Source organism: Oreochromis aureus, linkage group 8 (genome assembly GCF_013358895.1).
Source record: "Oreochromis aureus strain Israel breed Guangdong linkage group 8, ZZ_aureus, whole genome shotgun sequence".
Classification (NCBI taxonomy): Eukaryota; Metazoa; Chordata; class Actinopteri; order Cichliformes; family Cichlidae; genus Oreochromis; species Oreochromis aureus.
The window spans coordinates 12,530,133-12,652,028 of NC_052949.1; the positions used below are offsets into that span (position 1 = coordinate 12,530,133).

A 121,896-nucleotide genomic window follows, 5' to 3' on the forward strand; every position below is an offset into this window, starting at 1 on the left:
CATTAGACTTTAAAGGGGTTTGAGGCAGCTTATGTGAAAAAGGAATACAGAGATGGGCGGAGGCTTTGGCCCTTAGGAAGACAGCGGGAGACACAGTGAGCAAGAGAGAAACTTGGAAGAAAGAGAAGAAGAAGAGGAGGAGGAGGAAGAAGAAAGAACAGACTTTTCCCTCAATGTGAAGATTTTTTTTTCCCCCGTTTCTCCCCTCAAACAGATGCTAAGGCAGATGGCGGTGAATTAGCAGAAAATGGGCAAAAAAAGAAATGAGACAGTATATTAGAAGTCCAGGGAGGACGGACATGATGAAATAAAGATTAAAACGCCTCTGCAGAGGGAAGGAAATCTCACCCAGGGGTTGTGGGAGGTCTGAGGTGTCATCTCGGAAACATAATGTCCAACGGCTTTGGTGATGAGCGATATGCTCTGGGCCTTGTGTTGCAAAAGACCCATCATACAGCAGCAGCGGTAGCAGCAGGACATTGTGTATCTCACTGTGGGGCTATATAGGTGAGAAGCATCACATTAATAAAATAATGAGGATAACCTAACGATGGATCTCCAAATTCAATAAATGTAGTAGAATAGATGGATTTTAAAAAAGCACCTATTTAACACTTTAATTGGAAAGAAACATATGCCCATCTTCATCATGTGCCTTGCAGGAACATTATTAGTTTTATTTCTATAACCTCTTTTTGGCCTTGTACTACATTCTATAAATCTATAAATAGAAAGCAGTCCACGGGTATTTCTCCAGAGTATCTATTACTTTGAGAGATTGACAGAAATAAAAATAGTGAAAGTGCAGACTAGGTTAAGACTACACAACATTACAGCCAGTAATTCTGGCTGCCTATTAGATTTATCTGTTGCAGGCTGAGGAAAAGCATGCACTTTGTCTTCAGACATGAAAACAGCATCTCAAGTGTTACAATTCCAGAGGGGGTAAAGTGGAATTGCTGTTTTTACATTTCTGTACCATTTTTTGCCCATAAGGAATATGGATAACAAATGAAATATTCAGCCACATTGTCTGATTTATCTCTTTTATTATCTGCAAATATCACCCCGGCAATTTAAAGGATAGCTCGCTTCATTCGGGCCTTTTCGCTTGGGGCCTGACAACCTATCAACTTTATACCGCATAAACAGGTCAGGATTGTATGAGCATTTCTATATGTTATAGTTTAAGGTTTTGAGCTCACAGAATTTCTAAATAGAAATTGAAAAAAGAAAAAAAAAAAAAAAAAGGCACGATCCTTAAGGGGATGCTACAGACCTTCTTGCCTGAGAAAGATAAATTTGCACTGTGTCCGTTTCTGAAACCAGGGAACAAAATGTTATTAATTTCAAACCAAGTGGAGACCTCCGTATCACAATTTCTCAGACTGTAAGTAATATGACTCTCCTGGGGCGGATGATTGACTGACAGGCGCTCCAGTCCGGCTTTTTGTACGGGCTGAGTGTTTTGGAGCATCCCTACGATCCAGTTTGTCTTGGAGCTGTCAAGTGATATAATAAGCCTTAGTTCTTGCCCTCTAAATGGGCTCTGACTTCACAAAACTAATAGTGTTTGAAAACTGACCTGCATTCACACTTTAAGAAATAGGGATTAGGATAATTAGACAAAGTGGAAACATATTTTATTCTGACACTTTCAGAAGAGGCTCTAGATTTCAGTAGTTTCTATGTTCATTATAGTTATTTTATTCAGTTGGTGTTAAATGAATTGACCAGATAATTGGAAACAATCTTAGAGATGAGACCTTTAATTTCTACTGGGTCATTAATCATTTTTTCCTGCATTGTATCAATGATTGTAGACATTTGGTATATTATTTAACCAAAATGCTTGTTTTAAGATCTGGAGACTATGGGCCCTGTTTAACAGCTCATAAAATGTGCAAATTATGAGAAATGTTTATAGTATCCTCAAAATTCCAAACAGAGTTTGCTTTGTGTGGATATCTCCATGTGTAACATTCATCTTTTCATTAAAACACACACACACATCTTATCACTTAAATTAAAAACACTATTCTGTAGGAAAAGTAAGGTTTACCACGGGCTACTGTTTTTCTCCCTGTGTGGCAATACTGATATATATATGACAAGGGGGGGATTTACTTTGAAATTATACTGAAAGCTGAATAATATTCAAAAGCAGAAGAAGTGAAGCCAGTATCACATTGGATACTAATCTTCCAGTTTTTGGTATAGACACAAGGTACACTATTATCAGGCAAAGATACAGTGCCGTTGAAAACAAAGTAAGCACAGTGCAGTCAGTAACTTATCATGAACTTGGCTGAGATCAAACGATCTGCCCCATGACCTTGACTGAAACACACTTTCTGTTCCTTCTAGGTACTCTGTCCCTCCTCTCCACATTTCCAAACACACTGCATGGCTAAAGATAGTTATTCCACCTTGAACCGCTCTACATCACCTCCCCTGAGAACACAAGTCCCTCTTGTGAAACCTTATACGCTACAGCATTTCTCACTTCCTGAAAGGGGAATCGAATGGCAGGGGGGAGAATATTCAGCATGGCTCACTTTAAATCAAGATAAAAGACTGAAATAGAAAATAATGTGGGGAACAAACCCCCGGATAGCCCAAGGCTCTTAATAGAAACACATGGCTGAAGGCTGAGGTGTTGTCAGCAGCCAACACAGTGATATTCCTTTTTGATAATCTGGCCTGCCATAAAATTAGAATAGCAAATACCTCCTGACAAAGATGCATGTTCCTCCTCTATTGTGCCATCATAAAATAAAGGGAAAAAACTCCACTGGTGACTCTGAATGCCACAAACTTCAATTTAAATTTACAGCGCTGCAAAAAGAGAAGTGATATGCACTCAAAAATTTTAATAACCTATTAAGTTACGACTTCAATTTCATTTTATGAATATTTTCCTTGGGGAGCACAGCCATCACCAGAGAAAGATCGAAATTTAAAAAAGATAAATAGTGCCATTAATCTACAACATTTCTCTTCCATTATCCCTGAAAATGAGGAGTTATTTTTGCTCAGATCCTCACGTAATTAGCTTCTTACACTTGATTCACTAGCCAGAAAATGACCATGTTCAGAAAATTAAAAATTTGTCATTAAGTGGAATTTAACATAATACCATTTATCTTTATATATTCCTCCGCTGACAGGCAGCAGCCTTGGATGTTGATCAGGCTTTTGTGTCAGAGGACTTAGCACTGTAAGAGACGCAGAGCTGTTAATGTGTGCTCAGTTAGCAGGTGAATATTGGTGATTTTAGCTGCTTTCACTCAGAATATTTATCCTACTAATGGTGCTGTCATTTGAAATTGGGAGTTGCCATTTGTGCTAAAATGAGAATAGGACTGAAACACGGTGTTATACTGTTTCACTCTATTATGAAGACAGATGTTAACATCCAGTAATGTGTCCACTTCAGTCTCAAAAGGCAAGTTGTTTCTTTTTGCTCATTTGTTCTCAGATGTTCATATTTATATTTATATAAGGAAGTAAGTACATTTTTATTTATGCAGCACATTTAAAATCAAAGTACTCTACAATAAAATAAAAGAAAGAAGTTAGCTAACATTAAGCCTCTGTGACTATGTCGCTATTATTTCAATTAGCTTACAACTAACATGACAGTAAAATAAATTTTGAAAGAAAAATATGAGGAATTGTTGAACACAATTGGAAAATTTTCAAATGTGTATCCGAGGTCTTGATACTTTTTCATTTGCAAGTCCACTTTTTGGTGGCCACATAAACTTGTCTGTGGAAACTTTGCCTTTCCAACTGTGCATGCACCACAAACACCGGACTTCAAAGAACCAGAATGACTATTCGGCCATCGTGTCTCCAACTGTGTCCAACAAAGTATAATCAAGGCTTAAGTCTCTTAAGGACAGGCTTGGTCTAGTTAATATCATAAATATCAGTCATAGTGACTTAAGATGAGCCTGTTAGCATTTGTTATACATAAACCTAACCACAGATGAGAGTCAGAACACTGCCAAAAAAAATCTTTTTCTTTTGCAGATGTTTCCATAAATGGTAAAATTAAATAAGAAAAAAAAATACAGAAAAGAATCAATAAAATAAAAAATGTATACAAAAAACGATGCCTTCCTTCTTTTTAAAAGTAAAATGTACTGTATATGTGACAGCAGTTCCAATGTCAATTAAATCATTTATTCTAACCACTGCAGCCCCTGGATATTGTTCTAGCCCACTAGCCTTAGCTAGCAAAGCAGTGTTTACTTAGCTAATATTATCTGTTTCACCAAAGCACATAGCTCTATTCTGGTCACTCTGAGATTGACTGCTGTTAACTGGTGTCTTTTCTGTTAACATTTTGAATCCACAGAAATCAAATATAACAACCCTTTGCGTAGTAAAGATTTGTGTATCACGTAACTGTTTTTGACATTTGATATTTACCAAAGACAAAGTTTGCGACTACTGTTAGCTCCAAAAGCTATGCCCCAAAAAGCGAGATCCTCAGAGGTCTGCAACAGACATTCAGAAATTCCTTAATAAATAGTGACGTAGTTGCTTTACGATGGTGATTCAACTGCAAAATGAAACACGCTCAGCAATCTTACTTTTAAATTGGAATATAACTACAATACAACCAAACAGCAACCAGATTGCGGCGAGTCTACATCACAAAGAGTCTGCTCTTATAAATTAGACAGCAATTATTTGCAATCCTTCACCAGTCAAAGTGATTATAGTCAGTCATGATTTTTTGGAGGCAGGTTGCCTCCCACCAAGCAATCTGTCCAGTTACCTTGCAAGCAATTGGTCAACACAACTACTTGCATTCATCCTCCACCAGCAAGAAAAACTCAATGCAATCATCGGGCAACCATCAATTTTTCCTAGTTGCAATGAGGTTGCTATCGGATTTTTACTCTAGTGTGACTAAGACATTAGTCAGTGTACAGTATACTGAGACTCAGAAAAAAATTATTTTGGAAAACTAAAAACATCATGTGGTTTGGACAAAGAGGATAATTCACTTTTCCTCCTTTGAACAAATAGAAAAACCCTTAAAGTCATAGAGGATTAACTAGTATAGAAATGTTCATTAAGGCTCTAAAAGTTAATGTTCATTTTAAACACCAGCAACAGATATAAATTATTTGAAAATACCAAAGCAAATCCAGTGACAATGCATTTGAAATGATGTAATCAATGACTGAAACGTGCACAGACTGATTTGAATTGGAGGTTCTGTTCTGTGCTTCTGTGTGCAGTTCTGTCATTTACTTAGTTCAACACAAAAACATGTTGGTCATCATCTCACAGCACAGCAGGCTATCCATTAAGATCTAATTGATCATCAGAAGGAATGGAAGGAAGAAATGGAGTTGATAATGGTGAGAGAAACCATTTTGTCTCACTCCCATTACAGAGCAACAGCATTCTTGTTTAGTTATTATTCTCCTGTGACTATGAAAACAAGAAGTGAGGGGCCACATGCTGCACTTCTCTATTGAAAAACTTTCCCTTCTTATAATAGACCTGCACAAATCTTGTAAACCTTTAAAAGACATAAAAAAAATATATTGTTTCAAAAACACATGAAAACAGTTGAAATCATCGCAGGAAACGACGTGAGATTCATAATAATTAAATACATGAAACTTATACCACAGCTGAATTGTGTTGCGATGTGCATGATGTCACGGTACTGAAGCAAATTAGGGATACATGTTGTACAATGAAGCCCTCACATCAAGTGGTTAATGCAGGCTCTCGTCACCCATGCCTGCTCCCCTAAAGCAAAAGCACATTACCGGTAGCTTTAAAACTAATAAACTCATTTCATAATAAAATGTGCAGCTGGGCTGGTAATAAATCATTATGGGACTTCTTGTTCCCTTGATACAGTATTGAGGCATTGACCCCAATCAAGTGCTTGCAACAAATATTTGGAATTACAGGCTGGAGTTGATTAATTTCACAAGATTCAGAGATTCTTTAAGAAGATTAACTATAAATGCCTCTGAGAACAGAAAGTGGAAAAAAGATAGTAGATAAGTGGTAAAGCTGTGCAATTTGATTCGCTGATGCTTTGATATACATTTTCTTTGAATTTCCTGGAATTTCTCTGAAGAAATGAGCTAAAGAATATAATTAAATATTTGAGTAAAAAAAAAAATCATTTAAAATTGTGCTTCATTAGTTTTGGATTCTGGGGATTGTCGTCCCGGGCAGGTTTCCACAATTTCTGTAAAGTCAAACAAGGCATGAAGTCACTGGTTTGTGATCTTATAATATTTGGACTCTTACCTTTTTAAAATGATACATTTTCTAGCAACAGAGATATGCAGAGATATTTTAAATATCTAATGTTTAAATTATGAAGTAAATTCTTACATGTTTTCAGTGCAGATCAAGACAAATACTTTGAATAAAAACAGTGATTACAAGCAAACAAAGACCTTTTGAAATAAAAATTATACAAAATTATATGCAAGTTCCTTAATTTTGACCTGGGTTTTCTGAGCTGTCAAAATTTAATGCCTTAATTTGTAAGATTGGGGAGCTCGAGCCTTAAATCAGTCTTTAATTGGTTTATTAAAACCCTTAATGTTTAAAAAAATAGATCGAGAGACTTATTTTATTCTTGTGAGGTCCAAGCTCATATATGTATCTATCCTCGGCAATTCGGCCATATTCATGTGAAAACTTTAGAGCGTTTATAGAGTTCTAAACATCATAAAGACTTTGATGTACTTAAATGACCCCAGACTTCATAAAGGCACAGCAAAAATATTATTAAAGCTGACATCTTTAGTATAAGAGCAGGGAAGCTGCTTATCACACAATAGGGAAGTGTGGTATTCAATCACTTGTAATAGCAAAGGAACAAAAGCGCATCCTGAGGTTGCATCAAACTCCACTCCATGCATTTTTCACCAGCCCCTCCCTCTAAAACAAAACCAAGTATCCTCACATGCGAGTCACACATCTTTTCAGCTCCCTGGGGTTCTGAACAGTCTCTCTTGTCTTCAGCCAGTTTCTCTGCTCTAACCTGCAGCAGCCATCAAACCCATTAATCCATCCACCGAACACGACTATGACTGATCTGGTCGCCAAACAATTAATTTGTATCTCACTGTCGTTTGGTGTGGCTGTACACACTATCATGAAACTATCAATGGCAGTTCCACCACCAGAGTGAAATAATAGAGTAATAAGGCAACCAGCATTTGACCTTGGAAGACAGCTAATTCATCTGCCCATCCATCTTAATTATTTCCTCTGAAATGGATACAAAAGGCAACCTGAACATTTCATCAGTTCTCATATGACAATTTCATTTTTTATGTGTTCGTAATGCCTCCATTTTTCTTATATGATGCAGCATTTCTTTGTCATGAATTCAAAGGAGTGGCCAATAAAGGCTACACCAGTGGAGATTGAGTGGTTTATTGAAAGTTCATGCTAGAACCAAGAAGCACAATGAACGTTGGTAGATTTACCCATAAGTAAATTTCTTTGCTTAGAAAAATCGACAGACTTCTTTCTGTCATCCATATTGTCATGTTTTCAAAGGCAGTATTAGACTTTAGGCAACTAGTCTAACTGGTTATAATGCTGGCAACTCAATAGAGATTTACTTTTTCATTCCAGAAGAAACATAACACTGAGCCACATTATTAAAACTTCTGATAACAGAAACTGATGACAGTGGCCTCACAGCAGCCTAGTCTCCCAACTGCCCTGATTCTAATTGTTGAGCATCCATGAGAAAACTTTCCATTCACTGAGGCCACATCTCACATGACCCAAAACACAAGCTACCCTAAGAGGTCCCATGTCCATGTTTTGATTGGTCTGAGCATGAGCATGCTGCCTTTTCAACATCCCCTTAATTTAACAATCAGGCTGAATATTTTCCAAGTAATTTTAAAGTTCTGTTGTTACTAACTCAGTACAAGAAATCTGGATATATTTTCTCAGTCTACTGATTTCTCAGTGTTGCTACTTTATTGTTCCATCATCTCTATCAACACCTTGCTAGACTGATCATTTTTACTTTATTTTTAGACTTTTACGATGGATGAATGTGATGTCCTGCGTTTAACTTTACTGGGACAATACCAACTGTCCTTCAACGCTAAATCACTCAGGAGTGAAACTGTCTGCTGTCAGCTACACAGTGCTGGTGAGCAGCATTTGGAAGCACTTGTAGCTTGTCAGTCTCATTTGATTTTCATCAGTGGAAGTTTTTAAGCATCTGACAGATGATTCAACATGTAGGTTCGGCAATAGCTGTCAATCAATCGAGGGCAGAGGCGATTTGGAAAGCATGAAATGTTGCTGTGAAAATAAAGCTTTTCTTTGGCAAGTATACAGGATTTGTGCAATATGTTCCCTCATTTGTCCATCTTATTGGACATACAGTAGGTGATTATCTGTTAGTTTTTGGGATACCAGTAACAACATATTGTACGTCTTGGTTTGACATTTGATCCGTCAGCTTGTTTGTTTTCCTCACACTTGTAATCCTGTTATTTAGGTCCATGTGATCAAGCTGCCCTTGATACTCTGATTTTCTCCCCAAGAACTGTGTTTGTAACAATGTTTTTGACACTTTCAATTAGATTTTCTGGAAGCTGCCAATTTGCGCTCAGCGGATAGAAAAAGATTTGTCTGTTATCATTATTTCAGTGGGACCCACCTATTTTGCTGAACATTTTGATTATTTATATTCATCACGCATTAATTTAAGTGCACTTTAGCAGAGTAAAACTATTAGCAAACAGGAGTATTTCATGAGTTGGATTAGATGCATTTTTTTCAGGGGAATCTTGTATGAGTTAGACTTCATTAGTACTCAGCTAATTTTCTTGTTTGGGCTTCTTGTCCTTTGCATTTTTTTCTTCCTATGCCTTGGTAGTACTAGGTTGGAGCAAATCTCCAGATCCACCACATTCAGAGTTGTTTAATTCACCTTTTTTTCTCTTGATTTTTGGTTTGAACTTGAACTACAGGACATCATGAACATATCTATATGCCTAAATCTAATGTACAAACTTGCTACCTGTGCATCTCAAAGGCGCTCTTTCAATTAAGATCTGGTGACTGTGGAGGCCATATGAGTACAGTGAACTTATTGTGATAGTCAAGAAAGATGATTCTTGAAATGATTTGAGCTTTGTGAAATTGGTCAGCAACAATACTCAGGTAAGCACTGACATTTAAATGACCCTCAACTGGTGCTAAAGATCTAAAAATGTACTACCAAATTTCCCTCACATCATGACACCACCTCTTGGACTGTTGATACATGCCTGGATGGATCCATGCTTTCATGATCCTCGCATCTGAATGTTGCAGCAGAAATTTACACTCATCAGACCAGGTGATTTTTAATTTTTTTAAACTTCTTTTGAAATACCAAAACCAGCCACCCTATATACCATGCCACTAAATCACCTTTCTTCCCCATTCTTGGTTTGAATGTCACTAGGTCATACCTAAATGTGCTGAGGAGTTGCTACCATGTAACTGGCTGTTTTGCACCTAAGAAAGTAGAGTGTATTTTCCAAAGAAGCGTTAATTTTTTTTTCATGTGGAATCTATGAAATGTAGCACACACTTCGTGGAGGTCTAGAAGGGACAAGAAGTACAGGTTTGGATGTTAAATAAGATATTTAAAAGAGAGAATATTCATAAAATGGTATTAACTGTGTGCCATAATATCAAAAGGAATCCAGGATTAGTAATTTATGTAATTTAAAGTTAATCCCATTTTTAGACTTTACAATAACAGTAACAATAAATAATAAATAAAATAAATCAACTAAAACAATTATAAATAATAAAACTTGTGTTGTGACAGTCCTAATAGGGACACTAAAGTACAAACAAGCCTTCTGAACTGATGACATGCTTCCTGGATAGGCCTTCAAATTATGAAAATTAAATTAAATGACTAAGTTATTGTTATTAGATCAGATTTCCCATATTTTTCAGCTTTCTTTTGTAAGTAGATCAAACAAGTAGATCAAACACTAAACCAATCCGAAGCTTTCAGCTCTGTTACATTGATATTTTTAGAATATAAATGCATCTAAATTCAGAAAATCGTAAATTGTAATTCTAAGTATAAAACAAATAGAAGATACCGTGAAGATCATGAAAGGGTGGATGAATCTGGTGTGCTTCGCCTGTGCACAGAAAGCTCAGATAAAAGTATATATGCTCAACAGCATGTTGATGTAAAAACCATACTGTAATAGATATTCAACTGAGAAAAAAAAGTAGGAAGTGTTGGAATGATATTGCAAAAGATAGAAAAAGCATTCCGCATTTTAGGCGCACATTATAACAGTGTTTGATATAACCCTGTCTGATGCCGGGCTTTTGGCTGCCGTGCAGATAAAGCTGCTAATAGTGAGGCAAACGAGAATGCAAAGCAGGCCATCTGATAGCACAGAGCAGAAGGTACGAAGGAGGCATGTGTCTGGGAGAGGCAGCCGAGGAGCATTTGTCAGGAGACAGTGACAAAAGGGGGTTGAAGGGGCCTTGCTCAACGCTATTCAGAGACAATTTGTAAGCCCGGCTGTTGAAGCCAGGCCAAAGACTTGTGAACAGCTGGAGCCCTGCCGTGATTGATAAATGCAGGCCTCCAAGAACTTCATTTTGATATGAATGAAGACAAAAGCGTGACAACATTCTGTGAGTGTTTAATATTACCATCATTAAGTGGCGACAGTGGACAAACGCTCCGTTCTCAGCTGGGGATACACAATGCCAAAAGGGAGGTCAGTACCCTCTGCTAATTAACATTTTTATGACAAAATTCCTTTCTCTTTTTTTTTTGGTAGCAGATTTGTAATTAATTCGGGTTTCAAGCTGAGTGATTAAAAGGACATTTAATCTGGATTTAAAGGGGCTGATTACACCAAGGAATACTTACCAAGAAAACCCCCCATGTTAGCCTTTTGATGGTCACTTTTGTGGCCATTTTTAAGGGTTAAACATGTATGATATAGTGTTTTCCAAAAAAAAAAGAAAGTTTTCTTTGATATTTTCTTAAAATAAAATATTTTTGAATAGTTACAACCCTACAGATACGGAAACAATCATGTGAACATTAATCTAATTACAGTCTTTGCTGTGCTAATCATGCATTTAGCTAATTTCAACATGTATTGACAACTGTAAAAGAGTTTTGCTGGTTCTCTGTCACAGGCTTTTGCAGATGTTATGACCCATGTTCACATGGGTCACTGAGAGTGAGGGTGGCCAGCTATGATCTTTTCACTTACTGGGTTCACTGATTTTTAAACCTCTTTATCAACAGCTGATTTATATTTTACTAGATCAATGAAAGGGTCTTTGATTTGGAGAGGAGTTTCCAAATAAAATAAACTACTAAACAGGAAATTCAATGAGGTAATCTTTTTTTTTCTTATTGATTATGTTTTTCTTCAAATAAGCTTTTTTTTTTTTATCAACATAACGCAGGATTTCTCTCAGTCTCTTCTATAGAATTGAAAATAAACTATGCACATTCATCCCTGACCTATTTAATGGCTGAATAGTGCCAAAGACCTACACAGGAAAATTGAAAAGTTTTCCATCATTAGGTGATATATATAGCTGTGACCGAAGTCCATAAAAATTGGGAATTGTTCTATTCTAATTTAAAATTCCATTTCAGACACTCCTCACAGTGACAAAGGAGAACATCCATCCAGTAATACAGTCGAGAATTTGCTGCCAGGATTCACGATGAATGAGTGAATATTGATGAAGTTGAAAAACTCCACCGGGTCCCTGTTCCTACATCACTCCAGTGGAGGATGGGATGGGGGGAAGGGCAGGTTTCACTGGGTTTCCATGGAGTGAGACACCTTTCTCAATATTCAGAATCTCAGTGCTCAGTGCCGAGTCTCAAAAGGAGATCAATCTCACTTTGAAGCACTGGGGGCTTCATTTGTTTGTGAAGGATGTGAGGTGCTGCCTAAATGACTATGCCAATTCTTCAAAACCCACTTGCAGTTGACACCAGGTGCCTATGCATTCATTGTTTTGGGGGGGCTCAAGTTCAGAGACACATGACTGAATCCGCCCCACTTTGGAAAGGCTTGCTCACAGTAAAGACTTAGACACTTGGCAGTCACATTTGTTACTTAACTGAACCCTGACATTGCAAAGATCAGAAAAGGGAACCAGAAAAAAACAATGAATGGGGACTAAAAAGAAATTTGGAAAAGTGCAAGAAAGATACGAGCAATAAACGAGTTCAGACACCATTACTGACTGCTGTGAGATTAGGGAGGATTTTTTTTAATTCAATAAGACAATATGACAGAATCTAATTTATAGCTTGTAGGATAGATGTTGAAATGAAATGAAATGAAAATATCAGAATTACTGGTAATAATGCAAAAGCAGATACTAAAATAATCTTGCTAAACTATATAAACTTTTAAAAATAGTGGACTATGAAAAAGACATTGTTACAACACTGAAAACCATTATATTTGTTCATGAGGTTATGTTTTTATTTATAGCTAATTTAAATGTTTCTATGCTCTGACATGGAAAAATGCAGTGCAATACATGATTGCTGGCTCTGGATGGTGTGAAGCTGAAACAAAAGTAGATAATTTGTTTTCTTAATTGCATTTTTTCCACTTGCTTTTTTCTTCTTCTTCTTCTTTATTCTGCAAAGAATTTTTTATTTAATAATTATGTCTTTAAGATCCAAACCTGCATGCAGAGAAGTCCGATTTTTACAGATAATTGTTAAGTCTTTGGCTTTAAAACAGTCCTACCTTTTTCATTTGTATTTACATTGGGGCACCTGCCTATAATAACAACTCTGAGAGTAACTGAGTAGAAAGGACAAAAGGACTGTCTGTTTTCTTTTACTGGGAAAAAAAAGGAGCCCACCTTTAGGGAGGCGTTACAAAAGTGTAAGTCTGGCAGTGGGTCCAAACATAAATAAATACTCCCTCAGTCGCCTGAGCTTAAGTAGCAGCGCGTCAAGCCATTCTTCTCCCAGTTTTAGCAGTTCAATGGCCCATGCGGTTTCCTCACAGTGTGTTTAGAAGAGGACCCTCCATGTCTGCTCAGTTGTGCCTGGTTTACCAACACTATTGATTGCAGGTGATGTTCTGGACAGAGTCCATCTGACCTCTGTAGGGGCTTAAATACATCATTGTCCAGAGAAGGGCCTCCTGAGACTCTGGTTATACTGTGTGTGCAGCCCTGAGCCTTACTCCCAGACACACTGATGAAGTGGCAGCAAAAAAAAGTCAACAGGACACATGGATAAGCACTTTTTTTTTTGCTACTTTTCCCTGCTGTGCAAAAACTAAAAATATAGCTGGAGGTCAGAGAATAGCAAAGCAGTTAAGACGTCTTAAGTTTGTCTGCTTTCAAAGTGATACCCGCTACTGCCACACTGGTTTACACAAGACTGAGACGGTCTTCATTCTCTTCATCGTGATCGTGCTGATCCGCTCTCTCGTTGCCTTGCTGTGAATTCTAATTGGCTTTATTAATCAGCAATCATGTTAACACTCTGCCTAATCTGTGTGGCAAGCTTTTGTTCCATACACACCTCAGAGCCATTGATGGAAATGCAATGAGACATAGGTTTACCTGCCATGAAAGTACCTCAGCAGCAGTCATCAACACATTATGTTGAGTGAGGGGGGAAGTACACTTAGAATTAATTAGCATCAGACCTCTTGTAGCACTTCATTTCTGTAAACAAACGTTCTAATGTGGGGTAATTAATTAAATATGCCAAGCTTCCTCTCTGTTCGTGATTATCTTTCTTTCTGTTGTTCAGTTTTTAGGCATTCACTCTGGTTAGGAGTTGAGGTAGGTGGACATGTCAGTCCTCACAAAAGACTGTTTAGTCTTCTTATTGTGATTGGGAGCTTTGCTAATACAGTCAAAACATGCTGCGATAACACAAGGGGCTCTAAAACATCTCCAGTATATTGATATCACACAAATTTTACTTGAAAATGTAAATAAATGATTAAACAATGGATTTACAAATTCAAAATTTGGAAAGTGCCAAACATTTAAGTTCAAAGCAAAATCATAGTTGAATTAAAATTATTATTTCAACATAACTGACCTGATCCTAACCTTTAATAACATCAGAAAGCGTAAACACATATGTTTTTATATTAAGTAATTCATCCATTAAGACTCTGTTTAATCATCTTAATGGTAATGGCAAATATTTTAACAATATTTAGAGTTTGCTGAAACTTTGGTTGCATCACTGATTACCTCTTTAACACTGAAGAATCATCTAATTTTTAAGCAATATACCTTATTTGCGAGCTTATTTCTCAGTGACACCCATTTCAAAACCAAGGGCCCAACTTTCTGTTTTCCTTATTTCCATTTCATATCTGTGACACACTCCCAGCTCTGCATGAGAGCTGCTCATGGGTGATGATTTTTGAATCGATTTGCCATTCTCACAAACGAAGGGCACAAAAGGCTGAGCAATCAGTCCAAGGCTGGCTGCTTTTGGCCCAGAGAGAGGAGAGATACTCTGTGAGTGGAGGGCAAGCATGGCTGATCTGAATCATGAAGAATAATGTTTAGCCTGGCAGATGATTAGGGATGTTAATTTTTTTGGAGGGGGTGGGGGCAAACGGGGCTGGCACTTGGTGATGTCACTTTGGCTATCTGAACAATCTGGCAGGGCCAATCCTGGCGAAACGCTGCTCAATTTGCTGGGGCTCCTGCTCCATTTGCCTGTTAATGAGCACTGTTGTTGGAGGTACCCATGTGTACCATGTCATGAGGCTAGCAGGCAGCACCTTCACCTGACGCTCTGACCACAGAGGAAAATGGCAGGCGCTGTGACAGATGTTTTCACAGTCCTGGGGAGAGAGCCATGGGAGACCTGTACAGTCAGAGGGCCAGGATATATCGCTGGCAACAACTGCTACAACATGTGTCTGCATCAGTGTACATTCAGCATGCACTGAAAACAAGGAGTCAGCTTGATTAAAGCCATTTTTTATTTGAAACACTTGCTAATTTAGTATAGCTGTTTTTTTCTGTTTTTCCATCATGTTAGCCATGTTGTGACCACTCAGACTAATGTTGAGAACACAGACTGTGCATAAAGTGGGATATAGCCACCGTGATGTCACACACTGGTCTGTGGGAAAAGTTAGGTACCAACTTGGTCCTTTGGAATTGGACATGACCATATTTGAGAAGATTATCAAGCCAATCAACTAAAACTAGCTACTTATTGCTGCAGTCACACTAGTGCAATGACCTTGCAGAATAGATCCTTTGAATTGGTTGCTTCCATCACAGAAGCCAGGTTTGTGACCACTTGTAGTCAGTTGCTATCTTCAGAGTGGCTTTGATGCATCAAGATGGAATGGTTACTGTTTGGGAACAGGTTGCTTCCCATTAGGCAACATGAGCAATTGTCTTGTGATTGAAAGTGGTTTCTTAGAAATTGCTGGAGTTGCATCCTGAGTCTCGCAATTAGTTTGTCACTGCAAAAACTAGCAGTCACTGAATGCAAAAAAAAAAAAAAATTCAACCAATCAAGACCAATCTTTCCTAGTCCCAAGTGGGCTAACTTATTATTATCACTTTAGTATGACTAAGCCGCAATTTGGTTGACAATGCACTTCTACGCTAGAGACTTGAAAAGTTTACTGAAAACTAAACAGCTGACACTTTAGTGTGTCTTTGTGTACAACTGAATCCTAAAAAAGAGGAAGGTGGATCTGACTGAGAAACTAATGACCCTGCATGCCCATTGTGACATGACAAGCAAACCCTTCTTTATCACCCGGTTTAAAGACTTAAAACAAGCAAGTTCATTAGGAAATTGTTCGAATTTGGTAAAATTAGGAACCAGGTCATTTTCTTATAGAATACATTTTTTATACAGTCTGTCACCCCCTACTGACCATAAGAAAGGATGCATATTTGTGACTGATCAGATTAGAGACTACAGCCTCCTTTTATATACAGGCCGTGATTATGGCCACTTTGAAGAGCTTGGCTCTATACTGGGACCCATTGCTGAAGGCAGCGATTGGTTTCCATTAATTTTCGTATGGCATAAAAATCAATTGGCAGACTACTGACGCTTGCATGAATATTGTAATTCATCACTCTGAACTCTGTCAAATCAAATATAATACAGTGAGGGATTAAAAAGCAGGCTGATTGATCACAAGAGATTTGGAAATGATTTGAAATCAATCGCAAACTATATTGGACTTAAAAGGCATCCATTCTGCATGGTTTGGAAATCTCCATCTGGATCAGCACTACTGTGAAGTACAGTGGCAGAAGGTTGATTAAGCACTGCTCATAGGTTTAATTTTGAGGTATTCTATCGTATTGTATCATTTTTACTATTAACCCCTACATTTAATATGTAAGTAGTCTGCTTTTTACTTTAATAAATGTACAAAACACAGAAGTGGGTTGTAAAGCTTGCATATAAAGTTTTGCACTTTCAAACCAGAAAGTAAATGTTCACATATTTCAACAATTTTAAAATACAGCACTGTACACAAGTTTTGAGTCACTCCTCATGTTTTTTATATTTTGCCTGGAATCAGGAACCTAAATGCATGCTGTGATTTTTATTCAAAAATCTGCAAAGATAAAAGGAAATATAGTACATCAGGAGTTTGTACAATTCTAACAAGTTTGAAAGTCAATATTTGTTCCGACCACCTTTATTCTTCACTACAGCCTGCCTTCTCTTTATCAGTTCTCTGTCAAGATGATCATTGAGCCAGGCTTTGAGGAGGCCAATCCATAACCAATAGTTTTCCATTGTGTTTTTTTTTTATCCAGGTATACTTTTCCTGCATTGGCAGTGTATTTGGGATCATTGTCGTGCTGAAAAACTAAGCCCTTGTCAGTCATGTGCTTTTATTACGTGGTGGATCCAAATCTGACAATATCCTATCAATTTTGACAAGACCACCAGCACCACTGACTGAAATGCAGCCCCAAACCATGACAATGTCTCCACCATGTTTTACAGATGGATCAATCTTGTATCTCTTCCATGTATATTGACATGGATTTGAACCAAAGACTTCTAGCTCGGATTCATCACTCCATCAGATCTGTTGTCACTGATTTGTTATCTGCTTCTTGTGTAATATGACATCCCGCAGCTTTTTCTCCCTCCCTCCTTAATAATGGCTTCCTAACAGCTATCCTTCCACTGAGACAATTTCTGAAGAGGCTTCAGTGGATTAGCTGAAAGACCAGATCTCTTAGATCCTGTAGAATGGCGTGTTATCTTTGGCATGACAAATGAATGTGTTTACTGACGGGCCTTGAAATTTTTCATTTAAAATTGTTCCTTTTGTAAAAACTGGACAGAAAATTAATGGAAAAGCAGCCAATGTGCAAAGAAAAACTTTGAAAGACTTTCAGAAAGCCAGGAGAACTGCTCAAAACCACTTTAAAAAGTTGCAAAAGAGTCAGGTTGCTTGGAAGGAAAATATAAAGAAATGCAGGGTGATTCAAGACTTTTGCACAGTAATGTATACATAAAAGTATGGAATAATTCTGCATGAGTGCAGAGATCTGGTATAATTTACTGCATTTTAACCAATTTTCTGTAATGAATTAAATATAATGGCCTTAACTTGCAAAATTGATAACTTTAAGTAAAGAATCTTAGTACTTCCTCTATACCCCAGATGACGTATAAGAGCACAGTGATGTAAACAGACTCCACAGCAACAACAAGGATGGTGGAAGAAGAGGAAGCCTCTGAAGCGAGATGAAACTTGAAGGTTGCTGTGGTTATTTATTGAAGCCTCTGAGTGAAATGTGCCAGTACATCATGCGGCTATACATTGTAACACTATTACACAGTGCATCATTAAACAGATCCATAAACCACACGGGCAACCAGACCAAATTTTAATGACAAAAGCGTTGATCTGAGATAAGTATAAATACGATGTAATTCAGCAAGGTTTCATGCCTGGTTAAGCATGTACATCTTTTGGCGGCCCACTAACTGATATTACTTCAGTGCAATATTTCAGAGCACATCAACATCCCGGTGAAATTAACTCTGATGTGTGAGCAGACCCGAGTCCAGCACTCCAAACTGTCTCGTGATTATATCGAGATAGATAGAGCAAGTTGTGCACAAAACTCCCCACAGTCTGCAAGCTGTCCTGGCAAATTTAAATACACCTCTGAAAAAATGGTAGAATCATTCTCTAATGTTTACGCTGCTGGAAAATAGGTAATAGATGTGATGCCCCGAGAGTGTTTTTGGAGGCAGTTGGTTTTTCCTCTGTCTGATTACTAAATCTAGGGTTGATATACAGATGTAAATATGCTGCTTAGAAGCACCCTCCTCCTCTATCCCTCCCTCCCTCTTCTCTTCCATCTGGCAGACAATAGTTTAAAATTCTTAATCCATGAGCAACCATTGAACATTAGTGAATTGCAAATTACAGATGTTTTACTGTCTCTCCCCCTTCTTTTTTTCCTGTTTTGATCTGTGCATCCCACTGTCACTCAGTGTCGCATACGCATCCCTGGCTCCTCTGCATTCATTAGACACCCTGTGCCATCATGGCACCATATGACACTGTCATCATTTGGTAATTAAACCTTTGCTCGTTTAAATATGAAAAGCTGGCAAGGGTGTGATCATAAACAATGTTGCGCAAACCAGATTTTCCAGACTAAATGAGAATTCGAGCAGCATCATGCCAGAGGTTTTTTTTTTTTCTTTTTCTGTCTTCACTTGGAGCAAAACAATAATGAAAAACAAATGCAGGAAAAGTTGTCCTCGTGCCTAACACATCCGACTGTCACCCATTAAAATTCATGTAAACTCCTACTTTATTTAAACCACAGAAAATACATTTTAGAAATGTTTTTACAGTCATAGTCACAGATTGCAGCTCTCATCTTTCAGCCTACAAGTAAACAATAATAATAAGCCAAAAGACGACAGCAGCCAACAACATTTTGTGCATGATTACATTACAAAAAGATTTTAAAATCAGACCCCTAAATGATAACTACAGGACACAACATCATTGCTGCACTCTTTTGTCCCCTAAACACAGTTATGTGCTTGATCATGTTGGACCAGCAGACAATAAAATCTCTTCAGTGCCTGAGGACAAGCGTCAACATCTCCCAGATTCTCATCTAAATTCACACAGGCCTCCATCACTGAAGATTTAGCCAAATGGCTGTGAAGAGGAGGAATGCCCGAACCATTACAAGCCAAACTACTGGCTTTTTATTACCGCTAAACAATCTTCCTCAGAGCCGTCCTTTAGCGTACCTCTGAGCTCAGAGCCGGTGAGAAAGTATGTGGGAGGAGGCCATTCAGTCACATTATGGCTTTCCATAGATCAAGGTCACAATTTTCATGATCATTACACCACTGAAGGTGACAGGAAGCATTTACAGAAGTGATCAGGAGCTTATGTGGGAGCTGCTCATCCGTAGATTTCTGGGGAGAGGAATATATGTGTATACACAGCTTCTCCCGCACCCACAGACACACAAACTAATCAGCAAGTCACACGGGCGCAGCTATCATTGCTCATATAATCACGATTATTACGCTGAAGATAACTAGCGAGGACAAAGACAGAGAAGGAACAAAAACAACAAGACAATGTGTGAAAAATTAAGAAAATCAAATTGTCTGAGCTGGACAAAAAATACAACATTTTGAGTTTAAAGTCTGCCACCAGGAGGTGACTGCTACATTATGCATTCACATGCCATAGGCTAACACATGTCAGCGGCCCACTGGACAGAAGCTCTGTTTCCCATATTGCTGACATGTGATTGGAAGCTGTTGGCTGTCTGGATGGGACAGAGGCAGCTGGCGGGACACCTCCGAGCCGCCTCGGGCTGATCTCTGTTGTACACACACACACACACACACACACACACACACATAGAGGAAAAGAGAGAGGAAAAGATGGAGAGAGACGAGATCCTGCTTCTCCCATAGTGATGAACCCTGGGCCTTATGGGAGGCTGGCTAATGTGTGCTGCCTTTATCCACTGAAAGACATGCTTGTGTGCAGCTCTGCTAGTCACTGTTAGTGGTGGCTGATGATGATGAGGATACTTTTATTTTCATTCATGGAAAATGATAAAAGAGAAGGCTTGGGAAATGATCACAGCTGGACATCAGTGGCAATTAACTTTTATTGAACAAACAGTAAAGATACATATGATTTCCTTTACAGTTATCCAGAACACTCCTGACTTTCATTCCTGATGCCCTTACCATTTTTGCTGCAAAGCCTCGCCAGTCTTTGTGAAGTTAAAACCAGAGGGGCACACATTTAACTATTCATGTGGAAAGTTTGATGGGGAAGAGGAAGGATTTAGCCCTTGTTCCCAGTGCAATAAATGCAACATGGAGAATACTTTTGAAAATGACAAGATACAGTCCTATTTTTAATCCGACACTGCAGGGCATATTTAACAGTAACTTCCAAATCTGCATAATGAATGAAGAGCCAGTTCTGTATCTTCATTCCCCAATTTAGGGTCTCAAAGAATGATAGCTGTAACATATAACCCTGCTAAATAATAATAATAATGACATAATAATAATAATAATAATAATAATAATAACAATAATAATGCAATTTTTTTCTTTCATGTTTAAATGCAAATGAGATGTTAATTTTTCTTAATGATTTGCTCTACCTGAGGCATGGAAAAGCTCAGAAACTCGACTGTCTGACTGCCTTTGTGCTCAGGCTATGAAAAGTAATTTAACAAAGTGTTTTCTAATCAAAGTAATGTAACCTGATCTCACTTGCATTTGGATCTTTAATACAATACAAAATGACTGGAACCACTCATTATGTGTGTGTGTGTGCGTTGAGGGGGGTGGAGGGCTGCTGTTGAGGACTAATGACGGGACAGATCATCAGATGAACAGCCAACCTGAAAACACAGCAGACATGGAAAGGCTTTAATTGCAGTTAACAGCAAAATGGATGAAGGTAACCGTTTTTTGTTTTTGTTGTTGTTGTTGTTTTGTTTTGTTTTGTTTTTTAAGGTCGCTGTAAGGACCTTTACAGTTACAGTACGGATCCTCAGAGCAGATAAAGTTCTTCCTGTGTGGGTTTTATCTTCTGAAATACGACCCTGGCAGCTGTAAACTATGGCATTGACTTTTACGCCTATTCTTAATTTTTCATGATTTGCCATCAAAGACAGTAAGCGGTTAAATTGGCTGAAGTGAACTGACACACTCTACGTGCGCACACAAAGCAACAACTAAAATCTGACGTGTGGGGCCTACAGAGTGGCGTCAAAATGTCGATCAAAGGCTGACAGATTATTCTTTAACAAATGTTAATGACAAAAATGTGCAATGGCTTAATTTACTTACCTGTAAATCTATTCAGAAGACGCTCAGATATCAAGTTCAACCTTATTCCTAAGTAGATAAACGATATTATTAAAGAGTAATTGATTCCAGTTAAGTGTGAATGGACTAAATTGCTGACATCCGTAAAAATCGAGGTAAAAGCCTCTTTAGATTGCTTAATTATTACTGTTTATTCTTATTGTGATGTGCAGTGTGGATTTAATATGTGCAAAATTACATATTGCAAAAGGTTCGTTTTTTTAACTTGCACGTACTATATTAACATATTCAATATATTTTTAAAGCTGATCGGATGCATTAACAAGAGCTTGAGAACTGATTGTTTAGACATGTTAATTATTTAGCTATTAATATACTATAACATCACGTGAGCAAAATGGGAGATATTATAATGCCACTGTCATAAAATAAAACATTAAAAAAATAAAACGATTTTTTTTTTTTTCGTTAAGAGACAGAGAGGACCGGACGTGTGTTTCCCTGTCTGTGCTGTTATTCAATGAGGCCACACTCTGAGGTTATAATGACTTTATAACTCTGAAATATTAATCTGCTGCCTCTTTGAGGGAACAGACTCTCAGCTGACAGCGCCAGAAACAATGTAGGATGCTCTTCAGCAGAACAAACGCATAAATATATTGAAATAAAATCAGAGAAACGAAACAGAGATCGCGTTTTAATTTTACGTTTCAACTAGGGGATCAATGGAAAACAGTTGTAATGATCCAATTAATTATGGGCAAAATTAAAAGCAAGTGCAAAATCAATCTTTCACGGTGTAGAAGATGGAATCAAATTGATGCGCCATCTGTTCACAGGATTTGTAGCCCGGAGTATGGTAGCCTGGTTGCAGGAGCACAGGGCAGAGTGACGAAATCTAATATGCAGTACGGTGTGGAGAGCTATTTTGTAAGTTTTACTGTATTATGTGTAAGTGGGAGACCGTGGAGAGGCTGACCTGAACTTCTCAGATCCCCCTGCTTATAAAACAACGACATTAGGTCTTTGTACATATTTCAAGAGTGGGTTTTTTTGTGAAACCTATATCAAAATAACAAGGCTGTTATTACTATTATTATTTTTATTCAATCGTACAGAGCATCTTTTCCAAATAAAAATGTGGATATTAATATTAGGTTTACACGATGTGCAAAAAGAACCTAAATGAGCCTCCATTCTGCAGCAAATTCATCTAAATCAACTTAAATCTGATGACGAACCCCTCCCTTAAATCCAAAAGGATTAATATTCAACTTACAACGAGTGGTGTCAGCTCCCCTCTGCAGGGAAACTCAGATCGATTGGTGACGTTGGAATAACGCGAGAGAGCCAGCCAGCAGCCTGCACAGGAGGAAAAAAGGGGGGGAAACTGATATGACACCTCTACAGAAATAAAACTTCTTAACCACCACTCAGACGCCTCGATCATCCTCCCCACAGTTGCCTGAAAGTGTGAGTTGATGTTCGGCGGGTGGAGCTGCTGGACCGTCGGTGCTCCTTCTTCCCTCTCCACCTCCTCCTCCTCCTCCTCCTCCTCCATGCCACCTCTCCTCTCTCCTCTGCACAGGCCATTAGGAAGCGGGGCAAAAGATAAATTGCTCTCTGTCAATACATTACACCTCTCCTAATGGGTGCACACAGGCTCCAAAAACATTTTCCAAACTCTTGACATGCAGTCGCATCGTCTTAAATGCCGCTGCTGCGTGTCAGAGCGGAGACGAGACAGTGATTTAATTTCTTGAAACTTTAATTTATTTTATTTTTTTAAACAACTCGTTTCAGGTTTCTGGTTTTGGTGTTCACGTGATGAAAAGTACCAGGGATTAATTATAACAAGTAAAACTTTGGGGGGGAGATATGTGTAAATATGTGCATTTATATATGTCAGTTCTCCTTTTGATATATATATATATATATATATATATATATTTTTTTTTTTTTTTTTTTTTTTTTTTTTTGACCCTGAATTACTTTTTATGAGCTCTCTGATCCCAGGCTGGAACTGCTGAATGGAGCGGTCCCCTCCTCCAAAAAGGTTTTTAACAGAGGGCCCGCAAGTGCAGTCCAAATAGGAGCCAAACAAAGTAAACAGACAAACACACTGATATCATTTGCTCTAAATTATTAATAATAATTTCACCTCCTGCCTAATTCTTGTATGGGGAGGATCAACTGTGGGGTGCAAAAGGGCACGCGAGAGAGTGAGAGAAGGTGAGTAGAAAACTGAGGGAGGGGGGTGACGATGGTGATGGTGGCGGTGGTGTTAGTGATGGTGGGGGTCTTACAGGAGGGGGGAGAGAGAGAAAAAAAAGAATGTAGCTTTAAGGGAAATGTGCAGCCGGGTGTGAAATTACAGCCTATAGTGCTACATATTGTACCAGAAGCTCTCTCCAAAAACAGTAACAAAAAGAGAAATCATCCTCTAACCTGACCAGGAGGCAGAGTGCGAGATGCGGCCGTCTGCCCCCCAGTACGACCCCGCCCATCAGCGACCAGCGACCCCGGAGATATATATATGAATTATGCTCAAAAATGCATTATTATTATTATTATTATCATTATTATTATTATTATTGATATTATTATTATTATTATTAGGTGGATAGAAATACTAGACTTTTATTTTGGTAATTCTATTCTCTTTTATATGTGAAAAAATCTAAGTGCTTTTTTTTGGTCTTAATAATTAATGTTCATATTGTATTTAGAGCCTTATAAAAGAATATGTTGAGTTTATATATATATATATATATATATATATATATGTATGTATGTATGTATGTATGTATGTATGTATGTATATATAAACTGACATATTCTAACTGTGTAAAACAGGATGCTAGTAAGATTAAATAAAACGCACCTTCTTCACTTGTCTTCATCATCATTGTTGAAGTCCAAGATTCTCCAGTTTCGGATGGCAAAGTTATCAGTTAAAAAGTAATAACTTTGCAACCCTTTGCACGAGTCTACAAGTCTACAACTGATAGATATTTTTACTCGAATACTGTTTTTCACTCCTCAGGTTGCAGGCACTCAAGTGCACCCCAAGTTTAACTTTTTTTTTTTTTTTTGACCACTTTGACAGCCACCTTTAAATTTGAGAAACTATACAGCGCCATCTACAGAAGCTAGGCGGCACTGCTGCGTGCGTAGCAACTTTCACCTCCAACCATCACCCCGGTTCAGTTTGAACCACCGCAATCATCATCACAATCAGCAGAATGTAGTAAAGTGAATACATCTGCATTTACATAGCCAGTTTCAATATTTCCTATATCGGATTAAAGGGAGAAATAGAATAAAGACAAAAACAAAATGGGCCTAAAGTGGGCCCAGAGCTGGCGGCAAGATCAATAATATTATAATATTAATAATTTTTTTAAAAGAAAAGAAAAAAAAGCTTAATGAATAGGAGAGCTATTTCATAGCTTTGAAGAATGGATGGATGTCCGGTACATTCCCAAAAATACGCTTGTTAGTCCGTTTATTTTAGGGAGGAAAAAAATCAGACGAAAACACACACATTTAAAATATATATATATATATATATATATATATATATATATATATAGCTCTAATTCATTGATTTAAATCTTCCAGTATGCGATCATATAATTCACTGCCGTTATAATGTCTAATAAAGTCTGATATTTGTAACTCGGAACTCCTTATTTATCTCCCTCCCCTTCCTGCCGGTGTGACAGACCCAGAGACCTCCTCATTTGGACCCCCGGTTTTTTGCGTTGGCGAATCACAAAGTGTTGGCATCTATTGCCTTTGTCTGACAAGTCATCCATATAAGCAAAAGGGGGGTCTGCAGAGGGGAGGGGGAGGGAGGGAGGGGAGGGTTGCAGCTTTTAGAACCACAGACACAGAGAGAGGCTTCATTTCCAACCCAAAGATCCAGCCTAACGCATCCAGCGCGAAAGAGAAACCCCGACGTGTGTGTGCTTGTGTGTGTGTGCGTGCGCGCAGGTTCCCTTCGCCGTTTTGACGCGTGAATCAAAGCCACCAGGACTAAGGGAGATACCGGGCCCTGCACACTGGAACCTGAACGTTTCGTTTCTGTAAAAGAGACCCAGTTTGCCCGCTGGCATGCTGTGAGAATTACCTCTGGTCACTCCAGGCTTTGAAAAAATACCGATAAACTGAGCACAGGTCGTGTTTCTGAAACAATCCTTCGGTCATGCTTTGCACCTGCCAGACCTCCGCTGCAGGACGGGACTGTTAAAGAAAAGAAGGGCAACTTTGAGGGGGAAGAAGTTGCCATTAGATCGGTTGCTGAAGCGGGGGTGGAGGGGCAAACTTAGTCCCTCCATCGAGTAGAATCACCTTTTTTTCTTCTTCACATTTTCATTCTTGATAGGAAGGCGAAACGGCGACTTCAGTTGATTATCTCTCTTTCCTTTGCTATCCAATGGATATTCACTGCAAAGCAGACCCCTTTACAGCGATGCACCGTAAGTAGCACAACCCGAGTTTCTTTGCCACTGCAGCTTTTGCATGCATGCGGATAAAATAATAACGGGAATATATAATATTTCTGCACAGCACAAAGGCGGCTCGCAGCAGCCTATATAGCAATTTGGGACGTAACCGGCATCTTCGTGCATTTAAAAAGATAAAATTACCATCTGATAAACGGACGAACAGAGCCTCAAAAGGAATCATAAGACTGGCAGTGGAATAAATATTATATTTAATACGAATTTCAGACCTTATATCTTTTGTGTGCGCGAATTTGAACCTCGCGAAATGTTCTGAAATTGTCACAGCCAAGCTGCTCCGCTCACAGCGGCAATGTGCACAAATTCAACTTTTCATAGTAAACAAAGAACATGCGTTGGCAGGTACTTTGTAATTTACACGTGCATTCCCACGTAGCTTCCCGCGCAGCGCGCGCGCGTGTGTAGGCCTAATAAGTCAGGACACATTACACATCTATTACTCAAATTATCCAGCTAACAACAAGCTCTGTGTGCAGCACTTTGTAGTCAACGCACAGTGTGCTTTACTCGTAATTTGGCGAATGTGTGTGAATTATTGATAATCTCTCCGTTTACTAAAATAATATGTAATATGAGTAATCAAGGCTTGTTCAATTATTTAAACTTTGCATGAAGGGAATGAAGAAGCTCGTAACTTAATAGCCAACAGGAGCCGTGAGGTGCTAAGAAAATATCAAGTCTTTGTTTCGACTGTGTGAAACTTTCATGGAGTGTCAAAAATATATTTATATTATTTTTTTAAATTAATTTCAGGACATGCATTTCCGTTGTAGAGGAGGCTTACAGGTCCAATTTAAGGAGGAATATGTCACAATAAGAAAGATTATTTACAATAATAATTAAAATATTAGAAATAAACACATGCATATTGTGTCACATTGATATTTATTTATTTATTGAAAGTATTTTAATTCACGATGTTTGTTTTAAAAGGTTAATGTTTGAGACTGATTTTTGTAACTTAATTTGAGTAAAATATATATACATATACAAAAATACACCAAGCAACATTCATCAAAATAATAATTACAAAAAATGTATTTTAGTCAATTTTTATTTTGTGAAAATATGTGACCAAATTAAATAAATATTTAATATCTTACATATTGCTTTGCTCTGCTGTCATTATGTCCACTTTTAAATCTCCAGCAATTGAAACAATCATTTAATTTTGCGATTATTCTGAAAACATATTATTATTGAGTCGCTTTGGTGAAGCTGTTTGAGAAACAAAGAAAAATATGGCATTGTAATTTCATAAAATAAAAATAGAGGCTACATACTTTTTTAATGAAAAAATATATATATTTTAAATTACACCGTTAGAGGGTCTCGATAATAATAAATGCATGTAGGTCAGCCTACTCACTTATATTACACACGCCTTTGCTCTGTGATTTTTTTTCTGCCTGATATAATTTTATTTTTTTTTAAATACTCACCTGCCTGGACCTTCCTCTCTATTACGACCTTATGTAATGTTACGTCTGTTTGTGGTGTTGCTGTTGTATCCCACGTAGGGCACGGAGGTGTGAACCAGCTCGGCGGGGTGTTTGTGAACGGCAGACCCCTCCCGGACGTGGTGAGACAGCGGATAGTGGAGCTGGCCCATCAGGGCGTCCGGCCCTGCGACATCTCCAGGCAGCTGCGGGTCAGCCACGGCTGCGTCAGCAAGATCCTGGGCAGGTAGGTGAAAACTCTCAGCCCTGCATTCAGCCAGGCAGGTTTTCCTAGCAGGAGAGTAAGTAACGCAGATGTAAAATAACGTGGGGAGAGAGAATTGAACATAGCCTACTAAACTCAGCTCTGCTTTTAATAATCTTGAAATATAAATGAAAACTGCCTTTGAGTAACTGTTATAATTAGCAGTTAGTTTGGGGGGGTCAGATGACTTGTTAGTTTAGTCTCCACTAAAAGGATTTGACAACAGAACTATATCTTTGCACAGCGTGCGGTTTCCTGCTATTAATTATTATTTTTATGTTTATTTAAAGGTAACGATTAAAACTGATTGTTGTTTTTTTTTTAAGAAGTTAAACCTTTCACACTTTCTTGTTAAAACAGGATATAACTGGATTTATCCACTCTTAAGGTTAACAGTCCGTTTATTGTTCACATTGATTTAATTATTGCAGGTTTTTATTAAAAATACGATGTTTTGCAGATACTACGAGACTGGCAGTATCAAACCAGGGGTAATTGGTGGGTCTAAACCCAAAGTAGCCACGCCAAAGGTTGTGGAAAAAATAGCAGACTACAAGAGACAAAACCCAACCATGTTTGCCTGGGAGATCAGAGACAGACTTCTGGCAGAGGGCATCTGCGACAATGACACTGTTCCCAGCGTCTCATCCATTAACAGGTAGGGGAAAATGGAAATTATAGAGTGACTTCAAAATAAATACACAATTTGGATTTTTTTTTCCTTTGTGAATGTAGTTTAGGTAAACGACGGGCTGCCGGATGTAAACACTTTAATGAAGAGGGCCGGCAGGGCGCAAATTGAAAATCATTTATCACTGTATGTCTGTGCTAAACGCACCACCCACTGCAGAATATTGTTTGACCAACTTCTTGCTGCCCGGCACGCCGAGGCTGCCTGCGGTCTCAGAGGTGCAATTCAATCTTTCAGACCAAACTCCCTCAACAATCAGCAGTACATCCAGGACTGAGTGAATCTGTCGAGATGAAAACCGATCAATATTCGGTGACCAGATCCCGTGGCGCTATAAAGAAGGCCAATTTTCTTTAGCACATCTAATGTGCTGGAGCTACTACACAGAGAAAGCAACGCGGGTTTTTTCAGCAAGATATTATTTCGGAAATCGTTGTATATATATATATATATATATATATATATATATATATATATATATATATATATATATATATATATATATATATATATATATATATATATATATATATATATATATATATATATATATATATACGTATATATATGTATATATTCACAATTGTCCCTATTATTTGTTTTTATCTCTCTTCAAAGTAATTATTTTTAAACAGGGTATATTTATAGCCTGTATTTTGAAAACGGCAGTCACAGCAAGACCCAGGACATCCCCACTACCACCTCACCCTTCCTTACCCTGCCCCCCTCCCACCACCACCACCACCAGAGATCCCTGGTGATGAACTTTGGTTAAGAGGCACTGTTCCATAGAGCCAGCATCAGCATTACATTTTAATGAGCTGATGGGAGAGCATGGACAGCTCCACACAAGACATCTTTTAAATAGAGAAAAGGCTGAAGAAAATTCATTTCATGCTTCGTGGCTGCTTAAAAAGCCCCATTTAAGGAGGCTCAGACACATGTATGTGATAAATTCAAAATGTACATTAATATCATTAAAAGAGCCCTATAAAGTTTTTCAATTCCAATTAAAGCTTTCTATTTTGGAAGGAAGCTGTGTGTGTGTGAGGGGGGAGACTTATGTGTCTTTGTTTATGTGGGAAATTAAAATGTGAACACAAAGAGGTGTAATTCTATCAGCCAAATATGAGAGCTACTTTGAATTTCTATTATGGCTTAATGCTGAATATATTTTTCAATAGAACTCATGTAAGAGTTCAGTGTCTTGCTCCAAAAATAAATGAAACTCTATGGGCATTTTCTTTGATTTAGCTACGGCTAAATATTTTAACATAACAATGAAATTTTAACAATGAAAACATTCTCAGTGGTTCGGTCAGTTGCAGACTTAGATGCAGCAGTTCTTCAAAGTCACTATAATAATATCTTAATACATTTCAAGAAATGTTTGTACTTGAAAAAGGGGTTTTCCCAGTTAAGATGTAGAAAAAAGAAAAAACAAGGCAGAGTCTTTTCCAGCTGGATGGTTGTGAGTGAGTGGGGCCAGTTGTGGGTTTCTGTGGCAGACAGTTTGACCTCAGGACTTGTGACAAAGGGGATGCTTGATTTAAACACCTCTCCCCTGTGCATGCATTATTAAATGCTACAGAGATAGTGTTGTACTGTGCGTCAGGGCCACCACAACCAACAAGTAACACTACCTTGGGTGCTAGACATAAAAAAAAAAAGGTCTTCAATGGCGTTCAATATTATTGATTCAGGAGTAAAGCAATTTTAATATCTCTTCAGGGGATTTTCAGCAACAGCCAGGTCATTAATTCATTCTCCCAAATTGCTTATTCAATATCAAGAACATGGATACCAAATAAAGTCTTTGAATTTATGTAGCACACACAAGTCAAGGGGTCGAATAACTGTTATGGGGAGAAGTGAAAAAAATTAAAACATCAATATGCGCTCTCTGCAAAGGCTTGTTGTTAGGTAGCTTTGCCTTCGAGGGGAGTTTTCTTGGTTTTGTTTTTAATTCATGACAGTGTGGGATTAATTTTTCTGAAGGCTTCTGGCACCTACAGTAACATCGATATCGGATGACCAAAATAAAAAGAGCATGCTATTTTTGATTCAGAGTTGTAATCTACATAGTCACAAATGAGCAATAAGAACAACATTTAAAAGGCTCTATGGTCCTCGCACCGCCTTCTTTTTTTTTAGTACTTTTAAATGGCTCTCGTGGCATACGTGATGAATAGTTTTAAAGTTTACAAATTATTGTGACAGCTCCCTCTCTCCCCAGTTGCCATTCAGATTAAAGGAATCTAATGCTGGCGTAAGCTTGTGCAAGGCAATAAGGAACTATTGCTTTCCTGTCACATATAATTTATAGCTTTCTATTTGCATCTGTTTGCCCGTGTGACTAATCCCCAACTTTTTCTCCCCAAGCCCCGATCAATACAACCTCATCCGCACTGGCACATGGGGGCTGGTGGTTCTGCGGAGATGTTTGATCTGGAAGGCAAAGCGGGCTGCTATAGGGCTGTGATCGGCCCAGTGAAACCCCCTTCGCAGTGGGGGAGAGAGAGAGACAGAGAGAGAGAGAGCGTGCTGATTAGTGTGGGCCAGGTAGAGTCAGTGAAGCTGATCATTGAGGTGAATTGATGTGATTTCATGCTTTGTTTGCAAGATCACTCAGACCAAAAGTGCAATGAAGACTTTTCTTCAGTCTCACCTTTAAGGTAGAACCACTGACCAGATCCCCTCTTGTGTATGAGTTACATTTGATAGCTTATTCACAGTAACTGCTATGACTGATTTCTATGTATAGATAAGTGTCATATATGTGAGGTGACATGTGCTTTTCTGGTGTTGCTCAGGATCATCCGAACAAAAGTCCAGCAGCCTTTCCATCCATCTCCTGATGGGACATCTCTGTCGACACCAGGCCACACAATTGGTAATATTACAGCTCCCATGTGTGCTATATATATATATATATATACATGTATATCAAATAGGAGTTGCTGATTTTCTTTCTGTCTTTTTCTCAGTACCAAGCACAGCCTCTCCACCTGTAACTAGCGCCTCCAACGACCCTGCGGGATCCTATTCCATCAATGGAATTCTGGGTATTCCACGATCCAATGGTGAAAAGAGGAAAAGAGATGAAGGTAAGTGAGATTTTCACTTTTAAGAAAAAACAAACACATAAGATCAGGAGAAAAAAAAGTCTTTTTAAAAACGAGGTTACAGCTTTATACTATAAAACCCTCTGTGCTGAACATGCAATTACAGCATTCAAACCTGCTTCAGTTCCAGTAGATGACCCTTATAAAACACCTAAGTCTGAACTCTGTTACACTGCTGTGTCAACCTGCCAAGGAGTCTTTTGATTTGAAGACACGACCTCCGCTGTTGTCTCCTGCAATTAATCTTTATGGAAGTGATTAAAGGGCTTTAGATAATTACATGTCAAGATGATGTAGCCAACCACCCAGGTCAGTCAAGAAAGTGGCTATAGCTCTGTGGAGGGCTTGTGTTTTTTTTTTTTTTTTTTTAGAGCAAAAGTGGCTCTAGTTTTGCAGCTGAAGTCGTAGGTTAGTGGATGTAAGGGGGCCTGAGGCGATATAGATTATTGGTTCTGTAAGCAATAGGCTTCCTTAATGTCACTACATAAGAAGCTGATGAGAATAGCTAAACAGATGCACTCGTGTTACAAGGCGTGTATGGGTATGGAGGGATGATGTCGCTGCTGAAAAGGGGCAGTTATCTCAAACAGGGTGGGGAATGAGTGCCTTATTTCTGCAGTGCTCTGGAATGAGAGCTAATCAGAGCGCGGCAGCAGTTTACATAGCGTCTTCTTTGTTCTGGCGTTTGTTGAGAAGCACAGGGGTTTGCGGGATATTGAGTGGAATTGATGTTTTATGTGCGTGCAGGGAGGGAGGGATGACTAATGACCTGTCAGAGGTAGATTTCCTGGCAAAGATATAAAAACCAGCATGACGTGGACATGGCAAATGACATAATCAAGTCTTTCCCTGTAAGAGATGCAATCGCAGAGGCATAATGCAAACGTCTGGTATTTTCAAGGGTTCATTTTCAGTCGTTCGAGGACCTCTCATATTAGCCAGGGTGTAATGTCTAGTCACTGAATGATAGAATGCACACATTTCTATGCAGATTGCTACTGAAGGGCAAAGAGGTATTAAAGGGCATGGAGAGGAATAAGGTATGTGTGTGTGTGTGTGTGTGTGTGTGTGTGTGTGTGTGTGTGTGTGTGTGTGTGTGTGTGTGTGTGTGTGTGTGTGTGTGTGTGTGAGAGAGAGAGAGAGAGAGAGAGAGAGAAGGAGAACTGGCCTGTTTTGTGGAGGTCTTCCAGGTGACAGCGCCATGTTTCTATGGCTATTCAGTCTCAAATGATTCCCCTGATGTGCTGCCATTTCTGTGATTTAGGTGCTCGTCCAGCATTACATAGAAAGAGAAGAAAGCTGCATGTGTGTGCGTGGATGCGTGTGCCTGTGTGCGTGCGTGTTTAAGTCAGAGTAGGGCTCATACTGACAGCGATGGTGGAGCTTTGGTTCTTATATACTCTCGCAAAAGCCAGCTGGTGCCTACCTGAAACTACAGGGTCATGGATACTTTATCTCTCCAAAACATAAAACCTTGGGCCTTTGGCCACACACAGCTGCAAAAGCAATGTCTTGCCTCAAGCCACAGTTTGTAAGAATAGTATATTACATAGGATGCTACCCTGTAGACACAATTGTCCTGTTGCTGTCTTCCCTTAAAGTGCACTTTACCAAACAAAAAGATTTTGCTGCTGGTGGGTTGAACTGTCCATTGTACGAGGGCTCTCGCTACAGTTATGCCATGTTCTCTGCATGATGAGGAATGCAAAGATTTTTGCTTTAGTAATAAATTTGAGCCGCTGAGTAAATGTGATTCACTGTGTGAATAATGTTCTGACATTTGAGCTGCAACTCCAATCCGTCCTCTCTTGTGGTTTAGGAGGCCGATATTGCCATGTAACAATATTTTAGGGGTGTATTTTTGAAAGTAAAGCATTTATGCATGATGTGGACTCCGCTGACATCACATTTAAGCGGTGGTTGTAGCATTTGCATATTCATATTATATACCAACGAAAGCAAAGATGTTCTGAGATGTTAGAAAGATATTGCTGTTATCAGAGCGCTTCATTGTTGTTTTGGCTTCAAAGCAGATTTTCTCTCTGTGTTTCAGCAATGCCTTGTTTGCTATTCAGACATATCTTCCTTCACTCAGTAGGCAGTAGTGTATACTGGGTTAATGCTTGGATTAAATTTCCTCACAGCACAGTAGCTTGCCTGAGCCCTATTTAACTTGGTAAGCCTCATGATTATTATGGCACAAGCAGTCATTATCAAGGGTTGAAAACATGAACAAAAATGAGAGAGAAGGAAAGGAGGGGAAGGGTTAGGGAGGGGAGGCGGTGTGCAACACAAGCCCCGGTGAAATGGATTGGCCGTGTAGCCCAGAGTATTTGTTTTAGGCAGTAGCCGTGGCTCTCTGCCAAGCCGGCAGACAGCTCCTAAGTTTCCAAGTCAGCAGTGCCCTTAAAAAAGGTTCCCCCATTACAGGCGGGATGTAGAGATAATGTAGTGTGACACACGTTATGTACACTGGGTCTCGGCAAGAGGAGCTTCAGGGACACAGGTGTCATAAGAGCCATTAATCTGCTATTGTCATGTGTTATTACAAATTAAAAGTAGCATGTTACACTTGGCAGCCATTGTTGCAGACGGACAGGGTGTGGGAGAGAGAGGGAGGGAGCACGAGCGAGACCCCAGGAGATGGTGTCTTTGGTGACCACGGCTGTCTGCACGTTTTACAAATTGACATATATTAGAATTCGCAATTCTGCAGAGAAAAGCTATTACCTCACAGATTAACATCCAAGTACCCCACCACCCGCCTCACCCCTGCATCCCTGCTCGAAAACCCCCCACTGCTGCTGACACTGTGGGCTTCAGAAAAGACAAAGGAGAAGCTGCTTCTCCCCGAGTGAAGTAAAAACAGTCAAAATATTTGAGCACAAATTTGCTTTCAGTGTTGTTTTTGAGTTTGTTCGTTTTTTTCATGTTATTAGTGAATGTGTGTAAGAGCTGAATTGACTTAAGCAGACAACTCGGAGGTGTGTTGATAACAGGCCGTGTCCATGAAGTGTGTCCGGTCCTTTAAAGTGATATCGTATGTCCTTTCAAAGCGACTCGCCAATTGCACAATCAGACCAGTAGATGATTCTTAATTTCAGTCATTGTGTGTGCTTTTCTTGCTTTTTGTCTGGCTTTCTTTTTTGATTTATGAAAGAAATACCAAGAGAGAAATTTCATGATAAGATGATCATCATATATTTCAAAACCCAACAACAATAGCCAGTGGCAGTCAGAATGGATGTGATTCTGTGCTTCAGTAGCTGTTGAATTAATTATTTCTCATCTCTGAGCGTCATGAGGACTGAACTGATGCGTGTGGATGGAGATGAGTGATGGAGCGGGCCGCCGTCACACCCTGCTCTGTGTATCAGCATCTGTTTTGGGAGAGAGGAAGAATCAACACAGGAACTGGGAGTGCAGCAAAATGTCAGCACCGAAGTGTAACCTCCGAATTAGATTAATAAAGCCTTTAAAAGCTTGGCAACATCACAACAAATTAATGGCCACCAGTAGGTGATATTCGACGTATCCAAACTCTCAGGAGTAATCACATTTTTTTGCAAGTAATCAATTAGGCAATGTTTGGCTAATAAAATGTGAGATAATGCTAAAAAAAGGGGTTTAAAGTTCTCAAATTCTCCAATTAGAGTGATATGAAACATAGAAAAGCAGCAAAATTTCACATAAGAGGAGCTGCAAAAGGTTAAATAATTACCAAAATTTAATTTCTGCTGACCTACACAATTTGTTGTGCCTACAGTAACACATAAAAAAACATATTACATCCAGAAGACAGTATTTCATCCATGTTTACATAATCAGAATAATCAATTAGCAAGCCAAAATGAAGCTGAGTTCATCCAATTTGATGCAAACGAGTTTTAATTTGATTTCATTTAGCCAAGAATTGAATCAGGCGGGAAATTATACAGGTATATTATTGTGAAATACGTGAATGTGTTGAGGGAACAAACTCGTATGCATGTTGACATGTTATTTAAACACGAAGCAGACCGGGTGGGAGTACACTTGGGAGGGGGCAAAGCTCAATCATCTGAGGGAGTCTTTCCTGACCTCAAGGTGCCTACTCATGCCTCAAACACAAACTTCAAAACTCAATTTTCATTAAACGAAATAGCTTAAACTTTTATTCTGAAACCACTCTCTTCTTCTAAGAAAAGCTGCTATTCATACTCAGTCTACACTTCATTTGCGATAATTGTTATCACAAATAACAACTGTGACGGAGAAGCCAGTCACGCAGACCGACTTCAGACTCGGAGTTGCATTGGCTAAAGTCTCCTGCTAGGGGTCATGACCTCTGGGTGCCAATCCTGCAGAGAGGAGGCTGCTTCATAAAGCTGGTTATCTGATCTGATGGAGGCTACTCCCTTGTTACCAGAGTGTTAATACAGACCGATGTCAAGATGAATATCTTCAGTGCCAGCGGTGATCAATAAGTGACCACAGAGCGGGACAAGCAACAACAAAGCCACTGTGGTCAGAGATTATTATCACTGCAGTGTAATGGGCAGATTTAGAAATGACCAGATGATGGGTCAGACTTTCTGAACAGATTTTGAAGCACCTATACAAGCTGATGCATTTTTATTTAACAATATGTGTGGCTACAATGGTAAAGTTAACATTTCTAAATTAAAATATCTCACTTTTCCAGTATTGTGTAGATCAGGCTTGGTCAAATTTAATTGACTGCGGCTTCAGCTCGCTAACACATTTACTCTTTAAAGCCTGAACCATGAAATAAGTAGCAGAAAATTCTATTTTTTTTTTTAAATATGCATTTGTGAGTTTAGTTTGTGACAGTTTATTGTTTATTTATTGCTTAAAAATGTATTGTACAATTTATTTAATTTTTTATGTTGGGGGTGGGATCACACTGATCATGTGGAAGTCTCAAAAACACAAAAAATTGCATATCGTATGTGATAAACTGGGTGTTAAGAGGTTAAACTAATGAGGCAGAAATCAGTCAAATGTAAATTATTATGAAATTATTAATTAAGATACTCATTTTAATACTTTTTTTCAATCTTGAGTATGGAAAAAAGTAAATATAAACAAAAAAACCTCACACTCCAGAGCTTTTCCAGTTAGGCCTTTCTAGGTTTGACTTAAAATAACTACCTTGCTGTGGTTAAGCAACTTTTGTCATGGGTTTTAATGATAGCAACAGGGGTAATAAGGTGAGAGAACAATCATAGTCATGGTTTAAAAAAACAGCTTTCACTAGCAACAGGAATGTCTGGTGTTAAAGAAGTTTTGTTGGCACTTATAATGACATAATTGTACTCTTTTTTTATCCTAATGCACAGGAGTCATAATTCACTTAAGAACAATATGTTCTTTTGGGGCTTTGGTGTTTTTTGGGGGGAAAACATTCTCCAAACTATTTAAACGCATGCTTGAAGAATCATAATTACAAAGCTTCCTGAATGGTCTTAAGAGAGTCATCTTCTTCACCAAAACACCACCTCTGCTGATTTGTCAGAAGAGAATCAGTAGCAGGGAGGGCAGATTGGACTGAGTGGGAGGAAAAGTGTGTAGCTTGACCCAGGATGGTTTGTCTTGTGTGTGGGAAGTGTATTCCACACTGGTGAATGACAAATATGGTTGGGGTTATTGATCAGGGTGTTGTGGATCAGGCTCGCTGATGGAAAGTAATTAATGACTCTATTTGCTTTGGTAGCAAAGAGGACAACTGGGTTTGATAAAGTGACTTGGTGCAGCTGTAGCAGGTGAGATTATCCACCTGAATGTGCCAAAGTGCCACTCCAGGGGGAAGAAAGTAGCTTTTTGGGGGAGGTTTTTCCTTGTTTTTCTTGTGTATGAATTGTGTTATGCTCTTAAAGTAATAATTTAAACTTTTTACAAAGTAGCAGAGCTGTATCTTTGTGTTTGCTGGGTATTGCACAGATCAAACCAGTGGGGATAGGCCCCTCTAGGGGGGTATAGAGTCACACTATGAGGGGCAATAAAGGGGGATTTTCATATGCTATTGTGCTAAGCATGACATCACCAATTTGTTTGTTGACTCCTGGTTTGGCCATCACATCTTTTATTTTTAAAATGAAACATGGGTACCAAGGAGTGGATCTGACTAAGAAACAAAGGACACTGTACGCTCATACATCCTGTTTTATGGTCTATTTAACTTTTCATGGGACTATACGTTACAAAATGAATGTCACGTTGTATTAAATAGGACTTTGCACTAATAATTGAAAGTACAAACTCATTAGGAAAGTATTTAATGGGGTCATAGATCAAGGGAGCCAAAGGGTCGTTCTTTCAAATGCACTTAAATTTTCTTCAGCTGTATCAGACTTTACTTTTCAGAGCTGCATCCATCTTTTATATACAGACTTTCTACTGCTAACCTATGTCCTGTAAGCTAAAACCTCAAATTTATATTCAGACTAGGGCTGGAATGGATTATCTCATCTAACTTGATGTAAATCGAGCAGTCATGCCAACGTTCACAGTTTCAAAACTGGAAGCAAAGAGCAAATTCAACCACCTCAAACTTCTTCCTTTGCACACTATGTAATACATTACCCAGTTTCCCCCTTTGTCACAGCACCATTATAATTACTGTGGCTGCTTTGTCACTTAATTAATTACACAAATAAATTCATTTTAGGGCAGTTGCTGAAATGAATGATGCTGCCGTCCTTCCTTTGCAGACACCCTCTACACATTACCTCATATTACCTCTTTGAAAGGTAAATGATGCACCAGTGAAACCTTTAATCTCCCAAATCAGATCTTCCGCATACCAAAAATATAAGCGTTCCACACAATGCAGCTCTGTAAAAGTCTTTTATGCAAACGTGACACTGACTAAGAAACTCATGGCAATATTTGCGTCACAAAACAATACAGCCTGTCAGATCTCTGCAGCACTTTTCAATAAAACCTTAATGCATTTATTTTGGGGACTGAAAGTAACAGTTAACAAGATATTGTTAGCAAAACGCTTTATTACTTGACATTTTTGCAGCCATCAGCACAATTTTGGCTTACGCACACCTACCTACGCTCTTGTTTATAGCTCCTTCAGCTCCTCTTTGGAGAGCCGGGTTCATCCTCTGGCCTCAGCCGGTGAAAAAAGGTCAAGCAGCAGAATAGAACGGCAATAACCCTCCCAAATGGTACTATCACACAGACATGATTGATCAATTGAATTCCATGGCAGAGAAAAATGTGGGATTAAGTAGAGTATTATACGCACAATGAGTTGAGGCATGATGTTCATTTCAAGTTCATTTCAGCTCCCTCTTGCCACCAGATCAGGCAATCAATAGCGGCCTTGCATATCATATATCACCACTCTCCCACTGAGGGGAGAACATAATCTGCCGCAAATTTAGAATGACAGATTTGTAAGGGAGCTGAAGCTTTCTGGGATCCGGGGAAGGAGACCTACAGACACTGTCACTGCAGCCAGGAGAGGTGGCTGAGGGGGTGTGTGGGGGGTGGTTAAGAAGGGCTGGAGAAGAGAAAAAGAGAGGGAGCTATGGAAGGATGGTCTGTGAAGGTTTGAAAGCGTTGCACACAAGTAACAACGGGAGAGGCATCCTTCTCCCAGCAGACGAGTAATCAGGTCAGGAGTCGGGAGAAAATTCCCGTGTTTGGAGAGCAGGATGATTGAACGAGAATGTACAATTTTATTCAGCCCCTTGTCCTCCGCTGCTGCTTTCAAATGGAACCACCCGCTCACCGAGAATGGAAGCAGTATTGAATTGTGAAAGGGAAATTGTGCTTAAAAAAAGAAGGCTGCTCTTGATTTCAGTAACATCGGTAGGGTTTTGGGTGGGGGGGTAGGAAAGAAGGAAGAAAAATGCACTGGCTGAAATGAAAAGGCACTATAATGGGCTTGCTGCTGCTTTCATTAGTACACATGCTTGCCACAACATGTATATATTTGCAAGTGACGGTAATCCATCAATTACCAGAGGGCTTTCAGATCATGATGGTGTTAATACTGTGGAGGGGTGCAGGGAAAAGCCTGTGTAATGTAGCCAGTGGCTCACCACAGCCATTAAGGTACAGAAAAACCTGCACTCCATTTCTCAGATCCCCCACAGAGAAGGTACAGGAAAAAACATGAGAAGAATATAAAGTGCATAGCTTGAAGTAAAGGCCAGCTTCCCGGGGTCAGTGTCTCGAATGTTGCTCTTTCTTCTTGTAGATGGTTCAGATGGTTCTGGCCCAAACAGTGATTCTCAGGGTAGTGTGGAGAGTTTACGGAAACACCTGAGGGCAGATGCCTTCACACAGCAGCAGCTGGAAGCGTTGGACCGGGTCTTTGAACGCCCCTCGTACCCTGACGTCTTCTCTACGACGGAACATGTCAAACTAGAACAGGTTAGTGGCACCGAAACTCTCCATCTTTGCTTTTTCTTTCTTGCAGCACCGAAAACCGAGCATGCTAGTACTGAATCAAACACAGAAAAAGCACCTCTGTCACATATATTCCCAAACCCTTTCCTGGAAATAAAAGCTAATTAAATAAATGTCTGAGATGGCAAAGCCTGGGATTACAGTCCCAGCATGTATAATGCTGGAGGTATCAGTAGGAAAACTCCCACATACTATTGATTTGGTGATGAAAAACACATTCTGTGTACTCCCTGTAATTGAGAATAACAGTAAAGCAACAGAAATTAATCAATACCCAGATTTTTTTCTTCATTTTTGCCACACTATTCAACTGTTGTTTCTTGCCTTTGTTGTTTATTTTCCAATTCTATGACATATCTTAATGTGCAACGACTGACGCGGCCTCAAAAAGCTGCCTTTATTGTAACACATGCCCATGAAATAGATGTATGAAACACTAGCCTCCACCTTTTTCCTGGTCCTGATATTAAAGCCACTCTGGCCATCCATCCTCATTTCGAAAAATTAAGAGGCATTTGGGAAACAGCCACCCCCCACACCAAAACGACAGCCAGAACCCACCGCTTATTAAAAGCTCTGGGCTTATTACAATGGATAACCTTTATTTACTTTCATTATACTATTAAACAACAAGAGACTATTAATTTCTCCCACCGAACTACAAGTCGGACCCATAAAGCAAAAGCAGTCACCTAATTGAGTTCATTTTAATTTCTCTCCAATCGGGGCGAATTACGCAGGTGATAAATCAGTGGGACAGGCCTCACCTCCAGAAGAGGGCCTAATTTGCAGCTAATTACAAAACTGATTTCTACTGGAAGATCAATACCAAAACGAATTGGAAATGACTTGCAATCACAAAGAGCGTCAGGGAGAGTATTAAAAGGCAGAGGGAAAAGGGTTAGACTAGAAAAAGGGGGTGAGTAAGTAAGAAAAAAGAAAGGAGGCCAGGAACAGTCCAGAAAAATCAGCTTTAATTTAATGCAATATTAATCAGAGTATTTTCCCTTTCATGGGTGCCTCAGGTTTTTTTTTCTTTTTTTCCCCTGGAAAATGTGTCCCTATTAGCCAGTGTCTGGGTTCTGTAGCGAGGCATTAAAAAGCCATTCTGGAGATGCAAAACTCAATGGATTCACCCCTCCCACACTTCTGCTAGCCATTTGGTCATCCTTTTCAGACCTATCTTTTCAGTTTTCCCCCTCCTGCCCTTTATCTGCATGATAAAACGTCTGTTTGGCGTCTGAAGCCTGCGAGAATAGAGGAAAACATCCGACATTGTGCCAGTGAACAGTTGTAGCAGACAATTAGAGTTTATCTGTGATAGTGGCAGACAAGAGCGGGGTCACAGGCGTCCTCCTGTGGGAGCGCGGCCCACTGAGCCACGCACACTGTGCTTTGGACAAACATTGTCAACACTCAGACTCCGGAAGTCTCATCTCATTAAAAAAAATCTGCTAACATCTGCCATCAGTGTCTTTAAGCATATTTACAAAGGGAACATGATAAAGAAAGGGGAAGCTGGAAGAGTATTTTTTTACATTGAGAAAGTTTTTTATTTAATTAAAAAGTCAGTTCACCCAAATTAGAAGTTAGATTTTTTTTGTTCGTTTGTTTTCTGATAGACGTCCCTGGGATTCCATCCCAGTGCAGTGAAGGTGAATGGGAGGCTTTTGTGTACCACAGTGCCTTTACAGGCTTTGGTTTCAGTAGTTCTGATAATAAAAACGTTTCTATAATAAGTGCAGATAATACAGTGCTAAAATAATATACAGTAAAGAAAAGACGTGTTGCCATGAGTTTTTGATCAAAAGTCATGATTAATAAATATTGTCTACATCAAAAATCCTCACTTATTTATAATGATATTTTACTTAAACTTTTTATTTAAATAATCTATTTTTTATCGATTTTAGAGTTTATTTCATGTGGGGGTGTTTTTTGTTTGTCTTTTTAATTTTTATTTTTTCAAAATTAAAAGGAAAGTTTATTTTGAAAAAATATTATTTTTTAAAAGAAAAAAGAAATGAGGAAATCTGTTTTTTAAATATTTGATAGATTAGCAATAATAATGAAAATCTTTAACAGCAAACCTCAGTGTTTTGACAATTTTTCCTTAAAAAAAAGTCACACCTCCGTCAGTCTCTACTAAATGGGTGGCTCCAGATGTGTTTACATTTCAAAATATCAGAAGGATTAAGGGTTTGTATTTTTGCATGATTTGGGTGAACTGGCCCTTTAAGCCAACATCTGAGCCCAAACAAAAAGAAAAGCCTCAACAGTTTTTATGATAACAAAACACACAAGCTGTACAAGTGATTGTATTCAGAGATAAGAGGTAATGAAATTTAAAGGTGGTTTAGACTCCAAATTAAAACAAAAAAAACTCCCCCCCCCCCAAAAAAAAACGTGAATAGTGTTCCTTAAACGAGGCCACATGGTGTGTCTGTAACAAAGCAGAACTGCTTTCTCCCTTGGCTGATCAGGAGTAGCACTGCAGTCAAGCACAAAGGGCCAGCTGACACCTTGGCTTTTCACTCATCTCAAAATCCCACTTCCTCTCAGACAATACCAAAATACATTCATGATATGCTTGAACTGCCACCCTGCAGCATGAACACACACACACACACACAAAACACACACACAATGCTCTCATACAAATTTATACTCACACAGGCCTGTGTGGAACGCTTAATGGAGGAGGAGAAAGGAGGATTTCCATCTAGGTATTGTTTGGTTGTGTAATGATTCAACTGTCCTTTTCCCAGGCTAATGAGTACTCGCTTCCTGCCCTGAATTCCAGCCTGGACGAAGGCAAACCCAGTTTATCCTCTAGCGCCAACCCAGACCTGGGCCCCAGCGTGTCGCAAAGCTACCCTGTAGGTAAGATCAAGTGCCATACAGTACGCCTTTATGCTGCTGAGCCACAGCTTCAGCTGAGGGGTTTTGAACAATGTAAAAGGACAAGAAAGTCAGAGCTAAACATGCCTGTGCAACTGACAAAGAGCAAAATGAAATATGTGACAATAAAGGCAAAGCAAAAAGTTAAGTGTGAAGACTTTTTTACCGTTTCACTCTGAGCTGAAAATGCGATAAAAAGCTTAGCAGCAGTCTTCCGTCTTGTTTTTTTTTTTTTTTTTTTTTTTTTTGAGCAAGCAGGGTGATAAGAGAGACTGGGAGGGGAGGGGAGCTGTTCAGTCACTACTGGACAAGGACCTTTGGGTGCCAGCACATCAGAACTATGACTGTGTATCAGAGCAAGGTCTCTGGGAGAAAAAAAAAACAGGCCACCATGCAGGACTGACTGCTTGTTGGCTGCTGCTGTGTTGCTCCTGCAATTTGTTCTCCAGGAGACAGTTTGTGTGTCTCAAAGCACGAGTAATGTGCCTCGGTAAATACGCTCTGGCATTTCTGCCGCCTAACTCTAACACTATGATCATTTATTTCACCCTCCTCTCTCTCTTTCTCTCTCTCTCTGCTTCTCCCTCCTAGTTGTCTCCTCTCCTTGTCACAGTTAATGACTGTCTGGTTAATTGAAATATTGTTTTGTTGTTGCAGTGTTATTACCAAGAAGAAGGTTAAGTTTACTGAAAGTTTACGATGACTGTCGGGGGCCTGAGATTAATATACAGAGCTTTTATTAAAATTCATATAATTATGCAGCAGCCATCAAAGGCAACGAGTTCTGCGTGGGGGGGGAGGACAGGGTGATTGAAAATTGCTGCAGCCCTCCTTCTCAAATGATAGCCAAGCAGTCTTATGAGAAAAGAAAGGGCCCTTCTCTCATTAATATGTGGGAGGTAGATTTCCCCCTGTAAGGCAGGCCTCCTGAGAAGAAAGGTGTGTGTTTGTCCTTTGTGCACTGATGGCCCCATAGAAACAGGCCTGTCTCTACAGGCGGCACCTGGGATATTTTAGATGGTCTCTGCAGAGAGGGTCTCCTTACTGCTTTACAGGTGCAAACAGACATTAAGAGGAAGAAAGATGGGATTGTATGGATAGCTGTGTGTTCCAGTTTGTGTGCATGTGTGTGTGTGTGAGTGTTTTGAAAGCACCTGACTCGACTTGATTTTGTATTAGTAAATAAGTTTTTTCTGCGACCTTCCATGTTGGAAGATCTCAGGAATAAAGCGTACAAAGGTCAAACTAATGGAACAAACATGGCTCTGACTTCCACTTGGTAATTACTATTTGGTTAGTGGCTCTTCTGCTTGGTTTTCCCCCAGTGCCTGCCTGCGTGGATAATAGGTGATATTCAGGTGTGTGGTCTCTCTAATGGCTGAGTATTACAGTTTACTTGCCAGCGATAAGCTCACCAGAGGAATTTTAAGCCTTGCAAAAAGTGGCAAATTATCTGCAGTATTTAGGCTGAGATCCAATTTCAAATTAATTGTGTCTTTACGCGGGAAAGAACTGCAGATTATGTTCGTGCTTAAAAATGTGTTTTTGAACACCAATTAAAATGCCTGCAGTTATTGATCTTGTTGATTTTATGTCCTGGAATTTGCATAATCTATTAAAAATGAATGATTCATGAAGTGTTCATTGCCAGAGATCGGGATTCTCAGTGAACTGAAAGACTTCAGAGATAGAAATCTTTTGTGTCCTCTGCTTATCCTATTAAGGCTCAAAAGTACCTGCAAAGCAGGCTCAAATAAGAAAGGGATTTAAGGGCATTGTGCACATCATCGAAATTCAGAGGCAAGAAGCCACTTCCATTAAAACGCTTTTTTTCTCTCCCTTTCCTCCACATTAATGCTGTATTACCTGCTAAATAGTCCCTCTTACCCCATAAAAACACCAAAGGGTTCCATGAATATGTGGATAGGACAATTGCATATTGTGAGGTAATTTCTATTGTTGATATGGGAAGTAATTTCTTTGATGAATTCCCTTCGAGAGATGGATTTCATCTCAAGTGCTTCTTATTCTTGTTCAGTCGAACTGCTTAAAATTCAAATAGTGTGAGCCGTGGGTGAATTTGTGAATAGCGGAGGGAGGAGCTCGGAACTTTTTTTGTGTGTATTTTGAGAAATAAATGGAGAGATGGTCTCGATACGGCCGATTGTCCACTATTTCTATAGAGCGTTTCTGTATTTCCTGAAATTAGCCAGAGCCCACCTGTTTTCTTGATGCTGCTTCAGACTTAAGAGCCCTCTTAAAATTCCCATGAGCGTTCAGTGGGAGTTTTACACATCTCCGCTCATTGGCCGCATACTGAAGACTCTTTAAACATATTCCCTGCTGGGCCTGTTAATGGAGGCCACCAATGGCTTAAAGCCCCTGTGTCAATGACACCTCTCCTCCTCAAGCAGCTGCTTCTGTACACCCCTTTTATACCGTCCTGCTATTAAACAAAATCTCATCCAGCAAACACAACTAGCCACACTTTACATTCAGTTAAGCTGAGCGAGTGCTCTCAGGGTGAACTACACAGAAAGCGTCAAGACCTGCCGTTGTCCAGTGAGCAGCGAGCAATGATCAGACAGTGAACCTGCCATCAGTGATGTGTGGCCTCGTGACAAATCGCTCCCGTGTCTTCCCACAGGGGAAAACGCAGGCTCCGAAATTAATGCTTATTTCATCTTCAGAAAAGCAAACTAACCTTTGAGCACACATTTGATAATGAATGACTTTCAGCCGGTGTTCGGGGAATTAAAGCAATTTGGCTCTCCAAACATTCTTTACTTAGTTGTAATTAATTAGGGTGCTGAGATTTTTTGGCTCGTGATAAATTGCCCCATTCTGCATATAGCCTAGAAAATGGAGGTCAAAGATTTTTGGTTGTTGTTGTAGCAAACATGAAGGTGTCCCTGTCATGGTAAATTTAATACTCTTGCAAGCAAAAGAGTCATTCACAAATGACTTTGTTCGTGTGCCAAATAACAAGAAGGTCACCCCGGTTTTCCCTTTGTGTTTTAAGAAATTGAGTAGTTGTTAGTGCATAATGTTTCTGGTTGTGGGTTCAGATAAAACCCACGAGTCAGTTTTTCCATGCTAAAATAATATGTGTTTTTAGTCACTCTGTGTACTTCAAAGTTTGCTTTTTTCGGGGGGTCAAATATGTTCACAAGAAATCCTCTATGTTTATGAAATATAACACAGTATTCCCAGCTCGAGCTGCTTCTCAAATGAAGACAGAAATCAACAGGCTTTTGTAACAGCGAACCAAAAAATCTTTGAATTGATTTTTGCAGCGAAAGAAAGAAAAAAAAAGAGGACAGGGGAAAATAAATAGCTCGATTTGCTGGCGTTCAATCTAAGGGGACTGTCAGAGGAAACAGACAATATAAAGAAAGCCATCTTTTAATGAGAATCTGGACACACATCTCTGTTGCAAAAACAACAAAGGCTAGGAAGCAGCTAATGAGGCTATCATTGCTGTACAGAGAGTTCTCCAAATCGGTGCCTCTCTGAAAGAGGGTTTTAAAGGGGACATAAAGCAACAGTAACAGAGCTGCTGGCAGTCACTGCCAACTGCATCCTGGAATATACAAAAGCAGGATTCGGCACAGGTGGTTATCAGCACAGAAGCTTGGCAAACATACCTTTAAAACACCTTTATTAACTGTTTTTAATGGGTAAACCTTCCATGTTTTGCATGTTAAAGTCCTTTCTTTTATTAATTTATTCTAATCGCTAAGCAAAATTATGGCAAAATTGGCACTTTTTGGAGAGGAAATGAAGGCTGAAGTATTGCTTCACTGATCTGATTGACTGGATCAGTTTTAGGTCCAATATTGATGAATTGACTAAACAAAATCAAATACTTTTTTTTATTTGTTTAGTGATTTTGTTTTGTTTATTTTTGACGTAGTTACACTTACTTCGTGCACATTGACAACCCCAATAATGTTCATTTCCGGTTTCAGTTGGACACATTTTTTTAAAATTCAGAAATAAAACAATAACATCCCAGATTGGAAGCAGTGTCACAAGAGGAAAAATATAATGACTCCTTCATCCAAAGTTATAGTAAAATCAGCTTTCATAAAACTGTTATCAAGTCTTGCTTGGTTATTTAAAATATAAAGTGCCCGTCGATGACTACAGTACAGCTGTGACTTCATGCAGCATAAAAGAAGCCGAATTGAACTGCAGTATGCTATTATTTCTGAAGAAAATAAATTAAAACTGCAAGCAAAAGCAGATCCTGTGGTGATTATATTTTTCAGAAGTTAATGAAGAGATTAGAGTATTTACTTTTATTAAACATATGAGCCAGCTGTAGCTGCTGCAATAATAATGAAGAAAAGATAGTGTCAGTGTTTAGGGAGACAGCTAGACAATAGTTACCAGTGTCTACACACACACACACACATACACAATGGCCTCAACCCTGCTGGACCCCCCACCTACAGTACTCCCACGGCTCCCTTTGACTTATGTGCACTGGCTTGTGGCTAACTAATTCTTATTATAAATGAAAGGTCCAGCATGACCTCACTCTTTTCTGTAAAGCTCTTTAACTCTGCAGCCCTTGAGTTTCAGCGCTTTAAGCAAAAGATAAATCTCAGCAGACCCTCGTACAATACAACGATCAGTGTGGAGATTTGCAAACAATAGGGAACAGTTGTTGGACATAAGATTTAATCGTTTCTTTTTCAGACAATTTGTGATCACAAATGAAAAAGTTCTTTTTGGGGGGAAGTGTTTTTAGAGCAAATTCACAAGTTCCTATTTCCTTTCATGTACTATTTTACAGCTTTGTGGTTTACATTGTAACTTTGAACAAACCTGTGAATAAATATTTTTTCTGCTGAACAACAGAGTGGCAAATTTGTGTCATCGAGTGACAAATTCAGACAAAAAGAAATTTATAAGAACTATTTTTTTATTAATATTCATATTTTAAGGGTTCATTTTATGGTGAAGCTGAAAACCTTGATTAAGATTGGTATTTTTGTTTTGTTTTGTTTTTGTTTTTGTTTGTTTTTTTGCTGTTAGAATTTCCACTGGTGTAAGTTTTAGGATCAGTAATTTTACAAGAATGAGCAGGAGCCCAATAATCACAATAACAACACAAAAATGCATCATAACATTAATATTATACATAAGAGTCTTTTTCAAGAGTTAACATGGATTATATGAGTTATATTTTAAGTAAATGAGGCCAGCAGGTCAGCCTGGAGATGATTTTAATCACTGAATAAATACTGTTGTATACATCATATTCTAGATACTTTAATTATAGCTGTAAAATAGAAGGGCAGCACTGTAGTTGAGCAGGAAAACAATGAAAACAGTGTCAGCTGCTGTTAATCCTTTGTATTGGTTCCTATTTGACCAAAAAACAAACAAACAAACAAAGAGAGCCTCAACTCTCCATGCCCTCTTTGCATTAAGTAGCCATTCAAAGCTTCCACGGCTTCTTTTACTACTAACCCTCGTCCTCCTGGTCCTCTCTGGCAGATCTTGGCCTTGTGGGCCTGCCACCGTGTTTCTTTGCCAGTTTTACCACTAACCTTTCCAGTCCCTGGCCCCCACATCCCTCAGCATAGCCAGTATTCCTGCCAGCTTGTAGTAGTGGTACATCATTAGCCAAAAGTATCATTCCCACATCCTTGAAATAAACAAATAATGTGTTTGTTCCATAATTTTTTGTATATTTTTTCTGTGTTTTATGCTTACTGGCAGTACATTTGAGTTACCTTTTTTGTTTTGTTGATTGTTTTATTCTATTATATAGTTATTGCTTTGCATATCTCTCATTTTGTTAGAGGTACAGAGTCACAGACATTAAAAGTGAGACAAATCATGCATAGCGCAACTGCAGAGTCAAAAACATTGTTTGAGGGAAAACTGCATTTACCAGTAAACACTTTTTGCCTCGTAAGATGAAAAAGTAAACTTGGATTTGGATCTGGTGCCAGACTATAATTTTCTTTTTTTTTCTGTAGCATCAACAACATGAACAACTGTTGTCCTCTGGTGTTATGGTGCATTTTATCCTGTACTTCCTCATTAAAGCTCCAGTGGGAGATGATTTTTCCCTGTGAGTCCAAGTCACCCTCACAGTTGACAATATAGCAGGGGCCTCTCTTACCCCAGCCGCTGTGGTAAATGGGGTTACGTGCCGTAGTCCGAATGTCCCTATGGCCAACGAGGACCGTCCAACCGTCACTCTCAATTACAGAGCTGAATATCTGCAGCCAGACGGGTGACGCTCTGCGGAGGGGCCTGCGTGCTCTGCCTTTACAGCCACTACAAAAAAGAGAGACTTCTGGGGTTTACTAAAGGCTGCCATATTTAGACAAGTTTGAATTGTTTAATGAGGAGACATATATACGTGACTAGGATTCGGTTGATTGGAAGCAGCAGCTGTTAGTTTGTTTTTAGTTCACCTATTAGAGGCAGGCTGATGCTTTCTGGTAACTGAAATCTGGAGTTTTGTACTGACTGACTTGTGGTGGTGGTGGTGAGTCATGGCATCCACAGAAACAGGGGGTAATGGTTGTGTTGTGTAATTGCACATTTGCATTTTGAGAATGGGAGGCTGAAAGCAGAGGTGAAAGTGGCTAACCGCACTTAAGTTTGCTTCTAACAACCTTTATTTTGCAGGAACAGCTACTTATTTGCTCAGCAGATTCAGACTCTACATATTTTTTTAATAATATCAGACTCTGAAAGCAGCCACTCAAGCAGAATATAAAAAAGTTCAGATTTTCAATTCTCAAAGCTTAAAAAAAGAACACTTTGCTTCTTGCTTTAAAGATGGAAATGTTTCTTTTCACTCAAGTGTTAAGGATTCATTTGTACGTTACAGCGTCACCAATCTTAAACAGAAGATTTTCTAGATCACAGCTGAGTTTTTTTTCTGTTTGTTTTGTTTTGTCTCTGCAGGTCGGGATATGGCCAACACAACCTTACCTGGCTATCCCCCTCACGTTCCCCCTACAGGCCAGGGCAGCTACCCAACCTCCACGCTCGCTGGAATGGTTCCTGGTAAGAGATGAACTGTTTTATATTGTCATTAGGGATTATTTAACAGTTGGCGTTGCCCTCAAAACATTTGTAGAAGATGTATAATATTTAAATGAATATTGACCTGTAGAATAAGGGATTCACATATTCTTATATTATGTGTGCATATGATTGGATCAGACAAGCTGAGTAGGTGATCAAAGAAAGGGAAGAGCATGGTCAAACTCTCTTCCTTCTCATCTTCCTGGTCCTGTTGGCTCATCATCTCCTCTGGTGGCCGTTCTCAGCGGCCTCGATAAACAGCACCAGCAGCCTTCCCCAGCCTCTGCGCTCCAGAGCATATCCCTTTACTCTCCTCTACTTAACCTGCAGTTCAGGTTCACAGCAAACAGTTAAGGGTCAAAAGGCAGAGGCATGAGAGCCCGGTAAATATTCAAATCATTGTCTCTCTGAGGAGGTCAGGTTTGTGTTTCACTGCCAGGAACAGGGCAAAGATGCAGTTTTGGTGCCGGGCTTTATACGCTTCTTCAGCTCCAGCATCGAAGCACACGTTTTCAGCAAAGCACAGCCAGCATTTTGCTTTGACGTGATTAAACCACATGGACAAGGAAATCAGTCAAGTGTGCATTGTGTTAGCATATCATTTACCAATCAGGCACCCCATCACAGACTCTGGCTGTTCCTTTTTCTTCCATTATAAAGGGCTGCCATGACATTTTTTATTATATTCTCAGCCAAGGAGGTTGCATTTATTTTCCATTTGTTGTTGTTTTGTGATTTGAAGGTAGACTAAAAAGGAGCATTTCATAAAACCTAGTGGTAACTTAGTCCTCAAAGCACTAAACAAATGCTTTTGTAAAGGGTAAGGGTATTTCTTAAAGGGTAGGTACACCCAAATTACATAGCATCATCCATATTTCATCTAGCCCTGCTTTAATGTAACAGTGGGTAAAATAAAATTCGTGGTATTCTTAGAACTGGATGACTTACATGTAATGCTATGTTGCTAGATTATTTATTATTTATTTATAAATTATTTATTATATTATTTAATCACGTTATTTTTTAAATTAGTAGTTTATTTTTGAAAATATTGAGAATATAGAGACAATATAAATTAATTTCTGTTCTTTTTTTTCATATTCTTCTTCAAAAGCTTGATCCCATAATAGCCAAGGCAGCAGTAAAAACAAAGGGTGATGTGGGAGCCCTGGGCGGTAGCGCAGCCCAGATTTACTTTTTGATTTCAGCTAATAAAACTGTTAAATCATGTGGGTGGAAAAGAGACAAGTCAAACATACTTTTACTTTCCATTTGTTCCTATGTGGCACCAAGCAAAAGATGAGGACCTTAATCCCATGGCTTGTGGTTTTGTGTTACAACTGATTCATCCTATACACAACCACTAAGATTTAGTGACAGGCACAAAACACTGTTAAAGCAAAGCCATTTCTCACCAGCTCCATATAAAATCTGGCCTTTATTATCTCGTAAAAGAAAGAAACGTGTTGAACCAGCAGCGGTGCTCACTGACATGCTCCAAGGTACTTCTGTTGCAAGAAACATCAGAGTTCAGACCAGAGGGCTTTCAGACTGGAGATGTTAAAACTCCTCCAAGAAAGGCTGCAGGATTTATTGCAGCATATCAAAAACGTATGCATGAAACTGTTTATTACCACTCTGTGTTTATTAGACTGTTTTGGAATATACTGGAGGAAGAAGAATGGCTTGATATCCATAAATGGGACAGGGAAAAGCCGCCTTCAGTGTCACATCCTGTATTGTTCAGTGTTGCATAACTTAAGTGAAATGAAAAAGAAATAAATTACTTGCTTGACTGGTCTCACATCGATGACTATCATTTCCACCCACAAATTGCATCCTGTTTTGAATGACGAGAAATGACTGCATGTGAAGGGGGTAATGGTTTGATGCATTGAAATGCTAATTGATTTGTTGTTTTTGTTTTGCAGGGAGTGAGTTTTCGGGGAACCCCTACAGTCATCCACAGTACACAACCTACAATGAAGCCTGGCGATTCAGCAACCCAGCATTACTAAGTGAGTAGAGAGCGAGAAACTTGATGAGAATGATTAATTGACCATTTACTAGATCAGCGATAGTCCAGTTGTAGCCTTGCAGACATGGAAGTCTTAGGATATTTATACATCCCAAAGCATTACAGCTGGAGCGCTAACAAGAGCAATACTTGCTTTTTAGTGCTTCAGTGCTTTTGAGGGTTATGTTTAAATAAAACACAAAACACCACCTGTATTAAAATAGATATTTGTTGCAAGTGTTATTTTGTATTATCTTGACCAAGTAAAGCTTGAGCTAATCCTTAAAACTGACCTACTATTTTCTGTCATTTCTATATTATTACAACGACGGATTCTTATATGTTTCCAATAATGAGGTTAGAGTATGTTTAATAGCTCAGATTACATTGCTCTAAATCCTGAGTTTAAGGCAGTTTTGGATATGTATGATCCAGGATATCACTAATATGATGATCCTGTCCCTGGTTGTGAACACACGAGCCCCACCCACCTGCTCTTCAAGCCTTCTGTTTGCAAGTTGCAGCCAATCAGGAGACAGCTGTCTTATCTGGATGGTGGTCTTAAAGGGACAGGAGTTAAAAATCTTGTTTCAGACTGTAGATGAATTAAGGCCCAGTAGCAGAGAAATAAAGACTAATTTGAACAGAGAATCATGCAAAACTACTCTGGTAGAGTGGAATGATAGAAATTAAAGCGCTAGAAATGAGCACAATAGGTCCCCTTGAACATCCTCCTACGATCCTAAATGTTAAAGTGTTATATTTGAAAAATTATGTTAGGACAACAGTTGAGTAATTTACTGACGTAAAATCATTTTGCTGATATTGCTATACTAAAACCAAAAAAATCTTCATGTCATGTCTTCTACGTACAATAGGTGACCTTTTGTCTGTGACACGTAGCTTTAGCGTGTCTCTTTTTTGATTACAGCATTTGCAGATTCAAATGTAAATCAAATGATTTAGAAAGCATAAAAAATGTGAAATGCTTAAGATGCAACCTTTCTTAGTTGTTTATAGCTAGTTAAGTAAACAACATTTAAGTAAACTTTAAAGGAAAATCCTAATTTTGCTGGTCTAAAATCAAGGATTGTTTCAAAAGTTCCAGTATGGAAACCTTGGCAGGTGGTAAAAACAATAAATGTGGGGAACAGGTCTTAGTAAATGGTCAGTATGATGTGACTTGAATGATGAAACCCAGTATTACACATTATAATATTAATATTGATATATTTGGTAAATGGCAGTGAAAACTGTATTTGTTGTTTCAAATGGTTCGTTCTTCTGTTAACTTTCAGGTTCCCCTTATTATTATAGTGCCGCATCGAGAGGCTCCGCCCCTCCCACTGCTGCCACTGCCTATGACCGTCACTAGTTACCATGGAAACCAAATCAACCTGCAGGACCATGGCCTCAGCCTCCATATTGCCCCGGTGTGAGCAGCATGGTCCACTGGACACTGAGCAACTGCGCATAAAATATTCCTGGCTCACACAAAAAGAAACTAAACGGTTTTTGGGATTTGTGACAACTTCAGTCCTCTCTCATCGCAGCTTTGTTGGACCATCAAAGCCAAACTTAATCTCCAAGACATCATCACGGACAGTGAAAGTTGCTACACACATGATGAAACTTGTGGCTAAATGCAGTGATTTAAAAAATAAAATAAAAGGAAAAAGACTCTAAAAAAAGAAAAGAAAAGTCAAGAATTCTTTCCCCCTTTAGCAGTACCACAGTTTCATCCCATCACGGATCAATACTGTACATTCCTTTTTCTTGAAGGCTCTCAGCAGGGACACTGTCCAGAGCTTAAAATGTAGCAGCAGCCTTTTTTCCCCACTTTTCCAATTTGTCTCCCTCTCGATTCAAACGGCAGTGCAGAGAGATCAGAGGAGATTAGCAGCAACACGTGCAGGCTGTGGCAGCCTAATGTTGATTTTATCCATTTGAACAGTCACCGACTGAACATCCAGCATGAGTAAATCGATCGCTTTTGATGCCATGAGAAGATTAGGACATGTTCTCTGTGATACACAATCAAGATGTAAAAATGAAAATGAAATAAATAAAGAAACATCCGTTTGAAAATAGATGGAGCCATGACTATATAGCACCATGGCCCGCTATTTGCAAGACTTCGAGAAACTAGTAAATATATTCTTAAAATGATTTTTTTATTTCATTTTTATAATTCGTAATGACTCAACTGCAGACTGCTTGGCTAGTGTTTCACTATGTCTTATTTGTCAGGATTCAAGAGGTCATCAGGCAAAACTTTTTTTGTGTTTTTTTTTTTTTGTTAATTTTGCACTATTTTGGAGGTTTGCAACACTGGAGCGTTATTATGCAGAAAACTGACATGCATCTTTGCTTTATTTCACAAAACTGGCTGTAAGTCCAAAAGGCACTTACAGTTAATCTTGTATTTCAAGGCCCATCATGTCACTGCCTTGACGTGCACTATACTATGTTCTCACAGCTTACATTTCTATTTAAGTTGATTAAGTCTTTGGCATTCAACCACAAAAAAAGGATATAACAGCCATCCCAAGTAAAAACACTATCATCATTTGTCTAGTCTGATAACTGAAGCGTTCAGATTCACTCTGATAAGATGATTCTGATGACTCCAATAAAATCAAAAAGCAGGGCGACGTTTTCAGCTAAATGCCTTAAACATGCTCCTTCCTAACTTTAGCCCCCTCGTCCCCCTCCAACATGTTTCAGGCCAAGTCATTTGTTTGAATCAAGCTGGAATGATGGTTTCTTCATCTGTCAAGTGAATGTATTTGCATTTGCCAAAGACTTAGTTCTCATTAATGTTTATTTACAGGCCGCCTATATGCATCACGAGAGCAGTATTATTGTTATTATTATTATTAGGAAAAAAACCCGCATTGTTCATGAGGAAAAGTATATGTATAAATTCTATGCAGTGCAGAGATGGTCATCATATGCATATTCAGCTGTAAACCTAAAGGTAGGTGGAGTTTATTTAATGTTATGTTATTTACAAATTGTTCATTTTGTAGAAGCATTCTTTGTGTGTGATGTGAAGACACTTCTCTGTAAATACAGTAAGAAAAAATGTCTTTCATGTTCATGGGTATTATCACTTTCATTATGCTGATATCACTTGTACAATAATAAAAGTGTCTGAAATCTTTTACGCAAAAGGACCTGCGGGTTGTCTCGTATAATCATTACATTTACACATAAAGACAAAAAATTGACTGGTTAGATTTTCTTAAATGGGAGGATTTCATATTTTTCTATTTTTTATCACTTCACACATAAAAGAAAATCATGTTTGAAAGTTTTTCACTGTTTTTTTTATATTTGTGCATTTACTGGAACAAACTAAGTGACAAAAATCCTCATCTGTACAAGCTAAATTTTATCAAAATTCCTAATTTTAAAAACAAAACTTCTTTTGTTTGTCACATTTATGATATTTTTCATATTTTTGAGCCCTAACTTGAAAAGAAAAAAACATGATCATTTTAAATTTATTGGATACATTTAAAAAGTAAACAATTAAGTATAGCTTCTCTTTACTTAATTATTTTAGGGCTGCATTTCAATCCATTTATATAAAAGAATGAACCTTCATTTTGTGAAATTATGGTCAACGTCTAAGTCAAAGTCAGCTTTACTGTCAATTCTGCATGTACATAAACACGATCAAAATGACAATCACAATTACCCCTGACCCCTGGTGTGCAACTACAATACAGTATAACAAATAAAATAAAGTAGAGAGCTATAAGAATAAGGCATACAGATATGAAAATAAATATGAAGTGTCAAATAGACTATACATAATTACACTCTACAAAATATAAGGTGTACAAGAATCCTTAAAGCTCTATATAATATTGCAGTTCTTTGTTAAAATTATAACATATAAATAAATATATATGTATATCATGAATTATTAAAAAGGTCTATGAGACTGAATGTACAGATAAATTCAATCTACCATTATATACAGGTGTCCCAAAACATATAAAGTAAGTAAAGTTGAATTCAAAGTTGGTAAACTCCAAAGTTTTTTTATAGAAATACTGAAAAGCCATGACATAAGAAAAAGAAAACTGAATATATTTATGAGTGTTTTAACATTATGTATTGTCAGACTCACTGTCAAATATTTAAATAAAAATAGAGTGTGTTTATTTGCTGATAATTTTACCCTTTTGTTAAATTCAAAATCACAATATATCAAAAGTTGAAACTGAGAAATTCTATTACTTATGAAAAAATAATTCATTTTAAGTCTGTAGTTGACCACACAAAGAAGTAAACATATATGAGCATGAGATCATTTAAGATGCAGGCAGAATGATATGGCAAATAAATATTTAAAAATCTAAATCATGAATGTTTGATTGAAAGGAAAGGAACACAAACAATGTGCAAACACTGTGTATTAGAGAATATATGAGAAATCCACAATAATATTGAATGATATATGCAGGTTTAGGACCAACACGTGCTGCTATATATGGGAGGACTTTTGTCAGAGAAAGCCTTTCTCAATTCAGGATAACAATGCCAAGCACTTTTGCATGTGCAACAGCATGACTGCTCGGCAGAAAGGTGGATGACTGGTCTTCCTGCTATCTGAACGAGTCATCCATTAAAAACATTTGTCACATTATGAGACAAAATATAAAGCAAAAGATGTCTAAAACCTTGACATGCAAAATGAGGAAACATTTGGCTTTCAAAACTGCAGCAACTGGTCGCCTCAGTGGCTAAACAAGCTAAAAGTTCTTAAAACAGAAGAGGGGTTATGACAATACAGTAGGCACATTACCAAATATGTTTTTCCCACATTTAGAGGATGCAAAAACTTTTGCGCAGCTTGTTTTTATTCATTTTTTCCCAAAAGTTTAATTGTATTCAACTTCACATTTTAGCGGGAAGACTTGAGAGGATTCATAACACTGATCCGCTTGATGTCTGCTGATGTAGTCTGATGGATTGTTTTTATCTGGAACGTCACAAAAATGGGAAGGTAAATAATTGTTTCTCCACTGGATTGTCACAGGGGTGCATTATTTTGCTGTATAATGCCAAAGCCATTACACAACGCACCATGTTCTTAAGTCAGGGAGGGGCGGCCATCTGTGTGACCCTGAATGACCGTACTCACCTGTATAAAGTGAAAACTTTGAAGAAGGCCTGCAGATACTCTATGCCACATATATGCTTTAAACAGTGTTGTTTAGTTTTTGCCCCCTTCCTGATGTGTTTTGCATATTTGTCCCACATACATGTTTCAGATCATTTAAAAAAAAATGCAATATTAGACGAAGATAACCCAAGTAAACACAAAATGACATTTTTAAATGATGATTTAATTGATTCGGGGAGTTATCTAAGCTTACCTGGTCCTGTGTGAAAAGTAAATTGTCCCTCTTGTTAAATCATGAATTGACTGCGATTAACCACATTTTTTGGAAAGCTGTGTTCAGTTTCATTAAACACACTCAAGCCTGATTACTGGCAGACCTGTTGAATCAAGAAGCTGCCTGACAAAGTGAAGCAGGCTAAAAGATCTCAAAAAGCAACGCATCATGCCATGATTTAAAGAAACACCTGAGAAATAAAGTCACTGACATCTATCTGACTGGAAAGGGTTAAAAAGCCATTTTAAGGCTTGGGACTCCAGTTAACCACAAAGCCATTATACACAAAGGGAGAAAATATGGAACAGTGGAGAACCTTCCCAGGAGTGACCAGCCTACAAAAAGTGCTTCAAGAGCACATTAATGACACATCCAGGAGGTCACAGAATAACCCAGAAAACAGTAAAGAACTGCAGGCATCACATGTCTCATTTAAGATCAGAGTTCACGATTCAACAATAAGAATGAGGCTGGGCAAAAATGGCATCCATGGGAGAGTTCAAGGAGAAAACCACCAAAAGGAACATAAAGGTTCATCTGGACATCTGGAAAAATACTCTGCAGACTCACAAGACAAAAGTTGAGCTTTTTGGAAGGTTTGAATCCCGTTACATCAGGCACAAAACTAACATAGCATTTCGAAAAGGAACATCATACAAACAATAAAATATGGTGGCAGCAGTGTAATGGTCTGGGGCTGTTTTGCTGACTCGGGACTTGTAAGACTTGCTGTGGTAAATGGAACCATGAATTCTAGTGTCTAGCAAAACATGCTATAGTAGAATGTCCGGGCATCTATTTGTGACCTAAAACTGAATTGCACTTGGGTTCTGCAACAGGATCCAAAACACACCAGCAAGTCAACTTCTGAATGGCTTAAGAAAAACAAAATGAAGACTTCGGAGTGGCCTAATCAAAGTCCTAACCTGAATCCGATTGAGATGCTGTGACATGACCTTAAAAAGGCAGTTCATGCTCGAAACCCTCCAATGTGACTGAATTACAACAATTCTGCAAAGGTGAGTAGGTTGAAATTCTTCCACAACACTGCAAAAGACTCATTGCCAGTAATTGTAAATGCCACCCTTAGCAGTTTTTGTTGCTAAGGGTGGCCCAACCAGTTTTTCAATTTAGGGGGCAATCACTTTTTCGTATAGGACCCTTTTCCCCCTTTTCCCCTTAATAACAAATACATTAATTTAGAAACTACATTTTGTTTACTTGTGTTACCTTGGACTAATATTTAAATTTGTTCAATGATCTGAAACATACAAAAAAATGGAAATTAGGAAGGGAACAAACAATGTATATGCAGGACAAACAAATTTGTCCCACCTTTGGAACAACTCACTATGTTCTTAATCATAATGTATCATTCTTGCATATTTATTGTCTATTTATTTCATTTTTCTTAATGGTTGTCCCTTGGGGATAATAAAGATATTCTTGATCTTTAATTATTGAGGATGTAACACTTTGGTAACACTTTCCCAACTTTTCTAAAACAGGCTGACGGAATGAAATTCAGAATAACATTGTTATATATTGAATAATGTGCTTTTCAAGCATATTTTCTTGTGAATGATTATTTTTTATTAGGTGTCCTGTCTGTCTGTCAACAGTCTGTAAAAGGGTTATCTTCTGTATTTCTTGTTGCAGTTTTGAACATGGCATTTACTTAAATGTTTTAGATCTGAAGCTTAAATTATTTGTTGTTTTTTGCCTCCAAAATAATTATGTAATTCCTACAAAACTCAAAATACCAATTTATATTTATTTTGTGGTTTGGATCTCTCATTTACATTAATAAAAGGAGTCAGAGAGATTGTTGGACAAACAATACCTCAAACAGCCCAGCACAAGAATGGTTTCTCTAATGCTAATGCAAAATATAAAATGTAAAGTGTAAAATTCCAGTTCATTTGACAGTTGACAATACATTTAATTCAGAATGTCCTCTTTCTTATGCCTATAACTACTTTGTGTGAGTAAAATGTTTAGTACATTTGTACAGTGAATTTAAATCCTAGATAGAAGGTTAGAATACAGCATTACCATGTTAAGTATATATTTGATTTCTATTTTTTTGTGGAGATGACAAATAACATAGGTCTGCGTGCTGATGGGTAAAAAGAAAGCTGAACGCATCAGTGAATTCAAGCTCTTAATGAGGCTGTTTTCAGATAAATGTATTTACTTTTCAGGTATAAAGATCACATAGTACAAAGAGACTACAGTGAGAATGCCTCTGAATGTTTTCTCCATGATTTGGATCACTGAGCAGCACATAAAGTGTTTAACCTCTCCTCGCTTTGTAAAGCTGAATTAATTTTTCTAGCAGTGTGCCTGAATTCAATTTGTGCTAAGTTGCAGCGAGAGATTTATGCATGAAATCCCTCTTAGAGCTTATTTTCACTCTTTCTTCGCTCCGTAATCCCTCCACCGCTGCCGCTTCGTATGACTTAGTTATATCATTATTGATTTACAACAAGTGGACACTGTCCTGATTAACGTTGTGTGATTTGCAAAGGATTTGGGCTCCAGAAGCACAGGAGCCAGAATGTGCAAGTGTAATACAATAACTCAAACATCCGTTTCTTAGTCAAAATGCTTTTTTCAAACTCCTTTTAATTGCACAAAGTGAGTTTAACCTTCTGGATAGGAGTGATATAATGACAATTTTATTATAGCTATCGACAGCATATTTTACTTAAAAATTGACTCCGAAAAACACACTTCTCTAAAACATACTGAGCTGAGCTGTTCTCTGGTGCGCCCTGATACCTCTGGGTCCTGGAGCAGAGACTCTTTTTTTACTTTGTAATTCAATTTCTCTGGCTGTTGTTTATTTCATAGCTCCCCTGTGAAGCATCAGAAGCTGATGTTCTGTCAGCCCCTAACTGTCGTACATGTTTGTCATTCACAGCCCTTGTTAGAGGAAGAAGGGAAAAAGGAGAGCTTGACTCTTTTTCTCTTCCCAGCTGAGAATTCCCAGAAGCAGAATTGTTCTATTTAGATGGAAACTTTTTTGTCACTCTCCTGTCTAAATTGGCATATCTGGCTCTCTCTTCTGAAACCAATAAACTGTGAACCTGGACGAATCTGTCAATCAAGCTCAAATTGACTGCAGCATGCCAGATGACAACACCATCCTCTTGAATATAAATATATATATTATTTACTGTATATATAAAAATGTTGGGGTGATCTGATTGGCTGTAATCAGCACCTGTCACGCTTTTTGCGCATCAAACGTTCAGTTAATAGGTTTGAAAACACAAGTGCAGACATTTCCTCAGATATTCTCAGCCAATGTAAGTTTGCGGGTATAAATAAAATTGAGTATTTGATCTTGGGGGGAAAAAAGTCCAGTAAGGCAAAGTTTGAACAAAAATGTTCTTACTTGTATTGAAAAAAGAAGAAAAAAACGAGGTCAGTAATCAATTTAGTGCACAAGTGCTGAAATTTTGATTAATTATATACATGAAACTTCAATTTACTTGAGTGAGAGAGAGAAAAGCTTTTTATAATCTACTTTTTATTCCTTATCTAACTGTGACATTAATGCAATTACTCCTCACTTCAATAATCTGTAATAACTTAAATGCATAGAACTCATTCTACAGATTGCTCCTTAATCAGCATGTCTGAATTGTACAAGTCAAGAGAAAAATATTTCTATTTGGAATGATCTCAGAAATGTACGATCTGTTTCAAGGAAACAAGCTGGACTTGTACACGTGGTAGACTATGTGTTAAAATGTAGTTTTGACAGTAACAAGATACCCTCCCAGGGTATCGTAACAGTATTGCTCATATACCTCCAAACCACAGTGTCAAATCTAACTGTTGACCTTTTGAGCTGCTCCACGCTAATACTTGCTGACTGAACACCCTTTCTGTGTGATTTGTACAGCCGTACCATGAATATGCTGCAGCAACTGAATTATAATTTGGTTACTGGTGTGTCAAATGTACAATAAATCCTCAGGATGTTATCATTTGCAGTGACACATGAAGAAGAAGATGAGGGGAGGGGGAGCTGTAGAGAAAATATGAAAATGCTTTTCACGTCTTCATATCCGAGTAGTGGTTTGGACGTTATGAAAAGAGGGAATGGATCTGCTGCTTTATGTGCTGTATCTAATTGGATATGGCAATATATAATATGATTCTCCAGTATCCATCAATTCCTGTGTTAGACCTGTTTGTATGGCCGTGTCAGTGGGGCAGCCTAGCTTGTTATGATGCCTGAGCAGCAATTATGAGGTAATTTTTGACTCTTGCTGTGTGAGGCCATCCAGAGGATACTTGAGGGGAGGTTCCTAATGAGTGAGCATTGATTGATTGGACATAATAAGTGCCCTGCTTGACTGAAAGCGAGTGAGAAAAAGGGGGGAGGAAAGGAGACTGGGGGGGTGGGTAGTGGGGTTTGGATGAAAGCATATTTCTAAATGACCAGTTATTAGATCGGTTAGCGTATAGGTGAGCCCCACGCCACTGCCAAAACCAGGCTGGCTCAGCCCAGCGCCAAACCTCATTTACCCTTCACCAGTAAATAATTACCCTAATGGCTATTGTGTGATACATGATGCAATTAAAGCCTAATGCAATGCACCTCACTTAGCGAACGTGTCAGGTCCCACACAACAGGCAGCAGTGGTCCTGAGCTAACAGGGCTAGCTACCTGACTGGCCAGTAAAGGGGATGTCCTCCAAAGCAGACAGAAGAGCTCCCCTAATCAGCTGGATCTGTCACCCAGGTGTGTTTGTTTGCCTGTAACCGGGGAACTGGGAAATATTCAGAGAGAAGCGAGGAGGGAAAGCAGAATTTGATGCAAGCTATTCCAGTTAGCAGAAGAGAATATAATGGAAGAGAGGGCAGAATCATCAACCCCCATCCTTTCTCCCCTATAACCCCAGCTTCTCTTGCAGCTCCCCTCCTCCTCCTCCTCCTTCACCACCACCACCACACTCCCAACACCCCAGTCACTGTCAGGCCAAACACATGATGAATTGCCCTGTCAACAGAATTCATTCAGGGACCAATTAATTCAGCAGAAATGAACTAGAGCCATCAGTCGCTGAAAAACTCAGAGCAAAGAGAGCAAAGTAGCTCTCTTTGGAAGAAAGAGAGACAGTGTGTGTGAGAGGGGAAGAGAGAGAGGGAGAATGAGGGAGAGGGTGCCAGGGGAGTGCAGTGGAAGTTAGCCTGACAGGAATTGGTCATTTAATGCTTTAGCGCACTGGAGACAGCCCCTGTCATAGAGGAAGCCATGACAGGACTCCCCTGGTACTTTATTTATTAATTATCCAGAGCAGCAAGGGGCATTTAACTGTCTCACTCCAGGCCTGTCAACTCGACTTCTTGTCATTTCCCTACCACAAACAGGTCCTTTAGAAACAAACCCGAATCAAAGGAGGAGAAAATGTAATTACTCACAGAGCAGATAAATATTTTCATTGCAGCAGCTGTTACATTACAAAAAAAAAATCAATTTTTGTGCTTAGACTTTTTCAGAAGTGTGATTTTTCTCTGAAATTTTAATCACGATGGAAACTATATCTTGCCCTGAGTTTTGACAGCTGATCGTCTGTCAGTAGCGAAAGGACACCAAAGAGTCAGGTCACTCTCACAGCCACTTGATACAAAAGCAACACAAGCAGCCATTTAAGAATTCATGCTTATATTGCAGAAAAATAGATCATAATCATTATTATGTAATGTAATTTTTTTTTTTTTTTTTGCTTATTTCAGCTACATCTCCTTGCAACTTATTCTATATTTGCATCAAATGTGTCACTTAGTATAAAAGAAATTGCTCTAAGGAAGAAATTGCAATCAATAACAAAAGTTTTCTTGAAGACTAAAAAATAAAAGCATCCTATGTTGTCGTTTGCCAAGCAGATAGAATTCTGTTTTCCCCGCTGGAAACTCAATGAGCCTGTGGCTGACCTTTTCAGTCAAAGGTTTGATCTTTCCCTATTGTGTTGTGTTGATCAGCTGGTAAATATTTGATGGAACCTTTTCTTTAGCACATCAAGCATCTCGGTGTAACGGGAGCATGACGAGGCAGCTGGAAAGCTGTTTTTGCTATCAGGTATGCCTTACTGAGATCAAACAACAGCTGAAAGCATGAATAATGTCAATAATGTACCAAACAGCATTACAAAGCACTTTTATGAAATGGGAAATACAGAGAAATTACATCCAGTAAAACGTTCAGTGGTACATTGTGGGAGTTGCAAGTCCTACAAACTCCTTGCAGTGAGTTAATTTATGCATTCAAAGAAGGTGGTTTTAATCCACAATGGCATTAAAGTCACAAAACTAACTGAGCAGCGGCACCTGAGGACTGCTCTTTTCTGCAAGTTTGAAACAAAGCCGATGAAATTCTGAGGAAGCCAGGAATAAGGAGATGTGCTGCAGTATATAATTAATTAAATGAGACTAATTAGGAACATGAGAGCAGGTGCCAGGCTATGGGCTGACAGCAAAGACAGCTAGACAACAAGAAGGGGGAAAAAAAAACCTATGGGTAAGGGGTGTAACGTGACAAGAGGAGGGACAAAGCAACTTTCTGTGTTTTGTCACATGAAACCTCCAAGGAATATATGTGACAGAAATTGTAGACCCAGACACCATGGGGGTCTCTCCCTTTGTTTAAGACAGATTTTCATTTCACCAATTTGGGGTTGATGCAAGCAAGAGATTTTCCTCCTCATTATTCCTGCATGTGGATTAAAATAATATATAAAAAAGAAAGACAGTGCAACTGAGACACTCGCATATGAATGTGTACAGTGGCTCACCAGAGATACCATAGAGATGTCACACTTAGAATGTTATGCATGAGAAAAAATGGGTTTGTATTACTCGTTGCACACCAGCTGGTGATTTAGAATTCAAGCAACAGAGTACCTGCACAGCTAAATGCAATTTTTGGTCATTCTTGGATTATAAAAGTAATGCTTGCATATTAACCCCAGTTCCAGACAGAACGAAAACATCACATTATTGATGGATCATTCTGTTACTTAAATGGTGCAATAGATGGGAGAAAAACCAGTATTTTTGCTGCACAAAAAACCCCACATCCTCTTTTTCTGCTCTACCATTTGGTTCTAAACATTATGGAAAGTCCAGCCTGTTCAGTCAGACACACTCAGAAGGGGCATCAGCCTATTTTATCACAATTTGCTCACTAACCAGTTACAAATGTGGCATGTGATGACAATAATGAGGCTTGATGTCACTTAGCCTTTGGGCCGTGTGTGTGTGGAATAGTAAAGCAGGATGTCAGGGTGCTGCAGGTCCTCCTCTCTGGCACTGAGAGGCCTTCTGCACACGAGGTGACAGACACCTCGGTTAGAGAGAGAGCCGCCTCTCTAACAGCATTATAAATTACTGTAGATCCTATTTGTGTCAGTGGAGGCAAGTGAGGGGAAAATTCAACATCAGCCTATTTATTCATTTACTTATTCCCTGGCTCGGTCAGGCTCAGTGCTGCTGGAGGAGAGGAGCTCTGCTCCTCTCTGTAGTGCCACTCTGCCTCAGAACAAATGCTGTGTGTTTAGAGACACATGGGTATTTCATTTTAGAAGCACTGGTGATATCAGAGTCAATCAGGCCAGAAAGGGAAAAGCATTACAGCGGAATTTTCTTCACCCAATCTGGATGGAGCCCACATTTTTACATATCCATAAAGCGTAAATAAAACCTGCAAGTGCAGACAGCATGTCTGCCCAGGGGTAAACTTCTGTACTGGAATGTGGCAGAAATGTTGAAGACTTGCTACAATATATACTCTAAAATTGTAACAGGTCAAATAAATCGGGAAAGGCCACTTAATATATTTAAATGTGTGTACGTTGTCTGAAGAAATATGGGTCTTTTCAGATTAATCACCTTTCTGGTTAATATCTGATATTATGTTTGTTTGGTTTAGACACGTAAAACTTGTCGATGAAAAGAAATAAGAACAATTAATTATTAAGACAATCTTCTAAAAAGAAATGTAACTCTTGAAAAGTAAAGGATTTTGGAGATATTGCTGTGCAGTCAATAAACATCCTCACCTGACTCAATTTTTGTGTTAACAGTTCTTACTTTGCATAATCAATAACCAGTGACATGAAATGGATTTTGAAAAGAAAAGTAATTTCCCATCTAAAAATGCCACAAATTATATAAAAATACAAAGCAACCACAGCTCGATATGTTTTTGTGTAGACTGGTTACTTCACAAAAGACAAAAAAAAAACAGCTGCTAAAAAAGATGCGGAGCTTTCGTTAAATTATCAAGGGATGGCTTGGAGTGTGCATCATCATTAGTTTGACTAAGTAGCATCGGTCAGTGACTCAAGTAGTGGTAAATGGCACAATTAGCAGGCTGAGCAGGGAGAGGTATATTCAATTTGAAAGCCTTCTTTCTTAATCCATCTCCTGTGATCATGAGAAATGCTGAGCTATGGGCTTTTATGCTCAATGACATTAATCAGGTTAATTCAAAGTAAAATGTCAACATTGTAATCAAGAACTAGCACACTCCAGCAAAATGTAAATGTCTACAGATGCTAAATGTTAATGTCCGACAGCGTTCGTCTTCTTAGATCTATCTTTTTTTTTAAATATGTTTTTGTCTTAGCAAATTGGCACATTTCCTGTTCAGCTGGGCATATTTGATTAAGAGCTAAAAGAAAAAGAAGAAGCACAGATTAGTCTGAAACCTACATAGCAACCAACAACAATGAATAGCTTAAGTAAGGACACCCACCAGAGAAGTGTTGACATTCTCCCTTACTATGAATATGTTGTTTCTTGTTCTACTTCTCCCAGTGCCCCAGTGCTTAATCCCTCAGTGCACTTGCTCTGTAACCCCAGCAGGTGCAGTGGGAATCTATAAACACAGCTGGTGCGTCTCAGCATCAAAACCCTTACATCTACCCTCACCTCGCACCTCACCCCAGCACAAGAAAAAAAAACAGCGTACCCAGAATACCACGCATAACCTAGATTCATGTTGCTAGCTTTTTTTCTTCTTCTTTTTTTTAACAGGGGTGCATGCAAGAAAAGGGTTGATGTCAACTAAGTACAAGTACTCTGGAGTAATATTTTGTTGAGGTTAGGTGGTCAGTGTCATGGCATTAATATAAAACATCTGGTTGTTGTGCAAGAATGATCATGGTCATGCTTTTAAACTTTAAACCTGACACTTTTAACTTGCCTCACCTGATTTTCTTCTTTATTTCTATCAGAATTACAGTTTACTCACAACAGCAAACACATTGCTTTGGTGTATTTTCTTAGTCTTATACCTACAAAATGTTAAATATCAGAGTTTAGAAAAATTAGAATGCTAAAGAGTTCAGTCCTGTATGAGTCGTCAACATCTGTAGTTCAGAACAAGACTTTTATTTGTCATTGTTAGGCAGAAGCTGTGAATGTATAAGAACCAGACACATGGAGCACCACATGCCTCAAAAACCTCCTTGTTTTTTGTCTTTCACCAAGTGAAAAACACAGGAATACAGGCCTACTAACACTTTTGTGACACTTTCTTTATAATAACTGCCATAGACAGGGAGGCTTTATCAACAGATGTTGCTGTGAGACTCTTATTAAACCACCAGCTTGTATGGAGAGCTGGGTAGCACAACTGGACATTACCTGTTTGCATGTGTATAAACAGAAGCCCTTATGTTTGTTTCTTACACTGTTAATATTGTGAAGCAACTATTTTCCATGACCTTTCCAAACCATGAACTTTTTGAAAACATTGGAAGCTTTAGTTCTTAAACTGAACCAAACTGAAGCTAAAAACCCAATATATGAAAAAAAAAAAAAAAATTTAAACGGCCATTTAGGAGGACCTGATATTTCATAAATGCATACATTTGCATGCATTTGCATGCATGGCTGCATGCTTGATTTTAAAACCTGTGACCAGTGTTGGGTGTAACATGCGCCAAAATAATGTGTTACTGCAACCACATTATATTTTTTAGTAACCTGTTAATGCAATGTGTTACTGTGCTAAATTCACTAATTACAGTACAGTTTCAAGTGTTTAAATCATTAAAGTGTTACAAGGGATCTTCAGTTACCTGCATGCTGGGAAAAAGCAAAAGAGGAAAATGAAAGAAGCATGTTTTTTTTCTTTCTGTGCATTTGCTGCTATCACCTGATTTTAGTTTGTGTGCTGGGAGGAGGGAAACGGTGGAGTGGTCTACAGCTTTTGGGGAGTGGAGATAAGGACATTACTTTTGTTTTTGTTGCATGAAAGGACAAGAGTGCCATGGTGAAATGTAGGTTGTGTCCACTGCACATCACAACATCCACTAACAGTATGCTAACACAAAACTAGCCACGAACTCAAATTGATGTTAAATCTGAGTGCATGCTGATCCCAGCCCAGCAGACAGGCCCTGAGCTTAAATTTTTAGCAAAGATAAAGATGAGCAGTCAGGCTTATAACATTGTAGCCTCCACAAACTTGCATTACCGTAGGGTCTTTACCTCTACCTTACAATATAAAGCTTTAAGGCGACTGCTGTTGTGATCATATAAATAAAATTTAATTTAATTTAATTAAATCACCTTAAAGTCTCTAGAAACACCGATTACAAACACTGCTCTGTGTCAAGGTACAGATCAAAAAACAATGATAAAAGAAAATAAAAAAAATAAAATGTCAGTTTTAAAGATGAATGTAAAAATGTTTATTTGCTTTGAGATTGTTCAAAGAAAATTCAAATCTAGGCTAAAAGAGCTTGATTTGAGCAGAAATGCTTCGAGGTTTCTTGTTGAAGTGTTGAACAGTTCTCTCTTGTGGTAACTAAAGGGGAAATGCTGTTTGCTCCCAAGGACTTTTTTATTGCCATTAGCAGAAAGGCTGAGTGTCAGAGCTGTACTCAGCTTTATTATTACATAAATGCAGGATACACATTTTCATGATGAAAACGAGATATCTTCTTTACAAATGGCTGTAGCCGTACTTGCACTGTACTTATACGTTTCCTCCTCAAAACGCTTGGCGCCAGCTATTTTGCACTTAAGAGTGACATGATTATAGGGCATATGCGTGTGCTCAAGTTACATGTAAAGCACACATGCACTAATTAGTGTTTTCCTTATTTTGTCCAGTACATGAATGTATCATTCATTGAAGTCTTTGTGCATGGGAAAGCCTTTTGAATCAGCATGGAAATAGCAGACCCCACCACACTATACAAAGTACTATACACAGTGGCAATTAATAAATGTTAAAAAAAAAATGGCAAAGCATAATAACTGCCAGATATGTGTTTGATAGATATGCAGATGCACACTGTAAGAAGGACATTTTAATAATCTGTAAGTGTAAACTCGATTGGGCTGAGAGAAATACAGTGGTCATGAAAACTATATTGATTTCATTAGTTGAATTTTAAGCAATGTGGACCAGATGTTCATGGACATTTTAGAATTGTGGTGCATTCACTCCCCTATTGTATGCATATACAGCGATGTCACTACTGATATCACTCTTATTTAATATTCTACTTGGCTTTGCATTTTTACTTGTTAGAGTGTGGTAGTCTATACCTGCCAGGAAGCGTTAGTCCTGATTGCTTAGGAAATTCACCACTGCCTTCCTGTAATGAGAGTGGACAGAGGTTAGAACAGCTCAATAGAAGAGATAACCAGTCTTTGATCCAAACAGCCATGCAGAACATACAGGCAATACCATCAGAAAATGTACTGTCAGGAATTTTGGATTTTAAATTACACCTGATTAACCTGAAGTAAGGAGGAAGAGGAGTTTGGTGGACTTGGACAGGCTGAAAAGAAACATGCAGTTGGTTCACCACAAATCCTGTCAACTTTCCCGAAGTCTACTGGCAAAGCTTTGCACAAAGGAAAAATAAAATCCAGCTAAACACATTCATCAGTCGCTACAGCTAAAAATAAAATGCAAGCTCTCGCAGATGATGGATTTGGTATCATCCACCTGTCATTCACTTCCATTTTGTGAGACGCAGAAGTGCGAGAACAGCCCTTGCTGATCAAGATCAGTGAACAGTCTCATGTCTGCAGATGTCTGTTGTGTTATTATTGGAAAATGTGTACGACTGACATCTCAGAAGTGCCTGTTATTGCATAAAGAAGCCCGGGAGAGCCAACTAAAATCATTTTAAAAAATCACCAGAGATTTAAGACACATATTTAAAATATTTAAGATTTTGTTCTGGATCCATTTTTTTCACTTAATAATAGCTAAAGACACCAAGATAGGCATTTAAGGGAAATTGGAAAATTTCTAAACATTTCGAACCACAGTAAATAATCCATAAACAACTGTGATGTAAACTTTGGGAGACATACAAGAAATGATGCCCTAGTGTTTGGGAAGAGTGCCAACATGCCAGGATATTCTGTTGTACTCAGTTGAAAATGTTTGCTTGATCATTGAGTGCATGGTCGAAGATCTAGCAGTACCTTTTAGATTAAAAAAAACTGGCCCTTTTCTTCAGCTAATTGAAGGTAATCTTGTGAGCCCATTTTTGGTACAGTGGAAATACTCACAAGTGAATGGACTCTCCATAGATGGGTTCTAGTTGAAACTAATGAGCTAACCTTCCTAACATTAGCACTGATGGCTGTGGTGATTTTACACATTATTTTATTATTTTAACCCTCCTTTTTCTAAGTAAATGCAAATGTCAAACGCCTTTCACCCCATGAACACAGAGATTCAGCTAAGTAATAATCCTTCATAAAAGTTTCGTATGTCTAAATGTGGGTTTATCTACATTTTTATTCAATCTGGACTTGTTTTGACAAATATCATTGCCTTTTGACTTTTCTCAAAGCTGTAAATTGAAATTTAACATTGCTTCGAATCCCCCAGCTCTTGAATACTCACAAGGGTCAGCTAAAAGGAACTTGATCAACCAGAGTTGTCACCCAATTCACAGCCTGTCTCTGTCTTTCAAAACACCTGAGGGGGAAAATGATTTCCTCATTGCCAGGCTAATGGTGTTCATTTCTGTTAATCTATATCCCAGTGTTTTCCAATTTTGTGGGTGTATCCTCACTCTCCACCGTCTATTATGCTCCGGGGACGGGAAGCGGCCACTTTCTCCCCATCTTGTGGCACTTGAATTAAATGGAAGCAACTTGATTGCTGGGAAGCACAGGGCTAAGTGAAAGCAATTAAGGCACTCCAATTCTTAGCCAAAAGATGGGGCACCAATGACTCAAGAGAGAATTAATTTGTATATAATGATATCATCCAGTCTTTTTAGTCACATTTTGTTTCATGGCTCTTCTGGGCTCTTTTGTGTGGGGAGTGCACGCCTCTCTTTGCATGTCAGGGAGATGAAAACAAATCTGTGCTTAATAGGTCCACTGTGGACAGAAGAGGTCTATTAGAGGAATGAATGGGACTGGCTCAAGACATCAGGAGAAAAGATTTAAACAACGAATGGCTGGGTTTTGACTTCTGATTGAGGATTTTAATCATTTCATTCCAGTTTAGTTGCATTTCTATTTCATAAGAAGTGTTTATCATAGAAACCCCCTCTGAGGCTGATAGTCTATTCTTGTCCACCAAAAACAAAAATTCGGTTTAAGTGATTGAAAATCCTGTGAAAGATGATGTTGACACACCAGCTCTTATATTGACATGGCAGCTTGATGCTTTTCACTGGACAAACAGCTGTCCTTGACTAGCAGCTGTCCTTGATGTAATGTGATGAAAGGCCAAAATTAAACATTGGTGCTGACTGTTTGTGTGCCCACTGCAAGCCAGTTTGGAAACTGACTTTGACACAGCACAGCTGTCTGCACTCATCTGAGGATTAAGAGACATCACAGTATAATGCCACCACACAATCAACTGTGCAGGCTATACTTGTTCGGTCAAATTAGCAGCTGATTGGCCAGAAAACGTCCAGTTAAAAATGTTTTTTGGAAAACACCTTCTTTGAGACCCTTCAGCCCTTAGTGCACATAGCAACTGGAAATTAGTTTTTTCCCAGTCAGTAGGCAACAGCAATTTCAGTGTGTGAAGCAATAATATCATTTGATATATTTTGATACTATACACAAAGAGTATCTTTGAAACTAAATCCTATTCATGCTTGTAGTGGGTTTTAAGTAACCGTATAGTCAAACACAGTATAGTTAGTTCTTCACTTTAGCTTATCATTATAAAGTAAATACAGATTGCATAGTGTAGTGACTACAGAACAATCAACATTTTGGTTGGTTTTACTTCCACAGTGCAGTTCTGTTTGCCAAGAGAGCAAAATCTGCCCAGAAAACTATTACTTGAGTAGCACAGCTAAAACAGGTGGTGGAAAGGCTTTTAGTTTAGCAAGTAACTATCTGCTGCTGAAACTGTTGGTGATAAACAAACAGGATAAGAGTGGAAATGCCATTCAGATAGAGAAATCAGTGGCAGAAAATTACCAGCACATTTTCCATTTTTTAAGGATTTTTTTTACATCGGACAGTCAAACTCAATGGAGAGGAGTCAGGGGTTCAAACGCAACCTTCAGTTAACACTGTTTATGCTTCCCATCTTATTAGCCAAATACAACCATATGGTTTCAAAGGGAAAGTATTCTGTCTTTGCAACAGTGGTTTGGGGGTTGTTTATTTATGCTTGGAGCTTTCTCTTAGATTTACTATATCTTTAATGCTCTTTTAAAGATTATTTAATCTGACTTCTTTTGTTTACCTTTGAACTTACATGCCTTTGACCTTTGCAGCACAGCCATGTGTGCTGCGTGATGCATCATGGAGGTTTTATAACTCTCACAGTGAGTCAGCTGATCTTGATTAGTGAATCCATGTAGTGAAAGAGGCAGCTGATCCTCATTAGCAAATCATTATCACAGGATCAGGTGCATAACATAAATATATTTCATGTTCACGCTGCCTATATAGTATATTTTTATTTCCTTAAAATATGGGGAGATTTAAGGAAAATCACGTTGTGAGGAAACTATAAAGAATACTTTTAATGAAATTCTAATTATCAACGCATCATTTAAACCTAAACAACATCTTCCTATATGTTTTTTTTATTATTAATTTAGTATATACTTGTACATTTATAAAACACCCTCAGACATTACATTTGGTCTTATTACAATATTATGCATTATGATGAACTCTGCAGCATCACAAATGTTTGCCAAAGTTTGGAGTATTGACTTAGTTCAAATAACATACACACAACTAATTTGCGAGAGCAAATGCAAGTCATCCTTGTTATAGTTTTTAATCAGCATAAAAGGGAAATACTTACTCTGAGCAACTCTGCAGTGTCCACAGCAGTGCAAAATGTTATCACTGATATGCAAATGTTCACTGCAAACTGTATTTCTCAGTTTCATCTGTTCCTAAGTTAAATTAAGTCTTTAAGTAGCTTGATGCTAACGAAACAATGGATGGGGTATGCAAACAGCAAGCATCAGGTATCAGCCAATCACTGGGCTGTGCTTCATGAGACTTCATCCAGTATGACCAGTATGAATCATAGTAGTAATCATATTGCCTCGAAACTTATTTGGTAAGATAAATTATTGTTACATAGCCATATTTCAAAATAGATGGGCTGGGTAAATGTGCAAAGTGCTACAAATTAAATCCCATTTCTCTCCATTATGTTAGTGAGAAGATGATCTAAGCAACATACCTTAAAACAAATAAAAATAGCTTGTTTATTTTGTATTTTGGACTATCTGGCCTTCTAATTTTTGTTGGTTATAATTAATTTACTATGCACAAAGCTGTAACTGAAGCGCCGTTTTTCTGGGGAAAAAAGTGTAAAGGAGTTCAAAGAGAGATAATCATCTTCTAATCACGAGTATGATGCCTTATAGATACTAAACGTTTGAGAGCAAACAATTTTCTCTCCAGCTGGCCTCTTTATAGATCATGAAAATATACTACTTAAATCAATGGGAGACATCCCACACACAATGGCAGCCCTGCTGTTCAATGATGGCTTTTGTATTGGGGGATAATCTAGAAAGGTCATCAATCATCCCGTGTGTCCTTCTCTGGAAAAAAGAAAGAAGAAGAAAAAAGACTGCCTGGTGTAATGTGCTTAAACATACCTTCCTCCTTCTTTTCTTTACAAAAAGAGGATGCATGTCCATGTGAAATTTCTGTAAAAACACGTATAACATTCAAAAGGGAATACAACACACTAAGCACCAAGGGAGTCAATAAGGCAAATCGTTCCAAATTCACTGTCAGGCATGTGGTGAGACAGGCATTTCAAAGCAAAAGACTCCCTGGTTGAGCTGGAAATGTACAATTGACCCTGTCTGCCTTTTTCAAAATGGTGCAACATTATAACCTGGGGGAATGTGTTGTCATCCAAATGAGATAAGTTTATTTTCTGCAATGTAGCATTTGTTCCATCAGGCAGGGAGGCTATAAAGCTAGAAGGATCAGTGGGGAGTCGAGCTCTGCACATGTGGCGTGAACGAGGAGCCCGACGAAAAGGCTTGGCCACCGCCCAAATCTCTGCCTCTGCCTTCTGTGCGGGCCCAGCCTTGGAAGGCAGGAGGCCACAATATTGTGGAACAAATTTCCTCTAATCTGAATGTGCTGGTCTAGAGCTCCAGTGGGAAGGCTGCTCTCCTGTGCCCTCCCCGCCTGTCCCACAGATCAGCCCAGTTTACCCTTCACAGTGCCAACACACTGCAAGACGGATGAGATGTCGGCGGGGGGTTAGAGCTGTCGGGATCTCGGCCCTTCCGTGGACCACTCATGTGTGCTCTCAGCAGGGCTAGTGCTTTGCCCTGGAGAAAGAAGCTGAGTGGAGAAGAGCTGGCAAGAGAATAGCCAGCTCCCACCTGCATCCTAAAAGCTAACAACTTTCACACCTTTTACTGCAACCATAAGAGTGGAAGAAGCATGAATGGATTTATTTTTGTTCTTCCTTTTACAATGCTTAAATTAAAAAGAGATAGAAAAACAGATGGTGCAATCTGTCCATTTTGAGCTTAAACACCACTACAAAGAAAGCATACATAAAACATTTCTAACTGCAAGTGAGAATCCTCCTGTTGTCAAGGACTACATTTAGATTAAATGTGGTGCCAAAGGCGCCAATGGAGACAGGTCACGTGCTCTGCTGGGGACTGTATCCATCAGCTTCTAGTCATTTTACAGCAGCATGCAAGGCTCCTCGGCTGAGGATTGATTGAGACAGGAAAGGAGTGGGAGTGATGAAATGTATAGCAGATAATTATTTATGGTGGCTGTATGAAGCTCCTCCTGGCGATTTTTTTCCACGCAGCTTGTTGAGGAATAAACATTGTTTACACCATAAGTTTTAAAAACTTTTTTTTTGTGACTTGTGTTAACTCGCAGCTCCTCTTTACTCTAAAAGAAAGTTTAGCATGACATCACATTAGATAGAGATGTTTGACGAATGCATACAATTTTTTAAATGGCTGAAGTGACGTTTTATTGGAGGGGGTTTGTTTTTTTTAGCTTTGCTATCCTGTGCACTACCAAAACCCTCAAAATCTGTCACCCTCTTTTTATAATTATTACTCCTTTATCATTATTATTATTATTATTTTTATTATGAGTCTTTTCCTTAGCCTCACTGGATCGTACCAAAGTTCAGCTACTTTTTCAGCACAAAAGATGTTGACTGATCCAAAATGTGATAGGTCCAGCCATAAGTGTATGCAGCAGGAATAAGAGCCATTAAAAAGTATAAAAATTAGTAAAACTATACAGATGTGCATGCTTATTTATGCATAATTATTGCCTCTATTTATGCATAAACTATATATGCATCTGTTAGAGAATTCTCTACAGGGTTGAAATGCAAAGCAACTTGCTTAAATAATGTACTTATAATATCTAGTGTAAAATAACTGAAAACAATTTTGAATTCAGTAATGATCACTTGATAAGTAACATATGACCATTTTTCAATCTTCAGTTTGGCAACACATTGTTTAAAGAAACTATTAAAGAAAATATTCTTCAGGCACAGTAGGTTAACGTCATACTGCTTGTTGTTCTTCTGTTTCCTGTCAATTGATCTTATACTGATGTTTATTACTAACAATCTTAGGAAATATCACTTCATCGATACCTTTTAAGCACAACATTTATTTGCATTGCACTTTTTAGTTGTTTAAAAATGATATTGCGAGACTGTGAAGCAAACAATTTCTCATACTCCATCTCTAGCCAGCTTATAGGAGCCCATTCTAGGAAATTTTCCAGTTGCAAAGCCGAGCTGAGCACTGTTAAGCACCCGAGTGCACCCCGAGCCATTTTCCATTTGCAATAAACCCCGTTTGAAACAGGGCAGAACAACAGAAAAGTTGACTTGTTAACACTGGGAAAAGGAGGAGGACTTGTATGGTCTCAAATGAGCAGTCTGGGACATTTTCACGCACACTGAGGGGTGGACGGGCAGGGGGGAGGAGGAGGGAGGGATTTCCATAGCAACAGTCAAGTCCCCAGCTGTCATGTTTGGGCTGAGATAGGTGCTGTGAGCACAGGGACCACTTAACCCCAGCCGCACTTCAACTTAGGAAGTTAAAATGCTGCTGAGTGTCTGTGCTGCGCCTCACTTAAAATGCAAACTCTATACCCTGGGGAAGATAAGGGGATGCTTCTGAATTAACCCGGGGATACAGGAGCTATGCAGAAAGCCTGCTCTGAAATAATTAACCATCAATGTTTTTGGATGTCACTGAATGATGAGCAAAGAAAACACTGACAGTGAGAGCATCCAGAGAGGCACACAAACACAGCGAGTTGCCGGTTTATCGCCGCATCTCACCTGAAATATATTCACTGGTTAACAATAAAAGAACTGGGATCTATTGTTTAGTAACCCATGTAACCATACTGTCAAAAGTAACAACCTGAGGAGAATATTCCACAGCTGTGACACATCTTCAAAGGTTTGTATATTTTTTATCTGAAAAGATGTTTTTTTGTTAAAATTGATGACATACATCCCATCCTATGCTCACAAATACTAATTCAGTTTTTATTGCAGCTTTTGCTTAAACACTGTAAAAAACGACACAGGAGTGGGATAGCTCTAGTCTACTGACCTGTTATACCAAAATAAAAACCCTGAAAAGCATTAAAATACAATATTCACTTTGAGAATACTTTAGTTCTTATCATTTTTCAGCTGTCCACACCATTGGATTTAAGCTTTTGATGCTCAAATAAATCTAAAGTGAATTGATGTTATGTCTGACGCTACAAACCTTTGCTTTGGGAGACAATATTAGTGTATAATGTGGGACTTTTTATGTGATGAAACCGACCATTATAAAGGCACCAGCCTGAGAGGCAGTGAAATATAGATATATCTGATTTCTTTTAAAGGTATTTTATCTGAGGCATTTTTTCAGTAAAGAAGAATTGCTGACATGACATTTATTTAAAATCTTTCATCCACTAAATAATAATTTATTTCAAATGTCTTACACATGTAATGTGTGTTTCTTTAAACATGCATCCAGGTTGAATCCATCCCAACTGGCTGACACTTAGACATGAGATTTGTACCATACATTTCAAATAAATCTGATGAACGTATTCCCAAAAGCCTCTTAATCAAAACAAATGAGTCTTAACACTTTATAGCCAATGTGGACATTCATTTTTGAAGAACAAAGAATTGTTTGACTTCCTGTAATCTTTAACGATATGTAACACATTTTGGTTACATTATCAGCTGGATAGTCTGCTGTCTGTTTCACACACACATTCTTACTTCCAGCTAATTGCACACTGTACTGATGGCTGGTTAGAACCTCTTGTTGTTGCTTTATTTATCAGATTTACCCATGTGTCATATTTAAAAAGTATAAACTCCCGCAAAAGTCTGGAGATGTGGTGGTTTCATAAATCACAGGTCATTCACTCCAGGTATGAAAAATTAAGCCAGAGAGGAAATGCCACCAATTTAGATATCTATTTTGCCTTGTTTATCCCAACTGCACATGTGGTGAACTATAAAGTATATGACTAGTTTATAATAATACTACTAAGGATTAAACTTAAGCATAATTAAGGGTGTGCTTGCTGTTAGTGGTAGCTGGGTGTCGTTCTGTCTTTCTGAATGGTTGGTTGCACTAGAATTTGCTGTTTAGTTTCTCTGGTAGGGGCAACATGCTTTCTCTTTGAAGATGAGAAGATTTTTAGACGGTGGTACAAGGCTTTAAATTAGTAGTCCACCAACCAATGACATTATATACATCATTTAGGACTGCTGTATTCGGCGTATGTTTTTCAGTCACTGTTTGGTTAAGTTCAGCTAGCAATGCTACTCAGAATTAGGGGATGACAATAGTTTGGGCTAAAATTTCAAAATTTCTGACATTAAGGGACTGACAAAAATAGCGACTTTGTTAGGTACACCTGTTCTGCTGTTCACTAACAACCATCTTTAAGGTTTACAGAGAATCATCTTTAAAAGACAAAATATCAAGGAAGCAGCAGTTCTCTGCCTTGTGGATGCCACAGGTCAGAGGAAAGTGGCCAGGCCATTTCAAGGTGATAAGAAGGCAACAGTAACTCAAAGAACCGCTAATATTAACCAAGGTATGCAGAACAGCATCTCTAAAGACACTGAACCTTGAAGCAAGTGAGCTACAGCAACAGAAGAACACTCCTGTCAGCTTAGAATGGGAAACTGAGACTATAATTCACACTAGCTAAGCATCATTGGACAAAGGCAGATTGGAAAAACATTGCCTGGTCAGATGAATCTCAATTTCTGCTCTGACTTTTGGATAGCAAGACTAGAATTTCACACAAATCAGAAAGCATGGATCTGTTCTGCCTTGCATCAACAGTTGTTGTAATAGTGTCAAGAACATTTCCACACTTTTGTGCTCCTTAGTACCAACTAAGCATTGATAAAATGCTGCAACTTACCTGAGTATAGTTGCTGACCATGCCCATCCCTTCATGGCCACAGTATACCAGTCAACCTTCTGATAGCCGCTTCGAGCAAGATAATGTGGCTTATGACAAAACTCAAATAATCTCAAACTGGTTTCTTGAACATGACAGAGAGTTAACTGCTCAAATGGCTCCACTGTCACCAGATCTCAATGCAGTAGAGCACCTTTGGGATGTGTTGGAAGGGGAGATCAATCTGCAGCAACTGCGTGATGCTGTCATGTTAGCATGGACTCTGAGGAATGTTTTCAGCATCTTGTTGAATCTATGTCATAAAGAATTAAGGCAGTTATGAAGGTAAAAGAGTGCATACTCAAATCAGTAGGATGTTCCTCGATGTGGGGGGGAAAATGTAAAAGTGTTATTGCTTGAACGTAGGAAAGGGATGGCTATTTGCCATAGTAGCCTATCATAGCAGGCTGCAGCATCCATTAATCAACTATGACAATTAAAAGGGAAAAGCTAGATATTGGTGTGTTAATCTCTGTGCTTGAGAAGTGCCCCTAGTTGGATTTCATAAGAGGATATGAACCAGGCTAGCTGTTTTCAGTCTCTGTGCTAACTACATTTAGCTAGCAGTAGTGTGAGACATGAAGGTGATATTAATGTTCCTTTTTATTAAATAATTTAATATGATTACTTTATATCATACTTTATACCTTCGCTAAATCTTAAATTAAACTTGACTAAAGAGCTAAGTAGAGAGAGATTGTAACATATTACCACCAGGATGACATGTTGAATACAGCATATTAGCTAAATAAGTAAAACCTAGATAAATAGGCAATATCAGCTTCCTCCAAACCCACTGGGAAAAGTGATTTTTCTTTAAACAGAAGTGGCTATAGTTTCAACAGCCAGTTGTCTCTACATCCTCCACGTAACAGATATTGCTCACGACAGCCCAGACAAAATGTCCCTGTTGTTTTGCAAGGGAAAATGTGGCATTGTCTCCGGATGGCGGTCCCCTTCTGGGTGTGAATGGCCATCTAATCAAGCTCTCCCTTTCACTGCAGCTGGTTTACAGCGAGCAGTGGGCTGACCTCTGAGGGGCCTCCCCCCCACCTCCCTGTCCTCTGGGACCCTTCAACAAGCTTTAGAGGCCAAATGAGGTGTAAGTCTATTAAAAGGGAGTTTGTGTGTAGATCACAGTCCCTCTGGGGGTGGGAGCCTTTGCCTTGTCATTCAGGTGCGGCTAATTTCCTTCTGCTCCACACGCAGACATGAGGTCTGCCTGTAGTCCTCATCGGACTCAGACGAGACCCGCTGCTAGAATTTCAAATGACAGCCTCTTGGAGAGGCAGCAGGTGATTTATTAAAACAGAACAGTGAAACAAAGAGACATCACCATAATGTTATGGATTAACTATGAATACAGTATGACTCCACAGTGTTCACAATCCATGATCCAATTCATTTATGAGCCTCATAATGGCAGCTCAAATATCACTCTATGCAAATGAGATGGAAAAACAAACTGTAACTTTTTCTTGCTCATTTGTTTAAAAAAAGATATATTTGGGTGGAAATTTGTGGAAAAGCATTCACAAGTGATAAACATTTAATCTTGTTCAGAGCCAGAGAAAAAAAAAATACTAAAGGAGCTGACAAGGGAAAAAGAAAAAGTAGGAACAAAGCCACCAGCAATGCTTGAGTGCCTGCAAGATAAAATTTGTGGCAAATTGGTTGGAACTGAGGGTTGTGAGAATAACATGATCTTCTTACCAATCAGGATCCTATAAAGAGATCTGCCTATCTCATCTTCTGCTGAGATACTTTCACCCTTGCAACCTCAAACCACAGTCACAGCTGAGTGCAGTAACGTAATACTTGACAGTTACAGTGAAATCAGGACAGTGATATCATTTTCCTTGTGTCGCCTCCATATACCAGCATGCTAGATTTGAAATGACACACAAACCGTGAGGTTAAAGCGCTGACTTTTAGCTACAGTTTCAGTGGATTTGCATGTGTTGCATATGCTGTAGGGGTTGTGGTCTTGTCCAAGGAGTTATTGTGGTGAAAGAGCAAATTGTTACCACGCCAACTCACACGACTCAGTCGGTCCAGCTTCACAAGATCACAGAGTGAAGACAACCATCACCCACGTTAAACATCTGCTGATGTGTATGTGCTGAAAACCTTACACAAAATGAAAAGGTCTTACAGCAGATATTAAACTAAAAGACATTTTTACGTTCATGTTAACTCTACTCATTATTTTTTCCTTCAGCTGAGAAACATGTGCACATGTATGTAAGAGTCTTAAAGCAATGATAACTGCAGTTTCTTCTTATTATTATAATCATTATTGATTTTTATTTATAAAGCAGCTACAACAGTTTGACAAATTCACGCAGGGTGAATATTTTAGCCATGTGTTTGGGAAGTTTCAGGAATCTACAGTCCTTCACCCAATGGTCTCAAAACATGTATTTTTAAATGATATGATAATCAGTTTGACTTAGGATCAAATGTGCGGGTTTACAGAGCCAACACAAGAGCCAAAGACTTAATTCACCTCTGGAAAACTGGAAGAATTTCTTCTATAAAGTTAGAGTTAATCTTCATTTCTCATGCCTTACATTAGCTCATGAACATGCCAATCACACCAACAGAACTTAAGCAGAAAGAATTAAGGTTCATAATCAGATATCCATTTTATGTATGTGAAGAAAATTACACTGTACTGCACTTTACATAAAAAGTGCTCAAAAACCCATGTTAGACTTGAGAGCTCAAACATGAATCCTTAAACATATTCATGCCACCTCCACAAGAGGCCAATCTGATATTCAGTTGAGAAAGAGCTTTTCTGAATCAAGCATTGACAGTGTTTGTCAGAGGGGACCAGGGTCAGCCGAGCAGCATTAACCTCTGGAAGACCATCTCTGCGAAGTGCATTAGTCACATAGAGGAGGAGGAGGGATGTCCTGTAATAGATTATTGACCAGCGGGCAGCAGCCTGCGCAGCACCATGTGGTCCTAGCCAGCTACTGACCTCTTCATCACAGATGGAGCAGCCCACCTGCAGTCCAGAGCATGCAAACGCACAACGCACACACATTGATTCCCACAGCAGCATACCCCCAGCGACTAATGACAAACACACAAGTAATATTCGCTGTTTGGTTGCAAAACAGTTAGCAGGACAAGGAACCTGAGGGGTATGAAACTATATTCATTCATAGCTATAAAATGGAAGTCCTTGGCTCATCAAATTGAAAGTGGTGGAGAAACAACAATTGCTTCCATGAACTTAGACTACCTAATTAAAGGCAGGCAATTTCTCTCCGAGAGTCACACTCAGGATCTTTAATTGAAATCAAAATGAGTATCGCTGGAACACAGAGGGCAGGCTGGAGCACGAATGGGGGTGGGGATGGACACATCCTTTGCCGTTTTACTAGTCTCGCTGTCAGCTCATGTGACTTTATATTTGATTTGCTGATTGCCAAAAAATAGATTATGAAGTAAGCTTTGATTTTCCCATGGTTTGAACTTTTAACACGCCATAATATGGTTTGTTATAGCAGCCCCCCCACCCCCCTCCCTAAAAAAAAAAAAAACACTAGAGAATAAAACAAATCAGAAGATAAACTGACTTAACCCAGAAAGACAAGCGCATCTCCATCTATTGCCAATATCATCTGTGCTCTGTTTCCCTTTGGCTCAGCCTCACTTTTTTTTTTAATTGTTTGATAATTCATCTCCGAGCTCTAATTTACCCCCCATCGTCAGCCCTGTATGTTCGACCATTGTGTGAAACATTCAGCTGAATTTCAAATGAGCTTGTAGCATATAAAGTCTTTCTTCCAGGGAAAGCACCTATTTATGGACATGTTTGCTTGTTTTTCATCAACATTAACCCTTTGGGCAAGTAACGTCCGTATGCTGTCTTTTCAAGAGCAGGCCCAGGAACGTCCTTGGGCAGGAAGTCACACTGTTTTCGTTAGTCTGGTTCCTCAGTGATTCCTGTGGTGAAAATACAAGATAATTAATTGTGTTTTCAGTATCGGAATATGTGACCTATAGTATGGAACTTGTGTTATAGCTCTGTGAAAAAATTATCTTTCCATTAGATGACATTTTAAGGTCATTTTACCCTGTAATCACATTACACCATAGCACTACAATGTGCTGATCTTCTTTATTCTTGTTAAAAGAAGGATAGGTTGTAGCCAATCCCCACTGTTTATTGTTTCAAAAGAACAAAAAAGCTGATGATAATGAATAAAAATACTGAAAACACTGATTTCATCCTAGTGGTATAGCATGAGAAACATTAAAGATGTGCCTGTCCAATACCTAAAGGCAGCACTGAACAAGACCACTGAACAAGGTATGAGGTTCTCGTGCTTATATGCTGTGTTTAGTTTTCACCAAACGTGATGCCGTGCATTATGGCCAAACGTCTTCAGTTTGATCATTGTTCTAGAAGTCTTGTGGTTTGGTCAGATGAAACTTTGTAAACCTAAGCCATGGCATGTTGATTTTAGACAGATGTTTTTTTCCCTGGAAAGCCTTCCAGACAAGTCATACTTCAGTCTTTTTTAAGTTGTAATGTGAACTTTAGAATTTCACTTTAACATTTAAGATCATAACCGCAAACCCAAGGAGTCTGAATTGGACTAAATTTGCATACTTAGTCATTTTATTAGTGTTTTATCCCGGCAATACACTCAGGTTATTGTAATTTTGTATATAATAAGAAGTATAGTTAGCTTAGTGTCACACAGTGAGAACAGGGGGGAAAGGCTAGCTTGGCTCTGTTTAGAGTATAACAACCACATATAAAATGTTAATCAGTGGGCTATAAAGCTACTGGTAGGCTGTTAGAAGGAGCTAGGCACACTATTTCACCCTGTATTCATTGTTTGTGCTTAGCTAAGATAATTAGCTGCTGACTGTATCCTTATAGTATTTAACAGTCCTCTTATTTAACGTGTGACATTAAAGCAAATATCTGTTACAGAATAGTAAAAGTGAAAGTAAAATATTAGGTTCTTGGTGTGGTCAGAGACCAAATATATAAAATAATTAGCTCTATTAAGCATTAGAAAAACACAAACACTCACACGGTGAAGCAGGATTGAGAATACGGGGGCTATCAGAGCTTTGCACATTACATTGACTGGTGGAGGTCTTCACTGTTTAAGTGGAGCTGCCTGCTGAGGTTTTCCTCCTCGGCTGCAGGCCTATAAGAGAGGTAAGTGGCGGTGATGAGACACTGTCCCCTGTGCCTCCTTCAGCTGCCATTCCCTTTAAATTGAAACAGAGTCCTGCAAATAAATGCTACATTCTGAGCAGGGAGATCGCCTCAAAGTTGCATTTCATATAAGCACCCATTGGGGAATTGGTCCCAGCACAGTCTGTTTTATTCGCTTTGCTTTTTGTTATTTATATGATGAAGGAACGGGGCTACATCAGGGTCATTCAGTCTTCATTTATCTTTATATGCTGTGTTCTGAGGCAAACTACTAAAGCCAGGCTGCCTATAGCAGTGAATTGTGCAGCATGACTCCTTTCCTATGGTTCTGAATATTACAGACAATCTGATGCTTTCACCTCTTGTTATCAAAATGCATTAGTTTTACCCCCTGTTCATTAGCTTTAAATCGTATCTCTCTTTAAGATTAATTGAAGCTGGAATAAAAGAAGATGGGTCCCAAGAGTGGCCCACTGTTTGTTATTCATGTTGGCCTGAAAACGGCAACAGTAAATCCTCCAAGTTGTTGTTAAGCTGGCTGTATTACCATATGTGTGCCATTTCCATGGAGTGACAGACCCCCCTGGATCAAATGGGGACTATTGATCCTGCAGCACTCCATTTCAAGTTAATTGTGCTTGAAATGAGGTGCACACACTCGAGCATACCTGCATTGGGAAGGCTTTATTTATTTATATTTGTGAAGGAACACGTGTCAGAAAAACAGCAACTATTCAATTCACGTCTTATTCAATTTTGCTCAAAAAGCCAGTTGTGCTGAAGTATGCTCGGAAAGTGGTTGAACCAGATTGAATCAGACTTTGATCCTCAATAAGGCCAGAGTTACATATGACTACAGGCTGCCGTGGAACATGTTTAAGCAATACGATACAGGGGATTGACCAAAATAATACCAGCAGAGTAATGATTTAACATCATCAGAGGAAAACACCCTCATTAGTTTGTCACTTTCTCCCTTGTCTTTCCTCCTCACGCCTTTCAGCTTTAGAGGCTCTTTTCCCGGCTGGAGACTGAAGTAAACATGGCTGTAATATTTCAGTAAGGGTCAGGTTATATCTGGCCTCCCCCTGACCCCTATTCCCTCCAACACTAACAAAGTGGGCTTTAAGGTAACCAGGCATGAAAAGCCAAGCAAAGAGGCTGGAAATGCTGGAGTTCCTTAGCAGATGTCCTGCTCAGCCATCAGTGTGATCATGTGCCAGATTACGACTTTGAATACACACCGCAGCCGTCAAATCATTTACCCGAGTGCAGCAGCTGAAAGACTGAAAGTGGGAATTTAAACTGAAAAGAAGACGCAGGGGGTTAAATGCTTCAAATATAATCAAATCTGAAACAGATCAGATCTCACCCTAAACATATTCTCATGATGTGTTATATAACCCCAAGAAGAAAAAAGCTCCATGTCCTGCTGTGTAAATCACGGCAAATTCAGTAATAAAAGACTGTACTGAAAGGAAAAACATATTGTGAAATGAAATGAACTGGTGGTTAAAGGTGGACTGATCGTTTACAGGTTAAGGTAGCTGTGGGTGTAATTCCATATTTTCTACAACACTAGCAGCCACAGCCTCAGTGACTGTCAATGGATGATATCACTGCTGCCTCCACCAGCCCCAGGGGCTCTGCATGGGGAAACAGCACAGCACCATTTATAGAACAAACCCCTCCCTCAGTTTGTTTATGAGCCTATTCTTTTATAATAGTATATATAAATAAGTGAAACTGTGTAATGGATCGCATTAAACAGGCAGGCATATTGAGGCAGGATTTAATTTGCATGCCAGATTAGCTTGCTATTGGTTGGGGCAGTGCCGTAGGGCAGCCTATTCATTAATAGGATCTAGTCTCCTCAAATCCATTAAGTCAATTGAACCCATACATAATCTGATTTCAGAGGCACCATGTAAATGTTAGTGATACGCCTGTTCCAGGACAGGCCTTTGCACTCCCTTAAGTGAAGTGGTGTGTTGGTATTTGTAGGAGTGGGGAGGTGCAAAAAAGACCAAAATCCACACAAAGTATAGCATGTGTTGCTACCATATAATAATGGTATCCTAGCACAAAGCAGCACACAGGTGATAAAACACAAGAACTTTTTTATTCACTTCTGCTATTGTGAATGGGGGACACACTGCTAACAGTACTACAGACCAGCCAGGACCAGCATAAGAAAGAGGCTGCTTCTCCCATATAATCTATGATAACATCAACAGTCAGTCCAGAAAAAGGCTCATTGCAAAATTACAGTGCTTAACAAATGTATTAGACCACCAAAAAATGTAAGTTTTATGCCACAGCTGCCCTGAATAAACAGTATTGGTAATTACCAGAATAACTTATGTTTCTGTAATGGTTAATCCACCAGTAATCTCTTTAGACAAAATGATATTTTTAATGCTAAAAAATGCTTTCTGACAAAACAGTAGAAAAAATAGTAAAATGCATTATTATTTTCTGATCAGGAAGCCAAATTAGAGTTATTTACTTCTATCTAACTATATCTATACAGCTCAAATTTGGGTAAGAAATGTGAATTTATTGTATTTTTGCCTAATAAATACAAATATTATTTTAGTTATCAACAGGTTTTTTATTTCTAGAATATTTATGCTTCGTGTTGCAGGTGGTCTAATAAAATTGTTAAGCACTGTAACTTTGTCTGTTATTAGGGCTCATAGGAGATTATGTCAGCAGCACAGTGAGCACACTTCAGTGATTGGAGAATAACTTTTATATTAAACAGTTCTACAAAATCCTGAAATATATTCACAGACAAATCTTCAGGTTAGGTTGGGGGGGGGGTCCCCATTATTTTGGTATATCAGGTGATCTTAAATCACCTTATATACTAAAATAATGGTATCATTAGTATGTGTTGGCTTACAAACACCCGAGACATCACATGTAACAAATTTTGTTGGCGCTGTACCAAATTTTTGGATTTCCTGAAGAAAAAAATAAGACAGCTGAGCAAAATCAATAACTGAAACCACCTAATGCATATGCTCTGGTGTAGAAAGCACAAGGCAAACGCTTTTTGTATCTTGAACTCTGCAACCACAGACCATCAGAGGCAGTGACTCCCAGCCACGTTAACAAACTCACGGGTGATGCAAGGGGGGTCAAGATGACCTAAATCCTTGTTTGTGAGGCTGGCTGGTCAGAACTGAGGAGGGGAACACTGCTGGAGGCACTCAGAAGACAAGGCTCGACATAGTCCAGGTCATGCCTGAGTGACCCGACTAGCCCCAGATTTACACACTGTACACACCCCAGCATCTGGGCCAACAGGGAGCTGCGCATGCACGCGCGCGCACACACACACACAGAACCAACACACTGATACACATTGTAGACGTGTAGAGAGGACAGGGACTCACCATTGGGAAATCTATACAGCTTATAATTGGGGGAGGCTACAGAAGGAAGAAAAGAACCATAACAAATCTACACAAGGGTGCATGAGGCTAAATAGACTTGAATGTCTAAAAGTAGACTCAAAAACTGGAGTGATTTCAGGAGAGGGCAAATATATATTTGAAGGCGGGTTATCAAAATGATCTAAATATATCCAATCCATCACATGTGATACTTACATTGTCTCCAGGACTTTTTTTTTTCTTGGCATTGTTTCTCAGCTTGTTGTAATTCCATTTTCTTAATTGTCATACAAAGAAAAAAGTAGCAAAAGTAACTAGTTATAGGTATATACTGCAAAATTTTAAATGAAGACTATGAGACAGTTAAATATCCCTCACCTGAAGACTCAAAGACTTCATTTACAGTCCTTAAACTGTACCACAGTGATTTCTGTGTCAGAGGATTTGTCACCGCTGCTGTGAGGTCTTCCTGCTTTTGAAAACACACAATGGGGGAAAAATTAAATCCCTGGAGGAGGATTTAGGCACTTATATAACTCCCCAATTATAAAGTTTTTTTTTTCTTTACGAAGCCTCAGTGCCCTCCCTTCTGTTTATATGACTCACAAATATCTAATACTGAACTGTGTATAATGCCAGTATGCCCACATGACTGCAGAAAAGGCTCTTTCGCTTTCTGCCCGACTGAGTCAGGCATAATGGGAGCCTTGAAAAGCTGCAAGCTTAAACCAGCACAGTCTTGACAAAGCCTTGGTGGCTTGCTGGGAGGCTGTGCATCCTAGGAAGTTGCCAAAAAACTAATTTTCAAGAGCACTCAGCATGGTCTTAAAGCTATCTAATGGAACCACACCCCTACTGGACGTTAAATACTTCACTCCTGCATGGGCAATTTGCTGACAATGATGAAGGAAATCACCATGTCGGCTATTAACATTTAAAAGAAAAAAACATAAGAAGCAATGCAAATAACAGTGTCTATTTTAACACCTCTAACAAATGCTACATGACCAAAAGTATGTGGACATCTTAATATTACACTGAGATCCATCCATTCCTTTTCTTCCGCTTATTCAATTCATGATTGTGGTGGTCTGAAGACTATCCTAGCTGTCACTCGGTGAGGGACGTGGTGCACCCTGGACAGGTCACCAGTGTGGAAGAGAGCTGATATTAAACCCATATGTGATTGGTAAACTTGTTAAACTTGGATTAAGAAGATTTTGGAAACAGGCTGTAGATATTTTCTCTTACTACGCTACAAGGGTTTCAGCAAGGTCTGGTACTGATGTCTGGCTCTTAGTCAATGTCCCAGTTCAGCCTGAAGATGCTGGATAAGATTGAGGTCAAGGCTTTGTGCAGGGTAGTCAGGTACTTCCACATCAGTTGGGCAACTTCTGATTATAATATTGGGTATGATATAAACAAAAAGAAAAGAGATTTAAAAAAAAAAAAATAGTGGACTCTCTCTATACAAAATGGTTATAATTTCTGGGTCTAAAATCTAAAACGAATGGAAATTCCAGACCTACATCCTTTCTAATGACCACCGGGGGGGGACTCTTTTGACGCTTACCATTCTGAATTTATCGTCTCAGTCTCTGGTTTTACACCATATCCAACACACCATAGTGTCAGTTTTGTAACTTTTGCTCTTTATCTGAGTCAGAAAGAATTACAAAGCAGGTTATGATAAATAAGTGGCTACTATATGAGCCCGCACCGTTTCTCAGTTTATCAGTCAGATCCACCCATCGTTTGTCCAGTTTCAAAACACCCAGACTTAAAAGGCTAAAACACTCAGCTTGAAGCTCCATGATGGGACTTCACTGGCTACTTAAGGCTCTAATACAACATCCTGATGTGATTTAACCAAAGAGGGTTATCATGTTAGATTGTTTTTTATATATATTAGGATACATGAAGTGGTTATTGCATCTTATTATGTCTTGTATTTCACTTAAAAAAGTATTTTTAGAGTGATTGCAAAGAGCAGCTTGTTTCTGAATCGAGTTCTATTTCTTTCTAGATATATACAAAACTTACTGGGAAACATCCCTATTACCCACAAGCCCACCTCACCCCCACCAAAAAAATGAAGAAAAGAAAAGCCATTAACAGTGAAAATGAAGGTTCACTTCTGCTGGTCACTCCAAATAAGGATGTTATGTCGCTACAGTTAGAGGCAAAAACAAAGCTAATACAATCAAGAGTCAGAAATAATCCCAGCCTAAATAAAACCATCAAATAAAACCTTGAAAATTGAAATCATCTTGTCCACAGATAGAGCTCAGTTGACAAAATTCACACATAATTTAAACCTTTGTTCCACGCAGGCCTGGTCAGTGTGATTCATGTATGAGCGCATTTTCAAAGAAGACTATCTGGTATTTTGCGTCCTTTTTTTTAAGGACTTACTTTTTGATAAACCACAATAACACTAAGTCATCGAGCAGTCCAGGCCCCCTCTCAACCTTCAACCTGCTGGCTCAAACCTCCCTTTGCCCTCTTCTAATATTTCAAGCCACCTTGATGTACCTGTTTTCTTGTCTGTGGGTGGTCCGGCTGGTACTAAAACAAATTCCCTTCCCCCCACGCTGGCAGATCTCGGCATAGAGTACCTGTTTATCCGATTTCAGGAAACGGCTAAAGCTGCCTGCTTGTTGTGCAGTTTATGTCTCTGGTATGAGAGGTAGGAACAGATCAAGGGTGGGCACATGGGTGGAGGGGATCATTCAGCAAAAAAGTCCCCTGGCCAGGCCTCTGGACCACCTAACCTGTGGCTTCTATTCCTGACCCTATAATGTGTGTGTGGGAGGGGGGATATTACCGTTTCGCAGACAGTGCTTCCCCATATTCCCTGACCCCACAGAGACATTACAGTGGGCAAATATAAAGCAGGGCTTCATGAAGCCTGAGCTTATCTGGGCTCTAAAAGTATGTGAGACATGCCTGGGAACAAAAGGCCGTCTCTCAGCCTGGGAGCAGGCCAAGGGGATCTCTTTCAGCAGCCACAGATTGCCCTGTGTTTTCTTAATTGACAGACCCAGGCCACATTTGATAGAAATGACATGCAGCTGGCAGGCAGTCCTGGCCGTCCAGGTAGACCACCTTTCAGCAGGAAAATTGTCCTCAATCTACTTCATAAAGATGTTCGATGGAGGTCTCTCAGGCTGCGTCCTAAACATATTGTGCTGTGGTAGGTTCACCTCACTGTGGCTTACACCTGCGTGGGAAAACTTGGTTACTTCAGAAAGTGGGGTCAAATTCCTGTCTGCATGTACTCCACTAACGGGCTCGGGGGCAAAATATTAAAAAGCATGTAAAAGTCAATTTTTTAATTATAAAGTGACCAACAGTGGCAGCGTTGTCTATTCTTATTCTAAACATCCACATTTTTAAAAATCCTTTTTACTCTATTACATGTATGTTTACTACATATGTTATAGCTACTTTACTGACACATACATTCAAACTGTCTAATCTGTACTTTGCTTTCTTTAGTTTGTATTGTCCCATCCTACTTTAGCATTCCAACACTTTTTATTCAGCATTATTTGTTTTTGATATTGCTTACGCTTTGTGGATGCTAAACAACATTTTGTTGGATGGCTGTGTAGCAAAGCTACTTCTAACTGCAACTAAATGCTGGATTACAGTGGATGGATGAGAATACTTGAAGCTAAATGTTCCCCTTTTTCCAGTCTAAGGAAAGCATGTCCTCAGCTGGCCAGAAACAGTAGTGCACCCTTTCCCTTTTTTAGACCTGTCAGTCAAGCCTTAAGGATGAACTGTTCTTTAGCTTTGTTTTCATATTTAACTTTCAACTTATACTAAAAGGTCAAGCAATTTTTGAGCTTTTTTGTTGGGAATTTTTGGGGAAGGAAACTTATTATTCTTCAAAATGAACATAATTAACATCCGGCAAAGACAAAAGTCTTCCACTTCTAAATAAATTAATTTCATAGTGCGAAAATTGACTTTTAAGGGGTGAAACATTATTCTTAAAAGGTACAGTACTTACTTACTTATTTACTAACTTAATTATTTACTTGCTTCTTGGTATTATCTTACAGTTGTATTATTTATTACTTGTAAAAATATTAGTTATGTCTCTTTGATTCACTGTTTTTGCCGCCTATTTGGTCAGGATCAATCATGAAAAATACATTTTTAAATCTCAATGATGCTTTCCTGGTGAAATATAGGTTATAAAACAGATTCATCATTAAACTTAAATCTCATAAGTACAGTACATAATACAGTATTTACCTAAACCTAAACAATCCATATTTATGCACTGAAATATTATGAGATAAAGTCGACACGGGTATTGTCCTTTTAATTGTATATGGATCCCAGAAGTCTAAACCTAGATTTTTCATCCAGTTGTGGAAGGTTTTCTCCATGAGGTTTCATTGTAATTGGTTGTGTTAATTGCTGGTTGTCGGACTTGGAATTTAATTAAGTATGGTTATTTTTTATTGTAGACAGGTGAGTGAGTGGTTTCATTTAATGTCTGACTGATGTCTTCCTTTGTTCTCTGGGCTTTCTTGAAAATTAAATTTATCTTAGCAAGACTGGCAGTTTAAAAGTTCAAAACACGCATTGATATTTTTAGTCTGTGTATGCGTATTATACATTCACATCAACAGATGGAGTTAAATAGACCTCAACAGTTCTGAAAACTGCAACCACAGTGATATGCCAGTAATGGCTAAACGACAAACCGAAAATGTCACAATGTCTTTGTCACCGCACATATTGTCAAAGTCTCCTGTGTACATTCAGAAGCTGGGAACCCCAAACTCCTGTACTCCACTGAGAATAAAACTGAGCCATATGGCCTCCATGTCTCAAGCCCCCATGATCCACCCAGGCTGATTTCCCATCCGGTGTAGAAAAAAGGATTTCAGGGTGCCAAACAGTGTTGGTCCCCTGTGGATATTACTGGGCCATGGAAGATAAGAAACTACCCATCCCAGACAGCCAGTTTCCATCAGCAGATAAGAGCTGAACCTCCACTGATGCACTTCAGGCCTGGTGTGCTGTGACTTTAATCTTACAGCATTCATCCAGTATTTTTTTAGCAGCTCATTATAAATATTGTTTGCAAATCAATCTATCAATAGTGTTTATATAAATATTTTTCCTATCCTCTTTTACTACTTGAAGCCATATTCTTTCATTTATTAATGACACGCTGTCTTCACTTAAATATTAGACTAGAAAAGTTGAAGAATTTTTGTTTGAATTCAGTTGCTAAATAGATTTTTACAGCTAAACTTTAATACTTTAAAACTATTAAAAATATATGTTGGCGTTTATAATCATATCAACTAGATAATTTTGTGTTAAAGTCATTTATTGCCTTGTCCAAGAGTAACTGTTTTCGTCGATCCTAGATTACAACAATATCTCTTCATCTTAAATTTGATACTTTAAGGACAGAGATATGAAAACCTAATCTCCTTTCTAGCATACATTTCCTTCATTCCTACTCTTGGATTTTTTTTTTTTTTTTTAATCTAAGAGGCCCGACAAAGGGAATTTTTAGGCAAGAGATGGGTCACAACTTCCCTCCCCTACTCCTACAGATGCTGGTTGGTTAATGAAGTAACAACAAATTGGGCCGCACACTAATTTGGAGTGGCGTTTCTTGGCCCCTCTTGGCCCATAGAGATGTGTTTCATTTTCTTTTATCAGTGATTCAGTCATGTGGATTTACGCATGGACGCCTCTGTCTCCCCTGATCGCTGTGCTAATGGAAACTTCGTTAATGTCATTAATCTACGGGCCGAGGCATGTACTAAACACATATTTTGCTGTTTGTGCTCCATTTGTCAAATAATGCTAAGAGCCTCCTTTATAGAGAATGAAGCAAGGCAAAAGAAATGAGACAGAGGATGCAAGCACTGTGAGACGCCATGGTGATATTTTGCTCTCTTTTTCAATATCAAGCTACAAATTATCATATTCACTCAATTCTGTACAAATTACACACACGCTGGTGGTCTGCACAATTCAAATCTCTAACCTTTGTGAAGTGTATTAAAGTTACCTTTTTAAAGTCAGATCTTTGTCTCCCTCCACAAGAAAGATGAGCGAGCCTCCAGCATCTTTCAGTGTCCACTAGGCATAACAAGATGTGATCTGTGATTACGCCAGAATGCTGAACTCTGATCTCTGTTGCCTGAAGGACACAAGTTCAACACAGTTACTTACAATTTAGCAGCCCAGATTAGTCAGAGGGCAAAATGCTCCTGCCAAGATGAATCCTCATCATGCATACTGTATTCTCTATTAGGTAAATCAGTCTGTTTATAGTGCGGCCAAATTGAGCGAAGCTATAAAAAATGGCCTCAGTTCAAAGAGAGGGATAGGTGGGATGAAGATCACATGTAAAGCCCATGAAGTGGCTTTCTTATCGGTTTAATTTAGCTGGTTCACTGTTTCTGAGCACATGTGGGCTTTGATGAGTGGTTATAAAGCTGAATTTGAGCTCAGATGGAAGAGTTATTGGGTTAAGTCAGATGAAATTGACTGGTAGGTTTCACAAATTACCAATCAGAAAGACAAAGCCTGCAACAAAGACCCCTTACAACATTTACAGTATTTAGTTACAGCAGAGGTCACTGATACAACTAATATTTATTCTCATTATCTGTTATATTTAGATTTTATACTCATTTACTATTTATTTACTGTTTCCTTGATAATAGTAGTTCCATTGTTTGATCAGTTTCTCCAACCACAAAACAAAAAACTTTACATTTGCATTGTATGAAGCAAAACAATTTGCACATTTTTAGCTGGACTATACCAAATATAATTAATCCAGTGCAAAACTGCTGTCCTTAAAATTTCTTTGCATCCAATCTACTTCATTTACTGAACCAATTCAGCACAAATTAACATTATATGGAAAAAATGTCAGAAAAAATTCCTGAAGAAAGACAGACTGAAAAAAGAAAACTAGCTTTTTGTTTGTTATATGAAAAAACTTAAAACTATATATAGTTTGCCACAATCACTAATTTTACAACACAGCACCACAAAGTGACACCAATCCCAAACACTAACAGGCCACAATCTCCAGCCAAGTAGTAAATCGCTGTGAGTCACGCTGGCCGGGATGCTCTATTCATTGAAGAAAATGGCAAAAATGTCTTAATGAACAGATAAACTATGTGAGTTCTAACTAGCTGACCATGTGCTTCCTGTCCAGTCTGCAGCAAGGAGCGCAGCAATTAGGAAGATGCTAATGGGTCTGACAGGTCTGAGTCCAAGGAAAGCTTCAAATGTCGCTTCAATTAGATGGTGCCCTGAAGACGTCTTGTGTGGCACCGTCATTCACTCCGCTCAAAGGCTGAAAATTCAACAGTTCCTAGCTTGATTCTCCACACTACAGTCTTTTTTTTTTCATTAGTCTCACATCCATGCCACACATATGAACTCTGAAGAGCTGGTGATTTCATCGGAATGTTTCACAAGTACATCAACACCTTTGAACTCTTCCTAAAATGAGCCACGCAGATTCTAAACATACATGTTTATTCATGCTGAATTTTTAAATCCAACATTATTTCCTGCTTGGTTGATCGACATTTTGATGGCCACGCTCACAAAGGCACTTTAATGTTGTCATTAGTTATGCTTCTCTGGTGGCCAAAAGATGGATCCTTAAGTCCCGGGATCCAATAAGGTTGTATATGAATGGTTGGAGGAGATAAACTACATCAAATAAATGAAAGAAGACGAAGGGAAAAGGCCTGTTAATTAAAAATATGAAAATGAACAAAATCTCTGACACAGTATTGGTCCCATCTGAACAGCTACAGTAATTCTCTCTTCACCTCATATGAACTTCATTTAATTAACAGAGGGCTGAAAAGTATCCTAAACCAATTTCTGATTTCTTGAGCAGGATCTGGTTTTCATTCACGCTGCAGATGAAAATAATATTCTGCATTCAAGTAAATAACTACAAATATTTCTGGATAAATTTAAATGAACTTTTATTACTCAGTTAACTGATCTTGTGAGTGTATTTTTTCACTTGTTCTTCCCAATTATACGTGATTTCACTTAAGTATTTAACTCAGTGATTTGGGGATAGAGCACAAATGGAAGACAACAGACGCATACATAGAAGTACAGTGTAAAACATTGTGAATTCATAGAGGAAAGTATGTCTGTTACAGGCTAATGAGGCTCAGATTGCACTAACAGTGATATTGTTTCTTTTACAAACATTAATTTAAAGAACCATTAATTAATTAACTCATCTTTTTACAGACATAATCTGTTGTTTTAAAACTTGTTTTACTTTCTAGGATTGCTGATTTGTATACATATTTACTTGTATTTAATCACTCCTTACAGTGAGCATTTAGAATTTGGGTAATGTTCATGCCGCTAGATGTATGTGTAGAAGGATGGATGTGTGTTGCTACAATAGTGAATTCTTTTTTTATTTTTTCTGAGTGATACTTCCTTACCAGGAAATCGTTTGCGCCAAGGATATGATTGTCTCCAGATCCTTCAGCAAAAGGAAAACAAAGACTGGATCTTTGTCATTTTAATGCACTGTAAAAACAAGACAATCAATAAAAATTGTATACTGTGGCTAATTTGTCTGTTTGCAGAAGGAAGCAAATAATAAGAATCTGGATTATTGTAAATGAATGGTTCCTATCATTTCTGTCAGTGTCAGAGAAAACATAAGAATGAAAGTAATTCCTGATTATACTAGTATGAAAGCGGGATTAGTTTGTGTTTCCAGATTTCCCTTACACAGAAAAATCAGAGACAAATATAAGAGAAGATGACAGCTTTAATTGGTCTGTTCCAGTGAAAACATCTTGACATGGCACAGTTGGAACGGCACAGGTGTAAATAATACAATTAATGGTGACTGGATTGCGTTTAGCTGCTTCAGTTTCAAGTTAAAGGGATTTTGTATGGCGGCTTGTGACAAAGTCAAGATCAAATAATAGAAACAGAGAAATCCTAATTGTACATTTAAAATATGCAAAAGCAGGTGTGACTTCAAAATTTGGCTCAATTAGTTAGTCCCTGGCAATATTAGTGATCAATTTGAATATTTAGAATCAGATTTAGGGTGAAAAGATTGCAGTGTTCAATCTGACAGACTCGAATCTATCTCCTGGGCCCAAGTTTTTTTTATTATTATGTGGCTATTAAAACTTTTAATGACTATCGAAACTGACACTGGCCATCTAGACATGATTTTGTTTTGCAAAACAAAATAAAATGGGAGCCATAAATAGATATTCTGAGAACTGAGCCATCAGTAATACCTGTACATCTATATGTCTTCTGCAATAACATTTAATAATGTCTGCTGTGAGGAAGGCCTCTGTTTAATCCTTGTTATGTTAATCAGCTGCCACAGCAAATATAAATGAAACTCAGGTATTCTAGTAACAGGTAAGTTAGTCTGTCAGTGAGGACTTTAAAAGCAGCCAGAGATTAAAGTTGGATTTGTTCTTTGTATTAATAAGTACAATATATTAGCCAGTGTCAAAGGCTAAAACTGCAGCAGAATGAACCAACTTCACTCCTGTGCCTTGGTATAAAATGATCAGTTGCTATTGATCAATAATTTAGACAAGTGCCAGATTATTGACAGGAAGACAAAATATGTTTGGTTGCCTATGTTTGAAAAATCCCCCCACACACTCAATCACTAGAACTGAAATTGCTCCGTGGTATATAATATCGCAGCAATGTTTCTTTCCCCCCCTGCAGATCAATGCTAATTGAGGTCCTACATGATGAATGTAGTCTGAAATGATTTTAACCCACTGACTGCTGAGCAGCAACAAACATAAGCAACTGCTGGGCTAAGTTAAGGCTGAAGGTGGGTATTTTGTCCTATTTGCATATATCAGGATACTTCATCTGTTCTGCAGGAGAAGTAGTCTTAACTCAAAATCTTGCTGAAAGAAATCTTCACTCTGCCTAAATCTGGATGTTTACACCAGCATATGCAACATGAATTGAAATTTCAAGATTTACCTTATAACTAATGACACAGTGAAGCCTCCGCTGAGGGACAGCGATACAATATGATGATCAGCACAGCCAACAGAAGGATGCCGGTCGATCCCTGAAGCCCTTCAAAAGCAACTCTCTTGGTGCAAATTCAGCTTGTGGACAGCACACAGCAGATGGGGTAAACCATGCCATCAAGTGGAAAATAGACCTGTTGTGTTGTCACGGAGACAAGATACAAGATACAAGAGTCTGCCAATTGGACCACCAGAGGAAACTGTAAGGGGGATTTTTAACAAGTAGCAGTAGCAACAACATGAAGCCTTTATTCTTAACTTTATATTCACTGAGTCAAAGAGCCTGTTTCTGTTTAAGACAGACTTACCTGTCAAACACCTTTTCCGCTAAATCTGAAAAAGATAGAACTGGTGTTTTTCCTGTACTATTGATGCTGTAGTGGGACATTTAACACCATGCGCTGTTTCTGTCATTTCATGTTCTGTAGTGTAAAAGTCAAGCAAAGAGGATTAAACTGACAAATATCCTGACTCACTGCTGCCACCTTGTGCCGGTGAAGGGAAGAGGCAAAGCCCCTGTTTATCCAAGCCACTTTGCGGTCATAAAATTTTGTAGCGGTGGCATTCACAGTACGCAAACAACATATATGAGCTCATCGACACTGTTTTGAAATAAACACATAAATAAAATGTGGGCCTGGGTTGTTAATTTTCACATTTCTATCTAAGTGGCATTTCCCCTTGTCTTAAACAAGTTTTCTTTATGTTATTTTAGCCTCTGATCCAACAAAATGTCATTCAGATAGTTTCAGCTCACTTTATTTAATATAATTATAAAATAATTCACATCAGTGGCAGGAAACCAGCATTTTTTTTCTACATTTAAAGAAGGAAAAAACTAAACTATCCTAGTACTATCCTGATTTCTTTTCTTTTTTCATAAAAAAGAAGCACTTGCACCAAACAGGTACTTTCAAATTTATAGGAGGCAGTAAGGGCGTAAACAGACAACTCCATCACAGCAAAGTCAAGTGTCATTTTTGGCAGTATTTCACAATTTAATAGTACTTCCATAATTCATAGGCCAACAACATCTCAACAGGTCATTTTTACAAAAGCCATTTAAGGGACTTGATGGGAAATAGTCATAATAAATTCTTATACTTATTCAAAAGCTATGTATTTATTAATATTATAAATTAAAGGGGAAGTTCACCCACATCACAGAAAAAAAGAAAATTCTACTCATTACACTGTACATGTAACCATGCAATTCATCTCAGCTGTCACTGGGAAACTACTGACAGCAGTGAGACTTTACAGATGATCCTGAGGAGCCAGGATCATTTCTGGAAGACGTGCAGTAAGCACCGGAAACAAAACTGCATCCACCTTCCTTGTTTGTTGGTGGCAGCAGAAGACGCAGAAGTGGAGATAATAAAATCTGAATAAACAAAACAAATATTTACACAATTAAGTGGTAAGTGCGAGTATGCTTTTTGTGCGATTTGGTTGAAATGACCCTTTAAGCTGGCACACACATGCAAAATGAAATGTTTAATTAAACTCAAACATTTTTTAAATGTTTCCACATGAAACATAAGGTGACAGGTTGGTAAAAAAAAAAAAATCCACTGTACTTTGGTTATACATTATACCCATCACACCAAATGATTAAGTAATAGTGCAGTGATTTCTTTTGTACACGAGGCAGCAGTTCTTAAAAGTACATGGCTTACTTTACTGATGACATTTTCAAGTCCTTCTTAAACATGTATCATCAACATCACATTCCACAAAAGCTTGAGTGCAACACATTAGTGTGTTCTTTAACTTTCTCAGAGCAACACATGCCCATGTGATGCAGATGAAAGTGAGTCATGAAGACACCTGTAACACAATAACACGTTGAAATCAGTCAGTTTTATCTGTTGTTAATATATTTATATAAATTACATAAAGATCATTGAAAGGTATATGTTACAGTGTATAAAACGCTGACTGTATCTACCTTCTATCTACTTGTTATATCTGGAGATTGATGAATGGTGCAAATCCTAGCACATCCTGCAGAAGTACAAGTGCCCTCTGTAAGGGCGGCTCAACATCAATCACTACATTGCGCTTCCGTAAAGGATCGAGGCTGGACTCTGTCACATTGTGGCAGTGATTCACCTTCAGCGACTGCAGCTTTGGGCAATACTCTGCAAGAGTCCTGTGAGCACAGCATGCAGAAGATTTTATGGAAGGGTGAACAAGTGAGCTAATTGATAACAAAGCGTGGGAAGGAACAGCTCAAAGTCAGTTGGACTACACTTTAAAATAAGATATCGCATACCTGATGGACTGGTTCCTGACCCGCAGGCAACCTGTCAGGTCCAGCTGCTCCAGATCCCTGCAGTTTTTGGCCACCTCCTCCACTGACTCATCGGTGATGTTGGCATTGACTGCCAGCGATAGAGACCTCAAATTTGAACACTTCTTGGCCAGGTAGCAGATGGCGTCGTCCTTCAGCTGGCGACAGGCGGTAAGGTCGATCGACTGCAGCCCCCCGCAGTGGTCAGCCAGGCTGCGCAGGGACAGGCTGTCCACCCATTCGCAGTGTGCCAGGCCAAGGTGTTGCAGGTGCATGCAGCTCAAGGACACAGCCACCAGGGAGTGGCGGGTGAGACATGCACACCCGCTCATGTCCACCCTTTGCAGATGTTGGTTCTGGCCAATAACTGGCAGCAGTTCCTTGTCTGACACCCAGTCTGAACAATTCTGCAGTGACAAGTTCTGCAGAACTTTATTGTCCTTTAACATTGAACAAAATGCTTCCCTGGGAATGCATGGTGAGGTCTGTAAATATGACATAAGAAGAAAGGTGGCAGCCTCCTTTATGAGCATGTAATGCAGCTGGAAATCACTTCATTTCTCATCAGCACTTACCGGGGACAGATGAAAGGTCCTGCAGTTGGATAGGTACACCTTAATAAGGTTGTGGAACTCCTTGCTCACCCTCTGGAGGCTGACAAGGTGTTGCAGCGGTAAATAGCACAAAATATGTGGAACAAGCACATCCTCCCAGGGCAAGTCCAAAAGATGGCATCTGCTGAGGAGCAAACCTTGTTACAGATGAACTTTGATACTTCGGCGTGCTGATGCAAAGCAGTTTAACGGAATTATAAACACCGTTACATTTCGGCAAGCGCTTTGACAGGGAGACAGAACAACAGCAATTAATATTAGCAATAGATAATGATATGGCAGCTTTGTAAAAGAGAAGTGTAGTTTAAAGAAAGTTAGCAGCAATCAATAAATGGGAGCAGCCATCTACATTTCAGCGGCTTGGAAGCTATCGCTGTTAGCCACAAAGCTAGCATGCCGGGGCCACGAATCCAGACGCTTTTATACGCAAAAAAATCCCCTCTGAAAGACACTTACGTTCGCATCTTAGCTTCTTCATCCATTATGAACACGTTATGTTACAGTACGTTTCCACGGACATGTCATTCTTCCCATGGATGACAAAATAAAATAGTTTCCTTTAGCATCTTCTAAAGCAATCAAGGTGTAACCTAAGCCCGATGGTGCATTAAGGGACAGTCAGAAGAATATAGATCAAAATAACAAGAGGCTCACCAAGTGTCGCCGTGTGATGTAAATTTACACGTCAAAGAAGGAAGCAGTAACTTACGGGGGGAACATTCAAACTCTTATAGCAACTTAGAGCTATTGCTTTTCCATGAATTTCTATTTGATTTTTAATTCATTCTTTTAATGAATCTAAAGAGACCCAGTTCTGCACGGTTGCTCTGTGTTGTTAACTAAAGTAACAACTAAAACACCATCTTATCAGGGATTGTATTTTTTAAACGTATTTAACAGTGTGCTGCACTAGAATGCCCGAGAATTCACATCTTAGCTTTGATATAGTCGTGGCTTTGTGGTTTACAGGAAGAACTTGAACTCAGCAGTTGTAATTTTCCGGGTTGACGTCAATGGTAATATTCAAGACAATTTATAGATTGATTTGCTATAACTGTAATAAATGAAAACTTGTTAATGATTTTTAAAGATCTCTGGATCTTCTTACAGTCAAATATTTAGTTTATTTCATGCGCATTTCTTAAAAATATTGTATTGATTTTTCCCCAGTTTAATACAGTACCTCGAAGTAAGTTACAAAGTAACATTTATGAAGAGATTATCAAGAAAAGAAAAATCATGTGCTCACTTTAAACACAAAATGAAAAACTTCCATCTTGTAATTGTGCAACTGTGTACAAATTTGAATTTGAAAAAAATCCCTGCAAAACTATAACTAAAACCTGTCCCGACACAGAATGTAGAACTAGTTGTTGATAAGGTTGTTGAAAAAGTACAAATAAAAGTAATAGATCAATTCAGCCATGTCAGCTTGCGCACCCCTTTTAATTTTAGCCCTGTTACCATATCATACAATAATCATTTTGTTAGCCCTCAAGGGCTTACTTTATTAGCTTTGTTGTAGTTTGAAATATCATATGCATACTGTTTTTAAGCAAAGATTTTCAGATAATTACTCCTAAAAGCAAAGATCCATATTTATGTTTAATATGTACTTTTCTGATTGCAGTTGGCTGCCTACTACTTTTAACAACCACATGTTTTGTATACAAGTGTTGAACAATTAGCCATGTTGCCAGCTCACCTCTGGCCAGAAGAACAATGAAGTCAGTCATGCTGAACAATTGCTGACCCATGAGTTGTATTTCAGTGGATGAGACGAGCCAACAGGCTAGTTGAGTGAATACTCACTCTTGACTGACTGTAGTCGCATAGACAAGCTAAAGAACAAGTATGGCAAATAAATCGGTCTATGATTTCTCTGCTGAGACCCTGGATGGACAGCCGGTTCCACTCAGTAACTACAGAGGTAAAGTGCTTCTCATCGTCAACGTTGCAACATTCTGAGGGTCAACAATAGAGGAGGTAATATTCTGCAAGAGTTGACTGATTACTGTCAGACCACATTAACTCTTTATATTGAAGGCAATTTATTTTGTCCCTTGTTCTCCCAGTACCACCGACTGAATGCACTCATGGAAATGTTTGGCCACCTCAATTTCACTGTCTTAGGATTCCCCTGCAACCAGTTTGGTCTCCAATCACCTGGTAAGGTGGATAATAGGGACCTGTATTGTTCTGTTATGGTAGCTTTGCATGCCACACTTCAAAACAAACCAGATTTTTTTTATCTTTAATTTCTGATTGATTGCCCCTCACAAACAGAAGGTTTGAACAGCATGAGACTCTGCAGAGCTTGTTCTTGAAATGACCATATTAAGGACATTCCCTGTCTTTCATATGATACAGAGCATACAATAGAATAAAAAAAACATTTTAAAAGTTTTATTTAAAACAATGGCCATATTAACTTGAAGCAATGAGCAACCATACTACTACTATTATCCATCATTGTAACAATATAGAAGTTAAAAGTCTGCTTGTAATACATTAATCTACTTGTACTTAAGGAATCTAAAAACTCTTTCCACCATATACAAGCTCTATTAGATGCACTGTGGATACTTTAATTAACAAGTTATTTTAAAGACAAGGTTTTGAATACACACGTGCAAAAAACTTTTAACTTTTTTTTATGCTTGTCTGTGCAGAGGTGAATCATGAAATGCTCAATATTTTGAAGTATGTCAGACCTGGTGGGGGCTTTGTGCCAAAGTTTCCCGTCTTCAGCAAGGTTGAGGTGAATGGCTTAAACGAAGATCCTCTTTTCACCTTTCTGAAGGTACATTGCGTTTTATTGAAGGCTGGAAGATATAAGTTCACTGAATGGATTTATTACCCATGTAGTTTATTTTTTTCCTATCAGCGCTGCAGGTGCTTAACCCTGAAAAACTCAGATACCATGTCATTCCCTGTTTCACCACAGGAATCTTTGCCATTTGTCAACCCTGTTATTGGAGACATAAAGAAATTCTACTGGTCTCCGATCAAAGTCAATGACATTCGCTGGAATTTTGAGAAGTTTCTCATTACTGCAAATGGCATGCCCTTCAAAAGGTAAAGTCATGGACCATGAGTTAAACCCTTGATGCGATTTCAATTTTACTAAGTTCAGTATTTTCCTTTTGCTACAGGTATGAACTTCACTGTCCCATTGTGCAAGTGGAAAAAGACATAGCAGAACTTCTCTGATGTTTTTTTTAAATATGTCGCTGGTGGCAGAGTGACGATCCCCCAGTAAATGCACAAGTGCACCTGAGCTGGATCTGATGGGAAGAGGAACGTGTCTTGGAGCTTCAGTGCATTCACTCTGAGAACAAGTTCCCTTCTGCCACTTAATGCGTTTTCATGTCACTGCCACATTATTCTTTAATGTGATGGTGTCTGCTATTAAAAAAACAGATGTAAATAAAACACTATATGAAAAATATGTGCATGGTTATTATTACTTTAGTTTGCCACTAGAATTTCAGTATTATTTCTACATTTAACATATATTACATTATTAGACTGTCAATACAGATGAATCACAGTATAGAATTTATTAAAACTGCGATAGATTAGCAACTTGTCCAGGTGGTACCCACTTTTCACCCTATGACCGCTGGGATATGGAAATGGATGAATGGATGGAGTTTAGTTCTTTGTTGTTATGACTCCCCTGCTTTTTTTTATTTGATGGAACTTGTACTACTCAAAAACTACACTGGTTTTGGGAGGTCTAAAAACAAATAGTTTGAATCTAGCTTAGTACGTTTTAAATTTTATAAAATCTTCATATATGTTTTTATGTATAAAACAGTTTTAATCTGGTAATGACCAGAGACAACAATATTCTTTATTAATTGTAGAATAATGAACTAACATAAAATTACAATACTTAAAACTGTGTATAAATATAGTGTTTCAATATATGTGCCGAAGCACTTTGCATCAGTGGTATTAGTGTGTTACTTTTCAAGTGCACTGGGAGTATTTAATGGTTATTTACCTTTATTTACAAATTGTGAGTACGGAGTTTTTCCTTCTGCCGAACCGTACTTGAAATCTTGCGCATGCGCACTTCAGAGTATGTCAAACAGCAGCAGCCAGTAAACATGGCTGGTGTTGGTTTCCGACGGTGGGCCCAAGCTCTGTCTAAGGGAAAGGGGTCTGGTATTTCAGCCCTTTTGTCGGGATGTAGAGCAGGTTAGTTGTGTCTTAGTCTGGTAGTGCTGTACAATGAATTTCTCAGGAGGTGTGTATCAGGGTTTAACGTTTGTAGCCTCCTATGAACATAACCTTGACATGCTAAGGTTAGCTTACGCTAGCTTGGCGGCTGCTCTTCTATGAGGGTGCAGGCAGACAAAATAAAATTCTCATGTTTTCCTTTTTTGAGCCAGCGAGCTTTGGCTTCCACGATTTCACCTATGCATTTATTGCTCTTTCAGCCTCCGGCATGTCAAAGGACAGCCTGCCTGGGCCATATCCGAAGACCCCCGAAGAGAGAGCTGCAGCTGCAAAGAAGTACAACATGAGAGTTGAGGACTATGAACCATATCCCGACAATGGAGAGGGGTGAGCTTTAATTTTAACAAGTCTGATGATTGTTGTTGTAATTCTAACTGCTTTTGCCGGTACTGCTAATGTAGACGGCGAAAATGACTGTTCAGTCCATTCATTCTTATAACGTTAAGTCACAAACAAACTGCAAGATTGCAAAGAAAATAATTAGCAATTACTGTGTTTTTGTAGCTTTGGTGATTATCCAAAACTGCCAGAAAGATCTCAGCAAGAGAGAGACCCCTGGTACCAATGGGACCACCCTGACCTGAGGAGAAACTGGGGAGAGCCGGTAGGATACCGACTGACATTAAAAGCTATTGTTGTCCTTTTTCTAAATAAATCATGAGTATAATGATGGTGGTTCATACAGCAGCTGATTATTTGAAATGCATTGCAGTAGTAATTATGCAATTTTACCTGAATAATTGTGTCTAGATTGTCTGAGTGGAACCTTTTTTACAGGTTTTCCTATTACGTTTTTGTTTATCAAATGGACACAAGTATGTTGCTTTAAGTGTTTATGCACCAATAGTGCTTGCATGTGTAGTCAAGCCCCCAAAACACATTTCAAAACAGAAAAAACCCCTGCCTTTTATTTATGATGTTGTCATTACTGAATTATATTGTTTTTAAAATTAAAACTATATATCCATTAAATGTAAGATTTAACAAACTTATCCATATCGAATATTTCTTTCAGATATTTAGGCTGCAATCACACTAATATTTTTCTAGCAAGAGTTCAGTTTTTTTTTTTTTTGTTAATACTAACATGAAATATAATTGAGTGAGGTAGCAGATGTGGATGTCTCTCATTATGTCTAAAAGTCTTAGTTTATGCCCACAATAAAAACTTCAACTGATCAAACACACACATCCACAAATGTGCAATAATCTTTTCTGGCATCGTTGTATTTTTACTCAGTTGTATATAGCATTTGTATTCTATTTTTATCTTATTGTATATTTTATTCTATTTTATTCTACTGTATATAGTATTTTACTTTATTCTATTCTGTACAGTTGTGTACTGTATTTATTCTTATTTTATTTTATTCTAATTTTTGCTTCATAACTTTTGCACTGTCCACTTCCTGCTGTGACAAAACAAATTTCCCACGTGTGGGACTAATAAAGGTTATCTTATCTTATCTTATCTTATCATAGGCCTTATTCCAGGAAGCAGGTTAAACTCCGAGTCTAGTCTCTGGTGATTAACTCTGAGATTTGACAGATCTGAGTTTTCAGTTCCAGAACAGCTGATCAGACTTAGTTCAGTCGACTGTAATTCTGAGTTAAGCTCGTGTATAAGTAGACAAAGAAAGAAAGACATCATCAGTGTAGCTCTGATATCGGGATTCATCTGGGCAACAAGTAAATAAAGAGCATACCTTCCATTTTTAATACAGTATATCAAGGAATATGAATGTGTGTCAGTGTTGACCCTGATGATTATCTGGGAAGAAAGGAGTAATTTTAAAAAGTTTAGGCCACTGTCTCATTATCATGCAGTGTAAAAGTTTGATATAGGAGAAGCTACATTCCTAATTTTAAATAATCTATAATTTGACACAAAATGTATTTGACAGAAACTTATGATAAAAATATGGAGAAAAAGATTTACTGATAGACCTTTGGTTTTACTTATTCAAATAGCTACCTACTTAACTCCAGGCGGATCAGATTCTGCTTTAATGTTCCCCAATTCCACCATTTATGGTCTAATCTAATAGCAGCCTTCATTGATAGATGATAACTCTCTTATACCCATAGCAGACATCTTACTGATTTATAGTTTATAAGTAATGTTAGCTGTTTTACATTCAACTCAAAATATGGAGGGCAACTCTCCGAGTCCATAAAGAATGTTAAGTTTTATCAGTAAACGCAAACATTTTATGAGAAATATCTAAGATTTTATAGAGCTATACATGTTGGTCAGTTAGATTTTAGACATTTCAGTATGACTTTGCAAGGATGAGCCATTTAAATATGGTATACAGGTCGTGGTAGGACAAAATAAGCTACTATCAATGGCTATCATAATGGATCAGGACAGGATGAGCTGGGGAAATGACTGGATCTACACTGGATCCAGGCCTAATCCTGTCTGAATTTGTCATCCTTATTCATTTCAATCTGTCCAGCCATACAAATGCACTTGGATTCAGAGTCACTTCTACCTGGATAGACCCACTTAGAGTCAATGAGAGGATTTTAAGTGGAAAATGTGTTAAGGTTCAGACTCTGAATTTCAGACAGACATTTAAAAAATGTTGTTTGATATCATTTAATAACTGAACCTGTCAACACATTTCACAATGAAATGTTCATGGTTGACTGTAGCTCAGGAGGTAGAGCAGGTCATCTACTAATTAGAAGGTGGTTAGATCTCTGGCTGTTCCAGTCTGCTTGCCAGATATCCTTGGGCAAAATACTAACCTAGAAAGCAATTGAGCATAGAAAAAGCTGCTTGTGTAAATGGGTGAATGAGGCATGTTGTATAAAGCGCTTTGAGTGCTCAGCTAAAGTAGAAAAGCGCTATATAAGAACCAGTTTGTTTACCATTTAACACAGAATGTCTGAAGCCTGCATTTTAAAAAGTCAGTCAAATACATGTAGTCTTAAACATATTTCAATGATGAAATGAAACCAAGTGTCATTCAGCTGATTCAGGTACAGCAGGAGGGAATGAGTCAGAGAAGAAAATCTGCCAGTGAGCAGGATAGTTTTAAAGAGTATGTTACCATGGTAATTGAATCAGAGTTTAAGCTAACTCTCTTTCAGGAACAGAAAACCTAGATTTTCACAGATCTGTGTTTTTGTTTTTTTTTGTTTTTTTAAAAACCCTCTGTTTTACTGAAACCTGTTTCCTGTGATAGGGCCCAGGCTAAAATGCAACTAAAATGAGGTCAGCACCGTTAACAAGGAACTGTGTTCAGTTTAGCCTGGCTGAGACCCAGTTGTCTTTGCAGAATGCAGTTTTCTGAGCTGTCACAAATTGACTAAAATTATAAGATAAGCGATTTAAGATTGCATTTGAGAGTTAATCTGTGATTGTTCTACCTCTTAGATGCACTGGGATTTTGACATGTACATCAGGAACCGTGTGGATACATCTCCCAGCCCTGTGCCATGGTCCACAATGTGCAAGCAACTGTTTGGTTTCATTGGGTTCATGCTGTTTATGTTTTATGTTGGAGAGAAATTTCCAGCATACCAACCTGTTGTAAGTACACACCTTAATGCAAGAATTCTGTTTTCTTTGGGGGGGTTTTTTTATTATTATTTTCCCCCTCACTGTTACAATTTTCAGCAGCTTCAAAATGGCTGGATCATCATTCTTTCAATTTTATAGTTTAGTTTAGTCACTATAGCTTACTCTTTATGGTTTGATTCTTGTTTTTTCTTCTTTTTAAAAAAAATCTAAATGTCTCTGACATTGACATGGTGTCAGAGCCAGATACAGAGTTAGAAGGATGGACCCCTCTAAACCCCCAGAAAGCTATTTCTGTTCATCTAGACGTTCTGTTATCAGTGAGAAAAACATTGCATCACTTATCCAAGCGACTTCTTCAGTTTGACCTCAGTCTTAGCTGGATGGTTGAGCATGGATCAAGACAATACCCCTAAATGAACCCTAATTAATAAAGATTTCTTATTAACACTAGATCCTTTTGCAGTCTAGAAGCCGATTTTCATTTTCATGAGTGACTTTCAGAATCAGAATACTTTATTAATCCCTAAGGAAATTAGGGATTAATAAAGGCAAATGCAGATGATTGTTGATACAGGGGAAGATACTAAACATGTGGCAAAACACATGACCTCCATAATTATATTTACTAAATATTTTATTTTCAGTAATTATATAACAGTGTATGTTAAAGTTAGAATCACCTTTTTTATACAGTAACACTGTTGGTGTACAAAGTTTCATTTAAGCATTTGTCTTTTGTTTTTTTCCAGGCACCGAAGCAATATCCCTTCAATGACCTGTACTTAGAGAAAGGAGGAGATCCTGAAAAACAGGCGGAAGAAGTCAAACATTACGAAATATAATCACTAAAATGTGATTCTACTTGTGTATATATATTTCTGTCAAGAATAAAGACTTATGTTAAAAGTTAAAAGTGTGTCTTTGCGGTGATTTGTTGTTATTTATGTCTGGAAAGAATGTCAACTTGCCTTCTTGCTGTTTTGTTAAATGTTAATTTTCGACTTTTGATAAAACAGAATAATTTTCAAATGAAATGTACTCTTAGCAATGAACATGGCCTATAGGTGTAAGTCTATACACTTTCTCTGGCTCAGTATTACTGGGGTAACTTCAGGTTACCGTGAGGAATGTCCTTGTCAGCTACCGTACCGTAGTGACAACACGGCAAAGCACTTTGGTCCGGCTGTGGTTGAGCTGCTAGCTTGGCTGTAAAGTAGCTCTCGAGTTTGTTGTAGATGCGGGCAGTCAAGTTCTGACATACAAATTGACGTAAGTTTCTCTCAAGGCCATATTTATCTTTTTTGGGCTGAGTTTTAAGGCTCCCAGTGGTCCTTTTTGTTAAAACATGCTAACTGGGGTGGTGGCTGTTGGCTAGCTTGCATGCAATAAAAATCGGGTCCGTTTGTGCACCGGAATTAAATAGCCCGGCGTTAGCTCGTGATTTAAAAATGAGTAGCAGCGTGTATTAGAGGTTAATGTAGCATTAAAACAAATAGAATGAGATCACGACCAGTAGAAGTGTCTGCTCTTACAAAGTTATTAACCGACGAAAGCTAACGCTACGTTTTCTGACACATGATTGCTAAATGCTAATAAAAGCTAACTACATGTTATGTTAGCTTGCCTAAAAGGGGCTTAACGATAGTCTAATTTAGAGGGTAGCTTCATTTATTTCACTGTGATAATTAACATATAACTTTGCACAACCGTATTCGAGAGCGAGATATATGTATAGACGATTAAGTTACTGCAGTTACAGGTAATAGCCTGAGGCACTCTGGAAAGTAAGAATATTCGAGATATAAATGCGAATTTTGGGTTATTAATAAGCCACCATTATATATTTAGGGACTGGGATATAGTGTAATTGGTTTAGTGGAGTCTGTTCTGCTGTCCAGGATTTGGAATTTGAACACCTGTAGAGGAAGATGAGGCTGAAAGAGATCCAGAGGACTGCCCACCAGGCGTGGAGTCCTGCCGGGCACCATCCTATATACTTGGCATTGGGAACAGCAGCACAACAGCTTGATGCTTCCTTCAACACCACAGCTGCTATAGAGATATTTGAGATGGATTTTTCTGACCCCTCTCTGGACATGCAGCTCAAAGGGTCGTTGGCAACTACAAACAGGTAACGTAAAGAAGAGATAAATGATGACCACACAAGACCACACATTCATGGCAAGAGTATAAACCACTGATTGTTTCCACACAGCCCATATCAGCAACCATGGAAAAGTTTTACCATGTTATGCTGCTTTGATATGATTCTTGGCTCTCTGATTGCTTCGGTTAGTTTTATCACAACCTGCAGACAGCGACTGTCACAGAAGGGACACTTCATGTTGTGACTTGCCCGTGTAAATTCCTTACACTGATAAAACTGAATGTTTTCAAGTGGTTGTATCAACAAGTAAATTCAGACCTGCCAGTTAATTTGATACCACATAGATAAAACTAGTGCAATCTTAACATAAACTTTTACTTATTAATAATTAAATTAATGTAGCTCATTTGCGATCTTTTTAATTGTTCTCACGTCTTGCTTAGACTCATTCATCCAATTTTTTATTTTTTAAGATATTTAGTGTAGTTATTTGTTCATAAGACAACATGTTAAAGAAATAAAGCATATAACCTTTGTAGTACTATGCAGTCTCTCACTGGGTGCTAATAACTTACTATGTCTTTTGTAGGTTGCATAGTATAGTGTGGGTAAATTTTGGAAGTGGAGCAGATGGTACTGGAGGAAGGCTGGTTGGTGGTAGTGAAAATGGAACACTGACTGTCTATGATCCAGAGGCAATAATGAACTCCACTGGGGAGGCTGTAGTGGGACAATCTGACAAACATACAGGACCTGTCCGAGCATTAGATTTCAATCCTTTTCAGGTAAATAGAAACCTGCTGGTGATTTCCTTTGTCATTCAAAGAGTGTCGGTACCGACATCCCTCTGTGTTTCTGATTGATGTTTTAATTTATTAATTTTTTAGAGTAACCTCCTTGCATCAGGAGCAAATGATTCAGAGATATACATCTGGGATCTAAACAACTTCAGCAGTCCTATGACTCCAGGAGCAAAGACACAGGTGAGTACATGATGAGATCACATGGTTTGTCATGGTGTTGAAATACTTGCTTGCTAAGGAGTAAATTTAAGCCTTGGTGGCTATACTTCTTACCAACATTCGGGTATAACCTTGTTCTCCTCAAAATCAAGATAGCTGAATAAAACATGTCTGCACAGGCTGTCTGTATTTCATGGGAGTCCTTGCTGTTAGAATAAACCATGGTTACATGATATTTCCGTAACAGAAACAAACAGTGTTTGCATGGCATTTGCATTCCTGGGTGTAATGATTGTGAAGTTCTGGCTAATACTGATGTTTTTCACATAGCACTTTTTCCAGTGGAAGCATTCCAAGTCTATGGCAATCAACATGTCTAGTGCCACCCAGTACTTATGTTTTGCTCATATGTCAAACCGTCCCCTAATCATCGGGGATCTGTTGTAGTAAGACTCACAGGTAGACTTGTTTTTGTTTTAGACTAACAACTTTTGTTTTTTCTTTTCTTTTTCAGCCTGCTGAAGATATCAGTGTAGTCTCATGGAACCGACAGGTTCAGCACATCCTGGCCTCTGCTAACCCCAGCGGGAAAGCAGTTGTCTGGGACCTGAGAAAGAACGAGCCCATCATCAAGATCAGTGATCATAGCAACAGGGTTGGTGGCTTAAATAAAGTCCAGAGTTCCTTCTGTGAAAGTAATGAAATCATGTGAACAAGTCAAAAAGGCTCATCTATCACTTTAAAGCAACACGTGTTTTCTGAGAGAAGACTATTTGTACAATGCAAAATCCCACTTTTATCCTGTTTTGCTGTGGATGCTCAGTAATTTGACTCATTTGTTAGCAAAAATGCAGATTTTAATGTTGCATGCTGTAGAAATGAAATCATAATTTTAACTCTATACTTTTATGTGATTTCAGATGCACTGTTCAGGAATGCTCTGGCACCCTGATGTGGCCACTCAGTTGGTGTTGGCCTCTGAAGATGACCGACTGCCAGTGATCCAGATGTGGGACCTCCGCTTTGCCACATCACCTCTTAAAGTACTGGAGAACCATACAAGGGGAATTTTGTCTATATCCTGGAGCCAGGCTGACTCTGAGCTCCTGCTTAGTAGTGCTAAAGACAATCGGATCCTTTGCTGGAATCCAAACACAGGAGAGGTACGTTATCTTAATTACTGCTCGTGTATCAGGGAGTCTGCAAGTGTTATATAGTGGAAGCCTATAAGTTACTGAGCTATTCCACCTTATTAGGTTAATGTTTCCCTTAGAGGTTTTACACATATAAACCAGCTGTTAAAGACTATAGTTTTCAAAGTAAAAAAAAAAAAACCCAGGCAAATATTATGCCGTAATATCATTTAGCCTTTTAAGCTGACATCCATCCACTTATGGGATAAACTACACTTGATCCCTAGTTAGTAGGCTAAATGACGGCTGTGTGTGAAAAGGTTAACCTTCATTTCATGCTTTACCCTGATATAGCCTTGAAGCAGGAATGAAGCTTCCTAGAGTCTTTCCTTTCTCACTGACTGCAGAGCTGCAGCAATGCAGCACCACTGTTGCATCTGTGACACACAATTAGCTAAGTAGCTAATATACAACTCCCCAACCTACCTCACCCTAAAGCTAGTTGGAGCTGCTCGGATAACTTTGTGGCAAGAATCCTGTGTATTATGAGTGAATAAGCCCTCATTGCTGTTACCTATATTTGTTCCTCCAATCATGAAAGCTGTGTCTTCTATTTAGGTAATCTATGAGCTTCCAACAACTAACCAGTGGTGTTTTGATGTGGAGTGGTGCCCCAGGAATCCAGCGCTGCTTTCAACAGCATCATTTGATGGGAGGATCACTGTTTACTCTGTGATGGGAGGGAGCTTGAAGGCTCAGCAGCAGAGCACAGCTGAAAGAGTAATGTTTGCTCTGTCTTTTGAAGATTTTGAATTTAACTGTGTGTGTATTTACAGTTTTATTTGTTTAAACCATGTCTGACCTCCATTGTTTGTCCACAAGATGGTGCCCATGTAAAGCACTTAATATTGACTTATAAACACATGTACATTAAGTCTGAAAGATGGCTATATCATAGTTGAAAGCTATCACATGAAGCAGGGTCACAGCTAATTATATTTATTCATTAAAATAGTTGATTGATCATCGGCTGTTAAAAATTGCTACAAATATTAATCAGTTTTACAACAGAAATATTGATATGTTTAAATGTCTTGTTTGTCTGCTTGATCTATGAAGTATTTATCAAAATAGCTGCAATATTTTCAATCAGTTAATTGTTTCAGCATATTTGTTTCAACAGTTTATGTTTTATTTAACAGATATCCTCCTCATTTGACACAATGGATCCCTTTGGTACAGGGCAGGTGTTGCCTCCTTTGCAAGTTCCTCAGCCTCAAGTGCAGGACACCATAGTTCCTCCTCTCAAGAAGCCACCCAAGTGGGTGCGCAGGCCAGTGGGAGCTTCCTTTGCTGTAAGTGGAGCATTTAATGTTTTTATAGCAATTTTCTTCTATTAAAAACTACAGAACATTTATCTTTATATATGATCTGTTTTTGTTTCTTAGTTTGGTGGAAAGCTGATCACATTTGAGAATCCCAAGCTGCCTCCAGTCCAGAGCCCCCAACCCGTCCCTAGACAAGTGTTTGTGAGCCAAGTTACCACAGAGACCGAGTTCCTGCAGCGCTCTAGGGAGCTGCAGACAGCGCTGCAGTCAGGTTCCTTCAACAGTTACTGCCAGGCTAAGATTCAGAGCGCCAAGTCAGATGCTGAGCAGGACATATGGAAGTTCCTTCTGGTTCGGCATCCAGATACTAAGACCTAATGTTAAATTTGTCAGTCAGTTTTGGGTGTTATTATCCTGTATGCTGATTCACTCTTTTAATTTACAGGTTAATTTTGAGGATGAAGCCCGTATTAAATTCCTCAAACTTTTGGGGTTTAGCAAGGATGAATTGGAAAGAAAGGTATCATGGCTCTTACTTGACTGTAGCTAGTCACTGATATTTAACATTAACTTTAAAATTTCTGTGAATGCACTGGACCTCTAAATCATATCACATACTTCCTGTTGTGCTTATTCAGATTTCAAAATGTCTGGGGAAGACTTTCCAACCCAATGGACATGGAGTGGATGCCAAAGATCTGGCAGAAAAGATGCAGCGACTCTCCACTGAGGTCAGTACTTCTGCAAATGTACGGTATCTGTTTTCAAGCTGTGTCTCCTGTTCCATTTAAAACACTTTGTTATTTCCAGAGGTCTGGTGAAGCAGCTGAAGCTAGAACTTCAGGTTCTGTGTCACCAGCAGATTTTTTCAGCCAGACCCCAAAGGAAAACTCTAACTTTCAGATCCCAGTGTCATGTGGTAAAATTTCTCCTCTGAAAATCTACTGTTATCTGATATTTACTTGTGATTTTATGATTGCATTGATTATCTCCTTCTGTTTTTTAAGACACCGATGGTTTGATAAGTCAGGCGCTGTTGGTTGGTAACTTTGAGGGAGCTGTGGATCTGTGTCTGAATGATGGTCGCTACGCTGAAGCAATCCTGCTTTCTATCAGCGGAGGAGAAGAACTGCTCAAGAAAACTCAACAGAAATACCTAAGCAAACAAAAGAATAGCATCTCAATGGTAAGATTATGATTAATAGTGGTCCAGCTCATACAACCACAATGAAATGAATGTTTTTCCTGAATGTATAGCTAATGTGTTTGTTCCAACTGCAGCTTATATCATCAGTGGTGACCCAGAACTGGAAAGACATAGTCCAAAGCTGTGAGCTGGACAACTGGAAGGAAGCTCTCGCTGCTCTCCTGACCTATGCTCACCCTGAAGACTTTGCTCGCCTGTGCGGTGAGTATCCACCTTATTCGTACCAAATCTACCTGTGCTCATGGTATCTGTTCTAATTTCAGTCTTCCCTCTATTCCTAAAATTGTAATTTTCTTTTATTCATCATGGTAGATACGCTGGGAAGCCGGTTGGAGTGTGAGGGAACAGAGAAGCGTTGCCTGCAGGCGTGTCTGTGTTACATCTGCTCTGGAAACATTGAGAAGCTAGTGGAATGCTGGGCCTTGCATAGAGACTGCTCTTCTCCTCTTGGTCTAGAGGTATAATCTTAATATTTGTTCTCATGTGCCTCTAGCAATGATGAACAAACTCTTCTGCTTATTTGAGCAAAGTTTTAATGAGCCGCTGTGCACTTACTGAGAGGATTCGGGGGGGGGAGGATACAGTTATCTGCCAGTGAAGAATCTATTAGTCTAAAGGCATTTATTTGTGTTTCAGGATTTGGTTGAGAAAGTCATGATGCTGCGAAAGTCCATTGAACGTCTCCGTAACTGTGAGGTGGCGGTCCAAAGCCCAGTCCTGGCTGAGAAGCTAACCTGTTATGCTGGCATACTGGCTGCAGAGGGTAGCTTGACCACTGCCCTGAGCTACCTTCCTGAGAACTCAGACCAAGTAAAATAGCTATAAATGATTTAATTATAAATGGCACCATACATTTTTCTTTGCTTTGTTTGATTTCTAATAACTGCATCTGCATGTTTGTCCAATTTTGTCTTGTCAGGCTGGGATCGTGATGCTAAGAAACAGGCTGTTTCACGCTCAGGGAGAGGCTCCTGTCCAACAGCAACCTCCAAACACCTTCAACAGAGTCAGTGTGTCCACTGTGAAGCCCACTCCTGCTGCTCCAACTCCTGCATCAAAAGCACAGTTTACGGTATCCGTTTGTTAGCAACACAATGAATAATAAATATATTTTCCTAAATGAATTTGTATTTAATTTGTATTCATTTGTATTTTATTTAGAGTCATTACCAGCCCTCTGCTGCTGCTCAGATGGCTGCACAACAGCAGCCTCCTTTGCCATCGGTTTTTACCCCTCAAGCTGCTCCAACCAACCCTGGGCTTGGTCTACCACCTTCTTCTCATGTACTGCCACCCAGTACAACCCGCCCTGCCCTGAGACCCTCCTACCCCCAACATCCTGCTGTGGCTTCAGGTTTGACCATTTGTAGAATATTTGAATTTATTTGTAATTTTTGCCCTTTTTCGTTTCTTGATGTTATGGCAATCATTTGTGGCTTTTCCCAGGTTTCCTTCCTCACCAGTCATTCCAGCCTCAGTCACCGTCCACTGCTGGACCTCCAGCGTTTCCACCTCCAGTTCCTTCTATGCCAGCTGCTACTTTATCAGGGCCTCAATTGCCACCTTCATCGTCAGCTGCTGGAGGCCTACCCCCCATGCCCAGCCCCGGGGTGCCACCAACAAGCTTCATGCCACCTACCTCCTCAGGCTTTGCACCACGTGGCTCCCAGCCTGGAGCCCCGGTTCCAGTGTACCCAGGAAGCCTTCACAACCAGGGTCCTGCACCACCTCCTGTTCCCTATGCTCCTTCCGGATCTGGATATCCACAGGGTGGACCTGGAGCTCCTGCTGTAAAGCCCTTCCCAGCTCCAGTGGTGGCTCCTCCTCCTACTGGTATGAGATCACAGCTACATTGTTTCCTGACACCTTTCCACATTTTTTTTAGTCATGAATTTAAAGAAAGAAATTACAGATGTCAGCAGGAATGTATTACTCGTGGTGATTTACATCTGTTCCGCTGTCACTCCTTTTTGACTTGCAGGATACTTTCCCTGGCTGAATTCCCAGTGTGAAAACCAAGGTGACAGGGTTAGGGCTGAATATGGAATAAGGGAGCATCAAACAATCCATTCAAGAACCAGAAAAAAAATATCTGTGCAATACAATATAGTATCCCTAAATGAAGCTCAAAATTAACATGAGTTGGTTTGCAATCCATTGTGCAGATCTTCTCCATTTGTTCTGGTTTCTTGATGGCTGTTTGCGTTACCCTGTACTTAAGGGAAATGTAAAGACTTAGCTGGTGTATATTTTTTTTATATGTGAGCTTTAAATTAATTTTCTAGACTCGGACAAGACTGTAGATGATTCAGTGTCAGGCAATTAAAGATGGCGTGCATATATATACATTGCTATTTGAAATTAAAGCATAAGTGGGACATTTTTTAACACTTGCAGCTGCTACATAATTAACCTGAAATAGACTCAGTATATGATATTCATAGAATTTTTCTTTTTGTTTTTTGCCTTTGAGTGAATGATGCTGCCTGAAAATTTGCTTGTTTGTTTCTGCATAAACTGCTAAAATCTGTATGGCTTGACTTGCAGTGTTTTTATCACCTGGGCCCAAAGAGATTGTCTCTTGTAGGCAATCCTTGGTTGCTTGAGTGTATCTAAACAACAAATGTTAGTAGTTTCTTAATAATTGACATTATTCTTCAGGACCTCAAGAAGGCTGGAATGACCCACCTACAGTGCGAGGTGGACCCAGGAAGAAGAAGGTAAGCCTGCATTTATTACTGTCAGAATACTGTTTTTGCTGTATGCTTGCAAATGTAGCAAAAGCAGCTATATTGTTGTGCGGCACCACATTCCTTTGAGGAGAGCATTGTTATTCTCTCGAGAGCTTACTAAACTAAACTAGACGACTTTCTTAGTTTAGTTCACTCTTCATTGAAAACTCGAGCACATTCACATTAAACACAGATGAATTTATGTTACACCAACAATTTAGCAAAAATGTAATAAATGTGTTGTTTATTGATATACCAAAACTAAATTGCTTTGTTCATTGTTTTTTTTCTCACTCATTATAATATACTTTTTGTTGTATATTCAGGTTCCTGATAACTATACTCCACCAGCCCCCATCACAGCACCTGTGATGAGATTCCCAGTGGAGGCTGCTCAGCCCCATGACAACACCCAGGTACCCCCTGGAGCCCCTCAAGAGCCCAGCGTACAGGTTGGTGTCTAACGAGGGGGCTGTTTTCTGAATTCTCAACAGTAACACCTTGTCACCTTATATTTCTGTGCTTGTGTTATTCAGCTCCTCCAGCAGCTGCCATCAGAGAAGGTGCAGCAGAAAGAAATCCCTCCTGAGCACATGGTTCTCAAGTCCACCTTTGACAGCCTGGTGCAGCGCTGCCAGCTAGCTGCAGGAGACCCAGTAAGTTCCACTGTCTGTAGCTGCATCCATCTAGGTTTCACTGTGTTTTTTTGGTGCAAATGTTTTTGTTAATTGCAACAAAATTATTTTGTTATTGGATACAAAGTGACAAGAAGTGTTTCTCTTTCAGCAAACTAAAAGAAAACTTGATGATGCTGCCAAGCGCTTGGGGCACCTTTATGATAAGCTGAGAGAGCAGTCGGTAAGGATCAGAAGTGATCAAATTCAGAAATTATTTTTAAAAAACTGATACAGAAAAACTTCACTTTAAAAAACTGCTTTTAAATGATACAGTGCACTTAAAAATGCTGAATACATCATTGTGTACTTAAACAGAATTTGAGGTAAAAGTTGATAAATCTCAGTATCACTTCATCTTTCTCGATATTCCCTTTTTGTCTGCTTAAAATTTTGTTGTGAGGGTAAAACCACTGGGTTTCTTCTCACTATGTAGCAATGACTTAAAAAGATCACATGCTATTTACATCTTATCCTGCCAAAAACACACACACACAAAAAAAGGTGTTTCTATGCGTGACATGTTTGCACCATTTCCGTTTTGACCACCACAAATAAAATTCAGCTGACTCTTGTTGCATTAAGATATCAACCTCAGAAAAAAGGACAAATAACATGCATAATGAGCTAAGCCTTGTCAAGGGCCACCACTGTCATAGCAATGCTTTGTTTATAATGTTAAGTCAGCGCTGTACAGTGGAGGGTGCTCTGCATTACCTGAAATAAAAAAGTGCTTTTGTCAATTTGAGAATAAATGTTTATGGATATATACAATAAAATATTAGGCCTATAAAAAGTTCGAGATAAATGCACATGCCACACACTTAAGGCCACTTATTTACAGACCAAAGAAATGTTTAAACCATTGTGTACTCACTACACTGACAATATGAAACGTACCAGGATCTGTTTAATCCATCTCAGCAGGTAATTGTGTACGCTAACCTGCCAAGTGCTTAAGGTTAACTTGAATTTTAAAAGTACAAACAATTTTTACAACAGAACTAAAAGCTGCAGTGCATGTCAGACATCAGGATGAAGTTGTAAACCTGATATTTTTACTTGTTATGACTTTAAAAAAAACACTGTAGGAGCCAGGACATGCTCTACTTGAATCCAAATGGCAACTAAGGGCTCAGCCAGTAAAAAAGCATGGTCTTTGTGAAGATACCTAAGAGGATGATCAGTCTTAGTCCATTATATGTATTTGTAAGTAAGCAAGCGTCCAGTTGAGTTTACTGATGTGAATGTTGCTATCAGTGCGCACTCGAGAGGCTCTAGATAGAATGCATTACAGAGAAATAAAGTAGTAAAACAAGACAAACTATGCATTTACAGTGTCCAGTAAATGGGGATAATACCAGAATTAAGTATGCAGTACAAATTAAAGTTTCCATGAGCACACCAGTAAATAGATGTTATCCTTGTAGATCCCCCGATCTACAGGGATAACATCTGTTTACAACACAATTGCTATTAATAGTTATTACCACAAAAAAGGATCATAGATGAATGTTAATGTTCCTTCACTTAAATAATATTTATTCAACATTATCACACTCTGCATTTTTCTTCAGTCATCCACCTGCAGGCACCTAATGCTCCCACCAGGGGGGGTCACTTCACAGTTTAAGAACTACTGTGTTTACCATGCTGAAGAAGTGGGAGAAAAAAGAAAATGTAGAACTTGAGATTTGCCGTTTTTTGTGACTTAAGCTGCAACAGTAAATTTGATTTTTCACAATTTTCTCACATAATACAGTAAAAACTGTAAACATAATATAATTTCCTTACTATCTCTCAGCTGTCTCACAACATCCTGAGTGGACTCCATGAGATCAGTCGCTGTGTGGCCAGCCAGAACTACCAGCGGGGTTTGGAGGTCCACACTCAGGTGGTCAGCAGCAGCAACTTCAGCGAGATCTCCGCCTTCATGCCGATTCTCAAAGTGGTCATGACTATCGCCAACAAGCTGGGCGTGTAACCTCCAGGGTCACCACCAACCAGACTTCAGTGTTACCATATTGTTATATATGTATTTATTTCTTTTTGGCCTGATGACTTGCGTCAATAATGAGAATAATGGCTGATAATATTACAGATTGTGGTCTTCATCACTCCGTACAGTTTCCTTGCCAGAAGACTTGCCTGATTTGGGCAGTGAGGTTGGTTTTTGTAGAGAGTTGTCGATGTTGCTGTGATAATTTTACAAAACAAAAAAAAATGAGAAAAAAAGTTGAATGTATTCCAAAATTTGTGATTCTGTGTACATTCAAGAGTTGATGTAATATACGAAGCAAGTGGTGCAAAGTCTGAATTGAGGCAGTTTACAAAGCGGTGCATTTTCATATTCCATATTACACTGCACACCAGTGCATATATAAGTCCAGTTCAGCATTAGAAACAAACATCTTTGACTAGGAACTCTCATCTCCAAAGGTCAGACTCAAAATCATGAAAATAAAATCTGGGTTGACACTTACTATTCACCCTGTCGGTGTACTTTGTGTGAGGGAGAAACAGGCTGACACGCTTTACTCCAGTGTGTATAATTTTACAACAACAACAAGCATCAACACGTTTAAACACTGTAACATAGATCTTATTGTTCTCTACACCTGCTCTAGATTGTTCTAGATTGTTTCCAGTTCATTGTGCCATGTGTGTTTTTGGGCCAAAGTACTGCAGAAGAATGTCATAGAGTGATTGTCAAGTTTTGCTGTTTTATTTCCTCTTCCACACTATTAGCACGGGTACAATATTTCCTGGTAGCTTGTGTGAAAGACTGAAGTTTTTTTGTTTTTGTTTTTTTCTCAGAGTTGCTTCAGTATGCATGTTAACTACTTCCCCTATTGCTCACGGGGCAGCTTGTAAAACAAAAGTAAACAATTTTATGTTAAACTGAACATGAACTAACATCCCCTCTGTGTTAGCCACTCCTTCTGTTAAAGATACACTATTCCTCTTTATCCAGACCACATCTTATCCTTTCGTAACCTAAAGTTCCCATTTTTAAATCATACAAGTTTTAGATTAGATCATAATAATGATATGACTTAAAGGATTTGACAAAACAAAGATCTAAGAGTTTTGTAGCTGAACATGAAACTTTATAGTTTGGTGTGTTGTGGCAGGAGAAGGCAGTGAAGTGCCTCAGTGTGCCCATTTTGGTTGCACAGATATTTATACAATCCATGTTGCTTACTTTACTCATTTCGGTATCTTTTTTTCAAATAAAATTTCACTTAAAAGGTTGCACGTTTCTAAACATTAACTGTCTCCTTGTTCACATTCAATACAACTTTTTTGTCCTTTTTCTAGTGCTTCCTGTAAGGGAGGTCATTTGCCTGTTGCACCAACCCTCTGCATGACTTCCTTCACTACATCCAAGAACTTCTGTGGTCTTGTTTTTCCCTTATTGTCTGACAGCTCCCGCTTCAACATCCTTTATCCAGTATATCCACTATCCCTCTTTGTCTCCAAACTCTTAAACCGGAGCTGTCTCTCCTCATCACCCCCAGTGAACATCTTTAACATCTTCAGCTCTGCCTCCTGTCTCCAAACCATCCTCCATAGCTGGTCGTACTACTATCTCGTAAAGCTTTCACTCCTGCTGCAAATCACCTTTAATACCCAGTCCACATTGTCTGCATTCTCTTGCACACACTTCATTGCTTTGGATGGTTGATGCAAAGTATATAAACCTCTCTTCCAGCTGCTCCATACTGTCACTAGACATCACACTGTCACTGGTACCAACATCTAATAAGGCAATGACATTGTGGTTTAGCAAAACAGTTGAACTATGATCACTTTAATCAGTGATCTCCTCACTCCATCTATCTTATTCAACTTATCCACAGTCACAGGCCAGCTGAAACCTATCCCAGCTGTCATTGGGCAAAAAGCAGGGTACACCTTGGACAGATCACCAATCCATTGCAGGGCTAACACTTACAGGGACAGACAGCTACTCACGCTCACATTCACAACTACAGCCAATTTAAAATCAATTAACCTCACCTCATGAATGTCTTTGCACTATAGTAGGATGCCAGAGTACCCAGACATAACCAAAAGAGAGAC

The 121,896-nt window shown here is 38.7% G+C and overlaps 5 protein-coding genes and 1 long non-coding RNA gene across 8 annotated transcripts; 4 read left to right on the top strand and 2 right to left on the bottom strand.

The window, feature by feature from the left end:
• Positions 1 to 25,343: 25,343 nt before the first annotated feature.
• pax2b (paired box 2b) lies at positions 25,344 to 54,941 on the top strand. Of its 2 annotated transcripts, none has more exons than XM_039616157.1 (10): positions 25,344 to 25,893; positions 27,462 to 27,627; positions 28,106 to 28,303; positions 31,150 to 31,229; positions 31,324 to 31,443; positions 39,683 to 39,858; positions 42,663 to 42,777; positions 49,738 to 49,839; positions 51,792 to 51,878; positions 53,176 to 54,941. In XM_039616157.1, the coding sequence occupies exons 1-10, from the start codon at positions 25,851 to 25,853 to the stop codon at positions 53,250 to 53,252; spliced, it is 1,164 nt and encodes a 387-aa protein (XP_039472091.1). In that variant the 5' UTR covers positions 25,344 to 25,850; the 3' UTR covers positions 53,253 to 54,941. The 2 variants fall into 2 exon arrangements, with proteins under 2 accessions (XP_039472091.1, XP_039472090.1); XM_039616156.1 differs by having other exon boundaries at positions 53,195 to 54,941.
• Positions 34,687 to 97,545, bottom strand: LOC120441389. Its single transcript, XR_005614044.1, has 8 exons — positions 97,280 to 97,545; positions 96,919 to 97,105; positions 95,376 to 95,463; positions 92,936 to 93,067; positions 87,256 to 87,349; positions 87,094 to 87,154; positions 68,881 to 68,930; positions 34,687 to 34,841 (listed from the first exon to the last, which is right to left on the bottom strand). It is a non-coding gene; the product is annotated as an uncharacterized LOC120441389 (long non-coding RNA).
• Positions 97,546 to 97,948: 403 nt separating this feature from the next.
• Positions 97,949 to 100,481, bottom strand: fbxl15 (F-box and leucine-rich repeat protein 15). Of its 2 annotated transcripts, none has more exons than XM_031749091.2 (5): positions 100,338 to 100,481; positions 99,843 to 100,002; positions 99,250 to 99,752; positions 98,923 to 99,126; positions 97,949 to 98,801 (listed from the first exon to the last, which is right to left on the bottom strand). In XM_031749091.2, the coding sequence occupies exons 1-4, from the start codon at positions 100,361 to 100,363 to the stop codon at positions 98,937 to 98,939; spliced, it is 879 nt and encodes a 292-aa protein (XP_031604951.1). In that variant the 5' UTR covers positions 100,364 to 100,481; the 3' UTR covers positions 97,949 to 98,801; positions 98,923 to 98,936. The 2 variants fall into 2 exon arrangements, with proteins under 2 accessions (XP_031604951.1, XP_031604952.1); XM_031749092.2 differs by having other exon boundaries at positions 99,843 to 100,005.
• A 1,201-nt stretch (positions 100,482 to 101,682) lies between these two features.
• On the top strand, positions 101,683 to 103,311 carry gpx9 (glutathione peroxidase 9). The gene is made up of 5 exons (XM_031749112.2): positions 101,683 to 101,867; positions 101,957 to 102,050; positions 102,554 to 102,684; positions 102,829 to 102,959; positions 103,037 to 103,311. The coding sequence occupies exons 2-5, from the start codon at positions 101,978 to 101,980 to the stop codon at positions 103,092 to 103,094; spliced, it is 393 nt and encodes a 130-aa protein (XP_031604972.1). The 5' UTR covers positions 101,683 to 101,867; positions 101,957 to 101,977; the 3' UTR covers positions 103,095 to 103,311.
• A 620-nt stretch (positions 103,312 to 103,931) lies between these two features.
• ndufb8 (NADH:ubiquinone oxidoreductase subunit B8) lies at positions 103,932 to 108,580 on the top strand. Its single transcript, XM_031749073.2, has 5 exons — positions 103,932 to 104,090; positions 104,333 to 104,459; positions 104,637 to 104,736; positions 107,521 to 107,676; positions 108,417 to 108,580. The coding sequence occupies exons 1-5, from the start codon at positions 103,958 to 103,960 to the stop codon at positions 108,507 to 108,509; spliced, it is 609 nt and encodes a 202-aa protein (XP_031604933.2). The 5' UTR covers positions 103,932 to 103,957; the 3' UTR covers positions 108,510 to 108,580.
• A 215-nt stretch (positions 108,581 to 108,795) lies between these two features.
• sec31b (SEC31 homolog B, COPII coat complex component) lies at positions 108,796 to 121,065 on the top strand. Its single transcript, XM_031749038.2, has 25 exons — positions 108,796 to 108,936; positions 109,566 to 109,798; positions 110,364 to 110,559; positions 110,662 to 110,757; positions 111,251 to 111,391; positions 111,657 to 111,899; positions 112,488 to 112,649; positions 113,072 to 113,224; positions 113,318 to 113,548; positions 113,643 to 113,717; positions 113,836 to 113,928; positions 114,008 to 114,116; positions 114,205 to 114,383; positions 114,479 to 114,605; positions 114,717 to 114,862; positions 115,041 to 115,214; positions 115,324 to 115,476; positions 115,566 to 115,758; positions 115,851 to 116,237; positions 116,386 to 116,424; positions 117,066 to 117,124; positions 117,463 to 117,588; positions 117,673 to 117,792; positions 117,923 to 117,994; positions 119,615 to 121,065. Exons 2-25 carry the CDS (start codon positions 109,596 to 109,598, stop codon positions 119,792 to 119,794), a joined length of 3,657 nt encoding a protein of 1,218 aa, XP_031604898.1. The 5' UTR covers positions 108,796 to 108,936; positions 109,566 to 109,595; the 3' UTR covers positions 119,795 to 121,065.
• The last annotated feature ends 831 nt before the right edge of the window (positions 121,066 to 121,896 follow it).

Bases quoted from the DNA above. Each gene is read 5' to 3' on its own strand.
- sec31b (XM_031749038.2), top strand. From the start codon at position 109,596: ATGAGGCTGAAAGAGATCCAGAGGACTGCCCACCAGGCGTGGAGTCCT. The intron at 111,900-112,487 runs GTACGTTATCTT...TCTTCTATTTAG, and splicing joins GGAATCCAAACACAGGAGAG to GTAATCTATGAGCTTCCAAC. The intron at 113,549-113,642 runs GTTCGGCATCCA...TTTAATTTACAG, and splicing joins ACATATGGAAGTTCCTTCTG to GTTAATTTTGAGGATGAAGC.
- pax2b (XM_039616156.1), top strand. From the start codon at position 25,851: ATGGATATTCACTGCAAAGCAGACCCCTTTACAGCGATGCACC. The intron at 28,304-31,149 runs GTAGGGGAAAAT...GGTGTTGCTCAG, and splicing joins AGCGTCTCATCCATTAACAG to GATCATCCGAACAAAAGTCC. The intron at 31,444-39,682 runs GTAAGTGAGATT...TTCTTCTTGTAG, and splicing joins AAAGAGGAAAAGAGATGAAG to ATGGTTCAGATGGTTCTGGC.
- ndufb8 (XM_031749073.2), top strand. From the start codon at position 103,958: ATGCGCACTTCAGAGTATGTCAAACAGCAGCAGCCAGTAAACATGGCT. The intron at 104,737-107,520 runs GTAGGATACCGA...TCTACCTCTTAG, and splicing joins GGAGAAACTGGGGAGAGCCG to ATGCACTGGGATTTTGACAT. The intron at 107,677-108,416 runs GTAAGTACACAC...GTTTTTTTCCAG, and splicing joins TTCCAGCATACCAACCTGTT to GCACCGAAGCAATATCCCTT.
- gpx9 (XM_031749112.2), top strand. From the start codon at position 101,978: ATGGAAATGTTTGGCCACCTCAATTTCACTGTCTTAGGATTCCCCTGC. The intron at 102,051-102,553 runs GTAAGGTGGATA...TTGTCTGTGCAG, and splicing joins GTTTGGTCTCCAATCACCTG to AGGTGAATCATGAAATGCTC. The intron at 102,960-103,036 runs GTAAAGTCATGG...CTTTTGCTACAG, and splicing joins AATGGCATGCCCTTCAAAAG to GTATGAACTTCACTGTCCCA.
- fbxl15 (XM_031749092.2), bottom strand. From the start codon at position 100,363: ATGGATGAAGAAGCTAAGATGCGAAC. The intron at 99,753-99,842 runs GTAAGTGCTGAT...TCATATTTACAG, and splicing joins GGACCTTTCATCTGTCCCCG to ACCTCACCATGCATTCCCAG. The intron at 99,127-99,249 runs GTATGCGATATC...CTGTGCTCACAG, and splicing joins GTCAGGAACCAGTCCATCAG to GACTCTTGCAGAGTATTGCC.